The sequence below is a fragment of the Thamnophis sirtalis genome, unplaced genomic scaffold (genome assembly GCF_051295495.1).
Source record: "Thamnophis sirtalis isolate CommonGarterSnake01/CBP01778 unplaced genomic scaffold, rThaSir2_p1.2 scaffold_1, whole genome shotgun sequence".
Classification (NCBI taxonomy): domain Eukaryota; kingdom Metazoa; phylum Chordata; class Lepidosauria; order Squamata; family Natricidae; genus Thamnophis; species Thamnophis sirtalis.
The window spans coordinates 97,528,412-97,672,590 of NW_028261381.1; the positions used below are offsets into that span (position 1 = coordinate 97,528,412).

The 144,179-nt window shown below is 37.4% G+C and overlaps 2 protein-coding genes across 4 annotated transcripts; one reads left to right on the forward strand and one right to left on the reverse strand.

Annotated features, from left to right (window-relative positions):
- Nucleotides 1-23,478: 23,478 nt before the first annotated feature.
- On the forward strand, nucleotides 23,479-105,961 carry PDHX (pyruvate dehydrogenase complex component X). 2 transcript variants are annotated; one of them, XM_087719692.1, is made up of 11 exons: nucleotides 23,479-23,519; nucleotides 76,064-76,147; nucleotides 78,278-78,378; nucleotides 80,713-80,903; nucleotides 83,082-83,180; nucleotides 93,432-93,609; nucleotides 94,018-94,165; nucleotides 99,088-99,146; nucleotides 101,031-101,189; nucleotides 102,652-102,716; nucleotides 105,537-105,961. In XM_087719692.1, exons 2-11 carry the CDS (start codon nucleotides 76,087-76,089, stop codon nucleotides 105,799-105,801), a joined length of 1,326 nt encoding a protein of 441 aa, XP_087575818.1. In that variant the 5' UTR covers nucleotides 23,479-23,519; nucleotides 76,064-76,086; the 3' UTR covers nucleotides 105,802-105,961. The 2 variants fall into 2 exon arrangements, with proteins under 2 accessions (XP_087575818.1, XP_087575813.1); XM_087719687.1 differs by lacking the exon at nucleotides 23,479-23,519 and adding an exon at nucleotides 70,474-70,648.
- Nucleotides 46,455-69,474, reverse strand: APIP (APAF1 interacting protein). Of its 2 annotated transcripts, XM_087719699.1 has the most exons (8): nucleotides 69,236-69,474; nucleotides 67,812-67,868; nucleotides 64,355-64,455; nucleotides 59,929-59,977; nucleotides 56,815-56,932; nucleotides 53,687-53,822; nucleotides 48,522-48,689; nucleotides 46,455-47,591 (listed from the first exon to the last, which is right to left on the reverse strand). In XM_087719699.1, exons 1-8 carry the CDS (start codon nucleotides 69,293-69,295, stop codon nucleotides 47,492-47,494), a joined length of 789 nt encoding a protein of 262 aa, XP_087575825.1. In that variant the 5' UTR covers nucleotides 69,296-69,474; the 3' UTR covers nucleotides 46,455-47,491. The 2 variants fall into 2 exon arrangements, with proteins under 2 accessions (XP_087575825.1, XP_087575829.1); XM_087719703.1 differs by lacking the exon at nucleotides 67,812-67,868 and having other exon boundaries at nucleotides 69,236-69,467.
- Nucleotides 105,962-144,179: the final 38,218 nt, after the last annotated feature.

Sequence of the window (144,179 nt, forward strand, 5' to 3'; positions counted from 1 at the left end):
GGACCATAAATATATAAAATGATACCAGCTTGCCACGCACATGCAACCACAGTCAACCATCGTGAACCTTTTGCAAATTCTAATTAAAGGATACAATGAAGATGAGTGTATCAAATTGCTATTTAAATATAAAGGTATTGGTGAGATTGCTTTTTTAATGTTTGCAAAGAACAGTCTTTTTAGAAGTGCATTTCAGATGAATAAGATTTGTACATATTTTTAGGGTGGCATAATTTTTCAAATGTATAAATTTGAATACATTTTGAGTCAGATGTATAGAGATCTACAAATGCATTGCAGTATTTATATAGATGAACACCAATCACCTGGAGAAAATTTTTGCTGATGTATTGTGCAGCTTTGATTACGAAGTAATATGTGCAGCATATTGCCTAGTTCTATGGCTTCCTATTCATAATGAATAGTTTGAATGTTTAGCTACTACAAGGTAAGTACCACTGAAATTACAGTCATTGTGTATTTGAAGAGCTCTATACAGAAATCCATATACTTATCATTATAGCTATTTTGTTGATGGAAAACGACTCAAATATCTTTCTAGCGTCACCATTTATAAGTTTTCTAGAAGCGCATTGTTGTATTTCAGGTTCAATGAATACCACAGAAACGCTAAGCAAAACAAATTTGTTTGTTTTTTAAAATAATAGTTTAGTAATCATTCAAACTTCCCTCCACAGAAATTGCTTTAGAATGAAATTGTATGCAGTCATCAACATGATTAGTTTTATTGAAAAGTGGGGAATTTAATGGTATCATAATACAGAGGTCTTTCATCAGAACATTTTTTAGAAAGTTGCTTGTATCTGTCAATTGTATATGTGTGCACGCTTGTGTGTGTGTTTATGATATAATATTTACTGTTAATTTATGGGCTTGCAATTTAAATGAAGCTTGTAATTTATAATAATATGTGCATCTAAGGCATAAAATAAACCAAGCATTGGGGCAGCTCTGATCAGATGTAAAAGGAAGAAATAATGGTACTTGAATTAAATTGAGCAAGTGATACATCCAGTAATCATTTTTCCTTACCATTTTAAATTGCCTCTGCAAAATCAGTTATTTGCTAGTACTAGTACATTTTCTAGGACTGTAAATTAAAAGGTCAAGAAAAGAATAATGGAGAAACTTATGAAGAAGAAAAAGACTGAATGTTATTTATTTTGTTTTCTTGCCCAATTGTGGAATTCTATTGAATAGAAGGATGGGGAAAATTGAAGTGGATCTGCTTCAGTGGTGGGTTGCAGGCGGTATGTCCTGGTACGGGCATACTGGAGCCTGCCTAGAGCACCGGATACCGTTCCGGTACGGTGCTCTGTAGGGTACACCTGCCTGCCCGAGCTCCTTACGGTCTTTTAAGTCTTCGGCACATACAGTGCCTGTGCGACGCTCCACTGAGCAGCTGGAGTGTCACGGAGGCTTGCAGAAGCAGTAAGATGCATGCGTGCACTGTGTAGGTGCATGTGGCCACCACCAGGCCCATTCCAGCCGTACCAGTTGGAACAGGATCCGGAACCCACCACTGATCTGCTTACAGATCTTGCTTCTTACTGTCTCCTTTACATTGTTTAATTTTATTGTATTTTTATACTTTCTATGCTCTCATTAACATGACTGTTGCAGTTTCCTGGGGCATTGTGATCACCTTTTATGACTTTCTGACAAGCAAAGTCAATGAAGAAGCCGGGTTCATTTAACATCTGTGTTTCTGAGTTAACAATTGCAGTGATTCACTTAACAACTATGGCAAGAAAGATCATAAAATGGGGCAAATAACTTAATAACCTGGCAACAGAAATTTTGCACTGAATTGTGGTCATAAGTCAAGAATTACCTGTAATGTGAGTTATTAGATTAAAAAAACATTCATGGCACACACAAATTGTCACAAGACTTGTAGGTATTGAGAAGAATGGCAGGTTTTTACAAAAGGAAATAAATAAAAAGAATATGTGTCTCTCAGAAACTCCACAAGTCTGCCAATTTTTTTTCCATGAGTATTTGTGGATCAGTCTTCAGAATGAGAGTTCCCTTGCCAAAAAACAATCTGAAAACACTGGAAGAACTTGAAACCTCTGTTCAAAAGGTCCAGTGACTGGGAGTTTTGATAGCTTTATTTCATTGACAGACATCTCAGTTGTCGAACACAGTTATTATGGTGAGCATGGGAAAGAGTCAGAGATAAAATGTGTAGATTACTCCACTTAATTTCAGTCTCCATTGGAGAAACGACAAGAACTTCTTTGAAGGAATTATAGTATTCAGTATTAAGCCTTGTCATAACTGATATAGTCTCCCTTGTATAAATCGAAATATTCATAGATTCCACCCTGGGAAGGCTAAAAGGGGGTTATATTAAAAGCTCACATTTAGCGCTTTCACCTCCTGTGCTCTCCCTGTGAAATTCCATCCTCATCCATTCCAAATCTGCTGTTTCTCTTCAGTGGCAATGATGGTGGAATAGCAGGAGTTTATCTCTTTTTGGCATCTGAACGAAGAGAAGCTTAAGGGAAGTCAGGATTAAAAAAAAGTTCCCAGAACAATGTCAACACTGTTCTTCTTCATGGAACTGCTAATTAGCCAAATAAACACTGGAGAAAATTGTGATTTCTGTCCTAAATATAATGTTCTGTTGCACAGAGGCAGTCCTTCAAACTGATCCTGAGCACATGATTTGAGAAGGGTTCTACTTTATATCAGAGCATTATATATGGTATGTAATAATTAGCTGTGCATACTCTACAGCCAGCAGTGAGATTCACTTACCTTCTCTACCAGTTCGCAATTGTGAACGCACATGCCGTGTCTGCATATGCGCATTGCCATCTGCGCATGTGCAGTGCTTGCGCATTACGTTGGGGCAGAGCCTCCAGCAGCCGCCACTACTGGTTCACCTGAACTGGAGACAACTGGCTGAATACCACCTCTGTCTAGATAACAGTACATTAAAAGTTCTGCTTAACACCATAACGTAAAGAGGAGTTCTGCCTTTGAATATTTATCAACATAAGCAGATGTTGGGGAGGGGGGAGAGACTGGCTATTATTAAGCCTAGGACAAAACCTTTCCAGTCAAACCTTTTGCCTTATGCCTATCTTCACTATGCACAGAGATCTTTTTTCTCCTTGTGATGCAAAATTTAAATGTGATGTAAAACTTAGGTTTGTGAAATCTACAAATTGAACTTCATGTTAATATCGCTACATAATCTAAGAGAAGACTGTAATCATTAAGTGTCCATAAAAAAACCCTTTAATCTATCAGAAAGAATAGTCATTTTCTTAAATTTAGAGTAATTTTCTGCAGACTCCCAGTATATAAGTTTTATCTATCACTGTGATTTTTTTTTATCACCGTACTTCTTTAATAGGATCATTACTTAGCACAAAGAAAGACAATAAAAATCAATATTTCATCAAATTAAACATCAAAATCTGACCAATTCATCTTTTATACATATCAGTTAATAGCTTTACAGTGAATATTTAAAATACAACCAGATTTCCACCTTGTGAGTTATTATGGAACTTCCATATTGATTCCCACTCAGCACCAATATGGAATCAATATGGAAGTTCCATATTGATTCCCACTCAGCACCTAAAATAACTATAGATTGCTTCTATTAAGAAAATGATGCAATCCACTGCAGAATTATGAATACCAAAGTGAGTAGCACAAACAATATTTAGGTATAATATGAAGGAAAAGGGGAAGGGAAAGAAAGGATAGGATCTAGGAGTCTCCAATGGAGATCATCCTTAATAGTCAAAAGAAGGTTGGCTTACTGTTGAGGAACCTGGAATGAAAGGACTGGTGCAAAATTTCCACAGTGCAAAATTTACTTACACATTTTAGCAGTCTAATCCAAAAATTATTTCCACTTTTGTAGAACTGTATAATTTGTAAAAATGAATTTTTAATAACTTCAAATTTATTTTCCCTGACATGCAGAATTTTCAATTGGCTAAATAGTGTCCTATAAAATGATAGACAAATAGAATGGGCTTTTAAAAAAAATCCATGACAACTACAGTAAGGTGAATGCAAATATTCATTTCTTATCAGCAAGAAATCAAAATGTGGTTACTTGGCAAGTCAGATGAAAATAATGTCTTGCAAACAATAACCAAATTTTCCATATCTTCTAAAAATGGTTATACTTCCTAATTACCTTAATTCCAAGAAATTTGTTTTATGACATAGCTTATTCACCCAAGGTCAAGAAACAAAATCCAATATTGATGAAGAAAGTACATTATGCTCTTATATATAAAAAGAAAATCATAGCTGATTATTTAAATGTAATCTGTTGATTTTGTACGGAATATCATTGGTCTTGAAGTTTTATTTCTCAGTTGCATAATTCTACCCACCATAAGTAATAAGCAGAACTTTGTAAAAAAACATTATTTTAAACATTCCTTATTTTTGATTCTTACAGTTGAAACATCATCTTAAAAGCTGACATACATAAAAAGTTTTGGTGTAGAAAACAGTTGGATAAAATATCAAATTTCTCTTTTTTTAAAATTATATACATTGTACACCTCTTAGATACAAAACTACACATTATAGAATCATTCATATGATTCATCATATATTCTTATTCAATATATTCTTTGTTGGATTATGGGCAATGGGTTAGCTAAAAAATTCATTATTATAGTCTGATAGGTTTTCTATCTTTACAAGATTATGAAGCATTTCTGAGTTTTTTTGCCAGCATATCGCAAAGTGAATCTTGAAGACACTGCAAATATAATACACTTTCATTCTCTGATAGTTATCATATGTACTTTGTTTACAATACTAGATTAACACAGATCTTGAGTGGATACAAGAGGACATGATAGGAAAGATAAATAATTAGAAGCAGTGACAAAAATTACTGCTTGTCATGGTATTCAGTAGCATAATAATATAACCAGAGAATAGAAGTAGTTGGGCTTTATGTTCTCGGCATGCAAACCCCATGAGAATGGAAGTTAAGTTAACTTGCATTCCTTTTTAAAAAAATGTTTGCTGGGTCTTGGGATTTGTTATATCTTAGAATAATTAAATTTCAGAAGCATAACTAGTTTTTAGGACTATTCTTTTCTTTCTGAAATAGAATATCAAAAGCATTGGTTATTTTTACATAATGATTTTTGAGCAATGTGAAGAGATAGGTATTTGCCATTAGTTGCACATAAACATGTAATTGTGATTCTAATATACACCAAACAATATACTCCAATCTAAGATAGATTTTCCTTGGGATATCCCAGTGTGTCAACGGTTAGATAGCTTAGACATTGGTATATGAATATAGATCTTTTTAATAGATTTATGTTTTTAATTTAGGTGTCATATTAATATACATTGTAAGTCCATGTTTGTTATGCCATACACTATGCCATGTTTGTTATGCCATCCTTGAGATACAGATTGATTGATTTATTATTATGCTTGTGTCTTGCTAAGGAGAATGGACTTATTCTGCTTTTTCTCCAAAATCTGCTGTTCAATGGGAGAGCAGTGAGGGAGGGCCATAACAGGATGTTGAGGATGTTAAGGAGCAAATTCTCATCCATGAACAACTACATAGCAGAATTTGGTCCCACTTGGAAAGTGATAATTCAAATAGACTTCTAAAATCAATTATTTTAAGGGGCTGTTTTCATCTTGCATTATGGCAGCCTTCCCTGATATAGTGCCCGTTAGATATATAGGAGCTACAGTTTGTAAAAAAAATCTCAGCCAGCTTGCATTTTGTAATTCTTCACTACAAAATAATACTAACCACTGTTTCCAGGGTGAAAGAGCCTTTGCAGTTTTTCTTGACAGATGAGAAAAAGGGGCAAGAGCAGTTGTTTATTCATCTATTGATTTGATCTTCTGGTTTTTAAAATTGGAAAGGAACTGTATTCACTCTGAGTAGCCTATTTCCCCACCAGTCACTCAAAGGGCTTAGTTAACAATGAAAAGAAACCACAAAGAAAAGGGATAATTATAAGACTTGCAACATCTTGGCTAGGATAGGTCAAAACAATTACTGTTTTGGCATTTCTTCTCTACTGTAAAGATCAACTAAAGAAGATGGAAAACATGTGATTTTTAAAAGAGCTCATAACTGCTTTGGTAAAACTGAAAGATTTTCCCATAATAAAAATAACAACTGACTTCAAGTAACTTTAACACTATATTGAATTTTTGAAAGTAGCTATTTTCTTCTTCCATTATTTGTAGCAAATCCATAGTGGAACATGCTATAAAAATAGATCATTAAAGTATAAATGCTATTATAACCAAGGTGCAAACAAGAACTCTTTTGTTGTTTAATTTTATAAATAGGGGTCAAAGGTAGGGAGGGGGCATATAATGCTCTCATCTGGACAGAGTCAGTGGCATGGATTACTGGTTCAGTGAGAATGAAACCAAAAAGCTGGTGATCTCCTTTTCATTGGGTAAATTCATGCAAAAACTGGACAAAGCATCTCCTTTGAGTTCATGACTATCTGATGAAGTACTTGGTTAATTATATAATCAGAGATTAAATTATGCATCTTTTTTTATGCTGAGGGCCACAGTTAGCACTGCACTGTTACCATCTGGTAGCACGTGGTGTTCTACCAACAGAGATGGTCCATGTGGCCGAGTACTATATGCACTTCTTAAAGGAGCTTTCCCAGACATACATAGAATTACTATGTTGTCATAAAATCCCACTGAATAAATGGTTCCTCCCACCTTCTAGACTCTGAAGATGCTCCAGACAATTTCAAATTACATTCGTGTTTCTTTGGTAAGGATGAATAAAAGTTTAGGCTTCAGTAAACCCTGATATTTATTTTCTAAGTATCACTCTGGGGGCAGAATAATCTTTTATTTAAAAAAAGTAGAATAATGCTTTACACCATACATTTTCCTATGTTTTAAACTAGAAGCTAAAAGCTAAAAAGGCCACATCAGGTGGGATACGATTATTGGGCATGAATGAATGAAGGTACCTGTGGGTCTAGTGGTGATCATAGGCATCACATAGCCTGCCTCCAACATAATGTATTAATGTATATAATTTATTCTACTTTGACTTGCTTTATGTTAAAGTAATTACTACCTCCTTTGTTTATCAAATAATATTATTTATGTTTAATTTTTTTTTGTCAGATGATGATGGCTTAACTTCTTTGAAAGTATAAGCATAAACAAAATATTAGATTATTTAAGCTTAATTAACTATTAAACCATCACTTAAGAATCATTTGGCTTTAGCATGTAAAATGTTGATAATGACAATCATTATTATGCTGCAACTTATAAAAAGCCTTAATATTCATTTGAGCTGTGATGGTGCATAAGAGCTGTGATGGCGCAGTGGTTAGAATGCTGTACTGCAAGGTAATTCTGCTCACTGCTGATTGCAGCCATTTGGCAGTTCGATTCTCACCGGCTCAAGGTTGACTAAACCTTCCATCCTTCAGAGATGGGTAAAATGAGGATTGTTCCTCATGGTAGGATGTTCCTCAGATTGTTGGGGGCAGTATGCTGATTCTGTAAACCACTTAGCATTGTGAAGCAGTAAATAAATCTAAGTGCTATTGCTATTAATATTCACATTTTCAACTTTTAATGTGGGAAACCCAATCAACCAACCAACCCAGCTATAAAGGAAAAAGGAGGTCACATTTATGAAAGCCTTGAGTGGCTAGAAAGAAACAAAAGGAGAAGCCATAGGTTTTGTTTCTGAAAATTCCTGTTCCTAAAAATTTAGGAGTTTTAGGTTATGTTTCAGATAGTTTTGTTTTTGTCACCAATTTAGATTCTTATTAAGAACTTCAATTTTCAGTGTAGAAAAATATAAATTACACAGACTGCAGAAATAGTTTTAGTTTTTATAAAAATAAAACATGGGACTAACAGATTCCCATTTGGATAAGATTTGATTCAGATTTAGATATTGGCATGTGATTGTCTGTATTTGGTGAGCTTCATTCATTATTTCTGCGGGTTGAATTTAAATCTTTAACCTTCTTTATCCAGGTTGTTCCACTCTGCTACTTTTCTTTAGCCTCCACTATGTTCAAATATTCCAATTCATATTGAAAATCACTGAATATCTGGTTCTAACAACAGTAAGAATAATGAATAAATGAAAGTCGCACATTTTTTTCATTTAAATACCAAGTCTTTTCCCTTTAAAGCTGAAGCATAATTACATTGATATGAAGACTGATTTGTCTAAGCCTCTCTAAAGTGCTTTTTAGAAAGACAAAGAATGGGAGATGGGAAAACAAGAACAAGAAACACCCTCCTTGAAAAAAAAGCTGAAGTTGCAGTTTATGGACTAATAGGATTAAGTTATTCTCTGCCAAAATCTTCAACTGATCTTTAAATTGGGGCACAACTCCGGGAAGAAAAACTGGGACTACAGTACCCCCTTCTCTGTCCCCTCCCTAAATTTTTGTTTTCATTTCACATAACTATTATGATGAAATCCACAGAGAAAGGTGTTGTTAATATAAGGCTGTCAACAGAGAAATTTCAAGCAAATAGTGAAGGGTGAACAAGCCTTTCTAAAGAAAGAGAGGGGGAGGGGGACACAGTGGAAAGCCAAATAGGATTAAGAGGCAAATAAGAAAAGGTTAAAAAAGAAAAACCTCTAAGTCTAAGGCATTATTTTACCCTTTCACAGTTAATTTGATTTTTCCCACCTATGCCAATTTTATAAAAGTACGAAGATAGAATACAAAATAAAAGAAAACAAATATGGGTGGTACATGCAAAACAATCAGCCCTGGAGTTCATACAAAAACATTCTGTTCAAGCACATTTCATTTAAAAATTGACAAATTTAATGTGGGGCTTAATTAGAATCCCAAAAATGTATGCCCCTAAAACTTTATCGTGCCTTTGTGGATGTTTATACATTTAGATTTAAGAGTGACAATTTCCTGGATATAAGAGAGAAACATTTATTTTTGAGATATATTTTAAATTTTCAGTGCCACTTTGAGAAATCATAGGGAATAGGAATTAAATGCATACCTCCACACATTGCTCGCTAATGATAAACTTGGGTAGAGCTATGGCTTGCAAAATTCTTTTTAACTTTTTGCCAAAGGCTTTCCTCGACCATGGTGCAATCTTTATTTGAAGGTACACAAGTGTTCCATGCTGAAAAATCAGCAGCCAAAAGACGTAACTTTTTCCTTCATACTGCAGTGCAGCTCATTCAAAGAGGAAGAGATAAGACTAGCAAGTGTTCGATCATGCCATATCTTATGACTGATTCAAAGTTCTGATGTGATGAATGAAAACAAAGATGTATAAGCGATACCAACTCTTGGAACCGATGCATATTTATGTGAGATAATCTTCAAGTCTAATCAGCCTTTGTTCTCCCTTTAATCTTACAAAGGTATCTTATAAAACAAGGCCCATGGTCTCTTCACTTAATGATAATGTGGTTTGTCCTCCCAAACCATTTAATGATAAGCTTAATGGCGGGAAATGTCTAGAATCTGAAATGATAGTGCAAATGAACTTTTTCTGATCGGTGTTTGGGACTGATGAACTAAGAATTAATAGGAAGGATAAGTATAATTGCTAGGTCTATTTCTTGAGAAAAATCATATTATATCCTCACTTTTTTATTTGCATTGGCCTTATCAGCTCAAAATCTGAAGAAACCGATATATTTGCAAGGGTCCTGTGTGCATTGTTATGCTGCATGGTTTAGATAAAATGTAGTATTGTACTTGGTGTTCTTTAGCTACGTCAAACCTTGCTTCACAGCTAATATATGGCATCGGTCCATACCACAAGTTGTGCAAGTTTCTCCTGCAAAAATATTGCTGCTTCTTAGGGATTAAGATCACTATTTCAATATGAACCCTGTGGACATAAAGGCTAGAGGTAAAGACAATCTATTCATGACACACTAAAGATTTGGAAATGAACCCAACTGTTACTTCAATGCTCCACTTTTTTCATTCTGCTTTTTGTTCTCAAAATTAAACTTCCTCCCTAAACTTGATGTAAAAAAGCAAAGAAATATGAATAAAGGGATACCCTTCACCTCAGCAAAACATATTCCCCGTGACCACTTTCAACAAAAATAGCAAAGTTCCTGAGCAACAAAACATCTAATTCCTATTAACATATACCTGAGACTGAACAGCTGGAAGCAGAAGAGTACTTCCCGTTGGTTTGACAAAAAGGGCTTAGAAAGGTGATAACCTCTAGCCAACCTTGACCTCATAGCTGACCTCAAGAAATCAAACAGGGTGTGTATCTGCTGAATATCTGAAAGAAGGAAATTCTAGTGCTGTAGCTAAATAAGGCAAGGGGGAAAAGTTTGCAGTGGCAACTTTCCATATTGTTGCCAAGTAAATTATATGGACATGAGCATGGAATGACTAGAAGACAAACTTAGCTTAGAGGACATTTTAATTTCATGATAAATGTGCAGTTAATTAATTGATATCCTGAGTTAATTTTACAATTTGCATTCATCTACGTATATACATACATATAGCCTGCTTTATTTTGCTGAATTTATATTGTCTCCTCCTCCACCACTCTCCTCCTTCCTTTCTCCCCTCCTCCTTCCTCCACACCATGCTAAATACTCTTAGTCTGGACTAAAGTCATAATAAGTTGATGAAAATATTAAAAACGTTATCTCTGATCTGTACTTTTCTGCTTGCCTACCTGCCTGACTGCCTGCCTGTCTGTTTATCAGCCAAAATGTATATATATATATAGATTTTATATTTTTATTAAAACAACCTTGTTTCTTCCCTAGTGGCACAAAAGTATGCACATGCACACGCACATTAAGTCACTATTTATTATTTATTTATTTAGAATATATACATACATACATACATATATATATATGCATACATGAATACGAATATATGAATATATGAATATATACATACACACACACACACACACATATATATATGAATACATACATACACACACACACACACACACACACAAACATACACACACACACACACACACACACATACATGGCCCATCTTAAATTAATGATTCTGGGCACCTAACATTGTTTAAAATATATATTAAAAACAGAAAGAAAGAAGAAAACCAAACAAAACAGATACAGAACAAAATCTTTCTCAGGAAAAAAGTCCACCTCATCAGAACTTGATTCGCAGAGAGTTGAGGAACGATTTGTCTGCATGTGTGAACCAATTCCTAGTAACTCTAGTTGAAGAAGCAATTTGATATCATGACTGCCTTTCCTGCCATATCCTCAGGCACTTTGGGTTTATTCCATTTTCTCATCATGAAAGTCTATGTGACCCAAAAAAAATACTGTCAAAAATTTCATTTACGATGATCTGACAAGGGCAACACTTGGATGTTTATTTTACCAGGGTAAATAGGGATAGTTGACATTTCTAAATGTAGAAAAATTATAACTTAGTTTTAGAGGGGGGAAAACTCACAGACAACCACATACACTCACACACACAAGTAAAACTTTGGCTGGCTAATAAGCTGGTGTGTGTGTGTTTCTTCTCCAGATTTTTTTTCTATTTATCTTCAGTCTGAAGAGTCCCAAAGCAATACTGAAAAATGAAAATAAATCAGCATTTTCATTTAAATTGGAGCAATGAAATCTGTGCAGTTGAAAATACAGACTAAAACTTCAGCAGACTAAAATTTCAACTCAAAAACAAACAGATTAAAAAAAATGAACTGGAATTGTCAAACTGAATGCATGGATGAACTTCAGAGAATAGGAGTTTGGTTAATGGAAACTATATCACAATGTCTGCACCATAAATTTATTCCCAGGCAAGCTTGATGACTCTTTGTGGTTACCCTTTCACTTATTTCATTATTATTCATCTCTCTCCCAAATCAAAGTGATTGAAGCAAGACCTTCTGTTCTATGTACTTCATCAGTACCAAGTGTACCAATCTGTGTTACCCCAAAACAATCAGTACTTTTCTTTAATGTCATTTTCCAGGCATTTGGAGAAGATTGATTTATGCCCCCTTTTGAGGCTAGATTGAGTTCATGCATAAATTAATCAGCTATTTCAGTACATTGGATTATATGGGTGCATATCAGTATTGAGGCTGTATACTTACACACGAGTGTATTAACACTTGACACACACATACAGAGGGGGGAGGAGAGAGAGAGAGAGACAGAAAATGTGGAAACCTCAACATATATAGTTAGGTATAGTACAGAGAGATAACTGATAATTTCAGAGGTGCCACTGATTAATTAATGACTTGAGCAGCACTGTGTGAAAGATCTCTTTTTGCCCACCAAACCCCCACCAGATGAGCAGCACTGTGTGAAAGATCTCTTTTTGCCCACCAAACCCCCACCAGATTTTATTTCATTATTTTTAGATGATGTTGATGAGACATCTAACACATAACAAAGCAAAGTGCCAGCCCCCTAGCATAATTTGTATTCCTAAAGCATTTGCCCACTGAAGTGGGAACTTCTTTCATTCTGGATGGAATGGAGAGAGGCACAAATCACGGTCTGTACTGTCACAAATACCAGTGTTGAGCACAAGGTCTGAAAAAATGAAGCCGCATTTTCCCACATATCAGTCATGCTCTTCCAACCTTTTCCTAACCCAAGGACAATGGAAAGAGAGAATATGGCTCTCCTTTGTTTATTTAAAACTTATTTAAAATGTAAAAAATGCAGTGTTTAATTCTCCTTTAAAATTCATAGGGCTGAACATAGTTTTACTCATATTTCCAGAATATTTCTCTCACAAATATTCTTAGAAAATAAAAATGGAAGTAGACTGAAATGGTAGGATGTAGCATTTACTGCACCTTTGGAGTGTATGAAATATATTCTCCCTCCCTCCCTTCCCCCTCCCCCTCTCTGCCTTTGAATCCTGGCAGTGGTCTGGACAAATTCCCTGCAGTTCTCTTGGTAACATTTTAAAAGTGGTTTGCACTTGCCTTCTTCCTCAAACTAGGTGAGAATGACTGGCCCAAGGTTACTCAGCCCAGCTTCATTTTGATTAGAACTCATGATTTCCTACACCTTAACCACTACATCAACCTGTCTCTCTACCTGTCTGCAACTCTCTAAATCAAATGTGCCTTTCCCCAGAAACATGTTGCAGCTACAGAGAGCAGCCGTGCAACTATGGGAAAGTACCCAGTTGTTTTAAGGAATTGGAAGTATTATGTGAGTGTTCCTATATGCCCGTCTATATTGTTAAAAAAATAAAAATCTGCATTTTTATAAAATAAAAATTTACAAGAGACTGCATATCCTTTGTAAAGTGTGCCTGGGAAGTTTAGTGTGAGTGATGGGGATGACTTCACCAGCCTGCCTATGAATAAACAAATATTTTGCAACTGTCCATGCCATAGCATGTTTCAGAATTCCAAGTGCACCCACTGCCCCTGAAAGATGAAATCTGTTTGTCTGAACAAAGGCAGCTTTTATTACCTTGCCTTTTTCCCTATGATGATGACTTAATTTGCAACTGTCCTCCTTTGCATTAATTGATTTGCTAAGTTGCTGAATCAACCAAACACTATCTTTAAGTAGAGAGTAATGGATGGGCCTTTAGCAACCTTCAGAAAGCTAAATCATAAGGTAACAATTGCTTCACCAACTTACTTTTCTCTATCATTCTAAGACAAAGCAAATGAGAGAAGAATTTGCCATTAATTCATTTTTTGCTCTTCAACAAAGCAATGAGCTTTTGCTTTCCCCAAATCAGTGAAATAAAGGAGATGAACAAAAGAGTCTTTACTGCTTACTGTATATGATAATGATCAGGCAGGAAGAAAGTATTTGGTGATCTTATCCACTAAAGCATGGGTTTTGGTAAGAACCTGAGAAAGTTCACTATCTACCAAAGTTAACTAGGTGTGTCATTCTTCATCATGATGTTAGCCAAATAATTGCATTTGCAATTTAGGCAGTTATATAAATAGAATAAATATAAATTAATAAGTTGGTTGGCTAATGGCTTAGCATGGTGTTGCATTTCAGTTATTGTATTAGTCTATTGAGTCAACTAAATTTTGTGGTAAATTATAATGTGGTACATTTATTGGGGCATATCTTATTATGCAAATGCTGCAGTTACATCTAAATACCCTGCATGGACAATGTTGGATAGACACTGTGTGTGTGTGTGTGTGTGTGTGTGTGTGTGTGTGTGTGTGTGAGAGAGAGAGAGAGAGAGAGAGAGAGAGAGAGAGAGAGAGAGAGAGAGAGAGAGAGAGAATCTATCTCTATCTCTATCGAGAGAGAATGAATTGAATTGAATTGAATTGAATTTGTTTATTTATAGGCCGCCCTTTTCCCTGAGGGGATTCAGAGCGGCTCACAATTCATAGGGAAGGGGGGGAACAAGACAATAAAACAATAAACGTAAGACAGTGCAAGTGAAAATAAAACACAACATTCATCATTCGGGTGGGGGCAGGTTACGATCTTTATCCCCAGGCCTGACGGGATAGCCAGGTCTTAAGGGCTGTGCGGAAGGTCTGGAGGGTGGTGAGGGTACGAATCTCCACGGGAGCTCATTCCAGAGGGTCGGAGCTACTACTGAAAAGGCTCTCCTCCGCGTAGTTGCCAATCGGCACTGACTGGCAGATGGAACTCGGAGGAGGCCTAATCTGTGCGATCGAATAGGTCGCAGGGAGGTAATTGGCATTGAATGATATAGATATAGATATAGATATAGATATGAGAGAGAGAGAGAGAGAGAGAGAGAGAGAAAGAGAGAGAGAGAGAGAGAGAGAGAGAGAGAGAGAGAGAGAGAGAGAGAGATTGTAGTAGTTTTTACTTTAATCTGGGATTCACTTCTAATGACTAGTTTCTGAGGAGAAACTTCCTAGCATAACTAATATAGATCTTACAATATTGTCACATTTGCTTATTCTGTTTTGCTTATTACAGATTATCAGTTACACTCAGTGCTATTATTAAGAGACACACTAGCTAATTTTGAACCAAGAAAATATTGGATGATTACACACCTATATGCATGGCCAAATTCTTACTTTCAGAGAAGATTTTGTGGCTCATTATATCATCAGAATGACTAGGAGGGCTGATTAACATAATTCATAAAACATTTAAAGACCTTTAGAGATGTTAAAATGGAAAGCTCTACTAGTAGCAGTATATTATATATAATTTCTCTACATATTCTATATTACAAAACATACTAAATCAACTCAAACTAACAGTTTGCTCACTAACACACGAGAAATAGAAACATGTACAGATTGCAAATCACTTCTAACATCTAACTCTAGTTTGCTCGGGTAGCATTCTCAGAACAGAAAGTCTGAAAACACTTTATATTTGTTTGAGCATGATGCCGAGGAAAGGTAAGATGGTTTGCCAAAGCATCATTTGGCTCTGGATAACTTTACTGTTCCACATAGTATTTTGCTGATGCTGGTGATGTTTTAAAACTAAATAATTTTCGTTATTGTAGAGTTTTAAGGAAGCAGCTAGGATTGGGGTGAAAGCTGGGGAAAGCAACCAGATATGCTACAGGAAGCATGAGGAAGAGAAACAGAACAGTTCTACTACTATAGTATTTGTGGGATGATAGACGGGCTGGGGATATTTCTGGGGGAATAAAGAGTGATTGGAGAATTGAATCCTGTAGGTAGGAATTTTGATGAGAATAAGAAAGTTTGAAGTTACTCTTGGTTGAAGGGAAAAGATTTATATTGTTTTCACATTCAAGCTCCAGATTCATTCATTTCTCTTCTTTATTCAAGTCGTCTATGGAGATTATCTGTCATCCAGGTCATGGTTGTCCTAAAGGTGCTTTTTCAAGAGGCAACTGGAGTTTCTGGTTTATCTTTCAAAACATTTCACTTCTTATCCAAGAAGCTTCTTTAGCAATCATTCCATTCCCCACTATCCAGTCAGAGCTGAAGAAGCTTTATTTTTTTTATTTATTTAGTTTGTCACTTATATACAAGATAACAGGAATAAGAATAAACATGAATAAGAACACAGGAAATGGGTACAAATAAATGGGGACAGTAAGATAGGGACGTTAGGCACTCTGGTGCATCTACACACTGCTACTGACCTTTTAGGAATGTGGTGAGGTCAACAGTAGAAAGTTTAAGGTTAAAGTTATGGGGGTTTGAGGATTGAGCATCTTGGATGAAAAGCTAAGTATCTTTAAAGAAAAAACAGAAAGTCCAATTGCCTCTTGAAAAAGCATCTTTGGGACTTTATTCAGCTTCTTAGTCCAATTACTTATTTACCAGTGTTTCCCCAGTGCTTGAAACTTCCTTCAGGACTAGCCACACCATGCTTATATAGGACTATTGTTCACACTTGAAACTATCATTAGCAATTCAAAAGTAGTAGTTAAGCTAATGCATAGATGTAAAAGTTTATAATTAACAAACGTGTGCAAAAAGTACATCCCGGCATCTCCTAGTAGCTCGGATCAATGTTAGTAGGATATCGGTCAATAATCTGACTCTGCTATAGAAGCTTCTTAGGTCACAGAGTCACAGAGCTAGGAAGCATTTTGATGAAAAAATAGATTTAGTAGGGGGCAGGATATGAAACAGAAATGAAGGAGATAAGGGAAGGTCAAAATGTCAGTGGCCAAGCAAATAAATGTAAGCACTCGTAAAAGTATTGTTAAATCAACAAAAAACATGGTAGTAAGGAAGGCCAGAGTAACCATCATCAAAAGACAGTGCAAAATAAATTAAAGTTTGGTGCTTTGGGGCACATTATTATTTTTGTCTCTTGCAAAGGATCGTACCAGATGGGTGGAGAATTTAATATACTTGTCAATTACATTTGACAAGCAATTATATAATCTTCCTAATCTTATGCTTTGTTTGTCAGCATGTCTCGCCTATTTATTTCCAGGAACTTGATTTGCAAATATGTTTGGTAGATGAGAGTAAGGCTTGACTGACAAGCATGGTGGGAAAAGAAAGAAAGAAAGAACCAACTTCAATTACCTCGAATAAAAAGGCAATAAAAATCAGTATTTATCCTCTTAAAGTATTTTGCATTTCTATTGAAGTAGCATCCAGCAACCAAATCCAGCAACCAAATCAGACAAAAGGTTTATTGCACAAAGCAGTCTTTATTAATCTTCAGGCACAAATCGATAGACATACAGGTGAAACTCAAAAAATTAGAATATCGTGCAAAAGTTCATAATATATGAGATAGGCTCATTACATGCAAACCAAGTTAGTTCAAGCTGTGATTTGTCATAATTGTGATGATTATGGCTTACAGCTCATGAAACCCCCAAATCCACAATCTCAGAAAATTAGAATATTGTGAAAAGGTGCAATATTCTAGGGTCAAAATGTCCCACTCTAATCAGCTAATTAAGCCATAATACCTGCAAAGGGATCCTGAGCCTTTAAATGGTCTCTCAGTCTGGTTCAGTAGGAATCACAATCATGGGAAAGACTGCTGACCTGACAGTTGTGCAGAAACCCATCATTGACACCCTCCATAAGGAGGGAAAGCCTCAAAAGGTAATTGCAAAAGAAGTTGCATGTTCCCAAAGTGCTATATCAAAACACATTAATAGAAAGTTATATGGAAGGTAAAAGTGTGGAAGAAAAAGGTGCACAAGCAGCAGGGATGACCACAGCCTGGAGAGGATTGTCAGGAAAAGGCCATTCAAAAGTGTTGGGGACTTTCACAAGGAGTGGACTGAGGCTGGAGTCAGTGCATCAAGAGCCACCACACACAGATGGATCCTTGACATGGGCTTCAAATGTCATATTCCTCTTGTCATCCGCTCCTGAACAACAAACAATGTCAGAAGCATCTTACCTGGGCTAAAGAAAAACAGACCTGGTCTGTTGCTCAGTGGTCCAAAGTCCTCTTTTCTGATGAGAGCAATTTTTGCATCTCATTTGGAAACCAAGGACCCAGAGTATGGAGGAAGAATGGAGAAGCACACACTGCAAGATGCTTGAAGTCTAGTGTGAAGTTTCCACAGTTTGTGTTGATTTGGGGAGCCATGTCATCTGCTGGTGTTGGTCCACTGTGCTTCATTAAATCTAGGGTCAAGGCAGCCATCTACCAGGAGATTTTGGAGCACTTCATGCTTCCTTCCGCAGACGAGCTTTATGGGGATGCTGACTTCATTTTCCAGCAGGACTTGGCACTAGCCCACACTGCCAAAAGCACCAAAACCTGATTCAATGACTGTGGGATTACTGTGCTTGATTGGCCAGCAAACTCGCCTGACCTAAACCCCATAGACAATCATGGGGCATTGCCAAGAGAAAGATGAGAGACATGAGACTGAACAATGCAGAAGAGCTGAAGGCCGCTATTGAAGCATCCTGGTCTTCCACAACACCTCAGCAGTGCCACAGGCTGATAGCTTCCATGCCACGCTGCATTGAGGCATTAATTGCTGCAAAAGGGACCCAAACCAAGTACTGAGTACATATGCATGCTTATACTTTTCAGAGATCTGATATTGTTCTATGTACAATCCTTGTTTTATTGATTGCATGTAATATCCTAATTGTCTGAGATTGTGGATTTGGGGTTTTCATGAGCTGTAAGCCATAATCATCACAATTATGACAAATCACGGCTTGAACTATCTTGCTTTGCATGTAAGGAGTCTATCTCATATATTAGTTTCGCCTTTTAAGTTGCATTACTGAAATAAATGAACTTTTGCACGATATTCTAATTTTTTGAGTTTCACCTGTACATTTTGGATTTATTTCCTCTCTCTGTGTTGATAAGGAAAATCAGTAGAGTGGAAGATTCTAAATTCTGGACTAAAAGGTCTTGGTTTGTATGGTAAGAAGAATAAAATTCTAAAAATATATCTGGGAGAGGGGAAACATGATTGCATATCAGTCAAAGGAGAATAGTGTGGAAGAAGGCTCTGGAAAGCCATGATTCATAGTTATAAAAAGAATGTCTTGTTTGTGATGAAGATCAAAAGAGTATGATAAACATTTTAAAGTTTATCACTTTCAAAATAAGACTTTACTATTTTCAAAACACCGTTTATTAAATATATTGAGAATATATATCTTCAGCTGATTTCGCTTTCCAGCTGTTTAGAAAAGGTTAATGATGAGCATGGGAGGAAACAAAACAAACATGCCAGATTAGTTAATTAATACTGCTTGGAATATAGAGAGGTACAGATTCACAAATTCCTGATGCACTGCTCCATGCTTGTCGAATATACAAGTGTTTGGGGAAAAATTGAATCTGAATCTGCTATTTCGTCTCTCAATCATGCTGGGAGCAAGGAAACTACTTATGGTAAACAGATTCCTCCTTTTCCAATATATGAACAATGGAAACAGGATATGGCATGCATTTGATTGTTTGTTTAATATCAGATTTAAAATGTGAAAATCCAACCTATTTTACAATTCATAGGGCTTATGAATTTTATGATTATAAATTTTGTAACACCTAGAATAATTATTGAAATTAATGGCACTACATTTTAAGATCTCTAGATGGTAATGGGAGGCCAGCTGGTGTACTAATTAAAGTCACTGAACTAGAAGCTGGGAAACTACAGGTTCTAGTCCTGCCTTAGACCTACAATCCACTTGAATGACTTGAAGTCATGCCTTTTCAGCTCTAGGAGGAAAGCAGTGGCAAATGACATCTGAAAATGGTGCCAAGAAAAGTGTATGGACTTGTTCATACAGTTTCTGGAAGACTTGAAAACACATACGCATCCTTATTGAATTGAATTGAATTTATTAGATTTATAGGCCGCCCAATCCCGGAGGACTCCGGGCGGCTTAAACAAAACAAGAAAAGAAAAAAAACCAAACAAAATAAAAATAAAGATTTAAAAATTCTACAACACACATATGTTCAGAGTGGGGCTGGACCCTACATAATAAGGTCAATAGCCCCAGGCCTGCCAGAACAGCCAGGTTTTAACAGCTTTTCTGAAGGCCATGAGGGTGGGTGAGGTCCGGACCTCTGGGGGTAGCTGATTCCACAGGGTCAGAGCAGCCACAGAGAAGGCCCTCCTCCGAGGCTCCGCCAGCCGACACTGTCCGGCTGACGGCGTCCTAAGGAGGCCCACCCTGTGGGATCTTATTGGCTGTTGGGAGGTATGCGGCAGTAGGCGGTCTCGCAAATACGCTGGTCCTGAGCCATGTAGGGCTTTAAAGGTAATGACCAACACCTTGAATTGCGTTCGGAGACCAATTGGCAGCCAGTGCAGCTCGCAGAGGATAGGTGTAATATGGGTGTATCTCTATACACCCAATATCGCTCGCACGGCTGTATTCTGGACCAGCTGTAGTCTCCGAATGCTTTTCAGGGGTAGCCCCATGTAGAGCGCATTGCAATAATCCAGCCTTGAGGTGATATAAACATTAATGAGCTGTGAGCCCACTAGTGTAGTTCATACAAGAATTCCATACCATGAGTTCCATACATTACCATTATTATAACAGAATCTTGCAAGTCTGAAATCACATCTGACTCTGCTTGCCTTTACTTTCCAGGGAACTAGGGAGGGTCCCCGCTGAGATGCTTTCTGTGAGGTGAGATGTCTCTTACCTGACCATTGCCCTGGCTGTGGCTCCCCCGCCTTCTGTCTCCAAAGGTTATTGGGAGACAATTATATTAGGATACCGAACCATCCATCTATCTCCATGATGGTGAACCTATGGTGCATGCACCACAGGTGGCACGCAGCACCCTCTCTGTGGGCACACAAGCCATCGCTCTAGTTCAGCTCTGCTGTGCATGCGCACATACCTTCTACCGGCCAACTGGTCATTGGGACTCAGGAGTGAGGTGCATGTGCGGAGGTACAGGATGCGTGCAGGGGGCTGCACATGCATGCACAGGGTGGGGGGCACACAGGAAAAGGAAGCGTGGGGATGGGGCACATGCGTGGGGATGGGGTGCATGAATGGGGGCTGCATACACATTGCATTTGGGGGTTTGGGCACATGCAGGTGCATTCATGCACATTTGTGCACACATGTGCACTTTGGACATTCAGTCCAGAAAATGTTAACCATTACTGGTCTATATGATCTTCTAATCATCAATTGCATGCTTCAGTTCCTAGCAGAAATCACTAGAATTTCACTCTTGCCATAGTAGTTTATTCAAGAGAGTCTTTATTTCCTGGGAAGTTATCTATGTAGCTGAGTTACATAAGTAAATGGAGTTTTCCAGGTAATGGTCAGGTAGGGTGGGCATATGACCTGTTTTCAATTTGGGAAATGTTTCCCTAAACAATGATTAGAAGGATATTTCCAGTGCACAAATTCCAAGGAAGTAGTTTATTATCTTCTATGTATGTAAAAAGAACATTTTGTCATGAGTAAGTTTTTAAACTAGTAAGTTTAAAAACAGGGTAACATGTTTTATCTTTTTGTAGCTATATTATTACTAGTGATTTTTTAACTAGTGCTCTCCCCCCTCCAGCATCCAGAATGAAAGTTTGCTATTCGATTCATGAGTCCAAACAATCAAGCAATTAGAATTCAATGAACGGTACAGCTTTGATACTAAAACAGTTGCATTTTGGAAAGTTCTAATTAATCACAATTTAAAACTTAGTACTTGATAAGAGCCAAGGTGGCGCAGTGGTTAGGGTGCAGTACTGCAGGCCACTTTAGCTGACTGTGATCTGCAGTTCAGCGGTTCAAATCTCACCGGCTCAAGGTCGACTCAGCCTTCCATCCTTCCAAGGTGGGTGAAATGAGGACCTGGACTGTGGGGGCAAGTTGCTGACTCAAATTGCTAAAAAAATTGTAAACCGCTTAGAGAGGGCTGAAAGCTCTATGAAGCGGTATATAAGTCTAATTAATAATAATAATAATAATAATAATAATAATAATAATAATAGTAGTAGTAGTAGTAGTGATGGTCAAACTAACTTCTTGGAATTTAAATAGTGTGAGTCACTGTTTCCACAGTTGTGATTTCAAAGTAAGTCTGGTTTAATATATCATGCCCAAAATGTTTCCTATTGTATATTATTTCTATTTATATCAAAATGTCAGAATCCTGGCTAAAGAAACCACTTCATTCACAATTTTGTTTGTTAGGAAAGAATTGTGAATGAAGTTCCTTCCTTCCTTCCTTCCTTCCTTCCTTCCTTCCTTCCTTCCTTCCTTTCTTCTTTTTCTTTTCTGTTGGAAAAAATTCCCTCAGCTGTGTGATATTAGTTCTATAAAGCTACTAAATTATCTATAATGCATTTGCTAAATCAGAGTAAAGATAATGTCTTCTGAAGGTCCGATCAGATGAATATAAGGCCTTAATTATCTGTCATTTCATTTCATAGTCTTGGTTGTAGGGACCCTTGAGGTGAATATTAGAAATAATAATAAGTAATGGTACTGAAAAAGTTATGACATGGATGTCATACATGTAGCAGGGTTGAAGCCTGAAACTTCAATCTTTCTGTTGCTAGCACCACAAGAAACCATCAACATAGACTACAGATTCTCCATAGACATAGATTGCAGAAGGCAATAGAAGCAGAATAAGGAGATCATTGATTTTACATGGCAGAAACAGGGTAAATTTTTAGCAAGGTGTACTCATCTGGTTCATTTTTTTCAGGCAGTCGAATTTGATTTACAATCTGAGTATAGATGTACAGACTTCCTTGAATTTGAAATTGCAAATAGGGAATTATTTCTTAATTTATTTTGACTGCATCGCCAATACATTTTACATTGTAGAAGGGTGAAATCTGAGTATCCTTTTCAGCAGGAGCATAATCTAAATTTAATATATAATGCCTATTTATTTTATAACAAATCAGATGAACTTCCCACAGAGAAAGTTGGCAAGTCAGAGAAATAGCTGTTGTCCTTATCACTGATTTGTTAGCTCTTGGTGCTCATGAAGATTTTCCCATGTAGGGGAGGGGAAGCAATCATTTATTTCATCAGTTCAACTTATTGCATAGATTCATAGACTGTTATGATTGGATATTAGACAAACCTTTTATTCTTCAAATTTCTCACTGTGTCAATCACATCCTACCATGGAACATTTGAGCAACACAGCATATCACACAGAACTTTTTTTTAAAAAAAATCTTCATTTTAACTTGAAACTCATTATTTCAATCTTGAATGAGATCAGTCAGTAAAAGACAATTTAGCTACAGCTTCTATGGTTTAACTTTTTTTTAAAGTACCTTTGCCAAAATTAAATATAGTAAACAAAGATATGCAGGATGATGAGAACAGACTGCCATTTGGAAACTGTGTGCAATTCACCAACTGGTTGTGCTAGTTTTGAACTGAGTACATTCTGTTAGAAGCACAGCAAGACAGGCCACGCTCCACTATCTCGTCATAATAAATGACACTTGGAGTTAATTATTACTTTGTAATTCTTTATTTAAACTTTGTACCAAAATTCATTTGCAATCTATCCTTTCGTGCAGAACATGAAAAGGTTTTATTGTGTGTAGTCTGGGTGTGGCAGGATCCCAGGTCAAGTAAGGAATAATTTTGTTTATATGCTTGAGTTGTTCTGTGAATATTGTACACGTTGCATGAATATTTTCTTGATTTATACAGCTGATTATTTACATTAGCTTGCTTGCACAAAGATGTTTTTTAAATATAGCTGGATTCTCTGGGTCAGTTCTGTCCTCAAAGAATTATTTACTCAATGCTTAAATAATTGTACTCACTCTACCAGATAAAGAAAACATAATCTGAAGCCCTTGTTCCTCACAGAATTGCAGAATATTCTCTCCAACACAAAAGAAGTCTAGGTTAAGAATGCATTATAAACTCTACATCTTTTAGTTTCCATTTTTTTCTCCTAGACAATTCTATCAAATGTCTGCAGTGGGGGAGAGAGGGCTCTCAGGTCGGAACCAAAATAACAGGTGTCCCAAAGATGCTTTTTCAAGAGGCAACTGGTCCAGGTGTTTGAAAAAGCACCTTTAGGATAACCATGACCTGGATGACTGAGAATCTCCATAGACAAAATTACAGATGAATTAGAGCACTGAAATATGCCCAGTATGCTTCTGTAAATCTGCCAAATATCCGGAAGATGTAATCATTTCCAGCAATGGCTAGCTTTACCCCCAGAAAGCATCTGATTCTAATGACATAGAAATTGACTTATCAGTTCTAATATTATTGTTGATTTTTATGAACTTAACTAATTGCCCTTCAATGATATCAGAGTTAATGCCCTCAACACCTACAGCTGCCATAAATTTGCAACTTGGCAGTAATGTATAGCTAAGTCTAACCTTGGTCAACAATATATCTTCTTCCAACGGAGTTTCTGTTGTTTAGCTCTGTGATGGAGAGTTCAACATATATCTATATTATCTGTACTTTTTTTTTTACCTGGATCATGTCCAGGGCACTTTTTGCAAAGGTTCTCTCTCTTGTGGGACTTCTCTCATCTATTGGTTGACCTGGGTAACTACTACATAGTAACCACATATATTAATAAGATTACAAGCATTATTGGATGTCTAGTTTCTATTTAAATATTCTGCAGTGCCAGTTGTAACATCATTCCGAAGCAAGAATTAAAATGCTGTATAAATCCAATGTGCCCTAGCATATGCAGCCAGATTTTTCTAATTTCTTCAGGGATCCTTGGCTCAATGCTGGAAATCTTGGAAATCCACTGCATATTAAATGTTAGTTATTGCTTTACTTTGGGGGAAAATACATTTAAGGTATAATTTTATCACGTGTTCTTCATCCCTTTCTTAAATTTGTTAGATTGGGTGAATGAAGGCACACTGAGGCTTCAGAGTAATAAACAGCTCTTTATTAGCACAAGTCAACTATGTACAGTCCAGCAAAGGTTCAGTTTGACAGCAGCCCTTTTATAGGGAACTGTCAGACCCTTCAACCAATCAGATTGAGTCTCTGTTCCCGCCGGAACAGAGAACCTTTGTGTAAGCCATTACCAATGTTTCTGGTATCTAACACCCCTCCCCTCTTAGATGGGCTCAACCGACTTGTGATGTAATCAGGTAGGTAGGCGGGCTTTCTGGTGGCTTGCCCAGACCTGCGCAGTTCAGTTGGTGGGTGTTCTTCAGTCAGGACAGATGAACCTGTTGTCTCTGCAGCTTCGTCTGATGGAAGCTTCTGGAACTTCTCACAGACTGCAACTGGTGTTTCTGGAGCCGGTTCACTCGGAACTCGCTGCGGGCCTGCAACAATTACAGATAAGTGCCCCAGTACATTCAGGATTGAGTTATCTGTGGAAGGAGTGAATTTGGGCTCCTTTCATGTAGGGCTTTGGCTAACTCATGCAGGAGTTACCTCTGGTTGCCTAAGACTGGAATTGGAGATCCGGCCATGGAGTTGGTCAATGTGCTGTCTCCAATTTCAACCGTCCTCAAGCTCTAATAGGTAAGAGCAAGGCCCGGTGATGCCTATTACTGTGGCAAGAATCCAAAGAGTTCCCCCAGTGTAATTGTGGGCGTAAACTTGATCCACTATGCTATAGTTTCTTATTTTGCCAGTTGAATCTGGGGGTGACACAGCAGAGTAGTTTGGGTGTAGTCGGTCTAAGTGGGACCTTAGCCGTCGACCATTAGAAGCTCAGAAGGGCTTCTACCAGTGGTAGCACTTGGCATGATATGCTATATGAGGAGGAATTGATTAACCCGTGTTTGCCAATCTCCTGGGCCCATCCTGGGTAGGGCTTCTTTTGCAGATTTCACCATTTTCTCTGCTTGATCATTGGAAGCCAGATGGAATGGAGCGACCAGGGCATGTCTGACTCCCTATGCTGCTAAATAGGTCTCGAATTGCATGGCCATAAATTGGGGCCCATTGCTAGAGACCAAGACATTGGGCAGGCCGTGAGTGGAGAAAACTATCTGTAGTTCCTTGATGACCGCTTCTGCCATGGTAGAGGTCATGAGGACTACTTCTAGCCATTTTGAAAAGGCATCCACAACTACCATAAAGGTCTGGCCATGAACTGGGGCAGCAAAATCTATGTGCACCCTAGACCATGGTGCTTGAGCTCACTCTCACTCCTTAGCGGGACCTCTGGGGGAGCTGGTCTGGACTTCTGGCATGGTGTGCAGGTAGCCACCCATTCTTCTATCTCCCTGTCCGTGGTAGGCTACCACATGTAACTCCTGGCCAAAAATTTCATCCAGACAATTCCAGGATACCCTACGTGCAAGGCCTCTAACACTGCAATGCACAGTTTGGGTGGAACAACGACCTGGTCCCCCCACAGTAAACAACCATTTATTACTGACATTTCATCACATTTGCAGTAAAACATTTTAAATTCAGACCCCACAGGCTCCTTGGGCCAACTCCTCCAAATCCAGTTCAAAACCTGTCGCAATGTAGAGTCTTTTGCTGAGTGGCGGGCGATGTCACAAGACGAGACAGGATCAGTCTCGAGGCAGTCAATGAGAAGGACTGGGGATAGGGGCTGCAAACAGTTCAGGCAGTGGACATTGATTCAAGGCATAGGCATGCCCCAAGGTAGAACCATGTCGATGGACGAGGCGATAACTGTAGGCCATGAGGAAGATTGTCCATCTGGTCGTTCATGGCGACAAAGAAGCAGGGGTAGGCCAGTCTCCAGCCAGCAGTCCCAGCAATGGTTTGTGGTCTGTGATAAGTTCAAAGTCATGGCCGTAAATGTACTTGTGGAACCGTTTCATGCCGGCGACTGCAGCCATAGCCTCACAGTCCAGTTGGCTGTAGTTCTGCTCGGCAGAAGACAATGTTCGTGAGTAGTAGGGGATGGGCACCTCGGTTCCATTTGGCATGAGGTGGCTGAGGACGGCTCCGATGCCAAACAGGGAAGCATCACACGTTAGGACAAGTGGCAGGGTCTGGCTATATTGGACCAAAAACATGTCCGCTGACAGCAGTTTCTTCACCGTGGCAACTGCGGCTGCTTCAGCTCTGCCCCAGGACCATTTGGCATGTTTTCTGAGAAGCCGATGCAAAGGCTAAGCAACCGTGGCTTTCTGCTTCAGAAAAACACTATAGAAGTTAAGGAGTCTGAGGAACACCTGCAGTTTGGTCTGATTGCAAGGTGTAAGGGCACCCTGAATTGCCTTAATTTTTTGTTGATCGGGTGAATCCCAGAGCCATCAATGAGGTATCCTAAGAATTCAACCCTTGGCACGTTAATTTGGCATTTTTCTTTTTTGAGGCAGAGGCCTTTGTCTGTGATTCTGGCCAGAACAGTTTCCAATCTTTTAAATAATTGAGCCTTATTTGCAGCCGATACCAATATGTCATCAAAATAGGGGACAACTCCTGGAATCCCCTGCAAAAGCCATTCCATGACACTTTGGAACAGTCCAGGGGCGATACTAACTCCGAATTGGAAGCGGGTGCATTTGAATGCACCCCTGTGCATCACGATGGTTTGGGCCTCCACCGTAGCGCCATCTACAGGCAAATGCTGGTATGCCTGTGCCATATCTAATTTTGCAAAAACGTTTCCAGGGCCTAATGAGTACAGTAAATGCTGTACAATGGGTACAGGATAAGCGCTTTGCTGCAGAGCTTTGTTTATCATGCACTTGTAATCTGCACATATGTGGACAGACCCTTCAGGCTTGACAGGTGTCACTATAGGGGTCTCCCAACGTGCATGATCTACTGGCTCTAGGATTCCCTGGCCAATCAATTTGCCTTGTTCCAAATCAATTTTAGGGTGGAGAGCGAAAGGTACTCCCCTGGGTTTTAGCCTGATGGGGGCTACATTGGTGTCCAAGTTAAAAGATATTGGAGTCCCCTCATACTTACCTAGACCAGTGCCGAAGACGTCCTCAAACTCCTTAAGGAATTCCTCAGTGCTTTTGTCTCGTATGACATTGATTCTGGTTACTTCTAGGCCCAGGGCTTCGAACCAGTCAAGCCCCAGGAGGCTCTGCAGGTCTCCATTGACTACTGTCACTGGTAGCTGGATGCAGAAGGTCTTGAACCTCAGCCGAAAGGTGCCCTGGCCCTCGATGGGGACTCGATTCCCCTGGTAGTTGCAAAGGTGGATGTCTGGAACCTGCAGCTGATGCTTTTTAAGGCTAGGGATAGCCTGTTTGAGTGCTGCCCAAGACATTATGGTCAAGGATGACCCTGTGTCGATTTCCATATTTCATGGAGAATCCTCAGTGAGGACTGTGACTTTCAGCTCTTTGGGCCGCTTCGTGTGGACTTGGCCTATGGAGGTGTGGTAGGTGACTCTGGTGTCACCTTCTGTTCACTGTGATGGCGGCTGCCATGCCCCTTGGTTGGGCCTCTGCTGGCGGTTAGGTATGCTTCTGGGCTTTCAGGTTGTAGCAGAACAATTGCTTCTGCAGACCTTGTCGATGTGCTCCTTGCATTTGCAGCATTGACAGTTGGCATTGCGGAAATGGCAATGTGTTCTGAGGTGGTGTCCTCCACAGCTGGTGCAAGGCGGGGAACACGGTTCAAATTTTTGTGCTGGCTTGGTGCAATCACTGTGCATGCCCTAGCTGTCATCTTTGCTCTCCAAGCCTTCAGGCTCTGTAGCCTTGTTATACACACCTGCGCTCTTCTGCACGCTCGTTGGACTATTCTGGTACTTCAGGGTTTCCATTGATTTAATTGAAGACTCAGTAGCCCTGGTTTCATCTAGGGCAATTTGGAGAGTAGGATTAGGTTTTGCTAATAACCTCCTCTGCAGGCCAATGTCTTGAACACCGCATATGATGCGGTCAAGTAGTAGTTCATCAAGATCTCTAAATTCGCAGTACACTGTGGCCTTTCTGAGCACCGCAACATATTTGTTGATGGATTCCCCTTCTTTTTTGTTATGGATGTTGAATTCAAGCCTCCGGATGTATTTAGATGGTCTGGGAGCATAGGGTGTCCTCAGTGTCTGTTGTAGAACTGACCAAGCGACTGATTGGAGTGGTGTTGGCTCGGATAAGTCCTTTGGCGTCTCAAACACCTCTGGTTCGCAGTAGCTCAGGAACTTATTCTTTTTCTGGCCTTCAGAAAGGCCCATAAGGTCATTGGCTTCGAGGAAGCAATCGAACCTCATCATGTAGGATTCCCAGTGCTCGGTGGCTGGGTTGTACGGAATCGGTGGAGCATAGGTTGTCATCTTGTGTTCCTGAAGGCATTTGAATTTGCCACTCAAGGATGACTGCTCGATGCCGCGCCATGCTCTGGGCTAGATTGACTTGCTGGATTGTCGTGCTCCTTTTTGTCTGCCTAGTTGCCTTCCAATCCCATCCTCGTCACCAGTGTTAGATCGGGTGAATGAAGGCACACTCAAGCTTCAGAGTAACAAACAGCTCTTTATTAGCACAAGTCAACTATGTACAATCCAGCAAAGATTCAGTCTGACAGCAGCCCTTTTTACAGGGAGCTGTCAGACCCTTTGACCAATCAGATTGAATCTATGTGAACAGAGGACCTTGGTGTAAACCATTATCAATGTTTCTGGCATCTAACAAAACTGACTCTTCTTTTCCTAACTCAGATGTTGCAATTATCTCTAACCAGACAGTTAAAATCTGCAACAGTCATTGGCCCTCCAGCTGATCATAAAATCAACAACTTGGAAGTGATCTAAGATGTTTTGCAGCCGTTCCCTTATTCAGGGAAGAATTTGCTAAAGCATTTAGACAGGTATTATCCGTCTTCTGTTTAAAGATCTTTAATGACCACACCAGTATACTGCTGGTTGATAACTCTTGGATTACTGCTTATTAAAGTCAACTATTTTCAGCCACACAGGTACACTTTCTCCAAGGTAATCTGCCTCAACCTGACCTTTTAAGATTCTTAATAGTGCAGTAATTGCTATTGTAACGTAGTCCCTCAACCTTGTTGTTGGATGTCCCCTTTTTCTCATTTCTCCCACTTTTTCTAGCATTATGGATTACTCAGTTGTCTTTGCATTATGTGTCAGAATATGATAGTTAAAGCCTGGTCATTTTCACCTCAAGTGATCATTCTGTGTTTATTTCTTCTATGAACCATTTGTTTATTTGCTCACCTCTGTGAGGTAGATGGTTTTTTTTAAAACATTTGATTAAATAAATAAACACACAAATAAATAAATAGATTTTTAAAGTTATTCACAGTAGTCTGAAAGATATTTTCTAATGCCAAATGTCAACAGTGTTGATACTATTTCTATTCTGTTCTTCAAAGTCCAACTTTTGCATGTATAGATTATCAAAGGGAAAAGTAAAATCAGCAAAGTTCAAAACAAAACAAAAAAATAAATACCCCCAGCATGTAATACTAAAAGAACATTCATAAAACAAAATGTAAAATGGATTCCAACTTTCCTAATGATTCTCCATAATTGGAGGCTTTTCTAGAATCAATGAACCAGATACTAACTTAGTTTTGATATTTTTGCCTTTCTCTGTTATCTGGAATGCATCACAATATGGTCTTTCATTCTTTAGCCTTTCTAAAAAACCATCTTGAATATCTGCCATTTGTTTGTCCATGTAGAGTTCTAAAGCTGTATTGGATGAGCATAAGTATTATTTTGCTAGCATATAAAGTTAAGAATCTTATGTGGTAGTCTTCACAATCTGTTCTGCTACGTTAGAATATTTACTGATTCTTCTATTGCTTGCCATATTTTCAGTTCAGTTCAGTTCAGTTTATTAAACTTGTATGCTGCCCTATTCCCAAAGGGACTCAGGGCAGCTAACAAACCAATAGGGAATGGGGACAAGACAAAGAAAACAGACAAGACAAAAAAACAAAATACAGAAAACAGGTTAAAAAAACTCCTCAACAGCCACAACTATTCGAGTGGGGCTGGAAACTCATCAGCCCCAGGCCTGCCGGAACAGCCAGGTCTTGACGGCTTTGCGGAAAGCCTGAAGGGTGGTGAGGGTCCGAATCTCCACGGGGAGATCGTTCCAGAGGGCCGGAGAAGCCACAGAGAAGGCCCTCCCCCGGGTGGTCGACATTTGCTAGCTGATGGAATCCGGAGGAGGCCTAATCTGTGGGATCTAATTAGTGGTAGGGAGGTAATTGGCAGGAGGTGGTCTCTTAAGTACCCAGGTCCGATACCATGTAGGGCTTTAAAAGTAATGACTAGCACCTTGAAGCGCGTCCGGAGTCCAATAAGCAGCCAGTGCAGCTCGCGGAGGATAGGTGTAACGTGGGTGTACCAAGGTGTACCCACAATCGCTCGCGCGGCTACGTTCTGGACAAGCTGAAGTCTCTGCATGCTCTTCAAGGGCTGCCCCATGTAGAGCACATTACAATAGTCCAGTCTTGAGGTCACAAGGGCGTGAGTGACTGTTCTGAGAGATATGCCATCAGTTATTGTAGCCTGTCATCTTGATAATGACCAGAGTGGTCACCTAATTTCATCTAGTAGTAGAGGTTCTTGTAAATAGGAAAAATAAGATGAGAGAGAGAGAGAGAGAGAGATGAGAGAGAGACAGAGAGAGAGACAGAGATGAGAGAGTCAGAGAGAGACAGAGAGGGAGAGAGAGGGGCAGGCAGGAAAACAGGCAAGCAGGCAGGCAAGATATATGTTTTGATGTTTCTGGTGTACAAAATTTCACTATATCCCATCATCTGGTCTACTATATGTACTATCTGTCCATTGGCATCCTTTCATGTACCAATTTGAAATTGGAACCTCCTTCGGAGTATGGAACTCTTCTGGAAAATTTCTTTGTTCATCTGTGCCTTCAATTTATCATAGTTGTGGTTGTAACATTATTCTGTCTCCTTTAACAGTTTTCTGAAATTCTTATGTTCCTTCCTAAAATTTTTGTCATTTTTGGCTTTGACATGACCATATCAAGTATATCATTTTGTATGCTCCCTGTATGTCACACCTCCCACTCTCACTCCCACATTGAGGCAATATTGTTCATTTTTCTATTATGTAATCCTTTTTATTATCTAACCTGAATTTCAAACTGTAGTTTCAATCCATTGGTTATGGTCCGGCCCTTCAGGTCTATTCCTTTGTTTGTATGCCAATCCTTTAGATAGCTGAAGGCTACTATCACATTTCTCCTCAGTATTCTAATCTGCAGGCCAAATATACTATTCCTTTAACCATTTCTTATAGGATTTTGTTTCCTGTCTTCTTACCACCCTCTAAACTTATTCCAGTTGTTGAGTTACAATTTCAGGAATTCTCAGCAGCATCAATAGTGACCAGAGATTCATAATATCTGGGGGGAAGGCACAATTTTCTTTCTTTTTTCTTTTTCCTTACTATTTAGAGTCACTTTTGCCAGATGGATCAGTTATTTAGTTTTTCACTAGGCCAGTTGTACAGGCTTCTTTCAATGCTATAAAAGCAGACTTTTTTTTACACTATTTTTCCTGTCCAATCTTCTTTGGGGATTTTTTACTACTTGCTCAAGCAGAGCAAGTAGTAAAATTAGAATAATGTAGGGAGCAGAATGGGGAATCCCTTCAACTGATGGATGCCATTCAGTTAGCAGACAACTTGATACAATTACCTCCCAACTGTTTTCTTGGAATCCAAGGTAGCATGTTTGGGAGTCTGATCTCCATTTTTCTCCACAACATCTGTCAAGGTAGTTGGGCATATAGTCACCCAATATGCTCTCATGGCTAAAGCAGAGCAAGTCTAAATCTTCTTGATTCTAAATCATCATATAACCCAGAAGTGATTCTCTAATATATATAGAGGGATGATTTAACTTGTTTGATAGGAGAAATCTTCAAAACATACTATCGATGCTGCATGTCTGGCAACCAAGTTTTATCATCCAGGTTTTCACCATAGCTCATAAATTACAATCTATTCATCAAGGCATTTAGATAAAAGATACAATGAAATTTATTGTTTAATTGATTTGCAATGCTATAATTGCCATCCTGTCAAAGATGCTGTTGACATCTTTGAAAGAGCACATGAAGGTTAAATTAAGCTGATTTATTACTAAAAGCCTATGCAAAGGAGTCTTCTTAACTAACATTTGGCACCTCCTTAGAATTATATAAGGGTCAATGGTACCCAAAGGTGATTGCACTTAGGTCTCTTGTGGCTATGTAGGGATATTCTAGGCTGAACCCTCTTTTCACTCTGCCCTCAAGTTCTGCCACCCTTTTTCCCATGGATGTAGACCTCATGAACAAACAAACAAAAACCCTGGTTAATACACAAATGATGAATACTTTATTAGAATGCGTATTGCTTTGATAAGCTAGCCACTTTGACTCTAAAGGCAAAATTATGTTTTGTACTGCAAACTACATTGTCTCCTATCTATTTCTGCCATCCCCATTGGAGTTTCTGACAAAGATCCAGATTCACCAGGTTTCTAGAAAGTGCAAATTTAATATTCAATATTGTCAAAAGATTACTGTTTTTTATTCCACTGATTGTAGTGAAACTAATGTACCGATATATCAGGATACATATTTAGTGTCTTTACTATCTATCCACAGCAAATATTTGCCCATCTCATCCACATTGGTTTGACTAAAACAATATTGGAAATGGAACATACGATATAAAGAAGTGACATAATAGGGTTCCACTAGGGTTATGCTGTCTTGCCTGATTTATTATTTTATTGTATGTAACAATTTATTGACACATACCAGCTGGCAATGATTTGAAAACCAGTCATTAATTAAATGTTTTAAGTAAATAGCCTCCCTAAAATATATGAGAAAATAACAGTTTTGTAATCACTCTTCAAAATATTGAATGACTTTGTGTTCATCAATTTTATTTTCTTGTAGAACTCTGATAGAAACCTTATAGAGTGGCACCTTCGTACTCCTTATTAATTGGTTCTGGGAGGTGTGATGAGTACCAAAAATGATGAATACCAAACAATTATTTTTCCCATAAGGAATGTTGTAGTGAGTCACAGGGCAGCCCACACTAACTAGTTCTAGCTTATGTGTTGAATACCAAACAAACCATCATCCTATTTCTCTCTATTGAAAAAAGTCTCCTCTTCAGATTGTCCAATTTGCATTGATTTAATTCTAAAGATACATAGACCAGTTTTATCATTCTAACAGCACAGTTGTAAATCTGTTAATCTGACAATAAACCTGATTGAATTCAATGGAGCTTATTTTCTGTGCATAGGAATGCAATCTAAAAACCATTCCTTGCATAATTTCTGGTCTCCTGAATTAGACACAGCCTATCAGCCATCTGTTTGGATTTGACACCTTTTTCATTGCTTTTGCAATCCTAAGCAGGCAATTAAATCAGGAAGAATGTCTTACTGGTTACAAATGGATTGCATTTATTTTACAGTTGGATTCTTTTCACTTTAACGCAGACTTGCAGCAATTTAAATGAACCAGTTCCCAGTCTACATATCTCTTAGAATTTTAACATTCTAGTTCTTCTCAAAACGATGTTGTCTAACCTCTCAAATGTCACATTGCCCATATTGATTGTTTTAGATAGGAGTCTTTTGTTTCATTGTTTAAATTGTAACACCTGAAAAACTTAAAGTTGTTGGATGTATGGCTTTTTAAAAAAAATTAAATTCTTATTGCTGGCTTGTGCCACATGCTTCTTGTGGAGTGATATTAATTTTCTATGCAGCACAATCTTCTCAAGAATTTCATTACTTGGACAATTATTCCTTAGCTTCTAATTATTCATGCATAATTATAGATATATTCCTCATGCATATATATTAGATTTTTCATCTGTCATTATTTAGTATTAGTGTAAACACCCCGCCTGTTTTCATTCCCACAAATGCATTTTGAATGTTTTGGTTTCTTTCTCTTTTACATCATCTATACAAATTGCCAAATGTAAATTCAGATCCTCCCCCCTCCCCCCACATCAAAATGGTAAGGTTAACTTATAGCAAGCTTTCCTTGTTCTGGATTCAGTTCCCCTTTTAAGGCAATGTTTTATTTGCTGCGTGTTTTACTTTGTGAAGGCACCTTTACTTCAGTTAACTTATGGCATTTCCTGTTCTATTGCCAACAACTCCTGGGCCACCATTTCTCCATGACATGTATAATGCTTGTCAAAAGAATTGGTACCTTACTGAGAGCTTTACAAAAATAATTATGTAGGATTTTTTTTCCTGCTGCTTCCTCTAGTGATCAGGACCTGCATACATATTTTTTAAATTAATGAACAGCCAAGATACTTCTCTTTCAAAATCCCATTTAAGTTTTGGTCTATCTCCTTTCTTTGTTGTTTCTTCACTGCCCTTGTTCCTTCCTTTCATACCCCTTTAATTTATTCCGTATGTCAAATATTCATCCTTGCTGAGATGGCTAATCAGAGCGCCTTTCTGTCTACCTTAAGTTTTGCAATCCTTCTGAAATGCACAATATTAGCTCCAGCTGTTACGTAACCCACTATGGCATACCACACAGGGCCTTTTAAAATAATGCTGCTGGATTATGAATTAATTGTATAGCTATTGAGAAATAATATAAATTACGACTTAAGTGATCAGTAATATCATTTGGAATTATATTCATTAGAAATCTGCCTATGTTGTGTTATTTATGTTTTTAAAGAAGCATCAGTTATGCTCTGTGTGCGTGCCTTCAAGTCAGTGTTGACTGCTGGAGATTGACTAGATTAGTCCCTGCAGTTTTCCTGACACAGTTTTTGAGATGAGGCTTTCCATTGCTTCCTTCCCAAAGTGGTTGGTTCAAGGTCACCCAGTTGGCTTTATGCCTAAGGCAGGGCTAGAACTCATGGCCTACCAGTTTCTAGGACTTGTTCACTACACTGATTCTCTTATTTGTCAGTTTACTACATGCCCTTAGAAGAAAGACAATCACCTACAGGTATATTGAATAAATACACAACTTGTGCAATAGATTCCATATTAAATTAGTGGAAAATATGGCTGAAAACTTTGGACAAATATATGAATATGTATATGAATATATTTATACCTATATATAGAACCAGCATAGTGACCTAGAGGTGAAGAAGCTCGCCTCATATTCAGGAGACTGAGAGTTCAATCCTAGGCAGCAACAGATACTCAAGGAGCAAAGAGTAAATATCTTCTACAAACTCCATGTCAGGAAAGGCATCCAGCCAGTAAAATGCTCAGGTCCATTCAGTTTCCCCGACTCCACCCCAATAAAATGGATTATGGGGCCATAAAAAGAAAAATAAAGAATAATATTTGAGGATGAGTTATTTCTGCATAAAAGAACTTGGCTATGTAAGATGTTCAAAATTTAAAATAACACTATAGAATATTAATGGGAGGAAGGAGATTAGATGTGACCAAAAAACTAGGATGATAATGATCATTGTTCTTCTTTGGAAATTCTCAATTTAAATCTAAAGCCTCATATAAAAGTGAAGGTGAATAATGTAGATTGACAAGTAAATATGGAAACAGATAATTCTTAGGCCAAATAAGTTCTCCTCGTAGATATGAGCGCAGCTATCACATTGCTACTGGGGAGCATACAGCATACAGCATATGTATATATAAATCCTTTGCATAAGATTGAGACAAATTTTGGATTTTTAAGCCAATTTGTACATTCATTCACACTGCTAGATTGATTAACACTTCAGAGGAAATGATGCCATAGAAATGATTCCCTTGACAAAAAAAAGCTGCTTTTGCAATGTCACAGGTTGTTAGCCTAAAAAAACATTTATTATCATTTATTTCCATGACACTTGGCTACATGGCATACAACCTACATGGGCTGAGTTAGCTTTTAAAATATGCCTAAAGCAGTCAATAGGCAGATTTGTGGATACCAAAAATATTTCCCAGAAGCCACGAGAAATAGTTAATTTTCAATCAAATTCTGTTGAAGTAAAACTCATGCCAAGATAAGAAAAATGAGTTTTTATGTCCTGTGGGGAAGGGAGAGGAAAAAATCTTGCATCTGCCTTTATAGACCTGTCCCTAAGCAATCAAAAAGCCATCATTGATGGTTAATAATATAATTAAAACCATGTGGCAGGAGGTATATAACAGGGATTTAGTACCTGTTATATAGTAATAGCTATTTCATTCATTGCAATAGCACTTCTGTTATAAAATCTAAGCAGCAGAGAAACACTATGTAAGACATTTCTGCAGTAACTATCTCATTTAATAAAAGCATTATTGCAAATGCAATCAATAGGTCTGGGAATTGGTGCAAAATAAAAGAAGTAAATAAGGGATGAATTTATGTGGCAGTTTTCTCCTCAATTACAATCAGGTTTTAAACTCTGGCCTATTTTCCACATAATTGTAAATATATATTCTACATTTCCTAAAGGTATAAATTATTTTTGCATCCCAGAATGTGTTTCAAATTCATTTATTCAGACATGAATCAGGAAATACATACATGAAATTTGCATTTTCAAGGAACTCTTTTCTGTCACTTTTATTTGCTGGTTAAAATGTCTGCCCTTTTGATGGACTTTTTAATGCTTTGACTGTTTTGTAGTTTTTTCTTTTTTTGTCTGCTTGGATTTGGGGGGGGGAAGTTTAGTATTTTAACTTTGTTCTCAATAAAATAAATATATATATGGAACAAAAAGTCTGTATTATGAACTATTGGCTGACCTTGAGCTGGTCATTGTGTTTCGGCCCTCTCACAAGGTTGTTGTGAAAATAATATGAAAAAAAAACCTTCAGGAATAAAAGACTGGAATAGCAACCATCATTACCATTGCCTGGTGACAATTTTTAGTATTTCTCCCCCCACATTTGCCTTCTAGCCTCTTATCTTAATATTAATGGCGTTTTTTAAATAGTGGGTTTCTGAAATACCCATAGGGATCATTCTGATCCCTTTCTGATGTATGCCATCTCTCTCTCTCTCTCTCTCTGTCTCTCGCTCTCTGTGTCTGTCTCGTTCTCTCTGTCTCTCTTTCTCTCTGTTTCTCTGTCTCTTTCTTTCTTTCTCTCTTTCTCCTTCTTTCTCTTTCTTTCTCTCTCCCTTTCTGTCTCTCTCTGTGTCTCTGTCTGTGTCTTTCTGTCTGTCTGTCTCTCTCTCTCTTTCTCTCTCTCTGCCTCTGTCTCTCTGTCTGTCTTTCTCTTTCTCTCTCTCTCTGTCCCTATCTCTTTGTCTGCTCCCATAGGGATCATTCTGATCCCTTTCTGATGTATGCCATCTCTCTCTCTGTGTGTGTCGCTCTGTCTCTGTCCCTATCTCTTTGTCTGTCTGTCTCTCTCTTTCTCTCTGTTTTTTGGCTGAGAGGCTCATCTTCATGGGGGGGGGTTTCAGCTGAATGCACTCAATTGACTAGATAATCGCAGCACTGAGACTCGGAAGACACTCAGCGGTACCTGCCTTCTCCCACACTCCGTCGGGATGGTGTTAATTTTCCATGTCTTTGTAAATGTATCCTCATGCCTATGAAATAAGCATTTGCACACACATACCCATGGCCCAATTCTTGGCAAACAGGTTGGGATCTGTTCTGCATTTTCTAAAATGACCAGGAAAGCCTTGAAAAAACCTCAGACTTTTTCCAGACAATACCCTTGTGATTCTAGTACCTTTAACTTCTGTGCTACATCATTGGATGTAGTGAAAACCATAACCAAATCATCGGTTTATTGATTGAAATCATTGATAAGAGCTATAAGCTATAGATTTCTCCTCCCATGCCCCAATCTCGCCTTATGTTCTTAGGAAAGGGCTGAATATAAGTTTTAATATGTTTATAGCATATTATGGGAGCTGGTTCTTTCATGGTGCAATATTCCCAATTATTATTGTTGTTGTTAGATTTTTATCCCACATTTATTATTTTATAAGTAACTCAATGCAGCAAACATGCATAATACTTCATCCTTCTCTTCTTTGCTCCCACAACAACCTCATGAGATGGATTGGGCTGAGAGAGAGTAAGTCAACTTTCGTTCCCAAGGCGGGACTAGAATTCACAGACTCCTGATTTCTAGGCCAGCACCCTAGACAAAACTGGTTCTCTTATATACGAAATGTAGCTCTCTTTTTATATGGACATGGCTATTCTTTGGATATTTTCAAGGGAGGTTAGGTGTAGAAATTTCCCCAAGATTACAAAGAGCAAATTCCAGAAAGCTACCAAGTTGAGTAGCACACTGATTACCCCTCCCATGTCTTAACACATCAGACACCAGGAACAATGAAATCTTTCTACTACTGGATCAAATTGTTGGCCTGCCCAATATAGTACTATCTTTTGGAGTTGTTTGCTTCCAAATCAAAGCTCAGTGTGACAGTATCATATTCAGTTTCTAAATGAGTTTATAAGGATTTATGTGAAGTCGTTAATTACTAATGTACTTTTTCCTGAGTTGTTCTTTGTTACACTCCTACACTGGCACTCCTGTCTTTATAGACAAACTGAATAAAACACACCTAGTCATATTGTGAAATTTTATTGTTTGGTTTTTGGCTAGATCTCTCCTAGGTGTAGACTGGAATTCTTTATTTTTTGTAACATGATAGGCGTATCAAAAGTCAAGGTAACCTGGTGACTGATACACATAATAGAGCTTTGACCCAAGAAAATATGTCAGCACAAATTATGGCATTTGAGATAAGTCACCCCAAAGGATTAAATTTATACTACATTGGCTTAATTAAAGCATATCCAATGTGGCAGCAAAGACATAACCTTCCAAGTTGTCTCTTTGTGGACAATGACCTACCTGAGAATGTGACCTTAACTTATTAGAATAGTCCAAAATTCTGAGAAACTGAGTAATAAAAAGCTTCCACATAAATACATTATATTTTCGGTTTGGTAATCTTTCAAGTTTTCCCTTGCTCTTCCCTGATATGCTTATGCAAATCTTTAACTGGAAATTACCCTTGATTGTGGATGTTTTCATGCAAACCACCAAAGTTGTTGCAATAAAATGTGTGTGAGCAGTAAAAGTCTCATTTGTTGGAAATATGTCCTTGGCTAGTAAAATAGCAATACAGTCTGGTGGCCTTAGTAAGGCAGTCCCTTAACTTTGATGAATTATGATAATCACTTTTTTTTCCTCATAACAATCACCCTGTTGACCTGGCTTCTAAATTAGCAACAGTGAGTCAGTTTGATGTGCTGGTTGAAGTAGAAAAGTAGTAGGAAAACCTGAGTCCTCAAATAGACACAGAAATTACAGCAGATGACTGATTTGGGGTCAGTTTTCACGTAATAAAGAGCTGATTGGCAAGTAACTGAAAAAGTCACCAGCAATCCTGATTGATTCAAAGGACCATAACAACAGTACTTCCTTAGACAATCAAAGTGCCTTCAAGAGTCCACTTGTTGATCCCTCTTCTAAAGTGTAAATTGCAGGATTGTTTTTCTGGATTCTTCTTGCAATATTATGCAAGGGACAGATTGTAGAAACTATCCTAGACAGCTTAGGTCATGAATCACCGACATGGCACCTGCAGACACTAACATCCACACAGAAAACAATCCTTGGTGTTTACCATGTTCTTAACATCCCTTATTTTTAATTGATTTAATTAAAATTAAATAGGACCCCAACATGCAAGAAAGCAAAATGATCACTCCATACATGTGATGTATGTATGCATGTATGTATGCATGCATGCATGCATGTATGTATGTATGTATGTAAAGGTAAAGGTCTCCTCGCACATATATGCTAGTCATTCCCGTCTCTAAGGGTGGTACTCATCTCTGTTTCAAAGCTGAAGAGCCAGCATTGCCCAAAGACGACTCTGTGGTCATATGGCCAGCATGCCTACATGCCGAAAATGCACAGTGCGCTGTTATCTTCCCACCAAAAGTGTTCCCTATTTTTCTATTTGTATTTTTTATGTGCTTTCAAACTGCTAGATTGGCAGAAGCTGGGACAAGTAACAGGAGCTCACTCTATTACGTGGTGCTAGGGATTTGAAACTCCAAATTGCCAACTTTTCTGATTGACAAGCTCAGTATCTTAGCCACTGATTCCAAGGAAATTCAATGGGGGAGGCCAGAAGGAAGTCAGAAGTTGCTCCTGCTTCTACTATATTTTTGCCCACCCTTGGTGATTCTGTTTCTATTTGGTAAAGTAATCATTCAATACCAAAACAGAAACAGAATCACCAAGGGTGGACAAAAATTGGTGGAATAAATGGAGAAGATCAGTTAGCCTTTGAGTTTATATCAGCAAACTTGTTTTCCCAAGTGGTTGTTAATTTGAATCATTTGCTAGCAGCCCAGTACGTTAGAGATCCTGGAATTATCATTAAAATTTCCTCCTCCTTCTCCTTTGGTGAAAGGACATAAGTTCATCATAAACTTTACAGTGAATCAGAATGCTTAGCATATCTACTTCAGTATCATCCTGATTAACACCAGGATTTCAGGAAGAGCCTTATGCAGATCTAAGGATTACATCTGGCTGGGACTTTATCTGCAGAAAACATGCTATCTCTGAACCTGAGTAGCCCTTTTTTTGTATAGTCGAATGCAAATTACTGGTGCTTTACTACATCACCATATTAGAGCTGCTAGCAAATGATTCATTGAAATCTGAGCTTACCAGAAAACCCACACTGACAATCTGTGTACATGCTGATGCAACAGATGACCTAGCCCAGCCCTTTGCCGTATTGACATGCTGTTTACAAGGAAGTTAATTCCAAATATTAACTATAAAAGTACAAAATAGAGGTTACCTCTGATAGTTTATTCTTGCACAAAATGTTACAAATGCTGAAAAATGAACAGTTCTCTCTAAAAGCAATCTACCTCAACCCTGCAATGAGGGGTCATTTTAATTTCTGATCAAGGAACTAATGGTAAACTGGATGAATTGTGAATTGTATTGGGTTTACATATTATACTATGCAACATGGTTTAATTGATTTGGTATTAAATGTATGTTTATTTTGATCACAAACTTCACTCTTCTCTTCACTGAAATAGGCTTTATTTTTAATTAACTGAGTACCTTACTGAGGTCTAAAAAGCCTACATATTCAATAGAAGTAATTCATTTTATGGATTACATTCTTGTTGAGCAGGTTTCTGAAGATTAAAAGCTTTACCATTATACTTCAATGTCTGCTCCTAAAAAATTCTCAGAAGACAAAAACAATGAGACTGTCTATAGTTCTTCCTACAGCAGTTTTGAATAATGCCATTCACCATCATCTTTGTAATGGACAGAGACATAAAGACTTAATAAGGGATAAATAACATCTTCCTCTTATACAATGCCTCTATGTAAGATTTACCATGGCAATTAAGGTCTTCCATGTTTGATCAAGTTAACTCTGATATAACTCACTACCTATTGTGTCCCACCAATGGGAAATTTGTGTGTGCGTTCTTATAAATGTTAAATACAAAGTCTTTTCCACAACTATGATCAGTGTCCCAACTATAATCCATACTGTACTGTAGATAAGTTGTAAAATATTTATTAAACATAATTTTCATGATGAAATACTAATTTAAAAATGGTAATAGTCTCCAAACATTTAAGGCACCAAGCTACAAACCAGAAGATTTTGAATTCTAGTCTTTCTTAGGCATGAAAGCCAGCTGGGTGACTTTGAGCCAGTCACTCTCAGCCCAATTCACCTCACAGGCTTGTTGTTATGGGGAAAATAGGAGGACGAAGGAGTGTTAGATATGTTTTCTGCCTTGACTTATTTATAAAAATAATACAGGTAAGATTCTTTAAAAGCCTAAGGTATATATTTAGAGTCACAACCCCTGGTAAGCCCCAATTATGGGAGGAAGCTAACTGCTTCCCTCATCTGTCAATCGGCTCGTCACAAGAGTCCATCACGACAGAAACCCAATATTTCTAAATATATACCTTCTTCCCTGGCTTCAGCTGATAAGGAGGAGACCTGTGGCTTAATGGCTAAGACGTTTGCCTAAGATGCCATACAGCACAGGTTGGAATCCCAGTAAGGGTATGGCTAGCTGATGAGAGCTAAATAGCTTGAAATAGATCTATACTAGTCTCCCTTTATTTATTTATCAGCACAAATAAAAAACACAAATATAACAAAGGCAACAGTAAAGATATTGGGTTTCTGTCGTGATGGACTCTTGTGACGAGCAGATTGACAGATGATGGAAGCAGTTAGCTTCCTCCCATAATTGGGGCTTACCAGGGGTTGTGTGTGTGTGTGTGTGTGTGTGTGTGTGTGTGTGTGTGTGTGTTGTTGTTGTATTTGTGCTGATAAATAAATAAAGGGAGACTAGTATAGATCTATTTCAAGCTATTTAGCTCTCATCAGCTAGCCATACCCTTACTGGGATTTGAACCTGGGCTATATTACATACTAGGCAGACATCTTAGCCATTAGGCCACAGGCTCTTATCTGTTATCAGCGAAGCCAGGGTGAAAGGTATCTATTAGATTTTTACAACCCCCGGTATGCCCAAATATGGGAGGAAGATCACTACTTCCATTCTCTGTCCTTCGGTTCGTCACAAGAGACCATCCAGGCAGAAACCCAATATTTTTACTGTTGCCTTTTTGTTACATTTTGTTTTATTTGTGCTGATAAATAAATAAAGGGAGAATAGTATAGATCTATTTCAAGCTATTTAGCTCTCATCAGCTAGCCATACCCTTACTGGGATTCAAACCTGGGCTATATTACATATTAGGCAGACGTCTTAGCCATTAGGCCACAGGCTCTGATCTGTTATCAGCTGAGCCAGGGAGAAAGGTATATATTTAAAGTCACAACCCCTGGTATGCCCCAAATATGGGAGGAAGTGGTTAATACATGTGCTCTACATGGGGCTGCCCTTGAAGAGCACCCGGAGACTTCAGCTAGTACAGAACGCGGCCGCGCGAGTGATAGTGGGCGCACCTCGGTTCGCCCACATAACACCTATCCTCCGCGAGCTGCGCTGGCTGCCTGTAGATCTCCGGGTGCAATTCAAGGTCTTACTTACCACCCATAAAGCGCTCCATGGTAGTGGATCTGACTATCTGAGAGACCGCCTCCTGCCAATAACCTCCCTGCGTCCCATCAGATCGCATAGAGCGGGCCTCCTCCGTATTCCATCCGCCAATCAGTGCCGACTGGCGACCACCCGGAGGAGAGCCTTCTCTGTTGCTGCTCCGACGCTATGGAACAATCTCCCCGTGGAGATCCGTACCCTAACCACAGTCAGGCCTTCCGCACAGCCCTCAAGATCTGGCTAGCCCGTCAGGCCTGGGGATAAATTTTCTTGCCCCTCCCGAATGCTGAGTGAATGTTGTGTTTTAGTACTTTTTGTTATCTCACATTTTTTTCTGTATTTTGTCTTTCACTCCCCTTCCCTTACTATTGTAAGCCGCCCTGAGTCCCCTCAGGGAAAAGGGCGGCCTATAAATGTTAAATAAAATACACACAAAAAAAAAAAAGTATATATAATGCTATAGCATTATAGCAATCAAAACTGCATTGACATAAATATCAACATTAGGATTCATAATGGAAAGAACAGTCATGTTACTCCAGCTTCTTAAGTGTATTTACTTAAATACTGTGTTACAGAATACTGGACCAGACAGACCTATGCCTTGACAATGTAGTGCTCTTATGACCAGGAGCTATAATGTTCCAATATGATCTTTCAAAAGGAGCTTAAAGAGCTAGCACACTTTGTGATTCCCTTCTGTTCCAAAGTTAAAACCAAATGTTGTGTTGAACTGGAAATCTTTTTTTTAACAGAGGGAAGCCTCATATGTCATGGAGAATATGAAAAAAAGATATTTCTGCTATCATTTCGATTTTGGATAGCAGATATTTTGGTATCATTTCGACTTCAGAAATTAAGAGCCAATTTAGATAACTAAGCTTGTGCCACACATCTGGAAGATCCTCAAAAGAGATGCCTCTCATGGCTCATATTAGAAATATTTCTAACATATTTGAGCCTCAGTTCTACTGACACCTGTAACTATCAAAAATTTCAAAGCAAACTTCTAGTTCGCAAAGAACCAGGATATCCAGTGCTTCCATTAAACTAATGAAATGGTTTCAATCTAGCGGAAACTTTTTTCCTGCCTACTTTAGTTGAACTAAACTTCACCTCACCATTGTATATCACCTTCCATGTTTTTCACCAAAGAACATATTGCTATGCCCCACTGTGGCTGCAGCAAAAAAGGGTAATAGCTGAAAACTGACTGTCCTTTAATAGTGGCAGAAATGCCTACTTGATGAAAAACCATTCTGCAAGCATAAAGGTAAAAGTTCTCCTTGCATATATGTGCTAGTCGTTCCCGACTCTAGGGTGCAGTGCTCATCTCCATTACAAAGCTAAAGAGCCAGTGCTCTCCGAAGACGTCTCTGTGGTCATGTGGCCAGCATGACTAAATGCCGAAGGCGCACAGAACACTGTTACCTTCCCACCAAAGGTGGTCCCTATTTTTCTACTTGCATTTTTTACATGCTTTTGAACTGCTAGGTTGGTAGAAGCTGGGACATGTAATGGGAGCTCACCCCATTATGTGGCTCTAGGGATTCGAACCGCTGAACTGCCGATCTTTCTGATCGACAAGCTCAGTGTCTTAGCCACTGAGTCCCTACTACTGCAAGTAGTATACTGCAAGCATGCTAAAAGCTTAATTATTTTTACCAAAATACCATGCATGTGCACATATGCCTGTGTGTATATCTTTGCTCTATTGGAGGCTTTATCATAATATAAAATCTGGCATTGGAATTGGAAGAGACCAGAGAATTTAACCTCTTCCTCAATAAAGGAATCCAGGTTAAATAACTTCAAAAGAGGACTATCTAACCTTTTACTGAACATATCAGAGTCATCTCTAGATAACTGGTCCTCTTGTTGATCTGCTTTTCCTAACTGGAATATTTTTTTCCAGCAGTCAGTCAGAATTTACCTTTCTGTAATTTAAATCTATTAGTCCATATCATGCACTGTGGAATGTGAAAAAACAGGACTTGACTTTCTACTCCAACATCCTGTCAGGTATTTGGAGAGTGCTATCATATTTCCCTGTAGCTCTTTTTGCAGGCTAAACATGCTCAGCTCTTTTAAAATCCCCTTCATGGGGTTGCTTCTTGATCACTTTTAAATTTTCCTAAATCCACTTCTTTCTGACTCTTTCAAGTTCAGTATCCAGAGCTGGACTCACTACTTGGGGTAGGGTCTGCTCAAAGAAGAATAAAGTGGTGTGATTACTCCCCTTGAAGTGGCATTACTTCCCTTCGTGCATCCTGAAATGACATATGCTTGTGGTGTAGACAATCCACCTGGTTAACTCATAGTAGTTTCCAATCAATTACTTTTCCAGTATTATTTACAGAACTGCCTTGATCAAGCCAGTGGTATCACACTCTGTACCTGTGCACATGGATCTTAATTTTTTATGGTATAGTAAAATCTGAACATTGCTCTATTAGAGGCTTCGTACAGCTTTCCCTGTACTTTCTTTTTAGTGATTATGGAGCTGTGTTGAAGTTAATGTTAGTAAATAAAGTCAACATAAAATCATCTCTGTGTATCAAATGCTCATACAATTGGAACGTACAGTTCTCTTTTCAGCATTACATGTTTTTATTTCTGTAGGAGATTATGTGATATACAGTATGTAATTGACAAATATTTAGTTAATATTGGACAGTGTTTGCATAAAGTGTCACCAGGACTAAAGAGATCTTCTGTTCTTTCCATTGAATACAGTGTTATATATTTTATTGGCAGGGATAAGTGGCTCATATCATTTTGCATTTGAATAGTATTTTAATATTTGCTTGAAGGTCCTTTTAATAAATAACTATCATTTCATGTATGGCAAGATTCAACTCTGCCTTTCAAACTTTATGCTGGCATCCCTCTTATCCCCACAGAGTAAATAACGCTGAAGGGTAAATTACAGCAATATATTCCCATTTTACTTTTTCTTAACATATCAAATTATAAGGTGACATATGGAACTTTTAAAATGTTATTAACTACATTGACACCCTCTAAAACATTTTGATAAAATAAATACACCATTCATTTCTGCATACTATTTTTTTTCCAGGCTGCTCTCATTTCTTTTCAAATACCTAAAATGTGGGAATGATTTCTGTGCTGACATATATTTTGAATTATCCAAAGAAAACAGCATGTAAGACAAATCTGCTCACTTTCTTAAAGTGTCATTTTTCAAAAGTAAAAGCTAATATCTTATTTTGGCATACTTTTATTCATGGTAGTCTTTCTACACCTATATGAAATTGTTTTAAACATTTCCCCTGTTGGATCCCATGATGTGCTTCTTCTATAAAAAAAAAGGGGGGGGGGAAAGAAACTCTGAATTTAAAAGTTGTAAGGCCACCTTGTTTAAATGATGTATTGTTCAACACTAGAATATGAATTACAAAGAAAGATCCTAAAACAAACGAATTATCACATAAATTGAGGGGTAAAGGAATATAATTCAATATCTACATGAGGAATAGAAATTAAATTGGGTATCCTTCAGACTTTTAATAAACAATGTTGAATGGTTAGTGTTCAATAATCAGACATGTCCTAGAAATCCAATAATATTGTACTGAAAGGTAGTTTTTAGGGAAAAACTTGCTAAACAATTCCATTTTCTCCACTAGGAATTATAGAAGGATCAATTCCATGCTGTTTCATTTGTACTGCAATGTCAAAAAGGTAGTCGTAACATTCACACCTGAAGAATACACAAAGGAAAAATAAATAAATTAGGGTGGTCCTTTGGTTATATACATTTTGTTTTCAAACCTGTTATATAAATATAAATCAACTAATTTACTATTACATCAGAAATAAAATTGAAAGTTTTCACAATGTACAATACTGCATTCACAGTAAAAGACAACAATTCTGAATTATGATACATACAGATAGAAAAAAAACAGGTCTATCTCAAATAACAATAGCACGGGAATAGCATTTAGCCTTATATACCGCTTCACAGTACTTTGTAGCCCTCTCTAAGCTGTTTACAGAGTCATCCTATTGCCCACAACAATCTGGGTCCCCATTTTACGAGCTCAGGACAGAAGTCTGAGTCAACATTGAGCCTGGTGAGATTCGAACTGCCAAACTGCAGTCAGCCAGCAGTCAGCCAAAGTAGCCTGCAGTACTGCATTCTAACCACTGCACCACCACTCTCAACCAAATTAAGACAACCTTCCCTCTGTAAAATAATGTACTTGACAGGGGGGAAAACCCTAACATTTTGTTAAAGTGAACATAGTATTATTTTGTTAATAATATCAATTTTAAAATATTTTTCACTATGGAGAAGCAGAACTCTGAGATACCAATATTTTCCTTACACAATTGGTAAACCTATGCTGTATTTACCTTATCACCATTCAAACATCTTTTTTAAACTTTGTTGTTGTTATAACAATAGAAGCTCTCCAAGTATTTATAAAAACAAGTGTAAAAATAGAATGGTACAGTATATAATATTTTTACACTTGGTAATTGGAATAATTCCCAATTCTCAAAAATAAAAACAGAAAAATCAGGTGAAGTAGAAGCAAACACAATCCAACTATACTTATATGTTAAGAAGTTTTAGAAGAGATAGGCCCACCAATATATTTCTTTACTTCCTCATTCTACTCACATTGTCTTGGCTTTTTCCCATGTTTCACCCCAAACATAAACACCATGACGCCTGACCAGCACAGCACAAGTGTCTGGATATGTGTTCATTGCATGTGCCATTCTCCCCTTCAAGTCCTTCTCTTCAGGTGTATTCTCAACAATAGGGACTACTAACATGTCATCATATCTGAAAAAAATGAGGTTGCTTGACATGAATAATATGGTCATTTTAGCCTCTCATACCTAGTTATCATTGCATTGTTTGTTCAATTTGTTTAAAACATTTATGTCCATGTTTTCTCTTTAACGTATACAAATGTGACCAACAATTAAAGCAAGCATAACATCCCCCATTTCAAAACCAAGAATCTATGAAATCATTACAACAAAGATAATTGTAGTACTGTGTTATAATAGACCACCATCAAATATACAACTGCCTGTTTAATTTTGACAAAGGAAGCAAATGAGCAAAAATGTAATACATATTAAAGCTTATTCACAATGAGAACTTTTAAAGACTTATTTTAAAACATTGTTTTTTCACCTATTTCAAGATATTGATAATCACATAAGAGAAAAGTAATTGGGTACATACATTCAGTGGGCATAATCCAAACAAGGATTAATATAGCAGTGGCAAAATTACTTAGAAAGAAATCTGAATGAACTCAGTGCTGTTTGTGTTTTGTGGTTAAAAAAAATCAGACTATATCCTCAGTAGTTTCAAAGATATTGACAGCCTAATAATGTTGACTGGATAATATCAACTATATGATAAGACCCTAACCTCGCCCCACCCGAATGCTGAATGAATGTTGTGTTTTACTGATTTATATTTTATTCACATTTTTTTTTCTTGTGTTTTGTCTTGCACTCCCTTCCTATTAATTGTAAGCCGCCCTGAATCCCTTCAGGGAAAAGGGCGGCCTATAAATGTTAAATAAATACGATACATTATGTGTAATTTATCTTAGATATAACAGAGAAAGATATCACACTTTTCTTACCAACAGTTGATTGTATTCTTGTTTTCAAAAAGTAGCAAAATGTACCGAATCACTTATTACTACTTGTTACCACTTGTTATTTTTTACCCAAAAGGAAGATGAGTTTGAGGTTCGAGGTTCATTTTATTTATATGCCGCCCTATTCCCAGCGGGACTCAGGGCGGCGCACAAACCCAAGGAGAGGGGAGGGAAAAACACAAAAACTACAAAAAGTACGGGGCATTTAAAACAACCAACAGCCACACGATTCGAGAGGGGAAGGGAACTCATCGACCCCAGGCCTGCCGACACAGCCAGGTTTTAACGGCTTTTCGGAAGGCCTGGAGAGATGTGAGGGTCCAAATCTCTGCGGGGAGCTCGTTCCAAAGGGCCGGAGCCGCCACAGGGAAGGCCTTCCCCCGGGTAGTGGCCATATGACATTGGCTAGTAGACGGGACCCGGAGGAGGCCTAATCTGTGTGATCTAATGGGTCTTTGGGAGGTAATTGGCAGCAGGCGGTCTCTCAAGTACCCAGGTCCAATACCATGAAGGGCTTTATAAGTGACGACTAGCACCTTGAAGCGTATCCGGAGACCAATCGATAACCAGTGCAGCTCGCGAAGGATAGGTGTAACGTGCGTGTACCGAGGTGCACCCACAATCGCTCGCGCGGCTGCATTCTGGACGAGCTGAAGTCTCCGAATGCTCTTCAAGGGCTGCCCTATGTAGAGCACATTGCAGTAGTCCAGGCTTGAGGTCACGGGGGCATGAGTGACTGTTGCGAGTGCCTCCCGGTTCAGGTAGGGACGCAATTGGTGCACCAGGCGAACCTGGGCAAATGCCCTCCTGGTCACAGCCGACAAATGATGTTCTAAGGTCAGCTGTGGGTCCAAGAGGACTCCCAAATTGCGAACCCTGTCTGAGGGGCGTAAAATTTCACCCCCCAGCCTGAGTGATGGAGTACTAGCCAAATTTTTGGGAGGGAAACACAACAGCCACTCGGTCTTGTCTGGATTGAGCGCAAGCTTGTTAACCCCCATCCAGACCCTGACAGCCTCCAGGCGCTGGCACATCACGTCAACCGCTTCACTGAGTTGGCACGGGGCGGACAGATACAACTGGGTATCGTCCGTGTACTGATGGTATTTTATCCCGTGCCGCCAAATGATCTCACCCAACGGCTTCATGTAGATGTTAAACAGGAGGGGGACAGGACCGAACCCTGTGGGACTCCATATTTCAGGGGCCTAGGGGTTGACCTCTGCCCCCCCGACCAACACCGACTGCGACCTGTCCGAGAGGTAGGAGAACCACCGAAGAACGGTGCCTCCCACCCCCACCTCTCGTAACCGTCACAGAAGGATACCATGGTTGATGGTATCGAAGGCCGCTGAGAGGTCGAAAAGCACTAGGATGGAGGCATGACCTCCATCTCTGGCTCTCCAGAGATCATCGGTCAGTGCGACCAAAGCGGTTTCTGTGTTTAAATCAAGTCTTATTTTACATTTTACAAGGTACAACATAAACATTATTCTCTCTTGCATAATAGAAACACCAATTCAGGAAAAACATTAGATAGAGATGGGGTATAGGAAGGAAAAGAAAGTAAATATATAAGAATGGGCTGTTTTGGGGAAGTGGTAGAAAGCAATTCATGCTACTTTCAGCAAGCCTAAACCCATCCATGCTTATACTGCATTCAACTCTTCAACTGTGAATTGAATGGGTCTTATTCTCAGAAAAGTATTTGCAGACCATGGCTTTGCTAGGAATAGATCTCTTTAATATGGTTTACTCCATTGATAGTTGAAAGATATCCTTGGGGGGTTAGAGAAAACTGGTTTGGGGATGGCTTATTTCTTTGGAAAATAAAGAAACTATCAACAGACATTTGGGCTGCAAAGCAAATGAAGGTTAGTGCATGTTTACTTGGTAGCAAACTGTACTGACCTCAGTGGCTCTTACTAGGTAGATATGTTTAGTCCAATTCAACTGTTATGAAATCTGGTAACAGCTTACTCATGTTCAAGGACTGTAAATAAATATTCTAGCCCCGATCTCCTCTTATTACCCTCCCTATGGAAAGGTTGGATGTCAGTAATGGCATATTTATCTGGTGGCTTTCTGAATGACTGAGCCTTCTGATCTTTAAACATCTTAACCCAAGCCTGGTATTCTGCTATACAGAAATAACAGTTTCAACTATTTCCTTCTTCTGCCTCTGTTCCAGTCTTCTGCTTTATTTGCGCCATCTCCTTGCTTTCAACAGTGTTGACCAGTAGGACTATATAAAATACCCAGGATATCTGGGGTTCTAAAATATTATCCACTGGAAAAGCAGCAGAGAGCTCATTGGTCAGTCAGATTCCGATTACCAAATTACATACCGTATCTATTTGCATGTTACTAGAAAAAATCCCCATGTTTTCCTAGTAACTTTGGAGTCCTACATTAAGAGCACCCACTGTAAACTTGGTAGCTAGTTTTGAAGTGGAAGTAATAACGAAAATACATAACATGTTTACAGCATTACCCAATTAGTAGATGTTACAACACATCCCCGGTTTCATGGAGGACATGTGGAAACATCTCCTTTCATACTGCTGTATTTTTCAGTGTGTCTAGAATGCTATGTTCCAAACTAGGTAAAATGGTAGCATATCCCAATGTAAGAGAAGCTGAGGCATCTTTTATTTATGATAGTGATATATTATCCTAAAATCAAATAAGTATGAAGTATATAAGTAGTAGTCTGACAATTTGAATTAAATTGGTTTGAACAATGCCAAAATAACTTAATCCCACTTTATTATTCATTGTGCAAATTCCAGTGAGTAATCTGCTGAATCTTGTTCATAGCTGAGATTTTTAGAATGCTATGTTGATAATATCAATCCACTGAAATGTCCAAGCAATTTTACTTAGGGACCTGATATACGTTTCACTTTTTTTCTCTCTCAAATTCATAATTGAAAAAACACAGGTTCATTGCTGGAATTGTTAGGTGGCATAATCTTCATTGAAACTTGCTTTATAATGAAGAGTTAAAGCATAGTCTTTAGCAGTCTAGTCACTGCTAGACTAAATAATATTTTATAATGGATGAAAGTGCTAGGTAGTTCAATTCTCTTGCTGATAAAATATTTTCCCCTTCTCATTTTATCCCTCATTCTGTCTCCAAATTTCCAAAGAACTAAGTGATTAACCAATTTTTTACGACACGCAGAATAAAAGAGATTTGTTGTGATCTTAAAAGTTATTTCTTTTCTTGAATAGCTACTTCAATAGAGGGGGATGGGAATTGAGCCCATGGAACTATTCTTGTTGTTAGTTGTGTCCGACCCATCACGACCCCATGGACAATGTCCCTCCAGGTCTTCCTGTCCTCTACCAACCTTTGGAGTCTATTTAAGCTCATGCCTACTGCTTCAGTGACTCCATATAACTATAAATATAATCAATTTTTGTAAGTATCAAGATAAATTTATGAACAACAGGATAAAAAGCTTGTCTTTACCATTCTGAAAAAGGTTTCTGGGTATTCACATAATTGGGAGCATGTGTTTGGGATGGATTCATTTTAGATTCTGGGAGTTTAGGATAAAAGTTGAATACAAAAACTTTAAAAGATTTTCTAACATGTCAAAAACTGGCAATTATCAGAGATGCCTTTGTGGGTCCTATACCCCTTTAATGCATAATGTGATAATGTCTTTAAGGTTTCTATGGGTAGGCCTTGATTTACAACCACAATTGAGCCCAAAATTTATGTTGCTAAGTAAATTTGTTAAGTTGCCCCATTTTAAGACCTTTCTTGTCACAGTTGTTAAGTGAATCATTGCAGTTGTTAAATTAATAACATGATTATTTAGTGAATCTAGCTTCCACATTGTCAGAAGGTTGCAAAAGGACATGACCCCAGGACACTGCGACCGTCATAAATATGAGTCCGTTGCCAAGAGTCAGAATTTTGATCATGTGACCAAGGGGATGCTACGTCCATCATAAGTGTGAAAAATGGTCAAGTCACTTTTTTCAGTGCCATTGCTACGTTCGAACGGTCACTAAATGAACTGTTATAAGTTGAGGACTACCTGTATTTTTTTGCTACAAAAGACAAAAACTAACTTTCAAAAACTTCATGCATGAAGAAGTACTCCATATTACTCCAATGTTATTTATTATTATAAATTACCTGAAATATCCCCCTGTAGAACATTTCCTGATTCCTTTGATCATCTCCTGATGAGTGATTTTAAACTCTTTTCCTGGATACAAAAGTGTGGCCATTACAGCAGCTTTGGAATGAGTATGAATCACTGCTCCTGCTCCTAAAGCAATATTTTTAAAGAAGATAGGATTCAAAAAAATCAGTATTTGTTCTGCAAGTTGGCCCATTTTAGGTACCTTGGTTCAAAAATTATGTCCCTACGACTCACTATTTTGCCCAGTTAAAAGTTACAGACACAAGAGTTTGTAGTATACGAGTAATCCTTGATTTATAATCACATTTGAGCTCAAAATTTCCATTGCTAAGCAAGACAGGTGTTAAGTGAGTTTTGCCCATTTTACAACCTTTCTTGACACAGTTGTTAAGTGAATCACTGCAGTTGCTAAGATGGTAACACGTTTGTTAAACGAATCTGTCTCCCCCGGTTAACTTTCCTTGTCAGAAGGTCGCAAAAGGGGGTTACATGAATGGAAACTTACAACTGTCATAGCAACATGCCAGCTGCCAATCATCTGAATTTTGATGTGACCATAGGATGCTGCAGCAGTCATAAGTGTGAAAAAATGGCAGTTTTCACTGCTTTTCATTGTAACTTTGAATTGTCACTAATTGAATGGTTATCTATCAAGGACTACCTATATAGATAAGTCCTAATTCTTTTGTGGCTTAATAAATAGTTCCATGTAATTGATTGATGTTTATATATGTGTATGTGAAAGAGGAGGAGAGCAAAGGACAAAATATGTCTCATAATGTCACAATGCAAACCTCATACCTATGTCTTACCAGGCATGTGTCATTATGTCTTCACCTTTATAGTTACCTGATTACACTTATGTGTGCATTCAGCAATTGCAAGGCAGCCCTCTTCAATTTGGTACCTATCAAAATGTCTGCCATATTGTAAGGCAGGGCTGTCATCCTGGCCCACAGGCCGGATGCGTCACGTGCTTGCCATGCCCACGCCTGGTTTAGCGAAGGCAGAGAAAGTCCCGGTACATCGCATGATGCCGCTGTGACATTAGTTTGACACCCCTGCACTGTAATATGGACTGCACATTATGGAAGTCATTATTCTCAATACTTCTTTACGGTTCACCGACAAATGCGCGCTCAACAAAAGCACGCCGATGAAACCACGGCGAGAAAACTGCAAGTTCAAAATCGCGCCGATGAATGAGCGCAGAAGCACGTCAACAACAGCACGCTGACAAAAGCGCGCCCTAAACCTAACCCTAAACCTAACCCTAAATCTAACACTAAACCTAACTCTGAACCTAACCCTGAACCTAACCCTGAACCTAACCCTGAACCTAACCCTTACCTTAACTTAAATCATGCTTTTGTGGGCACGGTTTTGTTGGCACGTTGTTGTGGGTGCGTTTATGACGTCACGGTTTTCTCGCTGCTGTTTCGTCAGCGCACTTGTCGTGCGCGCATTTGTCGGTTCACGCTTCTTTACAGTAGGTTTAGGAAAAGATGCAAGATAGTGCTTATTGTCAGATCTATTAGAATTATAGCTATGTAATGAAATTATGTCTGCCTATTATAATAGTATTAAACTAGTTTCTTCCAAAACAATTTTTAACACTGGAATGCTGCCACCAACAGACTAGAAGTAGAATTGTTTCAATATTCGTAATTTCTTGTCTTTAAAACTTGAATGCCTGAGAATAAAAGGACAAATGTAATCTTCTCTTGTTATAATTCTCTATAATTCTTGATGTGGGAAGACAAGAAGACACACTGACTTTGACTGGACTTCTTCTAAATCAAAAGCTCCCTCCATTTCAGTGTCATCCTATTTCGGGATGGATATTTTATTTAAACCCATCCTCAATTTCAGGATGTACATTTAAAACCAACTATTCTTAATATAAGGTATGAATTATGAAAAGCACAGGAAGAGCTTTCTTTGCACACCTTCCAGCTTTCATTTTCCTTTTCTTTCTTTTTACTCCAACTAACAGGAGGACTCAGATCAGCTAGGAACTTGGGAAGCAAACACATTAATTAGTTTTTTAAAAATTTATTGCCTAAGAATAAAGTAACTGTTAGGGTAAAATTCCATTATAGCTGTAAACATCCTACTGATAAAATAAGGGATGTCATCAATGAATTTGCTGTAGTTTTGTAATCTGTTCCAATAAGACATTACTGGGATCTCTCTAGAATGTTCAAGGCTATAGCAGTGGTGGGGTTCAAAAATTTTTAGTACCGGTTCTGTGAGTGTGGTTTGGTAGGTGTGGCATGGCTGGTGGGCATGGCAGGGGAAAGTTACTGCAAAATCCCCATTTCCTCCCGATCAGCTGGGACTCAGGAGGCAGAGAATTGATGGGCGGGGCCAGTCAGAGGTAGTATTTACCGTTTCTCCGAACTACTCAAAATTTCCGCTATCGGTTCTCCAGAAATGGTCAGAACCTGCTGAATGCCACCTCTGGGCTATAGGAACTAACTACACCCTTTAATTACATTAACTGGCTCAAGGCTCTTTCTCTACATCAGCTTGATCATTCTAAAAATGAATAGAAGGGGATCAAATTTGGTATGGGGTAACCTAGTAAAAGAAAATAGAGTTTAAAAGTGGACTGAATTAAGCTGGAGGTTGTGGAGCAAAACAAAAATCCAGAAAAAATGTCTGCTATGGGAGAGGCCAATGACTCAGAATATTGCCAGTTTCTGGGGTCCCCTCCCTTCTGGCCATGTTTTCTACATCAAGCCTATTATTAAGGGATTGGAAATAATTCCAGACGCCACACTTCGTGCCCTTTCCTACTTTTTTTTGGAAAAAAAAAGAGGACTGTACTGTAATATATCTTCATCTGGGCCTTGGCTGAAGATGAACGAGACATCCTTTTAACTTAGGTTGTTTTGTTTCTACCCACTTTGTTATCCCTGCCATTGCTATCCTTCTTTTGTTTCTTGTTTTTATTGTCTTGTTTTTCATGTTTGAAATCATTTGTAAATCATCCAGAATTGCTTGGAGTCTTGTGGCCTCTAAATCATCATAATCATCTGCCTTCCAGTCATGTTACGGACAAAAATCACTCTATTATCAATGGCATCTACCTCCAAGAATATTTAGGCCATACCTCTCATGATGTAAGCATTCATGAACAGAGGTGTACATTGACTCTTCTTGAGATTCTTCTGGGTTGGAGGGCCACTAATGACTTTTTCCTCAATATCACACACAAACATGTCTTCAGGCTATAATGAAAGAACACCCAGCTGGGATAACCATCACTTTTCAACAACAACAATGAAAATGCTTTAGAAAAGTTTGACCAACTATGGAAATTTATTTTTGACAAGGGTATTTCAAATTGAGAAGCTACTAGAACAAAAGCATGTTGATACAATTGATTCAATTTCTCAGGGTTCTGAGAAAATGTACTTTATGAGGCAGTGAGGCACCTATGCAAGTACACACTACACACTACAGACAGTCCAAAAATATCCTTTCCAGATTCAAACTCAATTGAAACTGGTTTTTCTACTGTGCAGGAGAAGCTGGCTATAAGCAGCATTGACTGGTTATAATGCTTGTGCTGTCGGAAGCTCAGCTCTTCCTAAATATGCAGCATTTTATCTTCCATTCAATGGTAAAAATGAAGTGAAACTAGCAAGACATTTAATCATGTTATTTTTGCACACACTATAACGTCTATGGTTTTAGAATTATTTTTGCACATAGTATAACATTTTATGGTTTTATAACTTTCGATAACACTTGGAAGATTGCTTATTCTCAACTTCAATACAATAGAGATGTAACACTGATAAGCATACAGCCTGCTGAACTTATACATCACAATACAACGGGAAGGGGCACTGACTTCACTAAAATTACATGTACAGTAAGTAAGAGAATATAATTGTCAATTTAATTATTCTACTTTATACTCAATGTATTTGCTCGATTTTAATGGACTGAACTTATTAACCACTAGTATTTGCAATCATCACAGCCTTGGTGATCAGCTTTCAAACATTTCTCCTTGAAAAGATTAAACAAACAAATGAAAACTGAGACTGCAATTACCCACAATCCATCTTCTAAATCTGGCACATTCAAATGAATAAATAAACACAGCTCTATTTAAATATGCACAATGTAATTCAGTGGAACATACACCCAAATAAATTGGGATAAGTTTCCAGTCTTAAATTAAAAAACATGCATTAATATCGATGAAGATTAATGCAATCTTAGAGGCCATAAATTAATTCTAACTAATAATACTGTTTTTTATAATAGTATCATAAAATTTGTGAATTAGAACTTTTCATACTTTGCAAAACATCTAATTAAAAATCCAGAGATTCACTGCAGTATAATGTTTCTCATGCAGGACTAGTATTTTTCATTGTTTAAAAAATGTTGGCAACATTCTAGAATTATAAAAGAGGAACCTCTTCCCACCTAGCTTGCAAATTGAGAGGAAGCGTTCACCGATGGATAGTTAGATAATAGATAGAACACCCTAAAGTCAAAAAGTAAAATAAGATAATCTGTATTTGCTCATGCCCAGTAAGACTCAGATGGAGGAAAGTTGGAAACTGCTCTTTTGTCATGCCTTGAAAACAAATTCCCTATGAAGAAGTCACTTTAGTGGAGGAACAAGGAGAAGGAGAGAAAACTCTTTCCCCTTTTTTGTTGCCTGCTATTCTCCCTCAACCAGATCCCACTTGGGGAGGGGGGGGGGGCGAGAGGGAGGCAGCAGAGTAACGGTAGAGTGTATTCTTTAGCCTATTGACTAGCTGACTTGCTGCCTCAATCAGAGCTGGCAGCGGTCCTCTCCAGCAAGCCCAGAGGTCATGGCAGAGATTATAGCACGAAGAAGCCAAGGATTTTTACTTGGAGTGGGTGGGCAGGGGAGAGAATAGATATATAGCCCCTGGCTGAATGGAACAGAATAATATGACAATAGGCCAAATGGAGTTCTCCAGGTACTCAACCTGCCTTAGGTTTCTCCCTATGCAAATGTTTACACAGAGAAACTCTTACAGCATTTTCTACTGGAAAACATTCCTTTCTTACTACTTCCTTTTGATTCATCTTCAATATGTCCTAGGGGCAGGCTGACCCAGAGATGGAGGCTTTTGTGTGAGGACATGTCCTCAATAACAAGAGAACAGGCCATCTGTAGAGAGCCAAGGGAATCTCTTGAAGGACAGGAGGAAGAACTATTATCAAGACAACTGTCAGATAAACAGGGCCTGAGCCAAGAAAGGAAGCTAAATAAATGTCTCAGATAAACCTCTCCTTAGTTTACTGGAAGATAAAGGGAAGGAGAAGGAAGCATATTCAGTCTTGCAAGATTATATTACTATAGCTTTAAAATAAAAATAGAAGTGACCTCTTTGGCACTGGTTTCCTAGTCTGGTCTACCTTGAAGGGATGACATCATTTCAGGTGATCCATATATTTCTTCACTGGTAATTACCAAATAGTTATAAAGGCAGACTTAGCTAGTCTCTAGTTTTTCATGTAGGAATATAAAATAGTAGAGATGTAAGGGGGTGACTTCCTTTTATGTCTTCTAACAAGCTTCCTACCATGGCCTGTCAAAGTGATTGTCTTTTGACCATCTTACAGGAAGGCACTGACCTTTTACATATTAATAAAATACCTTAATTAGATAGTATGCAAAAGAAAAGATTCCTATAGCATACTTCACTTTTGATGCATCATTCATTCATACTGCCTCCTAGCGTTCAACTTTAAAATCTCATATAGTCCAGAGGAAGCAAATAAACCAAAATGAAAATTCTTTTTAAAAACACATGTAGTAACAATTCTATATGTGTTCCAGAGGTGGTATTCAGCAGGTTCTGGAAAACCAGTAGTGGGAATTTTGAGTAGTTCGGAGAAATGGTAAATTCCACCTCTGAGTGCCCCCCCCCCCCAAATCTATTCTCTGCCTCCCAAGACCCAGCTGATTGGGAGGGAATGGAGATTTTGCAGAAACTTTCCCTGGAGTGGGGAGGGAATGGAGATTTTACAGTATCCTTCCCCTGCCACACCCACCAAGCCACGCCACGCCCACAGAACCTGTAGTAAAAAAAAAAAATTGAATACCACCACTAATGTGTTGATCCAGAAAGAATTCCAGAGGACTTTTTCATGAATTAGTATGGATAGGCTGTGGATTTATTTTCAAGGCTACAATCCAGATAGAATACTACTCATATTTACTTACCTGTATTCTTTCTTTTTGGACACCAGACGGAGCAATATATATTTCATTGCTGGGAGGGAAGGAGAAATCAGAATTGTAATTGTAGGCAGAAGGCAGCAGGAAAAGTTAAAGTTCATTTACAGACATTACAGGATACACAATACTTCTACTACATTTTGGCAACTGTGCTTAACAAATTGCCATAGGTTTGGCTAGCTCGAGAACAATCAGCATTAATGCAATGGAGCTACATTTATAATCCCTGACATTTTGTCTCACCAGTACAATCAATGCGATTATATAGAGCAAGCTTCAAACATAGTCACTGTAAATTGTACCAGTGAAAAAAAACATGAAGTTATTGCAGAGACACAAATCAACTTAATTAAAAGAAGCTACAGGATCCTGAAAGGAAAAGTGGAAACAAAAAGCTTTATGGCTAATGACTACGGCTAAAAGGAAAAAAACTATTTCACACATCTCTATATAAAATCTTTGGGACAGGATAAAATAGTCTCCTTTAAGAACTACTATTTTAATCATCGTTACTTTTGTTAAGCATGAAGAACAGGGACACCTAGTGGTTAATTAGTCAGGTAAAACCAGATTTTCTACTGTTTGAAGGCAAAGTTAGCATTATCAGAAAGAAGTGACAGAGATTCTATCTTCATGAGTCAGATCTCATTGGATCACTAATTTTCAAGTATTCACAAACAGCAAAAAGCTTACAGTCCAGCTATTGGCAACGTTAAAAATTTAACCATTTGCGATATGTTTGTTAATGCTAAAACATTCTCCAAGTCATTTATGGCAATATGCTTGCTCTAACTAACCCATTGCATTGGGGGGGGGGGCTTTAGTATGTATAACATTTGACTATAATGGCAGATAAGTGATGATGTAAAAATGAAAAAGTATTTCTCTTTTCTGGGGGGAAAATGATTTTATAATTTTCCTGCCTCCCTTAAGACAGATCATTATAAAAACAGTTTTAGCAGATATATATGAGCAACTGACCCAACAGAGCTGTAATAACACTGAACACCTTTTAAAACCCCTTATAACTAGGAAGGACAATATATTATATTCTGAGATGTAAACCTGCATATGCACAAAAATATTACTCTCAATCTACTATTTGAAATTACTAAGAAATATAAACCCATGGATTTATTATGTGACTTTTTTTTTACTCTGAAGTGGAACATATAAACAGCTACATTTGCTCAACAGAAAACTTCTTAAACAAAATTAAAAATATTTCTATTAGGAATATTTGGAAGAGCCGTGATGGCACTGTGATTAGATGGCAGTACTGCATGCTAATTCTGCCAATTGCCAGCAGTTCGATTCTCACCAGTTCAAAGCTGCTTTACCCTTCCATCCTTCTGAGGACAGTAAAATGAGGACCTAAGCTGTTGTAATTTGCTTCTCTTCTTAGAGAAGGCTGTAAAGCACTGGGAAGCAGTATACAAGTCTAAATATAGTGCAATATTAATGCAGTATCAGTGGTTTTCAATTCAATTGTGTAGAATGTGAAGGATGTCTTTTTGTTTTATTTTTTATAGTTTTCTTATGTATGATATACACTGAAGATGGCATTTAATTTTGTTGTACAAGGTGCAATGACAATAAAGCAAACTTAAACTGAAGTGCTATTGCTATTACTAATACTCAAAAATCTAACAATTAAGCTATTCTAGAAGTTTCTTTGTACAAAATTGATCATTATTCCCATTAAGATCTTCCCTAATTCTTGTGCTTTTACATTTTCAACCCTGGTGCTCTAGACCCAACTATTTCCATAATTCTTTGGATTCCAAGAGTGCTTGATGGAATCCTGATTGGAATCTGGGGATACAGGAACACCAGTAGCAGAAAACTGTGTTCTTCCCTGCTTTTTCTGATAAATTCTAGCTCCTAGCCCTCAATAGTCAGCAAGGCCAATCCTCAGAGGGGATCAAAGGGACAGGGGATTTTACCATCATTTGAGGCAAGCATTGTTTTTCTATGATTTTTTTATTTTAAAAAACCCACAATGAGGTTAGTTTTGAGTATATGAATCAAAGATCTTGGATAAAAAGAAGTATGGTGGTCCTGTGTTTTTACCTAAGGATTCTCTTTCAATATGTGAATAAACATTTCCTTTATCATGAACCAAAAAATATTTCTTTTTCCTAAGATTGAGATAGAAACGTTAGAAAAATTTCATTTGAAGGAGCAGAACTTACATTAGAAGTTATTTTATGTAGACAGATTACATGATTTTCCTTTTATTACCACTATGTGGCACTAACAACCCACAAAGTAAAATACTGACATGATTTCTTTCAAGTAGAAATGATTTTCCGGAAGTTTCCAAACCACCAATAAAGCAGTTTCAGATTGATAACATTTGGGAGCGTATACATGCATACAGATTAAATAAAATGTGTACGCAATCATAAAGCTTATTCAGCACGAACGGAATCTGGATTTTTAAAAGACATTGTGGAATTATTGCTGAGATTCCCCAACCCCACCCCATTTTGATGGAGATTTCCAAACTTCCACATGTTGGGAAAAAAAGGGGATCTTCTATTTCATCAGGTTGAATGACTGTACTTCTCTAACTGTGGGATCATCATTTCAGAAATATGAGAAATCTTACCTAAATAGAGAAACAGAATGACCACGGACAGGCAAAAAAGCAGAGACTGGGAGCGATTTCCAACTTCCTGCGAGTTTCCCTATTGTATTTACTTATTTAGAAAATGTACTGGGTACATCTTACCACTGGGTAACTCCTTCCCAGAGTTTCCTTCTTTCCTCCCTCCCTTCCTCTTTCTTGCACCTTTCTTTCCTCCCTCTTTTTGTTCCTTCTTTACTCTTCATTCTCTTTTTATAGCAATAGCAATAGCAGTTAAGACTTATATACCGCTTCCTAGGGCTTTCAGCCCTCTCTAAGCAGTTTACAGAGTCAGCATATCGCCCCCACAGTCTGGGTCCTCATTTCACCCACCTCGGAAGGATGGAAGACTGAGTCAACCTTGAGCCAGTGAGATTAAAACCGCTGAACTACAGATGACAGTCAGCTGAAGTGGCCTGCAGTACTGCACCCTAACCACTGCGCCACCTCGGCTCTCTTCCTCCTAAGCTTCCTTCATTCTTTCTTCTCTAGAATTCCTGCTGGCTTTTCCATGTGGGAAGCTTCCAGAGAGAAAGTCAGTGGAGAAGACAATAATCACTTGCAAGTCCAAGGCCAGCAGGCAGATAAGTAACTGCTGTTGAATGGAGGAGGGAGCAAGGAGTTGCGTGGAGATATTGGTCAGGAAGGGTGTGTGCACAACAGGTACCTTGCTGGTCAGGAAAGGTGTAAGGGGTGGTGGATCATCAGGATGCGTAAGAGGTACTGTGTGGGTCAAGTAAGCTGCAGGGATGTGTGTGTCATGGGTCAGGCAGGGTGTGTAAAAGGGGCTGTGCATATTGGAAATGACAAGTAGGGCCAAATAGGGAGAGGGGGGAGGCTTGGGCCTGGAAGGGTGGCCTGTTCCTCCCAATTCCTTCCACTCCTCCCTTCCCTTTTCAGTTGGCAGATAAGTGTGACTGCTGCAGAATGTGGAAGTGACTAAAACAGCAGCCCTGAACCATTTTGGCACCAGGAACCTGTTTCGTGGAAGACAATTTTTCCACAGATCGGGGAAGGAGGGGGATGCTTTCAGTTTCGCTTAATCACCATTGTGCAGCCTGGTTCCAAACAGACTGGTACTGGTCCGTGGTTCAGGGTTGGGGATCCCAGGACTAAAGGATTGTGAGAGTGGCTAGGAAACTATAACAGAACCCTCAAAATAGTCATGTGACTGCTATATCAACCCTGCAGCTCTAAAGCAATCACAACCTTCCCACGTTTCATTCTCTCAGGAGTCCTGGAATTTGGACACATTCTGTAAAACTTTGAGGAACTTTGGTTCGAAATTATTGCTCTATGATGCACTTTTGCCCAGTTAAAGATCATGAAATTTCTGCAATATATAGACAGATTTATTTGTAATCTAGTAAATATTTCAGTAAGTGCAGGTATTTTATTTCTTTCATGATTTTGTACCAATAATGTGTGTTGTCATTGCAAAAAATTCATGTGTACATTTTTTAGAAATACTAAAGAGATGTCACTACTCAGAAGTGTCTGCTTTGTGTTCTATATTCAATCAATAGATTTGTGAATTATGCTAAAACAATTTGAATCATTTAAGCATCAAAAGCTTTATCATATTCCACAACTTTTCTGAGTTATTAAACTGTATATAGTTTTTTCCTACATCAGGAGATAAATAATATCTATTTAGTTTTGAGTTACCTGAAGAGTGCAATGCATCTTAATAAGTGTTGTGTTTTATTTTTCACAAACTCTTATTTTTCAAAAACTGGCATGAGTTAAAAGAATTCTAAAACTTCTCGTATTATTTACCCATGTTTCATGCTGATTCCACCACCAGTTCCTGTAACCCATCCTAAATGATAAAATTGCCGACAAAGTTCTGGAATCAAATTCCTTGGGTGCACATTTTCCTATAGGAGAAACAAAAAATATCTGATCATTTAATATTTTTAAATACATCTGTAGTGGTTAATTTATTATTTTAAAGTATTAAAGTATTAAAAGTATTTATATATCGTGTATAAAATCTCTGGGATGCCCAGAATCACGTAATTGAGACAAGCCGCTATACAAATCAATAAATGGTTATTGAGAGTCAACACTATAGAGTTAACACTGTAAAGACAATAAGGTAGATCATATTAAGAATTCAATGCCATATAGTAGATCAACTTTTTTATCACAAATATGTAGTAATAGAATCTTTCAAAATTGAATGCACCTCTCCCCTCCCTCCCTTTAGCTTTGTGCAAACTAGGGATAGTCTCGTCCAGGACATTTACTCAAATTACATTCCTGCAGCTCTTTCTGTTATCCTTCAAGGCCATTTCTTTTTCCTTCTGCAGGTGGTGATAATGGCATGAATTGCACCAACTACAGCTGGTTATAGATCTCTCTGGCTTGGTTTTTACCTGCTATTCCAGCTAAAGCCAAGTATCCAAGTTGTGAGCCTGCTCTCTGATGACTAGTGCTTACCCCTCAAGGAACAACTCTACTGATGACTGATAACTTTAATGAATCTACAATAGCTCATCTTATTTGGATTTAATTTCAGACTATTCTCTTATCCAGACCCTGACATCATTTAAGGCATCAGGAAGAGGCATTGACAGTATTTCCCTCATAACTCACAGTAGCAATTTACAATTGGGTTGTCATCCACGTATTGGTAATATGGCAATCGAACTGTGGGATGACCTCTCCCAGCAGCTCCATATAAATGCTAATGGCATTAAAAGCCACTGACTAGGCCAATAAAACCAGGGTGTACTATATCTTTCAGGTCTTGACAAGTTATTTAGGAAAGGTTTTGAATATATCTTAAGATACGTAACAGATGTTTCATTATGATTGGATAGCTATACATTTTATTTAAAAAGAACCACTTCCTATTTCAGATTTTAAAAAAAACAAATTAAGTTTTTCAAACTCATTCCATTTGTTTGAGTAAAGCTGTCAGCATAATCAACTTTAAAAATGGCTTTTAAATGGAGTTTTTCCTGAAATTATCACTAACATCTGCAGTTTGACATCCTTCACTTACCACGACAGATGCAAAATAACAACCCCAGAACAATTAATGCGAAAGGATGTTGGCAGAATACAGCTTTGTACAAACTTTTCACCGCTAATTGATTTGGTTATAGAAAGAAAACGTTCTCTGTAATCGTTCATATTACTATATACAGTATAATCTAGCCTTTATACATGTACCTTGGCAAAATATTAGACATACTTTCATAAGCTGAAAGGTTTTTCTCCTTTAGTATCTTTCAAGATAAGCTGCAACTTATGTTACATATGGAAATAATGACATGATACATTTTACCGTCCTTCCTATCTGTAAGTTTCTCTGGCATAGTGTCACCAAATTTCCCAGATTTAAAGTTAAGAGTAAGGTATGCAAGATGTTTTCTATTAGATTGTTTATTAATTTCTTTTCCCCCAAATTCTTTTCTTTTCACTAGCTTAAAATCAAATGTTTTCTTGGAGATTTTTAATAGCTGACTCACAAAAATTAAACTGTACAAGTGGAGCTACTTTTCTGGCAGTACCAAGCAAATGTTATTTCAAACAGCAAGTAGCCAATACTTATTCGACTTTTTAAATCCATACTAGATGTTTTCTTATCTTTCAAGCTGCACTTGTGTGATAAAATACAAAAAACTTCCCAAAAATGTTAAGTGCAGCTGACAGTCACTAAAATTGTCCATCTTTAATTTAGTGTTCCCTGAATATTGAGCATGGCTACACTGGCTATTAATTTTTCATTAATGGGAAACTAATAATTTGGCAACATAGTTGGATTGATTTTTACTTCAACAGTTTTCTCATTGTACAGCAAATTATAGAAAAGTCCCAATCAGATCAATCTGATCAAGGCTTGCAATTCTATTTTTGATGTAAATTGACAAATTATAGTTCAGACCTAATGGTAAACTAGGTTTTGGCACAAAAAGGAAGGAACTGACAGTTATATTTGCATGATTTCCATGTCACACAACTTTAATTAAATTTATACGCTGCCCATCTCACTCTGCAAAGCGACTCTCTATATGAGGATTGTGAAGAATTCTTCTTTACAAATTGATAATTCCTGCTAAGCAAGTCTTGTAAACAAAAACAACCAAATCGGGAAAGATTTTTCTATGCCTAGTTTAGTGCAAAGGGCAGACCAAGGACTCTCCACTGGAGTAATTTATAGACTTGAAAATCAGGAATAAAACAAGTTCTCCTTCTCTGGCCTGTTAAAAACCAGACATGCTTAGTTTATAATGCCACAATTTGTTTTGGTTTCTTGGTTTTATTGAATAAACTTCAAACCAGAAGTTTTTTTAAAAAATGGCTATGTTCACAGGTATTCCTGCCATTATTTTATAAACCAGAGATTGTTGAATAAAGCAACATCGACTGGTTTCATACAAATAAAACAAGAGACGCATAGAACAGTTTAGTATGACACACATATACTAGCCAAACCTCTATTAAGATTGTTGACTTCCATGTCACAGAACTCCACAGTTTCCCCACAAGCATAGATTTGAAATTTGGGAGTAAGTGTCGCATTTAAAAAGGGTCAAAATTGGAAAAGATTGAGTGGGCATCATGTAAGAACATAGATAATTATTGAATTTGGCATGGAGATGGCTGCAGTGGGTCAGAGTGAAGTTGTGAAATTGATGTAGGCTGACTTGGGATTTTCTGTTGTCAACCCCTTTCCCCACCATCTTGGTAGGTTCTTTTTTTAAAAAAAAACTGTGTTAAATTCATTTTAGAACTTATACTGCAGTTTGGTGCACTTCCCATCTTAACATGTGGCATCATCCAATCGATCTTATCTGGCTTGGAAACTAAACAGAATTATATATGATTAATATTTTAATAGGAGACCACAAGGAGTATGTAGATTGTAAATTAAACTGTAAACTCAAAAAATATCCTGAAGAAGGCAACGGCTACCAAGAAAACTACATGTTTGGGTCTTTGAAATGATTAGAGGTTGAGTCTGAGGTCAGCATTTTATTTTTTTATTGATTGATTTATAGGAAAAAAACATATACATGTCAATTACATGCAAGTTTTTGGTCAGGCAGTTGTGTGGATTCAGGAGCTGTCCATGCTTGCTTTGTTTATTATAGATAGATAGATAGATAGATAGATAGATAGATAGATAGATAGATAGATAGATAGATAGATAGATAGATAGATAGATAGATATGATATCATATATGGTAGATATTTCATTAATGACCTTAATGTAGCATACCTTAGTACTCTTTCTTCCTATTTTCCCGATTACTACAATTCTACAAGGTACTTTAGGCTGAAAGACAATGATTGGGAAAATAACATCTGTAGTACATGCTCAAAAGTGGAAAGGATGGACACTGGGCACAATGGAGTAATGGCTAATGAAAATGATGGAACGTGCAGGTTTGGCTAAATTGACTTGTTTGCTTGGAGAAAAAAACAATATTTACATTTATGACTGCCTATAGACTTTTTGGAAAAAAACTACACATTTTCCTTTGTAATCATAGAATAAGAGTTAATTTTGTCAACATACTTAATTTTGTGGCAGATGAAATTGGAAGCTTTTCTTTTTTCTCCCTCTCTCCTTTTGCGCTCCCCCCTTTTTTTCTCCCTGTACTCTTTATTAGTTTGCGTTAATTTTTATGTCTTTTGTAAAACATTTAATACTTTTTTTTTTAAAGGAAAACTGTATGGCAAGATCAATCTTTGCATTTGATGGAATAGACCAGGCTCATAATTAACATTAGACACCCTATGACTCTACTATATCTGCTGCATTAACCTTACCTAATAGTAAATCCAAAAATCGGATGTTATGTCAGAAAGGTCAACTCCACAATCCATTCTCAGTTCAGTACTGTATCCAAGCACCCGCCTGGCATCTTCCCTGCCTACAATTACTAAGAGTCTGCATTAATTCTTCCTGAAACATTACATTTACAATACAATATAATAGCAGAGTTGGAAGGGACCTTGGAGGTCTTCTAGTCCAACACCCTGCCTAGGCAGGAAAGCCTATACCATTCCAGAAAAATGGCTATCCAACATCTTCTTAAAGACTTCCAGTATTAGGGCATTCACAACTTCTGGAGGCAAGCTGTTCCACTGATTAATTGTTCTAACTGTCAGGAAATTTCTCCTCAGTTCTAAGTTGCTTCTCTCCTTGATTAGTTTCCACCCATTGCTTCTTGTTCTACCCTCAGGTGCCTTGGAGAATAGTATGAGGGAGCTCTTCTTTTTGGCAACCCCTGAGATATTTAGATCAAGGTGTCATAGGCAGGACCCAACCACAAGCGAAGGCTACTTTCTGTTACGTTTTGGGGCTTTTAACGGATGCCATTCCTACTATAAATAAAGGGAAGCTCTTTTGCAGCAGTGTCGAATTTTTATCGATTGTGTGCCGTGAAGTCATTTTCGTCTCCTACCGATCGTTTCTGCCGGCCACGCCTTTAAGCAAAAATCAAGTTTACTGCCCGCACCTTAGTCAGACTTGCAGGAAGCCTCCCGTTAGCGGAGCGATCGAATTCTAAAACTCGACCTGGACAGCCAGAGAGCAATTAACCCCTTAGAAGTTATTGCGCGCCATCTCTCCCTCCCTCCCTCACCTCTCCTGGGGGAGAATTGAATCGGCGGGTGCCACTGAGTGCACCCCGTTACCTTTGCTTCCTCGAAGGCGTTTCTGTACGGACAAGCGCAGTGCCCAAAGGGCTCCGCCATAGTGGTACAGAGAGTCTTCTTAGGGCCGGAGCAGCTCCCTCCGGAGAAAGCCCCGAGCCCTTCCGACTCCGGTGCGGGGAGGAGCCTCCTCGCGTATCTCGAAAAGTGGCGGCGCAAAGAGCAATGGGTTGGAGGTCGTAGCTTGGGGTCACCGACCGGGAATAAAGTTGCCTTGGTCGAGCGTCCGTGAATTTGATCCGTTGCACCGTTACTAAAAAATTTTTAAAAGGGGGGGGGCGTATATGCCCGAGATGAGATGCACAGTTGCAAACGTGACTCCAAATGCTTCGCTACAAGAATAACTTTTTCCTAGCATCCATTCCTAGCATGTCACTTGTTCGTTCAGTTTTTTCAGGTCGCGTTTCGGTTTGGTTAGATCGTGTGAAAACGGACGAGGCCTTTACAACCGGATAACGTCCTTAAGTAATGGAGACAGTAGTCCACCCTTTCCTTGCCACCCGATTGTTTAATTGTCTATTTTACAAGTGGCTGGATCGCTTGTGTTTTCTTCCTATCAATATCAAATGATATGTCCTGTATTTCAAAATTGTTTTTACTTCTCCGCCCCGCCCCCACCTCAAAAAAAAGCATGTTAAACATCAGATTACTGGTGCCAAACTGCATTACGCGATTGCTTTTACCCGGTGAGTTCTACTGGATAACCGAATGGACTTCTAAAGGAAGCTTTTTTCTGCAACAACTGATTAGATCGAACCGATCAGTCACTTAATATTTTTCACCCATAATTTGCTTCGATGTTTACTATTCTGCTAATATGCAGTATAGAATATGTCAGAGATGCTATTATAGTATATTCATTTATATGCCCTTTGTGAAATGGCAATAAAGAAATGAGGCGTGTCATGGGAAGATGTTTGTATCTCACAAACACTCTTAAAATACTGGGAGGAAGTGTACTACACTTGGGTGAAGCTGTGTTCATTTTTAAAAAAAACAAAACACCTTGAAATAGAAAATATGTAGTGAAAGAAGTCGTAGTCTGCATCCTATTTAATGCAACTTAGGCTTTAATAGTGCAAATTACGCTTTCACAAAAGTCCCCCTCTTCAGATAATGCATGGCTGGTGTATGACTACCGAGTTCGTGCGCGAATTCAGGCAGAAAAGACACCTTGCCGTGGGAGGGAAATACTCTTTTCAGGCAATGCGATAGACAGCCTGGCCTCGGAAGGGGAGGGAAAGGGGGGAAAGATGGCAGCCTCCTTATGGCTGATCCACCGCTGCGGAGGGAAGATCAATCGCTTGCTGGGCAGGAATTTAATGCGAGCGCCCCTCGGTTCCTTGTCCCAGGCGGTGGGTTGCAAATTCCTACATACGACCCCGGAAACCTTGGGTGAGCACCTGACTATTCCCGGGAAAATTGCTGCCTTGGCCGTTTGTTGTTAAACCGGGGGTTCGGCTGGGTGAACCGGTGAAGGCAGCAAGGATGGGGCTGTGCTTCAAGAAACTAGCAAGGAATAGGAACGGGTGCCAAGTAGCCAGGATGAGGAGCTCAATGCAAAGTTTGTATTACTTTGATTCCGTGGTATAAAGAAGGATCTTGTAAGTGGCTGAGGCGGCTTGAATGAGCTTTAGGCATTCTATTAATGTAGGTCCATTTCTTTCAGCCCCCTGAAGGTTTCCTTTCAGAATCAACGAAGTAATTTTAGAAGTTTGTCTTCCTGATATCACGTAGGCCAAAAGGACAACTATTTTTAATAAGGTTAAATCAGGCATCCCAAGAGCAGGCCGACTGCCTTTTGTGAAATGAAATGTTTATCAATAAGCATATTTTAGATTCTCTAGAATATGTCCTCAAAGAGTGAATTGTGCAGGGTAAATGTTAAATATATAGAGAAGCAAAGCATTGCTTCTGCATTTTGCTCCATGTTACATATTAAGGGGAAGATTTGTAAAATAGTGGCTAAGTTCTGGCAGAATGATGAAGGTCAAAATGTGTTTTGATGATGCATTATATTTATAGTACAGCCATATTCCATACTTTCAGCATTCTTCATGCATATATTAGATTTAATAAGGTCACAATATTGTATATTGATTCATATTTAGAATGTTCAGTATAAAAAAGATAAAGTGGCAGATGATTAATAGGAAGAATATCTGACTATGATGATTGAGGCTTATTTCCAGATACATTCTAAAGTGAGGATTTAATAGTCTTATATACTTGAGCCAATCTCAGTATGGTATATTACTTTTTAATAAATTGACATACAGATTTCATTTTAAAGTGAACTGTAGGTAGTCCTCAACATACAATCAAATGTTTAACAACAATTTAAAGTTGCAACAGCTTTAAAAATGACTTGCAGGCTTTGTAAAACATAATTCCCTATCACTGTGGTCATATTATGCCTTTTGGGGTAGCTGTCAGCTGGCTCACATTTATAACCAGTACCAAGTGCCTTGCAATCATATGATTGCCATTTGTAATCTCTGCCTAGAAAGTCAGTGAGAAAGTTTGCAGGGAAAGTTGGAAGCAGAGGGAATGGGGAGCTACAGATTTTAATCAGTGTGAGTTTCTCATTGATGATAGTATAAGCATTAAATAATAGTATTATTATTATGGATAGTATTAAACATTAAATAAAGGATCAGTGCAAATATCTAAATGATCTGTCCTAATTTGGTTGCAGAGAAAAATGTGTTTTTGGCAATTTTCCATTTTTGCTTCTTAAGATTCCTGGGTATTTATTCATTCAGTATAATGATATTGTATGTGCATAAAGGCTAAAATTGGTATATGCAACCAACAGCCCTGGACAGCTGGAATCTCACAAGATCATAAACTTTTAACATTATTATGTACATTAATATATACATTATATTAATGTGTGTACACATAAACATTCATACACATTATATGTATATATAATATATTTTATATGCTGCCCAAGGCAATTCCTCTTCCCTCTTCCCTCAGTGCAGCTGAGGCAAACCAAAAGGTTAAACACCCAAGAGCTAAAGTGTCATTGAATTGCTGAATCCGGCTTGTCAATCATGCAGCATTCTTGGCAGCATTGCCTTTTTATGAAATGTTTTTTTCAGTGTACTTTTGTCTACAGCAGTAGTTCTCAACCTTCCTAATGCCGCAAACCTTTAATACAGTTCCTCATGTTGTGGTGAACCCCCCAACCATAAAATTGTTTTTGTTGTTACTCTATAACTGTAATTTTGCTACTGTTATGAATCGTAATGTACATATCTGATATGCAGGATGTATTTTTATTGTTATAAAGTGAACATAATTAAAGCATAGTGATTAATCACAAAAACAATATGTAATTATATATTGTGAAATATTTATTTCTAATTACAAATAAATGAAATTTTGTCTGGGAAGTTTAAGAGCAGGCTCACGGCTCTAACTGGAAAGAATACCTTTCTTTTAAAAAGAAAAAAAGGAAAGAAAAAACAAAACAGCCACCAATTCTTCCTTCTTTCTCTCTCTCTCTCTCTCTCTCTCTCTCTCTCTCTCTCTCTCTCTCTCTCTCTCTCTCTCTCTCTCTCTCTCTCTGTCTCTCTGTGTGTGTGTGGCTCTTTGTCTCTCCCCTCCCTTCCTCCCTCTCTGTCTCTCTCTGTAATTCTCTTTCTGTATCTCTCTGTCTTTCCCCTCCCTTCCTCTCTCTCTGTCTCTGTCTCTCTGTCTCTTTCCTCCCTCCCCCATCTCTCTCTCTTTGTGCCTCTTTCTGTCTCTCTCTCTCACTCACACACAGACACACACAGACACACAGACACATACTCATATCCTGTTCTTTGGCTGCTGCACAAGCCCACGTGGCATGCGCTGCCCCCTTCTGACAGTTGTCTCGTTTCCAATGGAGGGGGTGCGGAATGCATGCGTTTTCCTCCCTCTGCATGGATTTCCCACCCCCTATTGGTCCCGCTGTTGCTGCAGCTGCTTTTGCTGACTCCAGCATGGCAGTGGGACTCTTGCCATCAGTTTAGTGGCCCACCTTCTTTGCTCAGGCAGGCGGAGGAAGAAAGGAGGCTTGTGATAAAGCACCCCTGCCACCAAGGGCGAAGGGGAGCACCTTCACCCTCGACTATTGCATGCCTCCTTTCTTCACCCGCCCAAACTAGCAAAGAAGGCAGGCCACTAAACCGATGGCAAGAGTCCCACCTCCATGCTGGAGTCAGCAAAAGCAGCTCCAGCAATAATAGGACCAATGCTCCCCCCCACTGCCCGACGCTATCTCCTTTCATTCTCCATCTGTCTCATTCGGGCAGGGGGGGCTTTCTCACACGCCACTAAACCGTCCGCTTGCTCACATTCAAACACCCCCCCCCGTCTTTCGGCATAGGCTCTCTGGAGGGAGAGGGAGAGTAAAAACAGAAATTTTTACAGTGGCGCAGAAACAGTCCCAGGCACTCAGTTCCAGCTCTCCCTTCCCCAAGCATGTCCCGTTGCTGCTTGAGCCACTTTGCTGAATCCGGTGCTGCGGCGGGACTCTTGCCATCGCTGAGAGCTTCGCTGGCAGCCGCTTCTTGCCTTCGGAGAGATTTGGAAAGCCTTGGAGAGCAACTTCTGCAGAAGCCCAGGCGTCTGAGAAGAATTTCCCGCCATTACGAAGTCGCCAAGGCTGTAATTGTATGAGGTGTGCACACGCAACTATGTTTTCCATGACATGGAGCCGCGACGATGCTCTGCGCGGTCAGCGATCACTCCGGAGCCCATCCGCAGGGGATTTTGACGAACGCGAGGGGGAGCCTAAAGTTTAGAGTTCCTATAGTCTTAGTGTTTGTAAAGGTCGTTCGACCCCCAAAGAGGTCGCGACCCACAGCTTGAGAACTGCTGGCCTACATTTATGGAGTTCCCTGATCTCTTTTTTCAAGCTTTAACAAGTCTGTCTCTCAATGGCTATATCTGTTATGAGACTTAAGAGAAGGTGGACTATACCATTCTGATATCACTTCAAATAAAAGGTTACCTTTGAATCAAAGCCTATGCCTCAAAAATGTAAGGAACACCTTTCAAGAATAAAGTATTTACTTCAATTACAAGTTATTCAAATTGCAGTAGACTATGAAAAATCCCGGTTCCACCACAAAATCGCGGAGGACAAAATCGCGCTCGACGAAAGCGCGCATTTGACGTCATCACAGCGCGACGAAAACATCGCGCTGTGATCGAAAAATGTAAAAATAAAGCTAAAACCTTCCCCTAACCCCCCCAAACCTAACCCTAAATCTAACCCTAAACCTAACCGTTAACGTAACGAAAAACCTAACGCTAACCCTTAACCTAACGCTAAACCTAACGCTAACGCTCTAAACCTGACCCTAACTCTTAACCTAACCCTAACCCTTAACCTAACCCTTACCTTTATGTGAATCGGCTTGCTTTAATTTAATTTAATTTAATTTTTTAATTTTTTTTCATCGCGCTGTGATGACGTCACATGCGCGCTTTCGTCGAGCGCGATTTTGTCCTCCACGCTTTTGACGGGTCACGAAAAATCCCATGCAGGTTAATGAATATGTTTGAGGAGAATGTTCTACATGGTTGCAAAAAAAGAGAGATTTCTTCTTCAGACCCTTTCAATTCATTAGGCAGAGGGGTTCTTTGTGGCTTGCTCGGTGAGGAGGAGTGGGTTTCTGACCCTCTTCTGTTAACATAGAATTGCAAGCTAATATTGGAAGGGGGGAGGTAAATCATTTACAATATCTTATAAGAACTGAAAATAAAGCCCTTGGCAGGTTAAGTCTCTGTAGATTCTGTCCATTCACAGTCTGATTACCCATCTAAAATGAGATCACATTTCACAATACGATCTGCTTTTGCAACGTCGTGTCAAACGACCTTTCTTTCTTAATCTACACCTATAATTTCTTTGCTAGCTCTAATAGTGTTAAATAATATCACAGGTCAGTTACAGGTACTACTTGACTTATGATTGATTGCTTTAGTGACTGAAGTTTTGAGGGTCTCCCGTGAGTACTTATGACCAGGATTCAAATTCTGATGGTCCTTCTCCTCCCTCCCCCTCTCCCTTGAAAACATGATCACACTTTGAGTGCTTAGCAATTGGCCCACATTTATGGTCATTTGCAGCATCCCACGGTTAAATGATCGCATTTTATGATGCAGAAGAGATTGCAAAATTGAGTTAGTCACATGGGTCATCCGATTTACAACCATCATGACTTACAATTGGGATGACCAGGCTCTATTATGGTCATAATTCAAGGACTATTAAATTTTTCTTTATAGATTTATATAATTTGGATTTGTTATGTATTGCTTTAGCCTAATGTGGGATCAATATACAAGATTATGTTAAAAACTAATGTCTTACAAATTCCCCAGTCAATTAGACCATCAGCAGTGTTCTTGGAAATACCAAAGACAGACTGAGAATGTTTTGCTTTCCTTTCTCAAATCAGATCTAACATTGGTAAAAGTAGTTTTTGAACACTGTTGGAATAGATTTTGTTTTTCAGAATTTAGCTTTGTATTTCTGTACTCCACTTTTTAATACATGACACCCAATCTACCTTTTCCATCACCATAGAGTAGCTGTTAAGGATATTATATTAGGTCAACTAAGTTAGCTTATGGGCCAACTTTCTTCACAGTCTGTAAAGAAGTCTGTTCCTTCACTTAAGATTGTCCTCATAGCAGCTCCTTGTAGAATCACTACCATGAGCATTTAGCACATATGATTCTATGAATTTGGTACTATGAATTTGTTGGCTGTTCTCATGAAACTGAAACAATATGATGATATATTTTTTCTCCTTCTAGGTATCCCTGCTGTTAAAATCCTTATGCCTGCTTTATCACCTACAATGGAAGAAGGAAATATAGTGAAATGGCTGAAAACAGAAGGTAAGTCTGAGATATTAAAATGCTGTCTTGAACATTGAAATGTTTTATCTTTCCAAGTATAGTCTACTCTTATTTCCTTTTTTCCTTAAAAAATAGATTATTATTATGCTGCTACTCCCTTATGACTGGCATTTGTTGTGGATTTAGCATGCATAATTTTATCAGTTTTACAGAATATTGAAGATGTCATTAATTCATATGTTTATTAAATTTGCATTGTCTCATTATATGTTTGGTTGGATGAATGGTTTAAACAATTTATGATTATGGTATAAATGAAAGTAATTAAATTATGTAAAAGAGAAACTTATTAATTCATTTTCTGTTTATACATAAGCAGTATTCTAAGGAAAACTTGAAAAGTATTTAAGGTCACCAACGTAACTTAAATCTCATGCTGTAATTATAGCAATGGTTTGATTATAGCAAATGGAACAAATTGCATTGTTGGATTTACTGAATAGATAAGTACCTCATTATTTCCTTGTCCTCCTTTTCCTTTTTTCTTCTTCAGATATTTTAGAGACTCTTCTAAATGAAATGTCTGCAGTGATCTAATACTGATTTTGAAACATTTCCCAGTGGCTGTTGTTTACAGTTGCCATTTCAAAGGAACATGATCTACTTACATCATTACCCTTCAATATTCTCTATATTTTGTTTTTACATAAATATAACAGAGGAAGTAGATGTCAGAATTGTACATGTCATTTAGTGACCTGGCTGTTAACATAATTGTGCAATATTTAAGTCTTTGATGTGGAAAATTATGAGAAATCAAATTTAGGGCTTAGGCAGGTCAGTTTGCTTTCTTTCAGTAAGACATTTAAATGACCTTTTCCTTTTTTAATAAAATCATTGTACACAATGTCAGTCAAACAACAAAGAATCAAAACTTTGTTAGTACAATTTTCCAGAGAGGAAGTATATTAGATGTTTTAACTCTAGAACCATTTAGGAGCTTATCCAGTTTAGTTCATTTTAAATGGAAAGTGTCTAACCAACTTTTACAGTAGTTAATGAAGAATTCTGAATCAATTAACACAGAAATCAAATAGCATGTTATTGAGTTTAGGAGAAAATGCTAGCTAAATTATTCCATTTTAAAAATAATATATAGAAATTCCTATTAAGTTCTTGCTTTTAACTTCTTAAAATAAATACATATTTCTAATAGGATTTTCCCTCTGTTTAGGAACTTCCAAAGCAATTTCAGATTACTTCTTAAATTTGTTTTGTGTGAATGTATTTTAAAAAAGGGAAAACGGGACAGTACTGTTTATTTAGAGAGATTTTTAATACTAAAATATCAGATTGCATGAAATTTCTGTGCTTGCAATTTATTACTTAGGATAATTTTGTTTATTCTTAATTACCTGGCATCCCTTATTGACGCAAGACAGTAATCTCTGTCTTAAAATTTCAGTCTTTTTTTTCTTTACTCTTAGATAAATTTGGTTTCCTTTTCTTCTTGGGAACATTGCGTTATTTCTTATAGTTGCCCAGGCAGTACTTTTTCCTTTTAATCCTGGATATTGCTATGAAATTCTTTCTGTAAACTTCCTTTGACTCAGTCTCATTCTTGATTTCTGTTGCTGATTTATACATTTTCCTGATTTCTGTTGCTGATTTATACATTTTCCATGATTCCTAGTTAGCCTTCTGAGAGTTGCAGTCTTAACAGATATGGAAATAAATAAATTGGAGAAGGGTTGATATAGATCAATTAATCTGTTATTCTTGCTATACTAAATTTGCTTTGCAATCAATTCTAATACAGCTGGTTGTACATCAGCCAATAGTCAGTATCACTTTTCCTTCTCTCACCATTTTTTACATATGGGCACAAACAATAAAGGTAAGGACGCGATACATAAATTTTCACTCAGTGCCACAAGCCATATTAATTTCATCCTTAATTTACTTAATCCTTTATTTTGTATTTGTACTGAAATGCATTTTCTTTATCTAAAAACAAATTATTTAATATCTGTTCATTAGTTTTTAACAAAACTCATTGTGTTTTTAGTTAAATGATTTTATTTTTAAATACAAACTAAATTTAATATAAACTATGAATTAAAACCTATGAAATTTATTAAATAGATTGAATTTTATTTTCATTTACAGGAGAAACGGTGAATGTTGGAGATGCCCTATGTGAAATTGAAACAGATAAAGCAGTGGTTACAATGGAATCAAGTGATGATGGCATATTAGCTAAAATAATGGTAGGAGTAATTTAAGTTACTATAAATTATGGTCCTTAGAATATTATGACCTTTAGAATATATACTTAAGTTTCAATAGATTAAGATTTATTTTTCCTGATTTTAAGTATTTTATTAGAATTTCTTGACCTAGTATTCCAGATTAGGATACAATTCCTAGAATTTGAAACAACAATGATTATACGTTATTCTTATTGCAATTTCTACAAATAGGAAGGATGCTAAATTGTAAGAGAGAAGAGGGGGAGTACAAAAACAAATGTGCTTGGCTATGTGTGTGCTTGCATAAAATTGGTCTTATTTTACCTTTTGTGAAACTACTGAATTATTATTATTCACTTGAATGAATGTTTAGAACTTTCATGACAATTAATTAATTAATTAATTAATTAATTAAATTGATATGGGGACCAGCTCACTCTCAGTGACTCCAGGCAGCTTACAATAATAAAAACCCAGCAATTTTTCCTACTATCTTCTTTTCTATGACATCAAAACTTGATTTTTGAATATTTGCTAATTTAAAACCATAATTGGCGGAATTTAAAAAAGATACTATACTGAAATAGGTTTACAGATTTCTGCAACAATGATCCAACTGCAGTCCCACAAGTCTGTTCAGCTGGACTCCTACAATCCTAGAAAGTATTTTATTTTTTCACTTTCAAGTTATATTTATTGAATTATTTAGGGATGATTCATTTTAGGAGGACTTTTTTATTTTAAAATTGTGGATATAAGGAATTATAATAAGCATAAATCATATGGCTAGAAATCTAAACTTTGTAAACTGTAAAGAAATAAAAAATATCCTTTAAAAAGTGCATGTGAATAAAGCCATTTTGAATAGAAAATATTGTTTATGGAAAATTGTCAAATTCATAAGGAAATAAACTTTTAATGTGGACTATCATGATTGCAGTTAGCAGGCATATATTATTTAGTTAGCATATATTATTTGATTTGCGGGTATACTACCAAATCAGTATAGACTAGGGCAATTTACAAAACAATCTAACAAATCTGCTTTTGAAATCATATGATTATACAATGTTGCCTAACACCATGCTTTGGTTTGAGGGAAACACGTCGCACATTACATAATTCTTAGGTTGAGTAAATATCTTTTTTGCAATACCAATTTGATGAGTAGTTGAAAAATAGTAGAGACTCAAATATTTGTAGATTAAAAATACTGTCAGTGAAGTAGACATGACAGAAAAGATCACTAGCTGTTCAAAGCCTTGTGCAAAAGCACTTTTGTCAGCATATTTTGTACAAAGTCTTTATTGAATGCACTATTATATGCATGTTAAAATCCTATTATAGCAAAATCATATAGTAAAGTTGCTTACTATATGCAAATTCAGAACACTTCACTGTTCGTGATATGAAACCTGCAGTTGAAACTTTCTGCTTCACTATGCTATGCAAATAAGTATCAAAGACAGCTTGATGTATGAATGGATTATAAAATACCTTCCTGGGCAGTTAAGAAGAAATCAAGCAAGAAAATACCTGTCTGGAGTTTAAGATAATAGGGCTCCATCTAAGATAATGGGACCTATCTTTCACAATGGAAGATTTCCACTGTTGACGGTTCCTTGTGAAACCATAATAGTGGTTTGTGTCAGTCCTTCAGAGTTGCATCATCAGAGCTTTTCTTTCAATCAAGACCTTCATTTTTTTCTACTTTTTTTGTAATTTCATTGAAACAATAATATGTTAATGATTTTTAGAATGGGAAGTGATTATTAATTTTCTCAAAATCAAGGAAAAATAGGTATATTTAGTTTTAGTTTAGTTTTATCTGTTATATCTTTCAGTTTAGTTACAGATAGACAAGTGTAAACATTTCTTACTATATGTATGAATTCTTTCTAGTAAAGATCACTAACAGTATTTGAAAAATGAAATGGTAATAAGAGGAAGTGTAACTGGACAGCGGAGGAAAAGGAGAAAAAGGAAGTCATCCTAGTGCCAACAAGGACTAAATTTACAAGGCAGACATTTACACATTCCAGAGGTCTGCAACTAGTTGTAGTTCCTGCTTCTTAGCTGTCACTTTTCTGTTTAATAGCAAATGTAAGGGTCCCCCAAGCCTCAATCACCTACAGTTCCCCAAAGATGGGCTCCAGCATGAATCCGAAAGCTCAGAAGACAAAATCTCTGGTCCCAATGACCAAACCAGATTGGATCCTGTTAGTATCTTAGTTTTATTGTATGTTTGCAGACTGGGATTGATTTAATTTTTAAATGTGGTTGTTCCCTAAATGAGGCAAAAACATGGTAATTTCATAAGTCTACAGCATTCTGTTTTCTATTCCATTTCAGAAGGAAGAGGGAAGTAAAAATGTGCGCTTAGGTACACTAATTGGTTTGCTAGTAGAAGAAGGACAAGACTGGAAGCAAGTTGATATACCAAGTGATGCATCCTCTGAGCCTGTGACATCATCAGCATCAACAGCCTCTTCCCCAACTCTCCCATTAGCTCATAAAATAGAAGAGCGCCAGGGAAAAGAACAGTAAGTCTCTAGGTATCTCATGGACTGATGTATTTCAGTATATATTTCTACTGAGTCTTCTACAGAATTTTGTATTCGTATGAGAAACTAGATTGTTCCTGGTGCATAAAAATATCTATCTTAATATCCTATTCTAAAAGTGACAGAATAATCAGGAAATAGAGTTTATATCTTAGCCTAACTTCTCACAACAATTTGTACTTTGAATTCTAATAATAGAATTTATGGAAACCTCAAAAATTCTAATTTCAGTCCATTTATTCTTAGTGATACTAGCAGTGCTATAGTAGTAACTACAGCTCTAAAAATTATACTTCTCTGTGCATTATCAATGGTATAGAAATAGTAAATGAAATAAGTGGAAAGAAGTCTTTACATCAGTACCTTTTTTGGTGCAAAACTTTATTTATTTACAGTGTTTTTAGAACACTGACTCCAATAAACTCACTGTCAAAACAATCGATATATCAGTAGTCAATTTGCTGTATCCATACAATCCACAAAAAAACAATAAAATATTCCAGCAGCACAAATTTATCCCTAGTGTCAGTATTATTGTTGTGTGTTAGATATCAAAGGCCTCAAAATGTTCAGTCATGACTGCCATACAAAATTCAACAAGCGGTAGCATCATTTTCATCTCCAAGGCAAGGTGTTCCATATCAGGGGCATAGATGCAATACATCTTTTCCTATATAATTTACTATTGATGTATTGGTTGTCTTAACATTTCAATGAATGGCAATATAATAATGGTATTGGTTTTTTTTTAAAACTAAATAGACCTGGTTGTGGACAAGGTAAATTAAAACATGCTAATGCAAAGATTCCAGGGAGTTAAAAAAAAGTACCATATTTTTCAGAGTATAAGACGCATCTTTCCCCCCAAAAAAGAAAATCTGGATGCATCTTATACACCAAATACAGCCATTTTTGGCCTTCCAAAACATTGCCCCGCGCATCCTGTCTTTTGCAAAAATGGACATGCAGAGGGTTTGGGAGGCCTACAAAGTGCTCCTAGGAGCTGGGGAGGACCAAAACGACTGAAAACAGGTCCGTTTTTCATATAAACTGTGTTTTTGCCCTTCCCAGCCCCCAGGAGCACTCTACAGTTCTCCCAAACTCTCTACACGTTCTGGGTTTGTTTGTTGGTTTTTTTGTTGGTTTTTTTTGCAAAAAATGGGACAGTTCTTGCTTGTTTTTGCTCTCCCCCAAGAGCACTCTACACGCCTCCCAAATCCCCTGCATGCCCCATTTTTGTGAAAAACTCCCCCGTTTTTGTAAAAATGGCCCATTTTTCACTTCCCAATACCACCACTACCACGCATCACATTTGTGCCCTCTTCGGCCCCTAGGAACACTTTGCAGGCCTACCAAACTCTCTGCACACCCTGTTTTTCACACACACCAAAAAAATTTTAATGTACCGCTTCAAAATCTTGGTGCGTCTTATACTCCGGTGCATCTTCTAGTCCGAAAAATATGATGCCTAATATTTTATCCTACACACTTCTAATCCATATTACTTAATTCTTTCTTAATTTTAACTCATAGGATGTTGCTAATATATCCCAATTTGATATTTTTCCATTTAGTTAAAAATGTTAATAGGTTTCAGTTTTTGGCTACAGTAGTATCTTTTTTTTAAGTTGCCAAATAACATTATAGTTTATTAAACAATGAAATGAAATGGATAAAGTATTTTTTCATTTGTACGTAATTCCATTGAATATGTAATGGATGAAACAATAATTGGAGCAAATTGTTATCAGTTCAGGGTTTATTACTTTAAAAGCAAATATAACATACTTGCAATAAAGCAGCATTTTCTTTGAAGATGTGTTAAACTGTCTTACCATCCTGATAATTATCATGTTGACCAGAGTTAATGGAATTGTATACCAACACATCTGGAAACCAGATTTTGAGTGGGAAGGAGGGTCGGTTTGTGTCTGCAAAGAGTTGTTAAATATGTTTCTTGTTGGCTATTGCTTCTCTAGATAAATTATTTTTACTTTTTAGAGCTTATTGTAGAAGACTTGTATCACTTTAATAATCAGAATTGTTTTGGCATTTAAATTTTAGGAAAATTAAATATGGTATATATATTTATTTAATAAATTCTGAGTTACTTTTTTGTATGTACCCTTTTAATACAGTTGTACCTTTGCTTTTTAGGTTTCGCTTAAGTCCTGCTGCCCGTAACATTTTGGAAACACATGGACTTGATGCAAGTCATTGCACACCCTCGGGACCTCGAGGAATTTTCACAAAAGAGTATGTGAAATGTCAACTTTTTCTTTATGTATCATATTCTGTAAAACACGTTTCTTCTAATTCTTGTAAGAATCAACTATACCAGTTGATATCTTACTTTCCTAGAAAATGGAACTTTGTATTAGTTGTAATACAGTCACAAACAGAAAGGAATATGGGGATGAAGGAATCAGTCTGTCAGTTGAAACTATGAAGACAGTGATATAGAAGTGCCATGACAGTATTTTAAGTTACACACTGAGTAAAACCTTATGGTGAAGCAAATGTGTACAGAAATAATAGAATCTAGATCAGTGGTAGTCAACCTTTTTATACCTAACGCCCACTTTTTTTATCTTTGTTAGCAGTAAAATTTTCTAACCACCCGCCAGTTCCACTATAATGGTGATTTATAAAGTAGGGAAGTAACTTTACTTTATAACATTTATAAAGCAGAGTTACAGCAAAACCCTACCGCCCACCATGAAAGCTGGAACGCCCACTAGTGGGCGGTAGGGACCAGGTTAACTACCACTGATCTAGATGGAAAAGATAGGGGGAGAAAGGGTGAACCAGTGTTTTTCAAACTTGATATCTTTAAGATTCAAGACGTAAGACTTAAACAGCTTACAAAGCTGAGCAACTACTGTACCATGCCAAAATTAAGTTTAACAGTGGTTTGGCAGAATTCAGGGAACAGAAGAAAACTATCATCAAAGAGATGGATGCTCCTTATGGACTATTCAAGTCCACAAATCAAGTGGTCAGTTGCAATGTATTTGGAAGAGCAAGAGTTATTACCAGGGACAAGCAGGCATCTTCCAATACAGTTACCAAAGGTCAGGTCTAGTCAGTGACATCAGACTAAAGTTATACAGAATAAAGAAATTACACAAACATTTAAAGCAGCTGATTTTTGTTGAAAAATTGATACTTCAAGATTGAGGATCGAAAGTTTTTCTTCCATCCAGCTCCTCAATGGCTGCCACAATTGCAAAAATGCTGTGCTTTGAAAGGTGCTTGTTAAATCAGTTCAGTTTCTGATTCTATTTATAGAATGGTGGGGCCATTTACACAACCAAGTGATTCTATCAGGTTGCATTGCTCCTACTTGCACTGAAATTAATTGAAAGATACTTTGGAATGATGGAGCTGGTTGGAGCTGTGTATCATAGAGACTCCTTGGTAATAAAAGATTTTAGATCTTAAGCAAGAATCCTTATCCAGCATTTTCTAAATCAGTTACAGTAGTTGATATTACTGTGCTTAAATTTATTGATATTTGTTTCATAACTGAAACTAATTCTATTAATAAATGAACTGCCTTTGGTAACAGAGCACTTAAATATTGCTAACTTCTCAGATATAATGGGAAGCCAGCTGCTAAGACAGCACTGATACTGAAATGGCATAGTAGAGCTTTGGATGAAAAACAAATAAATATAACCTCGATTTTGTTCTTGTTGTGACCTGATTTAGATGGAAAAGTAAGCTGAATACATAACACCTCACATGTAACAGTAATTATGAGGAATCTTAGTAATTGTAAAAACATAAATTAATTTATAGTATATAATTAATTCATGCCAGATGGGAAACTTCTGTAGGTTACTGAGATACCTACAGTAATTAATTTTCTCTAGTAGCCATGGACATGTAACACAGGTTTTTGTACAAGGTCAATAAAACAATAAGCAATGGACTATTTGATGCTGTAGGTTTTTTCCCCCAAGTCTGAGACCTGCAGGTGGCAGCAAAACACAATTTTCAGTAAAACTTTATTATAGTAAAAGGCACACTACAGTGCTGAATCTTGCAAATTACAATTTTTCATAAAAGTTATATTTCACACAGAGCACATATTTCAACAAATTTGTGATATTGGGTTTTACACATTTCTCAATTCTGGAGTTTTGTTTTGGGAGAGAGATCTCTGCTGTAAAATGGTGTTTTTAAAAGCTCCCTAGAAGCAAAATTGATAAATAGGTTTGCATTTATTTTGTTCATTATCGTGAACTTTACCTATTAATAATGGCATGCCCTGAGAACATAGAAGACTGCATTTTGTGTTTTTCCGAATTGGCAAAATGAAATGAGGAATTACTGATATTGAAATTCATATTTAAATGAAGTCATTGGAAAAAACCCTCATTGATTTTAATAGAGCAGTTGTGTTACAGTAATTCATAACTAAAGTCCTAGATAATACAAATAGATTTATTCATAATAGATAGATTGACTGTGATTTCAAATCAATGTTGATTCTTAGTGACTACATGGAGCTTTTCCTAGAAGATCTTATCACCAACCTTCAAGTTTTTTTGTTTCCTTGACTATCTAGGGACCAGCTTTCAAAATCATAAACATTATTCATGATTGTGTATTGCCTACACAATTCTGGTATTTGTAGATATCTTGACATTTAAATATCTTTCCTAAGCCTTTCAGTTCTGTCCTACCAAATGCCAATCTGAGGTGTAATCCGATAAGGCAGAAACTATCCAGTAATTAAATTTATTTATTTATATTTCATATTTCTAAATATATATTTTGATTAGTTCTAAGGGTTATCATTAGCTTGGTCCTCTTTACAGTATATTTAATCCTTCTCCCATGTTTTCCCTGTGATCCTTGACTTTTCATTACTAAAGCTCACAAATAATTTGTATTTTCTGTTGACAGTGTACTGTCATAAAATAGCGCAAGTTAATAATGTTTCTTCCTCCAATTTAAAACCACACTAATCTCCCTCCGATCTAGCCACCCTAAACATATGTTCAGCAAATAGCTTGAATAAACAAGAAAAGAACATACAACCTTATCTTATTCTTTTTACTGATCTGGAGCCAAACTCTTTTTTTCAATGTTCTGTCCAGATTGGAGGTTCCTGACCTATATATAGATTTTGCTGAACTTGTTCTTTAAAAAGCAGCTATATGTAATCTACAAAAATGATAAATGAAGCAATTGCATTTTACGAGGCACTGGATTTTACAAGAAGTCATATGTGTAATATTTCGTAATTTAAAGATTTCTACAAGTAATAAATTACTTTTTAAAACTCTGTAATTATACTTTTATCTCTGTTTTCATATTTTTGAACATATTAATTATTCTGCAATATGAAAAAATAATAGTGTTTTGGAGATTAAAAATCAGGATGAAAATCTCAACTTTCAAATCTGTATAAATTAAAACAAATAATGAAGTTGATGGTATAAACTTTCTGCTAGATACTTTAAATTGCTCATTGTTTCTGATTATCTCTGCACATAATAGTAATTGCTTTTTCAGTTAAGAAAATTGTTTTCCTTAAAATGTTACTGCTTTATTAAATAAGCAATTAAAATAGCAATTGTTCCATAATATGGATGTTCTTATAATCACTTTGAGTTCTTTTTCTTTTATATATAGTTTATCAGGGACTCGTGCTTGCATTACTAGTGATGTCAAAGTGTAGGATAATTTTAAAAAGTTTTGTTTACCATATTTTTGTTAAACAAATTTCAAAACAATGCATTTGTTAGAAAAACATAATTAAACAGAGAAGGAAGACATGACAAAAGAGTGGAGTTGTTTATCATTGTTTTGGAGTCAGTGCGAAGGTATGTTTAAGGTTGCTGGACTGAGAGAGCTCAGCTTAAGTCTACACTCAGCAGTGGAATCTTAAAGGATTTCACACCAATTACTGTTTCAGGATTATTTTGAGAAACAAAAAGGAGGGCCTGGTGGATATACAGAGTTCCTAGATAATCAGAAATAACAAGCAATTTAAAGTATTTAGTACATACTAGTAGAAAGTTTATACCATCAACTTCATTATTTGTTTTAATTTATTTTTAATTTAAGTTCCTAGACGCAAGGCAAGATAAAATTCTGACAAATAAACAAACACCATTAAATCAGACGAAAGATCCTTCCATCTTGAGAACTGTTTCTAGTAGCTGTACTTCATTCCTCTTTGCCTTGAAGATGTAACATTGAGAGTTTTATTATCGCTGACCATTGATGTCCCATTTAATTTGCTTTTCCGATGGCTGGTAAGAGGCATATTCACAAAACTGTAGCCATAAAAGCTAGCGGTCATCACCATACATTCACCTATGGCACGCATGGCGCTCTCTGCCATTACCCCAGCTCTGTCGCGCACACACGTGCGCCTCCCACTGGCCAGTTGGTTTTCGGGGCTCTGCCATGTATGCTTGGGAGCAAGGATGCGGGGGATTGCGCATGCATGTGGGGGGAAAGTCACACAGGGGGCAGATGCATGGGGGGCAGGTCACACATGAGGTGGTCGCACGTGCATGTATGGGGCAGTCGGGGTGCATATGCATTGCATTATGGGGATACATACACTTTCGGCACTCAGTGCTGAAAAGGTTAGCCATCACTGCCATACAGTATCTGTAGAGAATTTTTTCTGCATATTGATTTGTAGTCACAACTCATATTAAGGATTAATTAAGAAAACAATGCAGTTTTAAAATTACTATTACCACAGTTAAGAAGATAGAATCAAATTCAGGAGATTTTTTTCTCTCCTGCTTAACCAGCATTAGTTATTGTGAAGGTATTGTTATCCAGAGGGGGATGGGAGAACCTGATTTCTGAAGAAATCAGCAAAGCATCTGCTATGGGTTAAGCTTGTTCTAAAAAGAAGCTGTCAGAAATTGCCTTTATTGTTTCCCAATGTGCTTAAATAAATTGGAGTAATGGTATGAAACGCTATAATCCATTAGATCAAAGAGAGGAGAAGAGATGAGGACACATATCTTGGCAGACTAGATGATGTAAATGAATGAACCCTTGAACAAAGAAAATCCCATTCCTGCATAGAGCAGCTTTCTGTTTTCTATACAGTTGTATTGAAAATGCAAGACAGCAAATGTAGAATGAATTATGCTAATCTCCAAAGTGAAACAAAAATTCACTGGAAAGAATATTCGTCATCTCTTTTCTTCCTCTCTTTGTCACCAGAAATGCTGCTGTAAATTGGGGTTTTGCTCAGTGGGTTCCATGTTTGAAGCATTTGTAGAGGAATTGACTATTATGTCTGAGTATTACTCTGATCTCTTTGTTTTCCTCCTCATGATTAGCTGAGTGGCAGAAGGTGGTTACAGTACTCTCAGTGCCACCTTTCCCCAAATTATTTACGGCAGTTGTTGCACTCAAACCAAATACTTAGGAAGAATTTGGTTCACTTCCTTAAAAGTTAAGAGCTTGACCTGTGTCTGTTATCAAAGTCTGAATTTGGAAGCAAGTGAGAAGCATATAATTGGTTTCTTTTTTAGTAGTTTTAGGAATTTCACCAATTCCATCCCACACATTTTTCTGGCAGAAGTAGAGAGTTCAATTAGAATAGAACTGGAAGGCACCTTGGAGGACTTCTAGTCCAATCCCTTGCTCAAGCCGGAGACCCTAAACCATGTCAGACAGGTGGCTGTCCAATCTTTTCTTTAAAACCTCCAGTGATGAATCCCCTACAACTTCTAAACTTCCTTCCAGCATGCCAGCATTCCTGCCCTGTTTTGTGGCAATCCAGACTTCCAAATGCATCAATCAAATTATTGAATATCCAATAATTTCTAGAACTGGATTTTCATATCATGCTGATAAATACAAAGTTACCTTCATTATTCCTTAGTGCAGTGTTCCCCTACCTTTTTGACTTTGTGAACTGACAAGAGAGGATGGTTTCATGCAAGCAACTGGCAAGTGCATACAGCTCCATTTGCCTGAGCAGCAGGCAGGCACGCACACTGCTCACGCAAATGAAACATGCATACATTCAGTATCCAAGAAAGAAAACCCCCAACTCTATTTGAGTAGAGATAAAGGTACTTTTACTAGACATGAAATGAAAGCAGCTAAAGAAAAGCAAGATCTGAAACAAAAAGGCACAAACGTGTACATATCAAATATTTACCCAGGACCCTCCCCCCAACCCAATGTCCAACCTGTAACTCCCAAAGGTGTTGTGTGGGGTGCATCTTCACGTGGCCTCATTCCATTGGTAGAGACGGTTGGCCTTGACCAAACCTAAACCTAAGCCATCAGCATGCGCAGAAGATGGTGAGACCAAAACTCCATTCCTGATACTCCTCCAGCACCAGCAATTCCCCTCCCAAATACCACAAGCCGCCCCCTCCTCGTTACTATGGCAGCCGATAGCAAGCAAAGTAGAGGCTGACACATGCGCTCACCCCTTTGCTCACACAAGTGGGGGGGGGTGCACGTGCTTGCCTGTTGGTTTCACAGCCCAGATCCAAATGCCTTATGGCCCAGTAGTGGGCACAGCCCGAAGGTTGGAGACCCCTGCCTTAGTGTACAATATATGAATCCAGTTTATGAGTTTTATTCAGACTAAAAAAGTTACTTTTAATAGGATAATTTAAAGTTATTTTATTATTGCAAAGATTTCCTTAAAACCTAAGCACAACAAATGTAGTCTGTGTCTAGTCCATTCTTCCAGAATTCAAAAATTCATCAATAATTGACCATTACCTTTCCAAATATTACCAAGACCAAATGGCTGTCAGTGTTTCAGCTATCCAGATCTGGCAATATTCCATCATCGCCCTTGGATGAGATTGCACTTACTCTTCCAGGTTGGTGTACAATCTGGAAATCTTCCTGGATTAGTAACTTTTTCTTAAGAGGTGCACTTTTTCTACATAGGAGCTTTAAGTAGTCTCTCATGCCCTAGTCAGCTCATTGCTTGATTACTGCCACACTTGATTACTGTTCAACATGGAGCTGCTCTTGAAACTTCAACTGGTACATAATGCAGCAGTTGCAAGCAGTGATGTGCATTTCTTATTTCTCATTTCTGCTTGTGTCATGTAACATCTCTGTTTCATAAGTTGTACTATTTGCTAGTTTGTTTCTGGGTGTGATGGTTACCTGTAAAAGCCTTCATGGCATAAGACCTGGTTGCTTCTTGAACTACCTGTCTCCCATAGTATCTATCATAGAATCTGCCTAGCCAATTTGATCTTCAAGCATTTGCACAATCCAGATTCGCTCAATTAAACAATACCATTTGGCCAGGACCTTAGAAGCATGTATTCTGTGATCGTGGACACAACAGCCAGACTGGGTTTGCTCTGTCCAGTAACCAGTTGGACTGAGTCTACACTTATGATGTCATCGGGCCCTTGTGGCTCCTCCCCAGTTCAGACTCAGTCCAACCGACTAGCTGTGAGAATTGATCTCTCCTCCAAATTTTAACCTTATAAGTTTAATTGGCAATTTTTTACAATTTTTTTTCCCTTTGAATTGGCTTTTTTAATTGAATTTTTTCTTCTGACCAAATTGGAGGGAAATTCAAAACTGCTTTCTGGCTGCCTCTCTTCAGCCATCTGACTGCCATGAGTTCGTCAGAAAGCCTGCCTTGCAGTCAGATCGGCCAGCTCACGAGCTACGGCTCCGTAGCTTTTTCCCCACAGCACTCCTTGACTCTGGGCACTTGGAGGGACGTGCGACCAGCCCTTCCATGTGCAGCGGTTCCAGCAAAGTCGGTGGCCATTCTGCGGATTGCTCGGCCACATTGAGTGTCAGTGCCATTTTACAGGTTGGAAAAGCCCTCAAAGATAGCGGCACCATTTTGAGGCTCAGAAAAGCCTCAGAGATTCAGCCATTTTGGACACATTAAAAAAGGTGCAAACTCTGCAGCAGCCGTTAGAAGTGCCCAGGATCATCCCAGGTGGACCAGATCAGGGGCGCCTGGCCATCAAACGGGTGAGACCGTTGCTTATCTTTATTGTGACATTGATTTATGTCTGATGAGATGGCTGACCAAGCTGTGGCTGCAGATAAAGGATTAGAAGAGGCAGTACCATCGGGAACAAAGAGCAATAGGAAGAGGCAAGCCAAAGAGGCTCCTTCCTCAGGAGTAAACCCCAAGGGCTCTAAAGCGACTACCAGAGCAGAAGAGCGCAGGCAGAAGGCTCTTGAGAAAGAATTTCAGAGGGCCCAAAAACAACAAGTTCTAACTGCCCAGCCCTCCCCCCCTCCTCCCAGGGATCTCCAGGTTGTCTCCCCAGATCCACCTGTCTTGTCTCCCATGGGCCCTTGCCCTTCACTGGCTGATTCAGATGGGAGATTGTCTTCTTCAGAGTCCTCCTCTTCTATAGAACCTGACAACAGAGGCGATTTCTTTAATGTCCCTCTCAATAGGGAACGCACCTTTGAACAGGCTTCCCTCCCTGTTGTGCATGGTTCTGGGATTCCCCAAGCCATGTACACCTATCCTGCAGATATGGAAACCATCATTGCTGATGGTCATGGCTGCTGGCCTACAGCGGGTCATGGCTGCTGGCCTACAGCAGGTCATGGCTGCTGGCCTACAGCGTCCTCAACCTACTCCATTACATAGCCACAAGCATAAATCGTCTGCAACTGCTCAACATCCTGATCCCTCTGCTTCTACTTCTCAGGCTTCAGTTGGTGGGGAACAAGATAACCTGCGGGATTCAGACCTGTCTGACGACGAGGTGGTCACCCCGGATGCCCCGACCTTTGTCGGATTATTCAAAACCAATCGCTTTAAGACCCTTCTACTTAAGGCCATTAAAGCTGCTAACTTACCATCTTCTGCTTCAGCTTCTACTTCACAGGAGAAACCAACAGAACCAGCTACAACTGAGAGTCTCAATACCCCATTCACTGAACCTACTTTGCTTCGCCTTCAAACAATTCCAACACAGGGTTCAGGACTGCCACATATTAGTCCTAACAAACAACACCATGACCAAGGCACACATAAACAGGCAGTGGGGAACACGTTCCTGGCCTCTGATGCAGGAGTCCAACCTGTTGTGCCGGTAGGCGGAATCTCACCTGTCATCTCTCAGGGCAGAGCACATCTCAGGGGCCTCCAACGTCCAGGCAGACTAGATAGATCAGGCAGAGTGGAGCATCCATCCAAACCTCTTCCATCGACTGATACTACGATTCGGCCATTCTCTGTGGCAGTGCCTTTAGAGATCTAGATGGCGCACACTCTGCTGCTAGTTAGAAGAGCTGGTTCTTCACCCTGGTGAGAGAGAATGAGGACGTTGCTTTGTTCCATACAGTCTGTCATTCTTGCCATCTTCTATGTGTTATTGTAATTTCTTTGTCAGAATCATTGGGAGTTGGGCTGCATACAAGTTTAATATATAATAATTGTTGTTGTTGTTGTTGTTAGTTGCACAGACGTGTCCGACCCATCGCGATCTTATGGACAATGTTTCTCCAGGCCTTCCTGTCCTCTACCATCCTCTGGAGTCCATTTAAGCTCACACCTACTGCTTCAATGACTCCATCCAGCCACCTCATTTCCTGTTGTCCCCTTCTTGTTTTGCCCTCAATCTTTCCCAGCATCAGGCTCTTCTCCAGTGAGTCTTTCCTTCTCATTAGGTGGCCAAAGTATTTGAGTTTCATCTTCAGGATCTGGTCTTCTAAAGAGCAGTCAGGGTTGATCTCCTCTAGGACTGACAGGCTTGATCGCCTGGCAGTCCAAGGGACTCGCAGAAGTCTTCTCCAGCACCATAAGTCAATTCTTTGGCACTTAGCCTTTCTTATGGTCCAACTTTCATAGCCATACATTGCAACTGGGAAAACATTAATAATAATCAATGGTCAATCAACAACAATAATAAAATATTCATTTTTATAAATAAATAATACATTAATATAAATGTAATATAATTATTTATTAAAGTTGTATGTTATCTAACTCCCAGTGACTTTCAATAATATAATTTATTGTATAATATATCTGGGTACTTATCTGGAAACCAGGAGACTGTAAGTTATAGTTCCATCTTAGGCATGAAAGCCTGCTAGGTTGGCTTGGGCAGTTACTCTGCTTCCACCCAATACACGCCGGGGCCGTTCCAACCATACCGGTTGTTATGGAATCCGGATCCCACCACTGGCTAAAGTCTACATATCTTAAAGTTGCCAAATTTGAAAAACGCTGCTGTTGTCCAAATGGTTTAGTTTACAACTTAAATATATTGTCCTATAAGTCAATGCTTAATAATGGGACCTATAAATTGCTTGGTAAATAATCTCCAATAACAGGGCTGTTTTTGGAATGGATTTTTGTTGTGCTTTGTTATTGGTCCTATTCAGTCGCTAAGTCATGTCTGACTTTTCACAACCCCACGGACCAGAGCACACCAGGCCTTTGTGCTTTGCAGAGGTTGTTTTATAGATTTATTTGCACTTCATGAGATTTGAAGTGTGTCTTAAACCTTTCCACTTGTGTCTTTGAATTGACAGGGATGCCCTTAAGCTTTTAGAGCAGAAGCAAAAGCCTGTGGAAGCAAAACCCATGGTTTCTTCAGTTCCCCTACGCCAAGCTGGAATGCCTTTGTCTACACCATCAGCAAGTGTGCCCATTAGTGCTTCACATCCTCCAGTTACCCCTGTCTCTGTTCCTGGCCGGCCAGCTTCCATGGTATTAACTTTCTCAGATTTATAGCTACGCTAAGATCACTGCATCACATTATATAAGCATAAATGATAGAGTTATACCAGTAGGATTTTAGAATTCAATTTAGAGTTTTATTTATTTATGCAACTTAAGGACACGCCGATCTGTTACGATTGTGCATGGACTTCAGTGAGAATTGTAATGAATATTTATATGTGTCTTATAGTTTATATGCCCATGTAGAATGTTTATTTTGATTTAAGAACTCTATAATTGGCAACATAGTTATTTAGAAAACATTAGGTATTAAAGCCCAGTTTTTCCATCACTAAACATTATGGTTTAAATGATATCCTTTATTGTCATGATCCTATTCCACTGAAATCATCTTTCTTCCTTTAATTTAATATGTAAAATGTGTTTTATTGCAAGAACCCGTTCACTGAAATCCCTGCTAGCGACACAAGAAGAGTTATTGCTAAGAAACTAACAGAATCAAAGACCACGGTACCTCATGCATATGCATCGGCTGACTGTGACCTTGGTGCTATATTAAATCTAACGCAAGAACTGGCAAAAGGTAAAACTCCTTCCTATTTTGTAAACCCGTCTACTCAGCTATGCTGCATTTACTGCAGGGGCTTTTCTGAAGAGAAACAAAATGCCTGTCAAAATTCTGCCTTTGATCTTAGATGTAGATGAGCATTTTTGTTTGCATGTGTGACATCCCTTGCAATCCAACATTTAGCATGGATAGTTGTTAATTGGTTTTGATGACAACTGTCTTGCTCTTATTGTCACAGAGGATTTCTACTTAATTAATTATTTTTTTTGCTTAAGAGTGTTAAGCAATTGTAGCCTACCCACAAAAAGAATCTGCGAATTCCTATTCATGTGAATGGTTTTACATTTTGAATGAAGCATTTGAAGGTTACCGCTTAATTAGCAGCCTTAGGAAGTGCAGATGGCAAATTCCTTCATTAGTATTCTAAACAGGTATGGTTATTTAAATGATGGTGCTTTTCCACTTCAGCCAGCCCTAATGTGCTTTATGTTTGTTATTTGAATACTTTTTACTCAACAACACTGCAACTGAGGATGGGGTGGGGAAGCCAGAATTCCAGTGTTGCCAACAAGAGATTTCTGTTGCTACTTATTGCTTTGCATAGAGTTTTGAATCTGTGTGCCATATTTTTTCCTTAATCCTGGTAAGCTATACACATTACAACAATTTGGAAAGATACCAAATATTCCAGGTTAATTGTTGGTTATATTTTTTGAGAATTTAGATTTTTCTTTAAACATATATGGAAAAGTTCATACATAATGAACTTATACAGTATCCTATAGAACAGACACTGTTCTTGTTTGAATTATTGGTTTGGAGGAATTTCAACTAGTTTCAAAATATAATTGCATTAAATTTAGAACCAGAAAAACCCCAGACTATCTACTGTTTTCAGAGCTTCAATTAGCTTTGCTTCTTTCCACATCATTATTCTTTGTCTAAGTATGATAGGTTTGCATTTTAAAAGGTGATAATCGTTCATTAAGATATACTGCAAGTATTGTCATGTATATTTATTTTTTAAAGTATCTATTTTTCTTTGTATGATATGATATAAAAATTTCCCTCGGTTTCAAAAGTATTTTATCATGCTGATGTGACATTTAAAAGAGAGAGTTTGTTTAAAACCACTTTCTTATATTGGACTAATTAGCAACAAAAGCAGAATAAAAACGGTATTAACAATATGATAATGCAAACTAGAAACTAAGCGATTAAGTTATAAAGAGAACATTCTTGCTATAATGCTCAAAATTCCTTGCCTCTTTCCTTGTCTCTTTCAAAGATTGACAGCCAACAATCTACATTTGCATTTAACATGTATAATTGTATAATTCTTTTACCAGTCCCTATGCGCCAAATATATACTGTACATCTTGAAACCTTGATAATGTTCAAGCATTGGGAAAAAGCCAGGAAAAACATATGCCTCTTTAATGCATAGCTGTCATCCAAAGTCACATTCACAACTGAATTGGTCTAAATCCAAAATGTGACATTAATGGGATAGTCCAAACCCTACTAGTTAATATTCCAACTCATGAGTTTCATCTTAGCAAGGCAGTTGCTCTGTTATTTATTATTCTCTGAGGTTTGAATAATATTTTTATTGTTGTAATGACCTCCTTTAAGATCACAGTGAATTGTATATCGTATTATTTAAAGCAACCTTCCTCTAGTTTCAGTGAAAAGGAAATTCATCTCATTTGATAAAATGAACTGTGGCTAATAAAAGAGCTTTTTAATAAAATAAAAAAATCTTACTTTTACTGCCAGACTCCTTCTTATAGGTTGCATTGGCAGCTAGTAAATTGGGTAGGGCCAGTTTGAAGTCAGGTGGGACTGAAATAAAATCAAATAATATCAGTTTCATCAATTTCCTATTAAGAGAAAGGCTGTTGGCTTAGGAACTAAGATTGATTCTTCCATAACTTCCATCAATTATGGAGTTTCCAGAAGTAGCAATAACATCTGGACCTCATAGACTGTATAATAAATGCTTGAGCTGAATAAAATGCCAAGAAGCATTCTGCAGGAAAACTAATTTATTTTTTTCATTTTGCAAAAGTTGTTTAAATGCCCAGTTAATCTAAAATAATAGTACTATCAGAGGCCCAGTTTACCAAAAGATAGATTGACCTGCATTTTCAAAACTGGGAAATCCCAAAATAAAACATTTTAGTGATATTAAGGATAGGCTGTTTCTTAGAATTTCACTGTGATCAAATAATAATTATTTTGCTGAGAATAGATGAATACGTAAGTTCTTGATTTCATTTAGTGATCAAAGCTTGGATTACTGCCTAGCGATAAGCCTGAAAGTGTGAGAACTTAAAACCACATACTATATCAGTCCATAAAGCATAACATATTATCTGCATGTGGTAGAATATAATTCTCCAATTCTTTCATAGTTCCACTTTTCAGTTTTTCAAACAGTAACAAGCAAAAGAGAAAAAAGAAAAAAATCTGAACAAACTAGGCATATCAACTGTTCATCAAGTATTGATATATGAAACTTTCCAATTTAAAAAAGCTAATGTTAAGTATCATTAATTGAGTGTCAGTTCCATTTTGATTGGTGTGCCTTATCTATTTGTTGTATATAGTTTGGATCATGTGCTTGACTGAGTGGTAGATCATATACAGATCTATTGATCTGTCAAAGGGACCGCTAATGTTCAAAGTCACTAAAAAGTTGATTGGTCACAAGAGACCTTCAATCACTAGCCAACTCCTGCATTCAAAACCTATGCAGACTACAAATACAGCCAGGCACTTCTGAATTTTGCATCGAAAAAGACTCGATGGGACATGGAATCAAATATCTGCAAAAACCTTTCAATACAATAGAAGAGTTGGAAGGGACCTTGGAGGTCTTCTAGTCCAACCCCCTGCCTAGGCAGGAAACCCTATTTCAGACAAAAGGGCTATCCAACATCATCTTAAAGACTTCCAGTGTTGGAACATTCACAACTTCCGGAGGCAAGCTGTTCCACTGATTAATTATTCTAACTGTCAACCCTGATCAATATATTGGCATTGATCTCCCAAAGCCCAGAGAATCCAACCAACAAGATGTACAGTTTTAAGTCAATCGACAATTTCTGGTATTTAAAACAGAAATAACATTGACCCAGTTTTTCTTGTAAAGGTACTCATTTATTTGAACCCAGCCATTATACTGAATTGTTGACTTTTGTACATTCAAATATTAATCACCTGTATTTGTGGTTGCAGCATCATTTTAAGATAGTAAGAGTTTCTATAGTGAAGAAGTATGTTAACAATAATACAATGCTACATGCTGTAAAATGATTGTGTAATATAGAAAAAGGGATCAATGACTGATCTCTATTCAGCAAAAGAAAATAAAGTTATTACTGTCTCAAAATTTAGAACTACCAAGAACCAGTGTGCATCATCAAGCTAACTATTAACCAAGAAGAAATGGTTTTATGATAGTTAAATCTTTTACACTTTGCAGCTTGCAGTAAAGTTCCTTTCTACTCTCTGTTACCGTTAACCCGATTTTAAGGATTTGTCTTGGCTTTATGTCATTTAAATTGCAGTAGCCCCAAGGGCATCACAGACTGAGATGTCACCTACTTATGACTGAACAGATATAAAACAATCATTTTGATTCTTCCACTTCATGCCTGACAGGATTTATAGTGCCTCTTTCGGAGTTTATTTTCAGACTTAAGAATAGATTTTGAAACAATGGTAGATTGATACATGAATGTTACAAATTATAAAAAGTTGTAATGCATATTTTTCATTCACTAATTACTTGCTTGCTTTGTTTCTCTTCTTAAAATTATGAATTATAACAATAATTTATGAATGACAGTATGAATCATATCCTAATGTTGCTAAAAATACTGACTTCAGCTAATTATACAGATCTGCACAATATAGTTTTATTAATTTATGTTCAATTATGTGCAATTATTATAAAGTTTCAATCTTCTCTGCTCACAAAATTATGTTTTCACATCAGCTATGTTTCAATACATAACATTCAAAAGGATTTTATGTTCTATTTTGGAGTATTCTTTGCCTCCGTTATATTTTGTTTAATTTCATTTATATGCTGGGTGATTTACAAAGAGTAAGAGTGGGTATTTAAAATATGAAAAACAATAAAAATAGGAAGTATCAGGTTGTTATATTTAAAAAAACACACAACATACATAATCTATAAATTCCACAAAAATGTACATCAAGATGAATGTGATTTTGCATTTAATGACGATGATTGGATCTCCCTGCCTTGGATAATCTATTAATTCAAGGATTTACTTTATGTGATTTAATTCCATAATGAAATTTTCTACAGTGTGCTTGGACAATCTCACAGAGATTCCTTGGTCCTCGCATGGGAAAATACCAGATATCAAGTAAAGTGGAAAGTTTAAAAAACCTGTTGAAGCAGGCAATAACAGGCTCTTTCTGCATTGTTATAGGTGTAGATATAAAGAGGCTGGCCTTTTTTAGAGGGAAGATCATTAAAAAGCAATGAGCAAATAAGCATGGCTTAAGCCCATATAAAGGTACAGATTTACAAAAACGGGTAAGGCAATCACCTTATTCAAATGAAAATAAAAGGAGGGGGTGATATCTTCAGATTTGCAAAACTCTTTTACTGTGGTCATTCTGATGAAAGTAATTTTAGGCCTGTGGTGTCTGTTTCCTGATCCAGTCTATCTTTTAGGGCTGCATTAGCCAAGTACATGAAATTACGATACGTGGGGCTCAGCCCAAAGGAAACTTGTGTTATGGCACAAATTTTGAATTTCAAATTTGTGGTACTGTGAAAATACTACTGTGAAAATAAATCCTTGTAATGTTTTAACCATATGATTTTACATGTCTAGAATTCTAGTTTTTCTATTAAACGTCACCTTATAATTTATTTCTCTTTTGCACAGATGATGTTAAAGTATCTATAAATGATTTTATTATCAAGGCAACTGCATTGACCCTGAAAGTAAGTAAATTAGTCCTGCAAAATATACACACCTGATTCCACGTTAACGATTTCTTAAACCTCTATTTTTTGTTCCAGACTAGGAAAAGATGTTTCTTAAAGATGTTGTAACAGATACAGTGAATGTTTAATGTATCTTTAAACAACTCCTACCTTTGAGAAAAATGGCACAAAATATGTTAATCAAATACATCTGTACGGCTTTTCTTTTTTGTGCATTTACCATTACCATTACAAATTTGTTTTCAACAATACTTTATAAAATACCATGTGATTTGAGATTATTGTTGTAATTCCTCCTATTAAATATTATGGATCATGGACACGGATATTGGTGATTGCTGGCACCATGTTCTCTTTTCTACAATGTCCTTCAAGTAATGGCAAGTTTAAGCTAAATATATTTTTTATTTTATTGTTTTCCAACTATTGTACTGTATAATATCTAGCTACATAGGTTTATATCCTTTGGTGCAATGAATATTGTTTCTACTGATAAGGGATATAGTCTCCTAGAGAAAGAACAAATATTCCTTCCAAAATTTTATTTTAATTTCAGTTAATATTCCAGGATTTCCAAGTCATTACATATATATATTTGATATTCGCTTGTATCTAAATTCAGTTCAAGATGCAATGTGTTTAGTTGGCCTTTATGGAGAAAATAAGCAAAATCCTTAAAATGCAAAGATTGTTTCCATAAGTATAATAAAGAAAACTTAATACTCACTTTCCACTAATTCCTATTTTTTCTAATCAATCAATATTGATTTTTATAGTATATTTTAGAATTCCTTAGTCCATAAGGATCTTTCAGTAGTGTACCATTTGTGTTGAATTTGATCTTTTATGAGTATAGTAGAAAATACTATTTATATGTGCTAAGATACAAGATACAATCATAAGATGAAATATAATGTTTCAACTTCAAACGTTGCAGGATTTTTCAAATAGTTGTGTGGGGGTTTGCTTGCTTTTTTCACAGCTACTCATAGACTGTAAAAATCAATTCTGAATATTGTGGGAGACTTCTATGCGGCATACATGGTGTGAAAAATTGCAACCAAAAAGAGAAATTGGCAGTGACAGTTTGTCAGTGCATACATTGGTGTGATTAATTGGTGTGTGGCTCTCATTGAATCTGTGTGGGCTAACGCTTATTAGGAGAATACTACAAATTGAATTGAAGTGTCAGATCTGCTGTTTTTAAAATTAGCTGTCTATTTCACTATTCTAGTGAAAGCTCAGAACATTAAAGGGGAAAAACCTTTTTAAAAACCCAAACTGAATTTTAAAATGTTAAGAGTTGATTTCTGAAATTAAGGTTTCAAATAAGACAAATAATAATAATAACCTTTATTGTCATTGTACATACATACAACAGAATCTAATTGGTTCTCCTTTCAATATGGTTATGTGATTCCCCCCACTCCTTTTTAATTTTTTACAATTTTTTAGCTCTTTTCTCTTCCCTGATTTAAATGGGAACAGAAATTCTATAAACCTTCTATTATGTTTTTGGACGGAATGTCAAAGTTCTTTACTAGTAAGGAACAAAATGAGAGTTGCCCTCCAACAAGTTTGAATTCTGTTAATAATATAACCCAGAAACTGAATAAACCCATCTATTGTATGGTTGCCTGCAGCTGTAATTGCCTGTGACCATAATGTGCATTCATCTTTTGTAACAAAATTAATATACACTAATAAGATAAGTCTATTTTTAGAGTCATTTGGCCTTTTTCTTGCTATTATTAACATGATCTTGCTTAAGGCAAATCATTTCCCGTATGTTATTGTTTCTATCACACAATTCTAAAAGGCTTTTAAAAACTTGGTTTCAATGCTATTTTTAACATCTGTGCCTCCCTCTGTTTCTTCCAGCAAATGCCAGATGTGAACGTGACCTGGAATGGAGAAGGCCCCCAGCAGCTGCAATCGATAGACATTTCTATAGTTACGGCAACAGACCAAGGTTTTATTACACCTATCATAAAGGATGCTGCATCCAAGGGAATTCAGGAAATTGCTGCTTCTGCAGAGGTGTGTCTTCAAATACCCAGGCCTTTCTTAGACCAAAAATTGAATTATATGGTTTCTAAGAAAACATCCGCTGTTCCTTTGATTATGTCTTCTTGGCTGGCTTTAAGAAAGAGGACAAGATTGTTTTACAAAGATCACAAATCTTGAATAGAAGGCAATAACCTCTGTATACTGTTGTGGCATAGTAACCTATCAATAACTGTCTGGGTCAATTTACTTATACATAATAATAGGAATAACAATAATAATAATAACAATAATAATAATAATAATATTTAATAGTGGTATTCTTCCAACTTATAATTTCTACTTCTATTATGTAATCATTGGTAAAACAAATTCCATGTTGAAAAATATTATGTATCCTCTTTATCCTTTATCTTGAATGTTAACCTATCCATTTCTACATTATCTAATATTTTTTAAATTATATTTTCATCTGTAGGAGTTTCCTTATTTTTCCAGCGTTGTGCAAATACCATTCTCGCTGCCATCAAAACATCTAGTATTAAATATATGTTCCCTTTGTCATATTTTTCTGATAATATACATAACAAAAATATTTCTGGCTTATAGGTCCACAAATTAAAAACTATTTGCCAGCCTATGTTGAAAACTATTACAATATTAAAATTCCATCAAACAATAGTAAGAAGTTGTACTGCAACTAATGCAGTAAAAAAATTTATATAGCAAATAATGATGAATATAACTCATACAAACAAAAGCTCTTAGCAGCCCTCCATACTGTGGGAAAGTGTCCTGAGAGAGAAAAAGCTCAAGAAATACTTACCTAGATAAATTTTAATTGCCATTTATTTAAATCTTTAAAATATCTCCTATAACTATCCTATTTTTAAGCATTCAGAAGGTAGTTCTATTGTTTAATTCTGAAGTATCTAAATATGGTATATAAAATTACAACACGTCATGATTTTTCATGAGTTTTATTGCCTCCTGGGGGAAATGAATTAACACTGAATTATTCTCACCTGTCTGTTCTGAATCCTGCTGCAAGGCTTACATTTTTCTATGACATTTGCTATGATTTCTGTTGACATTTGGTGGGATTTCCTGTTAATATAAAAATGTTAATTTATAGTTATAGCAAAGTAATTGCTTTTCAATTTTTAGATTCTGTAAACAAGACAATGATGGATTGTGGATAACCACATATGCTCTCCATAAGGCAACATATGTGGAATTTTAAAAAGCAATTTAAGAAATCTCCATGAAATTTGTCCATATCTCTGCTTTACTTACAGTTCTTTTTTCACATGTGAAACCCCTTCCCAGGACATCCAAATATATGAGTTCTTCTAACTACAGATTATAGGAACTGTCTGAATCTGTCAGAATTTTCTTATATAATTAGCAACCCAATCAAATGTGCATAAAAGCATGTGCTTTTTGAAAGTTGTGATTATTTAAAATAATTTATATTTGGATCTTACTTCCTTAGGCTTTAGCAAAGAAAGCAAGAGATGGGAAGTTACTTCCCGAAGAATACCAAGGAGGATCTTTGAGGTAATTTAAATACATTTCGGAACAGAATGGCGGCGGCCCGGTGGAGTGTGGGTTGGTGGTGGAGATGTTTGAGATACTCTTTGTAAATCTCTTAAGTCTATGTTTTATAATCCCATCTCCATTATAAGATCTGTGAACAGAACAATGAATGGGGGTTACTTATCTATAAATAAGTACTGCTATATTCTCTTCTGTTTTTCCTGCTTTATTTTCGGGCTGCTGTCGAGTTGTTTTTTGGATTTAATTCTATAGCCTTTCAATGGTAATTCAGCAACTTTAATAATGCTCTATCTAGGTGTATTATAAAATCATAATATCTGCTATTTTATAAAATTTGGAATCTGTTACTGTATTTGGAGTTATTAGAATTGTTACATTCATGAAAATGATTCACTGATAGTAAGCAAGCAAGTCAAAACACCTTTAAGGCTGACCCTAAAGAGAAGCCAAAAGACTTGGCATTTTCATTTATCAGTTCCATGAATCTGAAATAACACTATGTTGAACTAGTATAACTTGGAGGAATGACATTTATGCTAGATCACTGAATTGGGAACCGGTTAGCTTCAAACTGGAGGCATTTTGAGTAAATGTAATGAATTTAATTAACCCTTAATTCTCCAGAGCCCTTATACAGTACATATAGTTGAAGTGGTAAAGGGAAATATTTCTACATATCTTATATTGCAAGAATGGAAAAACACACCCAGCCCACACTTTTGTTACTTCTCATGCTTGGTTGGTTTCTTGAGGATGAGATCTTAAAGAGAACAGACATCATCCCTCCCCCATTGCCCATCAATAGTTATTTTATTGAATAAGATAGTAGCTGCAAACTTTCAAGTGACCATGAGTAACAGAAAGAACTGCCTAATACAAGGAATGTAACAAAACTGGAGAAACTCCTTTTGTCAGCATCAACCATCATCACCTTTCCTAAAGAGATAAATTGTGTTGGGCTGTTGTTAAAATGAAACAAGTTATGTGTGGCAATTTTCTTCCCTTTAGAAAGGAAGGCAGCCTTTTCTAACGGCATCTGATTCCCTTTCCAAACTGACTCAAAATGGGAAATTAGTGTGAATGAAGTGTTAGGAAAAAAGTTCATCCAAAGGAGAACTTCTGCACATATGGACTTTGCATTTGTTTCATATGTTCATATTCTCTAAATCTTGATATGCAAGAATATTGCATTTTTGGAAAAATGTTAAAAAAAGTAACAGCATTTTATTAGCATTATCATGTTCAGTTTGTATAAGAGAAGATGGACCTTGGCATGGGGAAAATCATAAAACAGATTTGCAGAATGCTTACATAAAAACAATGAAACATATTTCATTGGTTCACCATATTTTAGTGCCAATACCATTTTATCCTATTTACTAATATTGATTCTGCTGCAATGGAACAAGCATGACTGCTTCCAGACACCTTGAAGTCCTCCTGATGGATATTTTTCCTCACCTTATCATGCACCAATTTTGTAAAACCACAATATAACATTGTAAACAAAACTATTTTTGCTCAACCTGCAAAGAAACAGTATAAAACAGTATTAAACTCTCATGTCAGAGTTTAAATCAGATGCATTCAAAGTAACATACAATTTTATATGAGTTCAGTATAATATCCAATATTCAAAATCTTCAAACGATTGTGTGGGAGATTATTGCTTTGTTCGCATTCTAGTATGACTATTTTGTGTTAAGTCATTTGATCAGTAGTTCCCAATCTACTAGGTGGAAGCATGTTTAGGGTTCAGGCATAGTTAACTTCATAACATTTATTTCCTAGACGATATGCTACTGAGTGTTTGCCATTATCCGTTCAGGGAGCTTTCTACCACCACCGCTTATCTAAGCTACAATCATCATTTTGTTCTCTGAGAAAGACTGTGTTCCTATGTGGCCCTGGGATATTGTTGAAAAAAATATGTTGTTTTTTGTTTATGTCTCACCATTTGCCATGTTTTCATTAAAATAATCTAAAAATCAGTGGGGCACCTGTTGCCCATTGATGTTCATGGGTCCCATATTAAGCAGCCAAACAATAGGTGTGAATGGGTAAGTCTTTGCCAATAAAGGTTTGGCACTTACCAGCTTTAACCTGTTCCTCGTCAGCTAAATGTATTTTTATAGTGTTATAAAATCTATCATATTATCTATCGCCAGTCTGCTTAGGTACTCACATTTATTTCTACTTAAGCCTTCTATGTTTAGTTGCAAAATATGGATCCAGTGTCCCATATTTTTTTTCAGTGAGTCCTTAAAAGAACAGTTGTAATCTAATTGCTGCTTCCATAGTTTTGGACCATGAGAGATGCAATATCCAATTAGGTCACTATGTATAGCCACTTTGTTAAGAAAAAATGTTTTCAGGGTATGCCGTTGTGCAGGTAGTCTATACTTCATATCCCTGGTATGATATCAGCCACACTAGAAGCAGTTAGATGGTTATCTTCCTGGCTTCATATTATGGTGATCTTCTTATGGTTTTATGTTAATTTAATATTTTATCTCCTATAGTGTATTGTCCACATTCTGTAGATGCCATACACTAAACAAATAAAATTTAACAGCTATGCTAATTATTCAATAGCCGTGTTTCATCACATGGAATTTGAACCAATTTTTACCCCCAAGAACCCCTAGTCTCATGTTGATGACGAATGAAACTATTTGACTGTTCTGTTATAAACCAAATTCAAAATCAAGAATTAACCATTGCAACATATTTATTTCTACCTACCTGTACTAAACAGTTTCAAAATTATTTTTCCAGAATGTCTTATTTTTCTATTTCTTGTCATTTTTCCAACAAAAGCATATCAAATCTTGGAAAGTTCGGTATCAACAGTTTCATTGGTCTGGTAATGCCTCCTCAAGCCTGCATCTTAGCAGTGGGAGGATCTCGGACAGAACTCACTGTTGTAGAGGATGAAGATGGGAATGAGAAGCTTCAACAACACCAGCTCCTAACGATAACCCTGTCAAGTGATGGTCGAGTGATAGATGATGAACTAGCTTCTAAATTTTTAGACACACTCAAGGCAAACTTGGAGAATCCAGGCCGTCTTGCTTTGTATTAAAAGATCAAGATTTCTTCCTGTGTTTGGCAAAATATTTAAACTGAATTCCGAAAGAAGATAAAAGGCAACTAGACACAGAAGCTAGGAAAATATGTATAGTGTGACATGGACAACTTAAACTGCTTATTTATTTAAATAAACTTTAAAAGATGTTTAATGATTTCGATCTCTTGACTTTTATGTTGAAATACTGTTATGCATGTTACATCTGCAAAACTGGTTCAAAGTAATTTTAGAGTGTGTTCTAATATACCCTTTTCCCCCTAAAAATAAGACCTCCCCAGATAATAAGCCCAATCGGATTTGAGCACATGCACTAAAAATATCCTTCCCCAAAAATATTGCAACACAGCAGCATCCATGAGGTGACCATACTCGCTACTTCCTGCACCTCAAAAATAATAAGACCTCTCCGAAAATAAGGCCTTATTTTGGAGGTCAAAAGAGAATAAGTCTCTGTCTTATTTTCAGGGAAACACTGTAAATGCGTATTGCCTATATACTATGTAAAACTCTTGGGTAATATTGAATAGATGTATAAAAAATACTAAAAGGAAAGAAGACCATCTTTCCTTCAAGCTAAACTTTTATCTAGGCTGAATACCAACCATCTTTTAGGTCTAACCAGATTAAGATGGCAAAATGTAATTGATCTGAGTCAACAGTGTTGCTGTTTATTTTTTAAAAAGCAGTTAGAATAGGATTCAGCTATAGAAATCTGACTATATGAAGAATTATCTGCATACAATAAATACAGTGACTAATAATGATAAATATTATGAGTGATGAGAAGAAAATACAGAGTGCCAAAATTCAATTGCCAAACAATGTTAATCATTAATCTTAAAGTACATTCTACATTCTATTCCTGTTGAACATGTTTTCTACTTACAGTTCTTGTTATTATGTATTGTTGTGAATTTCGAAAACAATGGTTTGAGAATAAAATCCGGACTTAATTATTTGCACTGGAACTGGTGACATTGGTTTTCCTCGTGGCAGTGCTTCAAGCCATAACTTTGGGACATCATATAAAGAAAGCTTGCCCAAATTTCATGGACCCATTCTTCTTATCTCTATGTATAACTTTCAGGCTAACAGGAATGCTGCTGCTTGTATTTAACTCTGAATCTATTTGTATGTTTTAAAATGCAAAAGTAATACAATTTTAAGAGTTCAAATTAGCATACATAATAATCCATCTTTCAACCGTATTTGAATGTTTAAATATAAGTTATTGTTATTATATTTTGTTTGAATACACAGAATTAAATTTTAGGTAGGCTGTTCAGTGTGGAAAATAATTTTGCTGTCCAAATATAACTTGTCAGAATGTTCACTGTGTTCATATTTCAAAAGGTGTATTTATTCTTGATATTCAAGGCACTGCATATGGAATTCAAAATTTAGTTAAACTATGACTTAACCTTCACCCCATCCTCAGTCTAGTTATGAAATATCTACCACTCAACTTCTGTATCTGCTGAATTTGGAATTGAGACCCATTGACCTTAATGGGATTCTCTTCGGGATAAGTATATACAAGATTGCTTTGCTATCCACAACTGCCAGATTTACTGAAACAATTTCCTCATAAATCTTTTCAGTGAATAGCCATGACAGTTTTTTAGCTTTATAATTACATAGTTACTAATGAAATACAATATGTCCCTGCATATTTGCTGCTAAATTTAAACATTCAAGCTCTATTTGAAGTAGCTTCATCTTGGCTATCTAACTACATTGAGATAATATAGTACATTCTGCCTTAAAATTCTACTCTTGTTAAAATTTATCTTGGCAAGATTTCTGATTCATGGTAGAATAAAAGAAAGTTCATATTACAATAGTTTCTTATGGGCTTAATTAGTTGGCATCTACAGTTCCCACCAGGAGTATTCAGTGCTACTAGCAAGATTTCATTTAGTATAGTTATGGTTCGAAAGCAGACTCCCTGTTTGGGAGAAAAATTATCAAGCTTAAAATAATAACTGTTTAGTAAAGTAGTTTTGCTTTGCCTCAGTTAAAAGTTTTCAACATTTTAAAGCTATCTTTTTAACATTTAATTTTAATAGGTTATCCTCTTTTTATTGTTTGAAAAAGACTTTCTGTGTCCTAGTTCCATAACAACTGGGCCTATCCAAAATTCTTTGTGACCTAGGCAAATCCTTTGAATAATCAAGTTAAAACTTTCCTCACTAGTTGATACAGTTTATAGCCTCAGGCTGTACAGATTTGTCCTGACTGTAAAGCTAACAAGTTACTTTTAGAAATGTAATTTATTATACATTTATAGACATTTGTATACATATCTTCTCTTTACTAGCCCATTTATAGGAATGTTGGGAATTTCAGATATATCTCTGGCGTCTATCTTTTTACATGAAACTATTGCCTGGTTTATAAAGGGTACCTAAGATTTAGTGTGGTTACATTGAATGCATTATTAAAACTAGGCGCTTGAGCAAGATTGTAAGCAAGTGAGAGGGGCAATTGGATCTTTCTCAAGGATCATCAGGACACCGAGGACTTGTCCTTTGGATTATTTGAACTAATAGCTAGTACAGTTGAGCAGCCATCAAAAAGAACAATGAAGGATACTGGAATTTTGTAAGCCTTTTGTGGCTCATAAGCTTTCTTTTTTCTCTTTTCAGTGCTGCTGTAACTGGTCACTAAATGAATTGTTTAGTTGAGCACTACTGATATTTCTATGGAGAAACAGATTTTTTTAATCTATCTAAGCATTCTACTATGAGTGGGTTGGTGGATAGGAAGGAAATAATTAAAACATATTGCCTGCCATTTTTTTTTCCTTTTGATATTTTCTTTGGCTCCACATGGTTTGTTATCAAGTCCTTCCATGATTTTTTTTTTGGGTATGTGGGATAAAACTACATACCTTACAATTATTAGCCAACTTGGTTTGTGTGTGCTTGTGCGTAAATGTGTATATACCACATAAATTAGTCCTTGCTGCTATAGTAAATTGCATGTACCAGATATCCTCAAATACACAAGACGCTGGAAGGTATTTGGGGGTAATTATTTGGCTTGCATGACAGGAAAAATCCCCTTGCAAGTAAAATGGATGAACTGAAAATGGTCCCTGTCTTGCCATTCCAATTCCTGTTACTATAAAAATTACTATAAACTTCTAGGGAAGTTTTCTACAGTTGATTGGCCATAAAAATTACAAATAAAAATATGAACTTCAAAAGAAAACTTTTGCTTCTGGCTCCCTTTCTGCTACACTTTCTGTTATCCATGGATCACCTTGTTGGTCTATATGGCATTTTCCTGAAACCTGCTTATTAGCATAGCAATAGCATTTAGACTTACATACTGCTTCATGGTGCTTTACAGCCCTCTCTAAGCAGTTTACATAGTCAGTGTATTTCCCCCAACAATCTGGGTTCTCATTTTCCTGACCTTGGAAGGAGGGAAGTCAACCTTGAGCCTGGTGAGATTTGAACTGCCAAATTGCAGCCAGCCAGCAGTCAGCAGAAGTAGCCTGCGGTACTGGACTCTAACCACTGTGCCACTGCAGTTCTTATTATTAATACTCTTCTGGTATACTTCATATTCATGGTCTCTGGCTTCAGGGCAATTGGTTTGTTTTCCTTTTACTCTTGGGTCCTGTTTAATCAGACAGTAGTTTCTTCATACTTCCATTATCATTCATTTTCGGTAGAGGATGAATCAGTACAGTCATTACTGTGTCTGCTTCCAGCCATGGACTCATCTAGTTTTCTAGACTGTTGCTAGTCATTCACTGTTTATTTTACCAAGAGCTTACAACACAGTGCTGGGATTTCTCTCTTATCTTCCTGCTCTTGGGAAAAAATGATAAGAGTACCTATTGTGTCAATGATTTAAAACTCTCTCAGAACCTTATTGCAGTTAAAATGTTTCTCATTTCTGCTCCCTGTTGCATCACTCTGTTTTGAATAGAATTTAACACAGAGTAATGTCTAGTTACTTTTTAAAACTGAGAAATGGTCTTTTCTGTGTAATTAAATATGCTTCACCAGTACAAGCAAAACAGATGTTTGAAAATAGCCGATCAACTGTAGAAAATTTCCCTGGAAATACTGTGCAGCATCAAGATCAAGCAAAAATATCCTTGTTCACTATTATATGTTAATCAGACCACCTAGAAACTGGGCACCATATTTTAAGAAGAACATAGACAAATGAGAAGCAAGTTCCAGAAGACCAAGATTATAATGGACCTGGAAGATACAACTTAGGAGAATTGGTTAATATTACTGAAAATGTTTAGCTCGGAAAAGAAGATGATGGGGAAGCATATTAATTGTTTCCTAGAATCTGAAGGGCTGATTTATCTGTTTCCTGGACTAACAGGAGGAAGAAGAATGAGAAAATTATTTCACATGGACGTGCACTGCAACTTATTGTTAGTAAGAAACAAATTTTCTATGATAACCCTCAACAAAGAACTCACGAGATGACCTTACTTGGTGATACCGCAGTTGAGTTTTCAGAGTGAACTATTATCTCATAGTCTCAGGTTTCAGATATTTCTTTGCAGTTCAAATTCCATATAATATTACAGTTAAAAAATACAAAAAGTTGTCTATGCATAAAATAACCTATAATTGTTATAAGCAGTACACAATATCATTTGGGAACTGTGTCCTGATTGTTGCCTTCAAGCAAAGTCTCTCAAGTTACATAAGTATAAGGAGAAGTAGAAGAGAGCCCACCAAAGATGCGTGCAAAAGTTTGGATATATATAGGAGAGCTGTGCAGAAATCAGCCTGGGCATGTATGTAACACCTGTAGGGAGCTCTTTGGAACAGCTGTAGCAACTCATGTGCAATCCTGGGGAAAATTGATTTTCTTTGAGCTTTTTCCAAGAGGTGCCATTTGCATATCCCCATGGCCTTCCAATCTGGATCTCTGCCCACAGGGCTCTATTACCATTTTATTAACAAGGTACTGTCTATGTCAAGGGTGGGAGTGGGAGTGTTATGGCTGGAAATAGTGGTGCAGCTGTTTGGATGAACTGACATGAGTTTACTCACACTGAGCTGGCTTCCCTGGTAGAAGGAGGCTGTGGAGCAAGAGTAATGATCTAATTTGGAAGGTGCCCAGTGGGAAAAATAAAATCAGAAGGTTATCTTCCATTGCAGCTTCATAATAACCTTGAGCTGCAAGTATGGGCTGGCATTATGTTGAAACCAAGCAACAAGTCTGATTGGTCAGACTTACTCAAAAAAATTGGCATCCAGTCACTTCAAGAGGGTAGGGAGTAGTCTCAGCTTGACAAGAACTAATTATTTAAATAAGGCCCCTCTCCCAATTAACAAGCATTTCCCTGTCCCTCCACCACATCCATGTAGCACAGCCCTAATGTATATCTGGTCTTTCACTGCAATATGTTATGCTTTGGTTTTAGTGATGGAGGGATTAACCCCAATCCTTTGAAAATGGAATCTCTTCATTTCAGTCTAAAAAAACATAGATTTTTAAAAAAATAAACGTAGAATGATTTATACAAGAAAACATGATGGTAAGGTGGAAGGCTCCTAAGCTAGCTTTTATTTTAAATGAGTCGTTGATCATATTTTTAAATGATTTCTATATTTTAAAAATGCCCTTGCATTTCTTAAGAGTATGAGAAATAAGAACAGAAAAAGAATAGGGCTGAACTATTCGTATTTCATTTTGATGATTTGCAAGCACATAATCCATATGAAACGAGTAAAATGAAGTTACTTTCCTGGAGTCTGAAGTTGTGTCTTTCAAATTCATTTAAGAATTTATCATTCTGTTCTGCCTGTTCTGCTAGCAATTAACAATGTGATTGTTTGTGTTAACTAGGGAATTTTTCTACATAATTGCGGCATTATTTCAGGAAGGCCAGAAGGTTTTGATGCAACCAGGTAATCATAAATTCCTACATGTCAGCTTACTTTACAGTATACATTTACTGTAACCTTGAAAAATGATTATGAGTTGCAGGCATATTTACAGTTCCAACAATATATCAATAGAAATTCTATTAATGAATACCATGTTTCCCTGAAAATAAGACCTCCCTGGATAATAAGCCCAATCAGGCTTTTAAGCACATGCGCTAAAATAAGCCCACCCCCAAAAATAAGTCCTCCTCAAAAATATTGCAACACAGGCAGCAGCCATGAGGTCACCACGCTTGTTGCCTCCTGCACCTCAAAAATAATAAGACCTCCCCGAAAATAAGGCCAAGTGCTTATTTCAGGGGTCAAAAGAAAATAAGACCCTGTCTTATTTTCAGGGAAACACAATAACAGAAAGTCTTCTGAGAAAAACAGAAATGAAAGAAGATACATTTTAAATTTGACAGTCTAATTTTTGAATGTTCCATATTCTTCTTAATCGTGCCAAATTCTAGGATATGGTGCTCATGAGCAAACATTGCCTATATTTTATTCCCATCTTGGTGATTGCAAGAGTTATTCAGAAAAAGCATCATGTGATTGCAACTAATAAATAAGATAATTAGCCCAGTATCTCTTAGACTCTCAGACAGAAAAGCATCTCAGCAATACAATTACTGTAGAGTACCATTTTAAATGGTTGTTGTGCTTCATTAAAACAGTGTTTTTCAACCTTTTTGGTGCAAAGGCACACTTTTTTCATGAAAAAAATCACGAGGCACACTACCATTAGAAAATGTTAAAAAAATTTAACTCTGTGCCTATATTGACTATATATAAGGTGTTTTTCCCACGGCACACCTTACACTATGTCACGGCACACTAGTGTGCCGCGGCACAGTGTTTGAAAATACTGCATTAAAATACCTGCTACTTAAGCCTTTGCCCAATTTTGCAAACTGTCAAATTCTCATATTGTTAAAAAAGAAAGAAAGGCGTTCATTTGCTATTGTTATTAGATTAAACTTTATATACAATCAAAGACCGAAATACATATGGCAGTGCCAGTGCAAAATCTGAACAACAGGAAAACCCTGATAATATGCTGAGGAATAAGGTGTTAATTTTGCATGACAGACAGCAGTGATCTGAATGTTGTGATCTGTCTTGAAATGAGCTAAGTTTCCTATGAGCTAAGAAAAAAAGAACCTTTTAAGCGTCTAGAAAATAAGAGTAGTGAAGGCTGGGAAGTTATATATTGTAATATGAAGACCAAAGATATATAAGGATTTTAGACTACAAACAGGACCAGAATTTCCATTGTTAAGCAAGATAGTTGTTGAGTGAGTTTCATTCAATTTTATCACCTTTTTTTGCCAGTATGCTGTGTGCTCTGCATGTTACTATGTTCTTTTAGAAGCTTCATCTATATTTATTCATTTTTTGATTCAGTGGGCGCTTTGTAAATCTGGAAACAAACATTTAAAATCTCAATAATCAAACGAGGGTACATAACAGCAATTTACAGAAATGCTCCAAATAAACTATCTTTATTATAAAGACATACTTCGCATCTTCCAAAGAACTTTCATTACTGTATATACTCAAGTATAAGCCTAGTTTTTCAGCCCACTTTTTCAGCTGAAAAAAGCCGCCTCGGCTTATACTCGAGTCAGTGAAAAATTTGCCCGAAATGGAGGAGAAAAAGGGGCGGGGCCATGCCGCTCGGTGACGCTCGTGAATGGCCCAGCGCCCCTGAGTTTCCCCTCCCTCTGTGTCAGTTTGCCGCGCAGCGTGCACCGCACCATCCCCCCTCCTCACGTTCTAATGTAATGCAGGGCTATCTTACGATTCCCCTTCCTCCCCCTCCTGCCGCTCTGCAACGATGTCCCACCTCCTCCTTGTTATGGCAAGCAGCCACATAGCGATGTCCCACCTCCTCTGGTACAGTGATCCAATGATAGGAATCACTGTGCCGTGTGTCATAGGAGGCGGGACATCATCATCACAGCGGGACATCAGCATCATGAGGTGAGTGAAGTATTTCATTGAATACACTGGTATTGTGTGATAATAATTTGTTATGCAGAGCAAATTTTTACAATGGCTACTGTATATTTAATGGGCACAGGCAGGCTGTATATGTTATTCAATGGGCAATGGCATTATTGGTATCTATTTTTATTTTTGAAATTTATCGGTAGCTGCTGCATTTCCCACCCTAGGCTTATACTCGAGTCAATAACTTTTCCAGTTTTTTGTGGTAAAATTAGGTGCCTCGGCTTATATTCGGGTCGGCCTATACTCGAGTATATACGGTACTTTAAACTCTCAGAAGGTTGCTAAATTCCAAGGTGTATATAATAATAAGCATCAAAAGAAAAAAGCCAAAGAAATCCTCAGGCATCAGGAGATTTCAACATAGTGTTATCTTCAATAGATCTGAATTTCATAAATTAATTCTATGGTGATTTAGATTAGTATGGCTTGCAATCTTTCAGATTAGATTCTAAAAAGGTGCTTTGGAATCTTTTTGGCATGGAACTGGGTATGTCTAGTTTAATGAAAAGAAGAACTAGGGGAGAAATGATAGCAGTGTTCCACTATCTCAAGGGTTGCCACAAAGAAGAGTAAGTCAAACTATTCTCCAAGGCACCTGAGTGTAGAACAAGAACCAATGGGTGGAGACTAATCAAGGAGAGAAGCAACTTAGAACTGAGGAGAAATTTCCTGACAGTTAGAACAATTAATCAGTGGAACAGCTTGCCTCCAGAAGTTGTGAATGCCTCAACATTGGAAGTCTTTAAGAAGATGTTGGATAGCCATTTGTCTGGAATGGTATAGGGTTTCCTGCCTAAGCAGGGGGTTGGACTAGAAGACCTCCAAGGTCCCTTCCAACTCTGCTATTGTATTATATTTAATTAAATTAAATGATTGCCAATGGTGAGCACCCAATGTTGTTACCAGCTGATATTATACTGCATACTACACAATGTACAGTGCAGTATATTGCAGTGATTCTCTGATAAAGTTAACTATTTATCTAAATGACAGCAGAAAGCAAAACTACCTTAAATTTAATTTACACAAAGGATTTTGTACCATAGAGCAATGGAACTCTTATAAATTCCAATGAAGCACTCTGCAGACTAGAAGACCTCCAAGGTCCCTTCCAACTCTGCTATTGTATTTGTATGTAGCACCTGGTTGCAATTCTTCAAAACTGCCGTGTCATTTCCAGGATTCATGTAGCAACAAAAGAATGGAGATGTACAGTCCTGAAAAAAAGATGCAGCCACTTTAAAGAGTTGCAGAGAGGTGCTATGTTCATGCCCCAGTATGCCGTACAAGATCTGTCTTAATTATGTCCTCAGCATGCTGCACAAGCCTATTGATTAATTGCAGAACTATTTACTGACAAAATAGAACTAGACCAGCAGAGGGCAATCTGAGCAACGAAATTATTATTTTGTGGATTTTTTTTCCCTTTGACTATTTCAATACAACCTTTGCTTCTTATTGAATAGATTTTTCTGGGTAGTGTGTGTGTGTGTGTGTGTTGTATTTGTGCAGATAAATAAATAAAGGGAGACTAGTATAGATCTATTTCAAGCTATTTAGCTCTCATCAGCTAGCCATACCCTTACTGGGATTAGAACCTGTGCTGTATTGCATCTTAGGCAGATGTGTTAACCATTAAGCCGCAGAGTTCTTCTCCTTATCAGCTGAGCCAGGGAGAAAGGTATATATTTAAAGTCACAACCCCTGGTATGCCCAAATATGGGAGGAAGTTCACAACTTCCATTCTCTGTCTGCTCGTAACAGGAGACCATCCAGACAGAAACCCAATATTTTTACTGTTGCTTTTTGCAACAGTTAAAAATATATATATATTGGGTTTCTGTCTGGATGGTTCTCTTGTTACAAGCAGACAGAGAATGGAAGTAGTGAACTTCCTCCCATATTTGGGCATACCAGGGGTTGTGACTTTAAAATATACATATATACATATATACATATACATACACACACACACACACACACACACACACACACATATTTGGTTACTGGATATATATATATATTTGGTTACTGGATGAATGCCATCAAAAACAGTATTAATAAACACTCTTTTTCTAGGGTATTTGGATAATAACTTGGATATATCCTTTCTATATAACTATATCTGCATTCTTGAAATCTCAATCAAGCCTCTTTCAAGTTAAACTGTTGGCTTTATGAGACCTTTATGTCGGGTTCTTAGAAAAAAATATGGAAGTAGCGTGGTCTTCTCTCTCCCCCTCCCCCCAATCTCCCATAGATTAGTTTCTCATCTATGGTCAAGCTATCCTTAACCTGGATACCACATGAGATCAGCCAAGAGGGGCTAGATACTGCCAACTCCTGACACAATACTTCAATAAAAAATTAAGTCTCCATTGAGTCAAGCTCAGTTCTCTATGACTTCATTAGCATATCCATGTAGTTTTTCTTGGCAAGGCTACAGAGATAGTATGCAACTGCCTTGTTCTGAGCGTGCCTCTCACTTCACAGTCTAACAGTGATTGCCTAAAGCTCCTAACTAGTCTTGATGTTGCTGAGTTTCCAAGCAAAACAAAAAGCTCTTCCCTACAGTCTGTTAAAACATCATCGACCAGACCTTGAGCCAAAATAAAATATATCAATATAAAATGTGACGCCTCCAGGACTGCCAGTTTCTACCCTGCTGTTTTGCCACACTAAGTAGAGGCAGAAGATTTGTGGAATCAAAAACAACAGATGCACATATAAAAGAGCTTATTAAGGAAAGCATGGCAAAAGTACAACTTTAAGTGAAAAGTATAATACAGAGAGGAATTATCCACAAACAATAAAACAAGACATAGCTGCATTTATAAAGACAGATAAAGACAGAATGTCACATCATTTCAGTAGCTGTGAACTCTGTCAAAGGCAGCCCCAGGTATTCCCCAGATTGTTCTAAGTCATGTACAGTATCTTTTCTGGGTGTGTCTACACCAGGGGTGGGTCCTGGCAGGCACTACTGCCGGTTGGCTCATATGTGCGCCGTGTATGCACGAACTGTGCAATAAACGTTCTGCGCATGCACAGAAGCAAAAACCAAGATGGCGGTGACATAGACACCACCCAGAGAACCAGTTCGGGGGCATGGCAGGCATGGGTTGCTGCCGGTTCCAGTGACCCAGGCCGCCAAACCACTACCAGTTCAGCTGAACCAGTCCGAACCGGTAGGAACCCCCCACTGGTCTACACTGAGGTTCATCTCTTAGGAATAATTTAAAGAACATCAATAATCATTTCTGGTATTCTGAGAAATTATCTTCCCAATCATTGTGATACATGCTGTAGAGAGATAAAGAAAACATGCCTGTCCACAACAATCTGACTACATCAAGTGACTCTGAGACCATGCTATCTGACATCCTGTTCTAAAATCAAAGGGTGTAAGATTCCAATTAAACTATTAGTTACTGGTTGACATTAAAAAGGAAAATCCTGGCTCATTGGACAATGCATTCCACTACATACTCGCTCTTCTTCCAAAATTTCATTACTATTCTACTACTATGATCTATGGTGGAGCAGTGGTTAGAATGAAGTACTGCAGGCTACTTCTGCTGACTGCTGACTGCCGACTGACTGCAGTTCTGCAGTTCTTTTATCGCTAAGATTGACTCAGTGTTCCACCCTTCCTAGGTCGGTAAAATGACCCAGATTGTTTTGGGCAATAGGCTTACTCTGTAAATCACTTAGAGAGGGCTGTAAATCACTGTGAAGCGATACATATGTCTAAGTACTCTTGCTATTACATGCATGATGCTGACAATGGCATGATGCTCAGTTACTATATGTGACATGTGTTAAGTAAAGGAATTGATGGATTCTCCAATTTTGGTGCACAACCAGGTAGTTGCATCGAAATGCCACCTATCGGTCAGTGAAACAATCTGCTGATTAAATAACACTTCCCCAGTAGTCAGACCAGAAATTGGTGTTATCCTAAAAATTATAATGTGGAAAGGGATTTACGGTAGTTAAGGAAAGTGATTGCTGGATTCCTGTGGTTTTTCCCTCTCCCCCACTGAACATCATCTGCTGACAGGAAAAGTCACCACTAATACCTCTGTTTTATAGTGAGTGGACCTGAGCTGTTTGATCAGTGGGTTCAGCTATCTGTTAAGCTGCCTGATCAATAAGGGGCAGAAGTGGAAGCCAATTCAGCTTCCTGATCAAGCAGCTTTTTTAAATAACATCCCTAAACTAATACAGGTGGTTCCCCAATGTACAATCACAATTGAGCCCCAAATTTCTGTTGCTAAGCGAGACAGTTGTTAAGTGAGTTTTGCCCCATTTTACGACCTTTCTTGCCACAGTTGTTAACTGAATCAGTGCAGTTATTAAGTTAGTAACACGGTTCAGTGAATCTGGCATCATTTTGCCAGCCCGTTGACGTTGCTTGTCAGAAGAATGTGAAAGATGATGGCATGATCCCAGGACACTGTAATGGTCATAAATATAAATTAGTTGCCAAGGTATCTGAATTTTGATCAGGTGACCATGGGGATGCTGCAACAGTCATAAGTGTGAAAAATGGCAATAAGTCACTTTTTTTATAATGCCGTTGTAACTTCAAACTGTCACTAAACAAATGGTTGTTGTTAGATCGGGTGAATGGATAAGGCAGGCTCAAGCTCTAGTGGCAAACAACAGCTCTTTATTGGAATAACTATGTACAATCCAGCATCGCTCCGTTTGACAGCTAGTCCTTTTATAGGGAGTTGTCAAACACCTCGGCCAATCGGCTTCAAGTATTTTCCTGATGGAGTGGAGGATCTTGGTGGGACCTACCATACTGGGTGTCAGTATGTAACAGTTGTAAGTAAAGGACTACCTGTATTCTAAAAAAAAACCACCTTGGCTGCTGGGTTGCAAGTACTGGGAAAGCATATGGAGTCAAAGCAGGGGCTGTTGTCATCCACTATGATCCCAGCACATTCGTTCTCCCGACCTAGCAATCAATTTGCAAGCTTTACAGAGTGGGAGAATGAAATAGATCCAAGAACTGACCAACACAGGGGAAGGGATTGTGAAGTGTAGCAGGAGAACTTCCTCCCACTTCTTCATCAGCACCTTCATAATGCCTGCCAGTTCTTCATTCTGATGATGAAATCAATGTTCTTTGGAGGAGCTGATCCCACTTTCAAAGACATTGGTTTGGAAGTCTGGCAGGTATAAGAACATTCTGTTGCCAAACCCAAATAATCTTTAACTGGGATATATTGACCCATAGTAATCATGAAAAACTATAGGAAGTCTATCAGACCTTCCTTCATACATTAAACCATCTTACTTTCATTACTTATTCCTAAGTGTTCTGAAAACTCACTCTGTAGGAAGTATTTTTCCCAGTGTTGGTAAGATTAAATATTTGTACGAAAAGACCTTTATCTGGTGAATTCTCTGGTAATTCTCTTTAAGGAAATGATATCACTGAATAGCAATCTTAACTTTGCATGTAAGAAAAATATTTTGATTATTAAGCAAGAAAATCTGTTTGAGGTAGTTTTTTAATTGTAAAAAATTAGCCCTCCAAATAAACTATGATTCAGAAAAATGAACTCTGTGATGTGCCTTTTTTTTTACATGGTTGACTAAAGATCACATCCCTTTTCCATCCCTTCTGATTCCACCCTGAGCTCTGAGTCACTTTTTTCAATTGATTGTTAATGTACACTTCAAATCCATCTAATTGGTTGCGGCTAACCAAGTTATTTTAATTGCATCGAAAGCTAGTACAGTCTCCTCTTTGGTGTACTTAATAGTTATATTACCACAGTAAAAGAAAACTCTTAAGAGGCAGAGACTACAGATATAAATTACTGAGAAGAAAGAAAGAAAAGTTATATTGTTTGATAGATTTAAGAAATTTCGCAAGCAGCTTAAACAGATTTGGTCTTCCAATTACACTATTTAGTGTATCAGGACAATTTAGTTGAATAGAGCGAAACTGTTAAAGCAAGGCTATCAAACTCACTGGGTCACAGCGGCATCACATGATGTAGCATGACTTTTTCCCCCTTCGCTAAACTGGACATGGGCATGGCCAGCATGTGAAGCAACTGGCCCATGGGCTGGGAGTTTGACAGCCTTGTGTTAAAGGAAGGAAAGAAGTGTGAAATATTGCAGTTTAAAAGGCAAATCAAACCTTGATTGCAAACCTTGATTAATACGTTGCTTAGTTATTTTGATATTTAAAACTGGTAGTAAAAAAACAAGAATTGTAGGGTCATGCAGCAAAGAAGCTAAGAAGAACACAAGCACATAATGCACGACATCATACATAAATTATAATACTCAGCAAATGATTCAACATTGGGCAGGAAATAAGACAGAGAGATATGATGTCTCCTTGACTACTTAATTCATGTATAGTTAAATGTATGATAAATGTTTCTGGTAATACTAAAGGTGTGTTCATAGATATGCAGCAAATGTTAGACTGAATGATGCAAGCAAAGAAAATATACCTGGAAATTATATTCTTGAAGGAGTGTCTGTCTCACATAACATTTGCCCAACCCATTCTATCCTGTAGGGTTGACACGCTCCAGGTTCCTTTGACTAAAATATATAATCTCTTAGGACTACAGAAGTCTACCTTCTTTGTAGCTGTATCTACACTCTGGAATGAGATCCCTTCCTCAAAAATCTAAATGGCTCTTATTCTGCTGTTGATAAGAAGTGTCATGAAGACTTGATCCTTCACCCAGGCCTTTGATGAGTGAGAGCAAGACCCCCTTGCTTCATTGCTCTTGCCATCTTTTAAGTTTTTTAAAGTTTTATTGATGTTATTTTTTATTTTTGTTGTAAGCCATTCAGAGTAATTGAAAGTTAGATGATATAGAAGTTTAATAAATTATTAATTATTCTTATTATTCAAAGGTCAAGGTAGTTGAATCTAATGGAGAATGAAATAAATTCTTGACTGTCATTGCAATTTGGTATGGAGAGCCACAAAGATGTCCTTGCATATATTAGAAGATGACAATTTAAAAAAATGCTCTAAGTCCAGGAAACTAAGAAAATTGTAGGAAAACAAATTGCCCTGACATCCTAGGGAATAACAAGGAGGGAAAACACAAGCAGATTTTCCAAATGTTGTTACTATAGCTTAAACCAATAAAGTAAAATTATTCTTATTTTATCCTGCCCTTTTTAAATATATAACTGAAGGAGGTAAATATACCCAATACTGGTGTCTTAACTAGACTAAATTGGCTCTTGGGTTCTAGCATTTTGTTTCTTTCCTGATTTGGACCAGCTCAAATGGCTGTTAGTTATACATAAATGGTGAAAACTAGAACAGGTAGATAAATTTGCATACCTTAGTCAATTATTTACTAAGGGTGAGAAAATAAATGAAGAAATATGTAAAATATATAGATAGCACATGATCTATTACAAAGAATGGATGTTTATTGAAAGAAGTAAAAATGGCTATGTAAAAGCGTGGAAGAACGGATGATTTATAAGACTAGAAAGACATGGAAATATCACATAAACTAGCTATAACCATGTTCCTTTTCTTTCTTGTAATCAGAGATGGTATTCAGCTGGTTCGGAACAGTTCTCCCGAACTGGTAGCAGAAATTGTGGGTGGGTTGGCCCACCCGCCCCGGCTCTATGCTGTCCTATTTCAGCACGATTTTGAGGCCTGGCATGTGAGCACATGCGTGGAAGGTCAGGCACATGCTTTGAAGAGGCATACATGCATGAAGCGTGCGTGTACACAGCGAACCGGTGATAACAAAATGTGAAACCCACTGCTGCTTGTAATTGTATTCTATTTTATTCTTATCGTGTCTAGTTTGGTGTTTCTCATCTCTTCTTCATGCTCTACATAACAATTCTTAGTCTGAAAGGAAATAACAGAATGAATACTATATTCTTGCTTGAGGAGGACTTCAACTACATCTGCACCAGGTACAGACCCATTTTTATGGAAAAGAAAGTAGAGGAGCTGTAGGCACATTGGGCCACAGAGAGACTCATTAGGGAAGACAAGACATTTTTGGATACAGCAGAGGAATTTCTCCAAAAGGGTCAGGAAGGAAGAGACCACCATAAAGAAAGCAGGTGTCCCAGACAAGAACCTTGAGCAGTCCTTATCACTGAAGCTGTGCAATCTGTGTCAGGTCCTCCCCTTGGATGGTGACTTGCGTTCTTCTGAAGAAGAGTTTCCATTCAGCATTCTGGAACTGCAAAGGGAGATGCTCAGATTCCCACAGAGGGAAGGAACTTGCCATCTTCCCTGAAGAGGAAAAAGTATGTGTTGAAAATGAATGACTCACTACTGAGAGGAATGGAGGTAGCAGTTTGCAGATCAGGCAAGGAAAGTGTGTTGCCTCCCAGATTCCAAGATCCAGAACATGATAGACAGGCTGAATAATTAAAGTCGCTAACCTTTGTCTTTCTCTTTTCCTTCGAGTTGGAATGAATGATGCTACTAGAAAGAGATTGAATAGTTTACCAGGACCGCACAAGGTGTTAAGCAAGACAAAAAGGCCATGAGCACAGATAGTGTTTCCACATATTTCCAACTGAATGACATTGCCTGAGAGCAAAATGGATGATTCTGAAGGGTAACTGCTGGTTCAAGGGATGATGCCATCAAGAAAAGAGATTATTACTCTATATATCAAGACTTCAGAAAGAGAAAAAGTAAGAAGTCCTCCTTGGATGGATGGATGGATGGAGAGGGAGAGGGAGAGAGAGGGAGAGGGAATTGATTAATTTCAGTACTTCATTTGTCTTTTACAAAAAGGAAAAAGTGGCCCAACCTTCCAGTAACCAGATCACAGGGGGTGGCTGAGACTGGAGTTTTTAAAAGGAGATCCAGCTCAAAATAAGGATGAATCTATTGATGATGAGAGCTATTAAGTAATGGAACAGCCTGTCTTTTAGAGCCATGGATGCTACATCATTGGAGATTTTCCAGGCAAACAGGGCGCTGTCATTGGTGGTTTTCAAGAAAAATTAAAACCCATGTTTCTGGGATGGGTTGATATCTGTCCTGGCAGGGATGGACCAAAGGACCTCCTAGCATCATCCCTCTTCAATCTATTATTTGATTCATATATTTGTGATTGATTGATTGGTGTTTTTCCAGTCGAGTTTACTGTATTATTATTAATTTTTTTGCTTTGCATTTTTGAGATTTAATTACTCATGCTCACTGGGTGTGTGAGCCAGTGCAGACTGTCTGACATGTGGAAATTTTCCACTCCAACATATTTTCTTGTATCAACAGAGACAGAACAGAAGGTTTCCAAAATAGAGAAAAGATAAATGGGATAATAACATTGATGCTGATCTATTGAACAAACGGATACTTTACAGACATAAATGAGAACCAAAGTATAATGCTCAGCAAAACTGAGAAAGTAAAAGACAACGCTGATTAGGGGCTTTGAAAATCTGAAATCTGCAAATTAAATTCTTTGATTTAAAAGAAAGAATTAAAGGAACACACATGTTGCTTTACAAGCTGTCTGTGGATTGCTAAAACAAAGCATTTCTGTACTACTAAGAGAAGACACTTTTGATAAGAATGGCTGAGTAAGGTAGCAATGTTCATATATCTGGACAGGCAATAATAACTATTCAAAGAAAGTAGGCTTTATATAAATTATTTAAAAATATCTGTGCTCTGTGATACTGAGGAGAAACAAAAAGGGAATAGCAAGTGAAATTTGATGGGTTTTTTATTAGAAGAAATTCAGTTTCTAAACTTTGGCAAGCTCCTTAAGTATGGAATAGAATTATTATAACATTGTGGCTAACATAACAAAACAGGTTAAACAGTAGAAGCTGGAGTTGAATAGCACATAGCTCCATTTGAACTGATTAATCAATTCCTTACTTTCAATTTTCTACTTTAAAATTTATCTAGACTGATCATTTGCAAAGATTCAAAATAAAATTAGAATCTGATTCTCCCATCCAGAAATTTTAGTTCTTTATAGTATCCAGTTTTAATGCAATCTGGAGTTTCCTGTAAACTATTCTGAAAATCAGGTACCTATTTATTTATTTTTATTTTTAGCCAACTTTTTATTACTTTATAAGTAATTCAAGTTGTCAAACATACATAATACTCTTTGCTCTTCTTATTTTCCCCAAAACAACAGCCCTGTGAGATGAGTTGGACTATTACATTTCCTGGATTGATAGTTTGAGAAGTGGAGAACTTATGAAATTGTCCTTTATGTATTCTTGTTACAATTCCATACCTTAAAGCTTTTTATGATGTAGTATATGGAGGGAAATTCTCTATACTAAAATATATCATTTACTGAATCAGGCACAATCCGTCCAAAATCAAGCATGTCTTAAATGTTGTTTCCTAGTAGTATCCCAGTATTTCCATATGTTTTAGAGATTGTATGGTGCATGAATACTTAATTCTTTTCATTTAATAAAATAGCCTTAACAAGATGTCTCCATTGTTTATGAATACAACATTCATGATATATGCAAATGATAACTGAATTTTCCTATAATGCCAAATAAGGAAAACTATTTTTCCCTTTTTTTTTCAATGCAGGATGTTTCAGCTTGCACATGCTTTAGACAAAAGGGAAATGAAAGGATCATGTGCTTTGGAATTCATTAGTTCTCAGATTAGTTTTATGCAACTGTGACTGATTTCCACTATGTAGAATCAGGGAATCCGTGTTTAATAAATCCATATTGAAGTTCTTTCCATGATGGATCAGCACATCTAATCTTAAGTATCAAGGATTTTAAGCATGCAGTTTAAAGAAAAATGCTGACCATCCATAACAAACATATGACATGGAACAGCTCTGAAATTCGCAACTGTGGTTTTAAGGAGCTGCCTCTCAATTATTAGTACAGCCTTAGCAGGCCTATCAACTTACTATAAGATTGAGACACATATGTAAGTTAAATATTTGTTTCTTCTAACTTGGAAAACGTGGTTGCTAGAAACATAGGCCATGATAGACCAATTTATATAGCAGCATCACAGAATAACAGAGTTGGGAGGGACCTTGGAGGTCTTCTAGTCCAACCCCCTGCTCAGACACAAAACCCTATACAATTTCAAACAAATGTTTGTCCAGTCTCTTTTCAAAATGTCCAGTGTTGAAGCATTCATCGCTTTTAGTGGAAAGTTGTTCCACTGATTAATTGTTCTAACTGTCAGAAGATTTCTAGATTGTTTCTCTCCTTGATTAGTTTCCATCCATTGCTTCTTTTCCTGCCTTCAGGTGCTTTGGGGAATAGCTTGACTCCTCTTCTTTGTGGCAATCCCTGAGATATTGGAATGCTACTATCACCCCTACTCCTTCTTTCTATTAAACTAGACATATCCAATTCCAGCCATTCTTTATATGTTTTAACCTCCAGTCCCACAATCATATTTGTTACTCTTCTCTGCACTTTTTCCAGAGTCCTAACCTCTTTTTTACACAGTGGCAACCAAAACTGTAATTTAATTCTGTTTCAGAAGGCTTCGAAGTCAAATATGTTTCAGATAGACTTCAAACGGCTAATATATTACAATCTATCTTTATATTCCAAGTATTACACAATATTAGAAAACACTGATGAATAACTTCATGCACACAAGAGCATAAAGTTGCACTGAAGCTGCAAATAATAATAGTGGCTTCAAAGCAGTAGTGGGTTTCAAAATTTTTTAGAACCTCTTCTGAAGGTGTGGCCTGCTTTGTGGGAGTGGCTTGCCAGCCATGTGACTGGGTGGGAGTGGATTGCCAGCCATGTGACCGAGTGGGAGTGGCTTAACAGTCATGTGACTGGGTGGGCATGGCCAACTTGTAAAATGTGGTGAAGCTCACTTAACAATTCTCTTGCTTAGCAACCAAAATGTTGGCTCAGAAACTCTGGCATTTGAAGCATGCAAGTCTTAAAGCTGTCAAGTTACAAAACCCTTGCACCCCTAACCCTTTAGAAAAAAAAACCCCAAGGGTGTTCAAACTTGACAGCTTTAAGACTTGTGGACTTCAACTCCCAGAATTCCTTCTCCAGTCATGTTGTGTCAGGAACTCTGGCATTGAAGTGTGCAAGTCTTAAAGCTGTCAAGTTACAAGACCCTTGCGCTCCTAACCCTTTAGAAAAAAAACCTCAGGAGTGTTCAAACTTGACAGCTTTAAGACCTTAAGGTTTAGATAGGACTCTTTTAAGTGGGCAGGGCTATTGGTGAGCCAGCCAATCAGTGAGCGGCAGGCGGGGCAAGCGTGGTGCGAACAGACAGGGGAAGGAGCTGGAACTGGTTCTAAACAGCACCATAGATTTGTGGAACCTCTTCTATAGAAGAGGTTAGAACTGGCAGAAACCCACCCCTGCTTCAAAGTATTTAGCTCAGATTTTTTGCCTCAAGAACAACAGCACAAGATTTCTTCTAGTTGCCCAATAAGTGAATGATTGAAAAATTTAAGTCAGACTTTTATACATATAAGCTACCCGTTCCCAAACTAATCTGTGTATACAAGCAATTTTGCTTTTCCCCATAAAGAAAATGTTAAGTCGTTGTTGTGACAAAGTGGTCAGCGGAAAGAGGCAACCCAGCTTCACCATTCTGTTTTCTACCCTCAAGAGCTCCATTAAGGCTGTTTGGCTTGTGGTTCATCCTTGGCTTTGCTTTCTGAAATATGTCTCTGACAGTTTATTGCAACAGTTCTCACCTTATACTTCATTATTCCAGGCTATACCATAAAAGAAGAATATGGCAGCAGCAAATTACACTAACAGAACAGTTTTTGGTGCTTAGTTATTTAAAAAATATAACCCCAACATTTTCAGAAGAAAAATGGAGTAAAACCAGCTAAATGAAAATGATCTCTGTAAAGTACTTCCAGTGTTCCATACTGAAATCATTAGCAATGTGAGACAATTTTTGCAAAATATCTGGAAGGATTACAAACCAGCCAAACTACTACAGCTCTAATCCTCTTCCAGTAAGAAACATTTTGCAATAATTAGAAGAAGCAGGTTTGCTCTCTGGAAGAAGTAGCTCCACTCTGAGAGAAGTGATAAATGAAAATAGAAGAAACTGTTGATAAATGTGAGCGCATAAGTAGGAAATTGGACATGTACTTACTACAATGTTGTTACCAAATTTAATTCTAAATCTAATTTTTACAACATTGGCCTCCATGTTAGTCAAAGCCCAAATGTGGCCTTTGATTCATAAATAGGTGTATCCCTTTCATTTCTTCAAAGTATCATTCATTAGGTAATTGGTACACTGACTCTTTAAAATTAAGCATTTTTTATTTTGATTCATTTTTCACCACGTTAAAGAGTGGCAGACAAGGATTTCATATATAATCAACATTGAAAGTCTAGTGATTGTCCACTTAAATTTCTTCTGGTGTCCTGGATTGATAAAGGAGTACTTTTAAAATCAGAAAACTGCACTAGTTTTCAACTGCGTTTTCATTAAAACTACTTAATAATACTGTCCTTTCATTGATTGAAACCTTATGTTAATTTTTATTTACTTATTTGATTAGACTGTATTGGTAGCTTAGAGGACAAATAAAATAAAAAATACAAGCACCGTTCAAAAACAAACTCAACAAAACAATAAAAAATGTTGATTGATTAACAAAATAACAGTGATGGTAACTCTCGTCCTGACCCTGTGCTATATAATTTGAAACATTTTCTGGAAAAGCTGTTTTAGCCTCCTGCAGATGGATGCTGAAGCAAAATGGCGGTCAACAGCTGGAGACAAGTTTGTCTACAAAGCAAGGGTCAGGATACAAAACATGGATGGCATATGAAATTGCAGTATTTCACAATACTATTAACATTCCTTTTACATCCACTGGTTCTCCATGTTTGGGCAGATGTTGCTATTATCTATCCACTAGTCTATCCATTATTCTTCACAGATGGTTCTAATATTGTTTTCAGAAAGATTCAGCATGGTTTCTTATCATAGCTGTGACAAACCCAGAAAGGGGGCAGCAAGATGTTCTTTCTCCCTCCCCTTTTTCCCTGCCTTCTGTCCCATCTCTGTTGTCAGGCCTGGAAGCCATATTTTGATTGGGCCTTCAGACCTGCCACAATACAGACTGTGAGAAACTGGGAGGGGGATTGTATGGAGCCCCATGGATGTATAGCCATAACAACATTCCTTTCTCTGAGAGACAAGGACAACCTGCCCCTGGCACCTGCATGGGAGTGACTGGAAGATGTCTCCAGTTGGGACAGTGTCTAATTGGAGTGAACTCTGGACATATGGGTATGGCACAGGGTCTTGAACTTTTAACTCAAGCCTCATTAGGGGTGTTGCTTGGAACCCTGACACCTGTATTTCTTTATAAAACATATAATCAAATTTACACCAATACTATTTACAGAACCTGAGGTTCCAGGGAACAGAGTTTGAATACTGCAGCTTTAAAGTATACCTCCAAACCTGGCCATTTCCCAAATATGTAGATTATAGCCTGAAATTTCCCAGATTATATAATTATTGTTGAAAATTTCAGGAGTTGAAATCCATGTCAAGAAGACTTGGAAAAGCTACTTAGTAATCATATGCAGCAGTGGTGGGTTGCCAATTTTTTTACTATTGGTTTGGGTGTGCTCCCATACACATACGATGCGCAGAGGCATCCGGGCAGGTGCGTGGAGTCTCCCCCCACTGCCGGTTCAGCCAATCTGGACCAAACCGTGACCAACCCATCTCTGTTATGCAGTGCAAATAAGGTAGGTTTAGTCACCAGGCACAAACTCTCTTATCCCTTAGTGCAGGGCTTAGCAACCCACGGCTGTGGAGCCACATGTGGGACTTTCATCCCTCTGCTGCGGCTCCTTGTTGCTCAGAATATGTGTCACAACTGCCAATGTGCAACACTCCCCAGCATGCGATTTATTGAGCGTTTCGACCCCTGGTAGGCCAACGATGGATAAATCCAAAAAAAGTAAAGTTTCAGACGAAAACAGAATGTTTAATTCAACTACATATACTAGTTTTGTGGGCCACTCATGAAATAGTCATGCACAGGAATGGTTTTGTGGCTCCCAGTGTTTTCTTTTCTGTGGGAAATGGGTCCTAATGGCTCTTTGAGTTTTTAATGTTGCTGCCTTAGTGTTCTCATACATTCCCACATATACATTCACTTGCATACAGAGGAAGATTTCCATCTTCTGCCCTTGGTGCAACTGTATGAAGGAAACCTGAATCAAACCTTGCACAGTCTTTTAAAAAGGGTTTTCAAATGAAACCACCATGTAATCTGGCAGTTTTTTTTTCTCCCAGCTCCAACTCTGTAATGTAGACCTTCGCACCTTTCCGCCACTTACAAGGAGAATGAAAATGAAATGAAAATGGTGATAAGGGATTTATTTATTGTTGGGGATAGGGTTAAAGAAGGGAGTTTACCTATGCAAATATTTATAAAATATGGTTAACGGTAAGCATGAGGCTTAACATTATCAACACTCATGTTTAAATGCAGGTTCTCAGAAAATACAATCCAATACCAGTAGAAGCTGGTGAGTGAGAGTAGAAGCTAACTTATAAAGATTCCACACAATTATTGAAGGTGAAGTTTTGGCACTTCTGGCTATTCAGTTTGCCAATCTTTTTATTCTGAAAGTAAGTCAGATTTAGGGACAACTCTGAACTACAAGTGCAATGGCTAACTTGGAGGAAATCTTTTTCAGTTTCAGTTTATTTCATTTATATGCCGCCCTTTTCCCCCGAAGGGGACTCAGTTTTATGCCCAGTACTTTTCTTCTATTTGAGAAACCTTTTAATATAATCCTATCTGATCCCATGCAGAGGTGACTGTACATGACTTCCATCCTATATGAATCTTTCAGAATGGTCTATTTTTTGATTGCATTCAAAATGCAGTGATGCAACAGACCTAAACATTCAACTAAAAAATTAGAAGGTATACATTCTTCCCGCATTCAGAGCAATGCCCCATCATTCATATTTAGACCCAAGTATATGCTCTATTTTTTTTCCTGCAAAAGAATGACCTGAAACAAGATTTGCCCACAAAACCCTTAACATATAAATATTCATTAACTGGATATCTAGAGCAGAGAGTTGGAATTTCTTGGAAGGAAGAGCTTTTATGCCTCTATATTCTTGGTGCTTTAAATGACAAACTACATCCAAACTTTTGCTAGTTAAGACAAAATAACACGTAAACAAAAATACATCTTGGCCAGAAGTGCTGAAGAAGCAAAGCTCTGTTCGACCACATTTCTATAAACTTTTTTAGTCTTTCGTGGATCCCCATCATGTTTTTGTCGATCGAGGACAGTCTAAAAAATCCTATGCTAGATCACACTGTTCAAGTTTTTCAAATGGTTGTATAATGTTCTGGGGAGAATGACAAGTTTTCTAAGCATCAATAATTTAGCCAACTGAATATAATCATTCCAAGGAGGGTGGTAAGAGAGAGAGATTCAAACTAGTATAGCTGTCTTCATTTGAGAGGCCAAGTTTAATTCCTACTACTTTCTAAAGCAAGCATGCTAAGAGATGAAGGACATCCATAATTTTAAAGATTGTTTCATTTCTCTAAAGGTTAAAGGTCCTTCCATAGCCTTGGTTGTTACTCTGGGTGGTTTTTAATAATATTCCTACAATGAAGTCTTTGGATGGTCTCTTTGACTGTATTTTTGGTTAGAGAGCAGCAGGGCAGGGCAGAGATAAAAGAATTTGGTGCCAGGGCTGGCATCATTCATATAGCCAGCCCAGAAAGCTTGTGTCTGGGATTCCAGCCAGGAGTTATTCAGCCTGACTTGCTGGAAACAAGGAAGCCTTTAATGCTAAAACATTTAATTAAAAAAGGAAACCCTTTCAGCACTATAGCAAAATAAAATTTCCCCTCCTCTGCCGCCTCTTCCCTTTCTTTGCAATGTGTCATCTTCATATAGCTGCTACATGGCCCTCTAGCAAAAAGTAGCAACGAGAAATTTTTGATGTGGTCAAAGCAAAAGGAAGTCACAAGATGGTAGAATCGTTGCTTTTAATCTGATTTTAAGACCTCATGTTAACAATACTGTGATTAAAGGAACCCTTATTACCTTCGTGAATTGCAAACATTTACAGATATAAATTGAAAAGCACAATGATTATAGTTCATGACTATTCTTCTCATGGATACATACACTGACAAATCCTGATTATCCAAGCAGTGATGCTGCTTCCTTTAAGAAAAGAAAGGAAGATAAATTGGAATCCATATCAGATTTGTTATGGAATAGCACCTTCTGGTGGTCTTGCAAAGGCTGGAAGATGCACATGTACTCAAACCTTTTATTTTAAGGAAGATTTTTACATTGATAATCATATCATCTACCAGTGGTAAAAGAACCGCTGTCCATGGCCAAATATGGTCTATAGTTGCTTAGTTTTAGGCAATGGCCTTTTCAACCGAGTTATATTCTTCATGCATCAAACTGTTGATACAGGAAGAGACCAATCTTTCTCTGGTGATTTCTATACTATATTTTCAGAAGGAAAAGCTTCTTGATTTCCATCTTGCTAGCTTCCTCTTTGCTGGAGGAAAGTTGCTGACTACCTTCATTTGCAGCCTTTAGCTGTTGCTATCTGCTGAAACAGGGAAACCACTTCCAAGCTGAGAGGGAAGAAGAGAGAGACATGCTACACTTCTTCTCCAATTAGCCCAACTAATTATGGAGCAGGGAAGTTCCATGACTTTGAAGGAGGATTTATGTATGAATGCAATTGGGGATATTATTTGGATGGGGGTATGTCAAAATATATGAGTGGGGTGTCTTTATTTGTTTTGGTTCTCAGGCCATCCCCCTAGAATGCAACTGTCGAACTCTTCGTTAATGCTGTCAATATTTAGAAACAGAGAATTTTTTTTAAAAAATGAACCTGTCCCGGGCATAGGCAACCTGAAGCTCCAGAATTAGATTTTGTTTGATCTAGATTCAAAACACGGTTTAGACCTCTGCCAAGAAATAACTATTATTTCCTTGAAGGAAGAATAATAAAGAGAGGCAAGTGAATATCAGAGAAACAATTGTTGCCCCCATCCACTCTTATTTCTGGTGATGTGATAGAATGTAATGAGGAGGTGGATCTCCAGGAGGGTGGAGAATACATTTCAGAGCATAAGCAGCTCAGATATCATATCATGAGAGAAAGAACGTAAAGACAACTTCTCCAGAATAATTCATAAAGTATACTGCAGATGAAAATAGTAGTATCCTCAATCTGTCAAGATTTTGTTTATAGGTCTGAAACAATAAAGAATTCAGTCTGGAAGAATTGCCACATGTCAGTCTTGGTTTTGGCCTGACAGGTGCTGTCTTCTGCTATTTAAACTGTAGTACTCAACAGCATAAGTATTGTTGATCCCTCGATATGATAATGTAATCAGTCCATAATTTTAAATGAATTTATTTATATGATCTTCTGCTGAGCAATGGCTAAAAACTAAGCTGAATCAACTATCATTAGCCTTACTTTGAGCATAATGCAGTTATCAAGACACATATTACATCGGTGCGATCAAATTTACACTGGATAAAACTGTTAAATGCATCCAATTCTACCCAAGCACCAGTGGTGAGATTCACAGTTTTTTTTTTACTAAGGGTTCTGTGAGGCTTGGTGGGCGTGGCTTGGTGGGCATGGCAGGGGAAGGATACTGTAAAATCTCCATTCCCTCCCCACTCTAGGAGAAGGTTACAGCAAAATCCCCATTCCCTCCCTGTCAGCTGGGACTCGGGAGGCAGAGAATAGGTGGGGCCAGTCAGAGGTGGTATTTACCAGTTCTCCAAACTGCTCAAAATTTCCACTACCGGTTCTCCAGAACTGGTCAGAACCTGCTGAATACCACCTATGCCAAGCACCAACAACCAGTATAGATTGAGTTTCAGGAGGTCTTTGACAATCCTCAAGGAGCCACTGTTACAGTATGTAATTTTGCCACTGCATAGATACTGCTGAGTTTGGGTTCTGTTGTATAAATTCTTGGCATAATCCAACTGTGATGGAAATATCATAGGAACTTGCTAGACATTCCCTTGTGACTAATACTGATGCAACTCTTGTGGTAAAAACTGCGCTTCTATTGCAAATCATATTGACTTTGTTTACTTCACTAAGGCCATTCACTGTTATTGTTACCATGAGAACATGGTGAACAGATCCTGAAAAAAGCCTTTTCCACTATACCCTGAGGCAGAGAGGGGCAGGGTACCTATGGAAGGAGCCATGTTTCAAATATGTATGATTAAGATCAGACAGGTAATTGGATCACGAATTAAAGATTTATATGCCCAGCAGCAGTTGCTGTGTTGCAAATCAGGTACATTTTTAAACCCTTAAAAGTAATCCCATATGGAGACATTGTGCAGATATACATTGCCCATTTCTTCTCCTCTCTGTGGGTCTCTGAGGGCATCCAAATGAAATGGTGTTATTGCTATCTGGACAATAAAATTCCTGATTCCTGGAAGTTGTGCATTAATCAGAATCCTGCCTGAGAACGGTTGGGCTAGGCAGGAGACCGCAGATATAAGGTATCTCTTTACTACCCAGGACACAAATGCTCAGACAAGAATTGATTTAGAGTTACAGCAAAGAACCATTTAAGCGATATAATTCATTCTGATTCTTTCCTTTCCTTTTTGTGTTAATGTTGCTTCAGTCAAGAATCTCACCAACCAATTCACCCTAAAGCTCTGACTTCTGTCACTCAGTTTTTTTAAGGTAGATTTTAAGGCAGATATTCATACATTGGGGTATGTGACCACATTACTGTCACTCCTTATGAATACTCAGAAACAATACATGAACAACACCACAGTAACAGTTTTTTAAATTGTAGACTGCCTTTGAGCAAAAGCTCTGATCTGGATATTAAACAGATACCTTTCCTGGCTCTAAAATAGCAATATTCTTTGTATTTTAAGTTGTTGCTTGCAGTTTTATGCTGCTTTTTAAATCTGATTATTTTGGCTACTGAAAACAATTTTATAGTGTTAGGGCACCTTAAGAAAATGAAATCCTGAAAAGAAGCATGGAAAGCTTTTATATAAATGATAAATAACTTTATTTTAAATAGTCACCTCATGGTGAGGTGGTGGCAAATGAATGAAATTTACACATATTTTACATCAATAATTACTAGTCTATTATTTAGGTTATGCTTTCAATACACTGTTCAGATTGTGATTCCCTCTTAATGGCAGTAAATAGGACAAGAAAAAGAGTGATATTAGGATTAGTGTCCTAGTAGTTCAGCATCATCTGAGCTAGAGAAAGAAAATAGGGATGCTTAAATAGCTATTGAGCTCTACTATTAACTGGCACATTTGCAAAGTTCCATATGCATTCATTGTAGAACAAGAGTCCCTACCCCCGGCCCATGGCCCACTAGTGGGCCGTAGCCTATCTGGAACCAACCCACCACTGATGCAAGTTGAGTAGTGTGTGCCCATGTGTGCTCAGCGGCTTGCCACTTGCATGGTCTGGTTCCCTTCTCCCACCCTCCCGCTGGACCACCAAGCTATAAAGTGTGGGGACCATTAAGGGGTGGACTTCAAAAATTTCAGCAACGGGTTCTCTTCCTGGTTGCTGGGTGGGCATGGTCATGGTGGGAGAGGCCTAGTCAGACTCCTGCACCACAGCAGGGGGGTCAAATTTTCACCCTCCCCAGGCTCCAGAGGCTTGCTTAGATCCTCTGGGAGAGTGAAAAATGTCTCCCCTGGGATCTGGAGGCCCTCCAGAAGCCAGAAATGGGCCCTTTTCTGGCCTTCCAGAAGGGCTGCTTTACCCCTCCCCAAACCTTCATGTGAGCCCTGAACTTATGTCTCATCTAAAATGGGCCACGTAAAGACTCCTGGGAGGGGTGGGGTAGGGTGGGAGGAGCCCCCCATCCCACCCCACCGTCTCAACCAGGGGTGAGATTTGGAGGTTCTCCGAACCAGCCATAATGTTAGCTATGGGTTCTCCAGAACCCGAGCGAATACATAGCAGCCCATCCCTGGGACCATTGTTGTAGGGGGAGCTATGTAGGAGAGGGTTTATTTATTTATCAAATTTCTATGGACACCCATCTCTCTATGGGCAATGTTACAACCATCAAGTCAAACAACAAATACATTTTTGTCTCTTTTTGTATTATTTTTATTTTTTATTTTTTATTTTTATTTTTATTTTTTATTTGTCCTTTTTTTTTTTTTTTTTGATTTTCTCTTTTCCCACCGGTGTGGGCAGGTATTGTTCAAGATTATTACTTTTATCAATATTTCTAAATAATAATTACAGTTAAATGAAAATGGATATATAATAATGCTTGAGTTAATATGAGTTATGTTGGTTGACTGTGGAGGAGATGTACCAAAACTTATCTGTAATTGATTGATACATTTTCTACAGATGTAAAGAAAGATGCTGTACCTGTTTTAAACTAAAATTTAAAAACATTTATTAAAAAAACAAATACATCAAAACAATTGTTATACAAGTGTAAATAAATTGTTACTAAAAATTAAAAATATGTAAACCGAAAATCATGGAGAGAGTGAAGAATCAGCCACAATAGTGAAGCCATCTTAGGATGCCATCTGTTCCTGGACCCCTCCCCCCCCCCGGCCTGATGACATAATCAGGTCTTGAGGAACTTTTTAAACATTAACAGGGATGGAGCTAACTTGACTTTGAGGGTGGGGTAGAATGCTCCATAAGGAGGATGCCGTGGAAGAGAAGGCCTGCTGTTTGCAACCATCAAATGTAAGTACATCTTATGTTTATATTTACATATATATCTCAGGGGTAGAGCACTAGTTTAATATAAATAGAATTATCAATGGACCTAGGAAAGATTGTTCTCCCAATTTGTATATGCCATGCTGAGTATTTAGGACTGACTTGTTATGATGCAACTTCCTACCACTATTTTTAATCTATTCTTTCCATTAGGTCACTTTACATTTACAGCTTGCTGTAGTTTTAGTTTTGTAATGTCCCTCTTTTTGTGAAAGGGGGTGTTGAAATGTCTTCAGATAAAAAAAGCAGGATTGGTCGGGATCTTCATTGTTCAGGGCTGCTTTGTACATTTGAACAGTGATCTGTAGCCAGAACTATAATTGACGCCACAATTAAATGATTCCATTCTCGGGTGGCCTCTTTGAGTCGTACACTGTAGCGGGAACACAACCCGTTATGGAGCACAGCTGCAGTCTTACAAACAAACCCCAAAGGGAGGGGAGTGTGGGAGTTCTCTTTCCTTACTCAAGTGGGGAGTGAAACTGGACAAACCTTCTACTGTATCAAGATCAAAGCTTGAAGGTCCAAGAGAATTGGGCTGCAACTGCCAGAACTTTAGGAACAATTGTTCGCTTGGCACAGCACATTTCTGCTGTTCATGTCACTGTTTATAATTAATCTCCCAGACTTTGAAACCAAGTCATTCTTTTGGTATTCAGCTGAATTATGCTGCTGCTTTCCCTTCCCTCAAATATACGCAGTTAAGTTTACTGTAGATTAAGCTCAGGTTTCTGAGAGATACATGGCAATTTACAGAGAGGCCTGCGATAAAATTAGAAGGCAAATGCAAGCAAGAGACATGGTAGGTTGTAGAGAGTTTTGACAGAGGTGAAAAAGAATTAAAGAATTAAATAAGCTAAGCAAAAACATAAAGAACATAAAGAAAATTTTGTTATTCTGAGAATGATGGGCAATCACATCTAATAATATTTCCAGCTTTACCGCAGTAATTTTAGAAGTTATATTATAAACACAATAATTATACATTTTGGCTAGCTTGCTTAACTTATGAAAGTTAGTATGACTAAACATCAGGGAAATAGGGTTCCTGTTCCTTTAATAATACGGAGGGGTGACAAAAAAGCTGTCTGTTAAGATCATTTCTTTAACAATGGTATTGATATTAGAGGAATTTGTTTGTTTTCCCTTATTGGAAAAAAGATAAAACCAATTACTTAAATTATTTTCCATTGTACTCATTAACTCATTTTATTACGGTATTTATAACAGGAAATTGGGAAGAAAGGTATGGGTAGATGGGAGAAAGGTGAATAAAACGTACACTTCTATTGTATGATCATCTAAAACAACCTTTTAATACCTACTACCCACTTTTGTATCTCTGTTAGTAGTAAAATTTTCTAACCGCCCACCAGTTCCACAATAATGGTGATTTATAAAGTAGGGAAGTAACTTTACTTTATAAAATTTATAAAGTAAAGTTACAGCAAATCCTTACCGTCTACCATGAAAGCTGGAACGCCCACTAGTGGGCAGTAGGGACCAGATTGACTACCACTGATCTAAAACAATATATAAACATTTATCCCGTGTGTTCCCATTCCTTGGCCTACTAAGTGTTAATCCTATTTTCAACAATCAGTGGCAGGAGGACATTGGGTTATTTATGCCAATTATGCTAATTAAAGTCCAGGCTGGAAAAAATAATCAATAAGCTTGATTATTGCCCATAAAACTTCAAGAAACAAAACAGAAAAAATATATTACTGAAGATAGAAGCCTTGCTTTTTTCAAAAGGTATGGTTTCATCTTCAATTAATTTTGCTTTGGTCTTTTGTTCCCAGGTGTATCTTTTATATATTTATTGTTGCAGATACTAACTTTATCATTCACCCACCATCCCAAATTCAACTTCTCACCCTTTTCACTCTCCAGTTTCTTTCTTTTAAAAAGTGTGCTTGCCTTTTTCTGTTAGTAGAATTTGGGACAGAGTTGAAGGCAACAATCTTTCATTTTTTTGATGCCTCTAATTACATTCTCACTATGTTTTTCCTCCGAGTTAATGACATTTTCTTTCCCTAGAGAATTAACAGTATATTTTCCTTATCCTTGAGAAACATCTAAACTATTTTTTTCCACTTGAAGGGAGTTTCCAGATTTGTGCAGTCTGCACTGCAGAGTTCAAGCAGTAGCCAGAAGGCCTTCCAAGTCTCCACAAAATATTCCCCTCCTGAAAGAAATTGGCATCAAATTTTGTCCCAAGATCTAGCCAGAAACAGACTGTCCCATTCAGGGTAAAGAACTGTATAATAGCTGAATAGGGATGAGAAGACAAAGTTGGCCCAGTAGTAGAGAAATATCAGTCAGACAAATTTTAAAAAAGGAGTTTATGTATGATCACTAGAGCAATAAACTGTGTTAAGTATTGGAGAGCAGAACCAGGAAACACGGTTTAGATTGAATATTTTTGCAACTAACACATCTGTAGCTACTTCTCCACAACATATGTAAGGGATAGTCCTAGGAAGCAGAAGGCTTTAACTCATGCTTGGCAAATCTGTGGCATTTGGGTTTCTCTATTCCTTTTCTGTCAATGTGCACTGATGGAATTTCTGTACTTTAGAGGCTATGTGGTTTTGTTCCAGTTAAACTTTTGAGTCAGTGGGTAAACACTTGTCATCCTCAAAGGACTTTTATGTAAACCCATCAAGATTAAATACCAGAGTGATTCAGATATTGCTAGTTCAGTTGCTGATAAGACCTTGTTTGAAAGGTTAGGAATAACTATGTCTTCCTAGGACAGTGATGGCAAACTTTTTTGCACCAAGTTCCAAAACCGAAACACGTGTGCATGTGTGTGCATGTGTGTGTCGGAAACCCGAAGACCAGCTGGCTGGTGCATGCATGCCTGTTTTTCAGGCTGTTTTTTGGGATGGTCCAAAAAACAGCCCCAAAATGGCTCACAAAATGGCCCACAAATAGCCCCAAATGGCCCCAAAACAGCCCCAAAACGGCCTGGTTTTGGGCCATTTTTTGGATCATTTTCCGGTCCTCTGGTGCCCGTGAAGACCAGCTGACCAGTGTGCATGCCAGAAACCATAAAATCAGCTGGCGATGGCACGCATGCCCACAAAGAGGGCTCTGCAAGTTATCTTTGGCACACATGCCATAGGTTTGCCATCACAGTCCTAGGATATGTTGGGGAATTTGTTGATTTTTTAAAATATTTTATTAGAATGTTTGGTGAGAATCTACAAATAGTCTTAAAATAATGGTTAATATGGTAAGGATCCCAGAATAAATAAAGTTGATGTCTAAAATTATAGAAAATTGCAAAAAATAAATACATTTGAAATTCAGATTTCAACTTTTGCAGTTGTAAATATAGTAAAATGTACTGTTTATTGCTGGATAACAATCAATCAAACTTAGGGTTGATCTGCACATCCAGTTCCCCAGTACAAGTGTGGGCCAGAAGTGTGGGCCTACACATCCAAAAATGTTATCTACTTGCTCCTGGAGCAATAAAAAGGCAGTCTTTGCCTGTCTTTTTTGCTATGCCTAAAAACAGTATTTTACAAGTTATGCTGGAAGAAGCAATCTAAAAAAGTCCATAGATTTATTTTAAAAATAATCTGAATGGTGATGTTTAATTCTGAAATATACCTACTGACTTTTAAAATCTTTTTTAAAAAAAGAATTGACTACGTTTTTTTGACATGACACAAAGTAAAATATACTGTGATTATTAGGATTACTGGTTGAAATGACAAGCATCTAAACCATTTTTATGCTGTAGTCATTAAATTATTTTTGAGTGATGTGTTATATAACAATCCAAAGATAATTTTCTCCCTATGCTTTTAAAACAATGATTTAACCTGTGTATTTAAGATTTGTATTAATGCTATATAGCCAAAAAATAAGAACCAGAAATATGGACTTCTTAGACGCTTCTGATGTGCGTTTTCTGTCAGTTGTAAGAAAAGAAGAATGAAGCAAATTCTGTTATAATAGTCATAATAATCCTACTCTTCAAGTTCAGGAGAAGCTGATCTACCAGGCATGCTTTAACCAATCTGTAGGACAAATTTTAATTTAGTTAGATATTATATAAAATAATTTGGCTCAGGAGAAGCTATTGGGGATATTAATCATGTTTAATTACATTACAGCCCTAAAATTAGATATAATTTCACATAACAACAACATCAACCTGAAATATTTGAAACTTCTATAATGAAGAAAGATATTGTTTCCTACATTATCAAAATCACATCACCTAGATGAAATGCAACATGCCACCTTGGATCACCTTAAAAAAGCATGAAAAGCTGCTTAATGACAATTAATCATTCCACTGATTAATTGTTCTGTCTGGGAACTTCTCCTTAATTCTTGGTTGGTTCTCTTCTTGATTAGTTTCCATCTATTGCTTTTTGTCCTGCCTTCAGGTACTTTGGATTATCTGTGCTATTCTCCTATGCTTAATCTTGGGTGACAATAAGGGGAACAAAGAAATTTGCCTGAATTAAGGACAGATTCTCAGGGATCAGGATTCAGGATAGATCAAAATTAAGGGCAAGCCCATTTATGTTTGTTGCCTTTTGCTGGTCAATTAAATTGTTGGTGTCAGATGATGAGAAGGATGAGGATGGATCAGCATTTAATATGGAGTAGGTGACCACAAAGAAGGTCAAGGGGGAGAATAAATGATGAAAAGTAGTGTCACAATGATGTGATTAAAACATTGCCCCTTTGCATGTGTGACGTAACATTGCATACACAACAAAGCTGGTCACTGGATCCTGAAGATATTGCTAACCATATTATAGGAAATAATTTGGACCTGGTGGCTAAGAAAAGAATACCATCTGAAAAAGAAACTGAATGTGTGTGTGAAATGGCTTTTACCAAGGAGACGGTGCTGTGAAGACATTTAGTTCCTCATAAATTAATTATCACACATCCTTAAGGAATATCCAAACTCACAAGTTAATTTGCATCTTAAACTGGGTAACTGAACAGCATATTTTAAACTATTTTATTACCCTAGATACTTTCAAGGCTGTTAAGTTTATTTAAACAGTTTGTATGTTTTATGACTAGTTCAGAAATTGAGCAATACATTATTCTACAAACACTTAAGATTTTTGTTACTATTGTCACTGGAAAGCTATTTACTGGAAACCCCCAAGGCCAATGATTCAGCAATAGCTCTTTTCTGGAACTGTGATAGTCCTGCCTCTGTCATAGTTATAACTAAAACACAAGTCTAACCCAGTAGAATGTCTATGGGATTAAATTTCTTTTATGAAGTAAGCAGTAGAACATATTAAACAAATGACAATGCAATAAATATCCTTCCTCATAGAATAAAACCTATTTGGGAAATGGTTTCTACCTAATCTGTTTTCATCATCTCCTATGAATGATAGATCATAAATCATCTTCTATGAATTTAAATTGTCAAAAAATCTTGCTTTGTTTAGTTGTATGGATTTTTGTTCATTTTTGCAGCAAGCCATTCTATTACATGAGTTTTTACCAGCATTTTAATATTAGAATATTGAGACAATTCAAACTTGGGATGACGTTCTTCTCCACTGTAACGTAAGAACTGGTATGTGATGGAAACTATAAAAGACCAATGCTAATTCCTAGACAGATTATCTCAGACATTGTAAGAGTGGTTGGTGCTCTCTGAGTTTGGCTGTTTCCTTGCAGACCTTACATTACCAAACTAAATAACATCACCGTGCAATGCATATCTCAGACATACATGTCATGGTCTTTCACAAACCTGCATAATTATGTAAATATTTCTTAAATATGATAACAGTGATAAAAGCCACCCAAATTATTGAGCCATATGTTTAATAAATTATTATTATTATGGAAACTCAGAAAGATTTGACATTTTTATCCAGCTATTATTATTATAATCTGTTCACAACAATGTGAAATCACAGCTGCCAATTCTTTAGCTGTTTTTTTTCTTCATATGCATCAAGGTCTTCCCAAGAACCAAGCATATCATAATGTACCAACATAGTATATCTGCAGATCCAAGCAGTGTAGCCTTTTGCAATTACTGTTTGTTGTATAGTTAGTCAGATATCCAGACTGGATTTGGCATTTCTATTCATCTAGCAAGTTGTTTATAAGGAACTAGGTAGGGTGGATGATTGAGGATGTTAAAAGTACTGTTGCAGGATGTAAGCTGTTCCAAGTAAAGCCGCCTTCTGTAGTTGACTGATGGTAATTTTGTCAATGCCAATTGTGTTCAAGTGGTGCTCAAGTTGTTTTGGGATTGTACTCAAGGCATCTATTACCATTGGCACTACCTTTGCTTTCTTTCTTATAATTCTATACCTCTTTGCAGGTATTGCATTTTGTAATTTTCTTCAGTTCCAGGTACTGCAACATCCACTGTCTGGACTTTTTGGTCTTTCTTATCAACAATTGTTCAGTCTGGGATAATTTGTGGCAGGCGCTTGTCTGATTTACTTCTAAAGTCCCAAAGCATTTTAGCTTTTTTGTCTATTTTGCACTCCTATGAGTTCTTCCTTGCAGGCAAATGGTATTTCGTGCAGATCTTCCAGTACACCATTGAGGCTTCATTATCATTATTGTCATTTGTATCCGTGAGATCTTTTTGCAGCAGCAAGTGTCCACTGTTTGTTCAGGTTCTTTGCAAAGGCAGAGTTAGCTAACTGTTGTCTTCTTAATTCTAACTTTATATTTGTTCTTATTTTTACTTAAAATCTTAAGCTTGCTACCTGTTCTCATTACATAGCCTAAGGAGGCAACAGGACAACTAGACTGATTCTGGGAGTTGAATGCAATGTTCATAAAACATTTTAGGATTACAGATTTCCATTCGAAGAAATCTGGTCTCAAAATGGCCACTATACGAGCCAATATGGATTGAAATTAGCCTGTTCTGAGGTTGGACCATTCCTGGTTGACTCAGAATTCAGAGGAGGAAAGTTCATTCAAAGGTTGAGTGTTGAGTGACATTTCAATCTCACAATATTTTGTCTACCTGGCAGACTAACTCTGCTTACTGTCAGGATTTGATCCTGACGGGCTCAAGGTTGACTGAGCCTTCCGTCCTTCTGAGGTTGGTAAAATGAGGACCCTGATTGTTGGGGGAAATATGCTGACTCTGTAAACCATGTAGAGAGTGATGTAAAGCACTGTGAAGTGGCATATAAGTCTAAATGCTAAGAGCTAGTGCTATCTTTTAGAGCTTTGCGGTGCTTCAGCCCTTATTCTAAAATGATATTTTCATAGTTGTGTCCACACACAAACACATACTGTACATACACATAGAGAGACATATATCCCAGTATCTAAAACAGCTGGACACAATCTGAATTTATTATGATGATTTGTAAATATATAGTCATATTTTTTATTACAGGAAATGTTTACAAATTAAAAACATTTAACACTCAGGCAACAGAAGTACCTTTTAATATATAAATGGCAAAAGTTCATTTCACTTCTTTTTTGTTAGCATTAAATCTAGAATTACTTAGTTTCACAATCCATAAGGCAGCAGATTGATGTGGTAGAAGATCTCTAATCTGAAGCAAGCAAAGAATGAAGAAAGAGGAAGTATGGGTAAACAGGAAAGCAATATGTGTTATCACTAGGGAGGGCAGTTTGAGGTTATGCTTTAATAACAATAGGCAAAGTAACTACAGATTGACCCAATTCTTTTCAAAAAAGATGTTTGAAGGGGATTTGATGGAGAGAAAAAAGAATAATCACGCAATGCGTTTCAGAAAGCAGTTTCAAAACTACTAGACATTAAAGGGCAAAAGGTGGGGGGAATATTTTAGCAGTCTAGCAGAAGATGAGCAATGTCTAACCCTTTCAAGAAGGAATAAAAAGGCCAATGTTGTTGCACAGAGAAGAAAGGAGAACTGCTTCTTGGGATAAGGTTATCAATAACCTCTTTCTCTGGAACTGAGTCATGCACAAACCTGCTTGCATATAATTCTCATCAAGTAAAATCCAGGTCATGTTCAATAACTGTAGAAGTAAAAGTTGTCATGTTGACTCTGGGATCATTAGCTCCAGGATGTTATCTCGGGCTAGGCAACCCTCCCTTCTACCAGTCAGTCAGTCATATATCTTTGTTCACTGTTGTGAGGTTACTCATAGGTTATTTGTGCTTCCAGATAATTCTTACTCCAAAGGTCAGAGTACTCCTTTTTATTTCAGCTTCTGAAAACATGTGGAATTTTTAATTAAAATGTTGTGTGAAATTAAGTTAGTAACTGTTATTATTTGATCAGTGCTACACAGTTGATAATCTTGTTTTCAGACAGAATTTTTTTTTATCACAACCAGTATCTGTTGTGGTCATGATACTTGCAGCTTTAAAGCGAGCCATACAGCCAGCTCTCCTATATTAATCTGAAATCTTGCTTTCAGTTGGGGTGGATAATCTCTTGTCAAAAATGGATTGTAGCAGTTCCTTGGCAGCGATGTATTTTAACGTTTGCATTTGTTGGAATTATTTTTATCCTAATTTTACTAATTGTTCACCATCCAGAGTCACTTTTTCATTGCTCTAGCATCTTTCCAGATATAGATGTCAAATAGCTTTGTATTTTGCTGGATCTTCTTTTTCCCATTTTTGGAATTATGGATAT

Coding starts and splice junctions, on each gene's coding strand:
- PDHX (XM_087719687.1), top strand. CDS start 70,507: ATGGCAGCCTCCTTATGGCTGATCCACCGCTGCGGAGGGAAGATCAAT. Junction 70,649..76,063: donor TACGACCCCGGAAACCTTGG/GTGAGCACCTGA, acceptor TTCTCCTTCTAG/GTATCCCTGCTGTTAAAATC. Junction 102,717..105,536: donor TACCAAGGAGGATCTTTGAG/GTAATTTAAATA, acceptor TTCCAACAAAAG/CATATCAAATCTTGGAAAGT.
- APIP (XM_087719699.1), bottom strand. CDS start 69,295: ATGGCGGAGCCCTTTGGGCACTGCGCTTGTCCGTACAGAAACGCCTTC. Junction 64,456..67,811: donor TAGGAAGAAAGAGTACTAAG/GTATGCTACATT, acceptor TTTCTCCTATAG/GAAAATGTGCACCCAAGGAA. Junction 56,933..59,928: donor TCCAAAAAGAAAGAATACAG/GTAAGTAAATAT, acceptor CTTTCATTATAG/CCTGAAGACATGTTTGTGTG.